We start from the raw sequence: 144,179 nt of genomic DNA on the forward strand, positions 1-144,179 counted from the left end.
GTCCTTTATTGGTTTTGTGGTGTATAACAATATCTGTTAATTTAACAATCTTAGCAGTAAAATATTTTTAGCCAAGAATCCATTTCATATATGGGAGACCTTAGAGATGAGGAAAAACATTGTTGGGTTTAGTTCTACCTCCGGTAGGGGTATCTCGAAAACTAAAGCACTTTTTGACCATTTGTCACTAGCCTATTCTGCATCTGCACCTGTTGCTACAGGCCACGCAGCAAAGAAGAGAGCGCTGGCCGAGTTTGAAAACATTGTGGAGCAGGACGAGGATGACGACGATGATGTACAGCAATACATGCGCCTCAATCACAACATGGAAGGTGATGGACGAGATGTGCTGCTATGGTGGAAACAGCACGAGACCCTGCTACTGTCAAGGCTGGCTCGCTCTGTGTTTAGTGTCCCGTCAGCAGCAGCAGCGAACGTGTCTTCAGTGCCGCGGGAAGAGAGGAGGACGGGGTTAAACCTTCCTCTCTGGAGCCTGTTCTTTTTCTCCACGATGCTCTGTAAGAGACTGTTCTAACTTTACTTTCGTTTAACTGTTGGAAACTAATGGAAAAAAGAATGGACATGTTCTGTGGTGCATTTTTGAGGGAAGATAACCTGCAAGTTAGTTTTTAATTAATTTAATTTGTTTAGATTGTAGGCTATTTCTCATTTCGTTTGCGAGCGCTGTTGTGAGCCTGCCTCAGTATTTAAATTTTTTTCATTTTACTCACTGTGGTTTAATAAATAAACATTTATTAAACTAACTGTCTGTGTGATAGATTTTATTGTAGCTAAGTAAAGTATTAGCGTTAATTTGAGAGGCTTAATTGATTAAATATGTTTTAGGCTACTCGCTGTCGGCTCGGCTGATTAACATTAATCGTCATTTTAAAAAAAATGCTCCAAACATTTTTCTAAATTAACTTGATAAAGAAATGAAAAGAAACATAACACAAAACTGCCACCTTTTTTAATTGCTGCAAATAGGGCAGGCTTCCGCTGTGTAATAAAATAAATAAATAAAAACACGGTCTCGGGCCGGAAATTCTGATGAGCTGTCGGACACGGGTCGGGCTAGGGCCTAGATTTGAGGCCTGTGCAGGGCTCTACACTGTACTACTACACTGTATAAGAAAGACTTTGTGAATGAAACAGACCTGTTAGTTCCTCATCTTCATGTTTGACTTCATCTTCACTCTGCTCTATAATAATCGTCATCTCTGCTTGTTGTTCTTCAGGATCATGTTTGACTGTGAAAGCCTCTTCAATCTTCAGGTCTTCACTCTCCTCTATAAAAGACATCATCTCGGTTTGTTCCTCATGATCTTCATGTTTGACTCTGAAAGCTTCTCCAATCTTCAGGTCTTCACTCTCCTCTTTAATAAACTCCATCTTTATAGCAATGTCTCGAAGATCTCAGTCGCTTCAGTTTATCTGTGTAAGAAGAGAATAATTAACACAGATCTGTGTGTGTCTCAGTCAGCGCACTAGTTCAGTAGTCAGCACACTAGTTCAGTAGTCAGCACACTAGGTCAGTACAATAGTTCAGTAGTCAGCACACTAGATCAGTAGTCAGCGCATTAGGTCAGCACACTAGTTCAGTAGTCAGTACACTAGGTTAGTGGTCAGCACACTAGTTCAGTAGTCTGCACACTAGTTCAGTAGTCAGCACACTAGGTTAGTGGTCAGCACACTAGTTCAGTAGTCAGCACACTAGTTCAGTAGTCTGCACACTAGTTCAGTAGTCAGCACACTAGATCAGTAGTCTGCACACTAGTTCAGTAGTCTGCACACTAGTTCAGTAGTCAGCACACTAGCTCAGTAGTCAGCACCCTAGCTCAGTAGTCAGCACCCTAGTTCAGTACACTAGCTCAGTAGTCAGCACACTAGTTCAGTAGTCAGTACACTGGTTCAGCACACTAGTTCAGTAGTCAGCACACTGATTCAGTATTCAACACACTAGTAAGGGAGTAAGAGTGGAGCTGCATGATTTGGGGAGAAAGGTTCACGAACTAGATAAAAAAAAAAAAAACTTAACTTCTTGAGTTAAAAAAAATAAGTTAAAAACCCCCAGGCCCCAGGTTTGTTGTGCTTCTTTAGGCCCAACATTTTCTGTTTAAATAACCATTGCTATGTACAATTGTTATGACTATAGACCTCAAATATAATTTTTAATTATAAATATGACGATACAACAATTACAAAAAAACACATATTTCACAAAAACAGGATTTCTGTTAACATTGGAGTTAACTTTTCAGGTTTCCTAGAACATGGATCTTAAATAGAAAATGACACGCGCCTTTTTTGTTTACTCATAAAAACGGTGCATTACTTTTTTCCCCTTTACTCGTAAAACTGTTAATTAATGATGTTAGATACATTATAACGTTAAATGATCAGCTAATTCATATGTAAGATCTCTATAAAACGATTATATAAACGATTTAAAAACAAACCTTTCGTCAGCAGAACCTTGAAAGCAAGTGCGTAGCGCGGCGCAACCTTATGACGTCACGTCAGTACACCAAAATAAAAGTCCCATTCAGACGGTGAAAATAAAATCACAAAAATAAAGCATAAAATAACGAATTGATTTTAAGGATAAATCACAGATTCCCAGAGCAATCAATACCACTGATATATACAGTTCTCTCTCCACCTTCAATACCACGACTTAGGTGCCCTTGAGCAAGGCATCAAACCCCCAACTGCTCCCCTTATTCACATTCAGCCCGCCGCCATTTTGATTAGAAAACGAGGCTGTGAGGGATATTGTCAGCAGCGTCCACTATGGTGTATTGGTGTACCGGGATGCCGGTGTAGCAGTCAATTCTGTTCTCCTCGGAATGTCTGTTTCCCCTCGGGTTGCCAGGTCCGTGTAATAAACCCAACCAAATAGTTAATAAAACATTTTCCCAAAGTAGCCTAAATTCCGCGGATTTGGCAACACAGCCGCATGCAAATACACCAAACACACCTGGATGTGAGGAAAGCAAAAAGGGACAAATTTCTTGCTGCAGCGTAGTAAAATGATTCTCACACTCACGTTTATGTTCTATTTTTTTATTCATCTTTCAGTTGTTCCTTTATTTTTGTCTTATGTCCGAGTGTTTGCATTTTAATTTTTCCATTGCAAATTAGTGTAATCTGTCCGTGCTGACGTCCAAACTCAGGGTATTATATTACTGTTTCCATATAGAGCAACAATACATTTGAACTAATATTCTATTTGATTAATCTGTTTGCATTCTTACTGATAACAGTGGAATATAGTTCCTCATATGTGTCAAACCTTTATGAGCTCTAAATTACAAAATTCAAGGTGTTTATCCATTTGTCTTTAAAAAAAAAAAGCAGAAATATTTCACCTGCAGATGTTCCTCCAGTTTCCAAGTTGATTGTAAGCAAAGTACTTTAAGTGATAACTTCTCTTCACTGACACGTTTAAAGTGAGGTATAGTGATACACCAAGTCTTGATAATAACAAAAAGTCAGTTCTTGTCAAGACACTAAACTGACTTAAAGCAACTAGCACATTGACAATGATCTGTTTTCTCATTTCAGTTTAAATAGGTGTATTCCTTCAATAGGGCCTTTAGAACCTCATTGCAGGTTATTTGTTTAGATTTTAACAATAAAGCTATTTCAATAGATGGCGAACTTGATCACATCTCATCAGAAAACAGTGTAAATTTTAGAAGAAAATTGGCTTTAGGACAAAAAGAGATGTGCCAATTTTTAGAATTAGAAAAAAGCAAGCTTGCCATTTCAGCTAGATTCTACTGTCCTGGAATGGGGTGGACGTTGATAAATGGTTAAACAGGCTCTCTTCTCGAAGAGGGTGATGCTGTGATGGTAGGCTTTTTAATCAAAGACCTACTTGATGAAATTCATGCCACAGTAGTTATTCCACCTTTTCTCGGCCCAAGTGGACAGCCATGAGGAGCTCGCACACACACACACACACTCACACACACACACACACACACACACACACACACAACATTGCTCGTTTGAGGAGTCACATTGAACGGGCCATTCGTCGAATCAAGGAATATCACATTTCTGATCGTGTGATTCCTGTCATTGGCTGGTTCTGTAAATCAGCTCTGGACTGTGTGTGGTATCCTCACAAATTATCACGGTCCACTGTTTTGAGTTAACATATAAAAACCAAAAAAAGTGCACATGGAATCACAAAAGTGCAATTTTGTATATTTATTACATAGTTTAATTACTGGATTACATGTATATTTAAGAAAATTAATTTTTTAATAAAATGATACGATTTTTATAATACTGAATTTTTACATATTGTAATTCTTACCACATTTTAGTTACAAAAACATTTCAATATAAAAATTTACCTTTTAATTAGTTTCTCTTTGTAATAACATTTGTACTATCAATTATTTACAGACATGTCTGAAGCTTGAGAGAATTAAAACATTCTGCATTTCATAGGAATACAGTTTCATTTGTCATATTTACATTTTAAAAAGATGGTAAATTAAAATTAATAGTTTTTCTTTTTTTACAGGGGAAAAAACTATTTAACAGAGAATGCAATGTATTTACATTAAGGTAATAGTTTATCCAAATTGGAAATTTGGTCATAAATTGCTTAACATAACCTGTCAACCTGTATTGATTTCTTTCTCCTAGTGAACATAGAAAATACTTTGAGGAATGCAAGTAACCAAACAGTTAATCGTTGACTTTTTCTTCCAAACTATGGAAAATCAGTGTCTATTAACTGTTTTATTACCCACATTCCTCAAAGTATCTAATGTGTTCAGCATACAAAAATTAATTTATGCAGGTTTGGCATTAACCCTTTAAGAATTAAATACACTTCAAAAGGTAATTTGAGGTTTTGTTTCGGTTTACACTCTCCTGTTGCAGAGAACAGGTAGGAAACAGCTGAAAAAGAAAAAATTCAAGCTTAGACTTCAGCTCCTCCCATTCATCTTTGTTGAAATGGATACGGTGGTAATCACTATTGCATTTAACAAAAAAGTCACACCAGGTAAACCCACTAATCCCCATTTGTCCAACAATCTGATAGTAGTACTGATGGGTCTTTTTCAGAGTGAAGTTCCCTGCTGCATTTGTCAAATATGAGCAGTTTTTGAAGCTGTCTTTCTTTGGGCATTTGATCTCGAGAAGACCGTGGACAGGCTCTGCTGTAAGGTCAACTACCTTCCTGTCAGGTGAGGCTCCTAGGTGAGGGGCATGATGATTAATTATTAAGCCACAGGGAAACAATTTGTTTCCAGTGAGTTTTTCATATTCTGCAGCAGTAACAGGCTCAAGTTGTATGCCTCTTTTCATAGCTTTGGTCTGAATGGTTTGTTTTGCACACGTCAGCAGCTAACTTGTCAAAGTCTTTAACTCTAGAACAGACCTGCTTAAAAGATGTTGATGTGATCCTCTCTGCACGTAGCCGATGCCAAGTGATGCTGCTTTGGTCCCTGGTTCCACTTTCCAGGTGTAGTGAATCTTCTGATGTAATTATCAGACCTCCGTAGAAATCATGTTCTTCCTGGTTTAATACAGTTGCGTAGGAGCATGGTTGTGGAGGAAGAGGCAGTGTAGGGTGCTCTTCAAAGGACACAGTCTGCTGGGGTAATTGGTAGGATAAAACAGACCCTAAAGGTAAGTCGCCGAACTCTGTGGTGACAAGTTGTTTTTGTTGGTTACTGGAAGTTAATAGTTTAAACATGTGGCTTCTGCTGCCTGATGCTTTTAGGTTTTCCCTCAGATTCTCTTCAAATTCACTACAGGGCAATGGGACAGGGACTGGGCAGTAAACATTTGGGAGAATTCCCTCACTTGTGCGGTTTACTCTATGGGTACTACTATTTGGTGGTTTTACTTTGGAAACCAATACTGTGCTGATTGGCTTTGGCTTTAGTCCTAATGTTCTTGATGGCACATGCCATGTTTGAGCCAAAGAGGTTTTACTTGCTCTTGGTGGTACAGATTTATGCTCCATTTTTAGGTAGTGAGCCAATGTGTAAAGTAGTCCTAGTAAATGATTACAGTGCCCCAATCCTGCTTTACAAGTGCAGTGGGTGTCTCTGATAAAAGGGTTTTCTGAAGCCAGCTCCACCTGCAAAAAAGCAACAAAATGTTAAGAAAAAGACATTATCTAACCCTAACCCACATTTCAAGACAAGGTGTACAAAATAACAGGTGTTTGTTTTTTAATACTTTGGTCTTAAAGTATTTCAAGACTATAACGGTTGTTGGTATAACTAAGTTACACTTACGTTATAACAAGTGTTATAAAAAGTAATTAGTTAGAATCTACTTATTACATCTGTGTAATAAGATACGTCAATTCATGTTTTTTATATCCCAAACAGCTATCAGCCTAACCGTTTTATTCCCCCAGTACTTATATAAAGAAATGTATTTACAACATTAAAGATCAGAAAAACTACTTAAGACCATATTCATGTCACCAATAACACCTTGCATTTTAGAATGACGCTGCTTACTAGAAACACCTGGTATTTAGTATGAACGAACGAACAAACAAACATACAAACAAGGTCCAAAAATGAACGAAGGACCAAAACTTGAACTCAACTTGAACCCTCCTGAACATGGAGGGTGTAACGTAGAAATTTCCTCACAATAACACAAAATACCTTCATCTTGTAAGGCGGCTCGTTCTTTCGCATCTGAACCCAGTCAAATCACCACAGCTCTACCAGAGCCTCGTCACGTCTCAGCCGAACTTCCAGAGCCTCTTCACATCTCTGCTGGACTTCCAGAGCCTCGTCACGTCTCAGCCGAACTTCCTATCCTGTCATGGCAATGGAGACCATCTACCATCTCATCAGGGCCACGGAGGCCACCCTTAACCTGTTCATGTTCTCTATTTCAGCCTTACCTGACCAGACTTGCTCTCCTGTGCCATCGATCCCACTGTGGTGGTCCTCTGCGCCACCCTGGTGGACCTCTGTCTGTGGTGGTCCTCTTCTCCACCCTGGGGGGTTTCTGCCTCGCCTGCTCGGCTGTGGTGGTCCTCTGCTCTGCCCTGGTGGGCTTCTGTCTTGTCTGCTCAACTGTGATGGTCCTCTGCGCCTTTTTGTCTTGTTTTGTTTTAGTTTTGTTTTTTTCACTTCCGGTCTCTGTTTTCCTCTATGGACCTGGCCCTCTTTTTCTCCGCCGGTCCACCTCCCTTCTGGTCTCGTTGTTGTTTTGTTTTTTCCACTTCCTGTGCCTGTTCTCTTCTATGGACCTGGCCCTCCGTCCCTCCCCCTTATCCTCCACCAGTCCACCTCCCTCCTGGTTTCGGTGTTCCTTGGTTTGTTCTTGTGTTTGGTGGAGCATCTGGTAGCTGCTCCTTAGAGGGGGTAATGTCACAGTGTCTGGTCTGTGTTTCCCTGGGTGTCCACTAGTGGTCTCACTTCCCCATAGTCACCCCACTGCAGGCACAACATTTCCAACAAAGCCTTTGTCCCTTTCATCACTGTTAATTGTGTTTCATAACCTGTTATTTGCACTCAGCTGTCTCCACTTTCATCGTTTTGACCTGTCTATATAAACCGGTCTGTTTCTATCTGTTTCATGGAGTGCTTGTTTTCCTTCACCCGGCTTTCTCGTGTTCCCTTGTGTTATTCATGTTTCTTGTTTTTTGGACTGCTCTTCTTTTATTGACCTTTTGCCTGTTGGATATTGATTTTTGGATTACCCTATTAAAACACTGCTATTGAATCTCTGGTTTTGTGTGTGCATTCATAAAAATAGCTTAAATGTTCTATGAAACAAGAAAGTAATGAAATGTACAGGGCTGGGGTGTACTCCAGGACAGGTTTGAGAACCACTGTATTACAGTATGTATGCCAGTGTGTATGAAATATGGAACTCATTGCTTTTAAAAGTTTAATGCTTACCGTTTGATACATGTAATGTTCAAAGTTTCTTAAAGTGTTCACCGGGTGCTAAATTTACTTAATATATTATGTTGTTTGAACTGAAATGTGTGTTGGCAGTGTGTGTACACAACCACCCTATAATGATGAAGATCCTCCCAGCGATTATATATTTTTTTATTCTTAATAAATCCAAACCACTCTAAAATCAAGCCATACCAAAGTCCTTTAAGGCAAGTTGTGCCACTCGGTCGCCATCTTGGCAATGCCTCCGGGCAGCTATTTCAGACTAATAAGACCAGGCTCCTATCTAAATGAATGGGCAGAAAGTCAGAACTGCACTTTCACTGGTCACCGGGACATAAAATCTGCATGTATAGAAACAGCAGTGAAATATGATAAAAATGGCTGAAAAAGTTTGATGACTTTGCCCCAAAATAAGGTTTAAAATGCCTTTTCCCCCACAGGTTATATTTTTACTACGCGTGCACAAGGGTTCCTCAACTGTGCGCATACGTCAGTGGAGCCAGACAATAGGCTTAAATGTTTCCCAGCTTGACTGTTAAAAGCAGATAATTGGCTTTCCAGCGGGAGCGGTGGGACATGTGCATAAAACCGCCATCTTTGCCGTTACGGGTTTCCCTTATATAGTTGTATTGAGGATTGAGGAAGTGGCATGTCTCTAATAAATTGTCTCTGGCCATTCTCAGGTTCTTGGCAGAATGATGTAGTTCAGCACAGGCCCCTCTCACGACTGTTGATTGACACTAGTGTTTTAGCTTAGAATTACTCTAAAATATCTGAATAGCAAAAAAGCTCACTTAGGGCGAGTCTGTTTGTCAACCAAAGGATACATTTTTTATTAAACTGTTTAAGTATAATTGTTGTCGTTTAAAACTAAACGGCCATACTATTCCATGTTTGATTCAGATTTAAAGAATAAAGAGTATAATTTTTATTGTCTATGCTTTTAAGTTTATAGGGATTTTAAGATTTATGTAAAAACTGTGATGTTTTGTATACAAGTTTAGTAACAGTAATAATTGCAGATTGTTTTATTTAGACTGTAAGTCTATGGTAATTCACAAATTACCTCAAATGCCAAACACAGCGTTTCCTTTAGATTGGGCAGGGTTTGAGCCCAGGCAAATACAGTTATATTCAGCAAGTTACTAGGTAACTTCATGGAAGAATTAGATGTGTTGCTCTCAACCTTTCCTGAGGATGGTACTCCCCTAGTTATGCTTGGAGACTTTAACATCCACCTAGATAAACCTCTGTATGCTTATTTACACACTCTGCTTGCCTCTTTTCACTTCAATCGAGTGTCAACTACTGCTACTCACAAATCAGGCAACCAACTGGACCTTATTTATACACGAAACTGCTCTACTGATCATGTACTGGTTACTCCACTGCACACATCAGATCACTTCCTCCTCACTCTTAACCTCAACATGGTCCCTGACACATCACTTAGCCAATATAAGTCAATATTGATGGAGTAACTAGTAATTACAGTAGGTGGCCAACCAGAGTGTGCTTTCCACGGCGCGAGCGCAGTCTCGTCTGTAAAGTGCATTTGCAGCTTTTGACCGCTGAGTGGCGCTTTAACCACAAGTTATTAAACAAAGCATCACAGCACATTTTTCTAAATAGCTGTCAGCTTTGCCTCGCTGGTGTGCTACATTTGACGGCTGCAGTCACCGGAAAATGAAAGAAAAACACTGTAGTTAAAATAATTAGTATTCAGTAGAGATGTATGCAAAACACCTCTACTGTATGCAAAAATCACGGTTCGGTACATACCTCGGTTTTAAAGCCACGGTTCAGTTAATTTTCGGTACAGTAAGGGAAAGAAATGCAAACATTAAACTGCAGGTTGTTTATTACTATAAACTTTTTTAACAAAAAGCCAGAAACGCCACGCTCACGCCACACAGCCAGTGTGTCACCGGACTTAGCTGCAGGGCAGGATTTGCACTGAAAACGGAGACTTCCGCCACTTAATATGTTCGTTTGGAAACACGAAAATGTACCTATGTTCTTCACACAAAATATTGCATTCGGTCTTCGGTACACACGTTCACCATAACGAAAGCCCTGTACCGAAACGGTCCGGTACGAATACACGCACCATTACACCCCTAATATTCAGAGATAAAAATTGAGTACCCTACTTAAGAAGTTATGTTCGTTTCTTAGAACGAATAAAACAAAATAAAATGCACATACTTTGTTATTCGTTACCTGTCCATTATTTTGACATAACTACTTGGGGAGAAGATATCCGTCTGTACACTTATTAAGAAATTGTTGCGTTTTATAAATTATTTCCATTATTTTAGTAAAATGTGAGGCACCGGATAATTTTGCTCCTATTATTTAGGCCAAACTGAAACAAGAAATGAATAAATTAAACCTGGCCATAATTTAACTAAATCACCGAAAGTGAAAAGAATTGACAGATTATATAAATGGATATACGTTTAAACTCAAGTTCTTCCATTATAATCAACAAAATGCACACGATGTAAAAAAGAGCTTCATTAACCACACACGTGACTGCCTTGCAGTTAACGCCGTGGCCCTGCGGCAGCGATAGGCATTTTGGTTGTCCACCTACTGTACAAACCTTTAAAGGGTTAGTTAACTCAAAAATGAAAATTATGTCATTAATAACTCACCCTTATGCTGTTCCAAACATGTAAGGCCTCCTTTTATCTTCAGAACACAGTTTAAGATATTTTAGATTTAGTCCGAGAGCTCTCAGTCCCTCCATTGAAGCTGTGTGTACGGTATACTGTCCATGTCCAGAAAGGTAAGAAAAACATCATCAAAGTAGTCCATGTGACATCAGAGGGTCCGTTAGAATATTCTGAAGCATCGGAAATACATTTTGGTCCAAAAATAGCAAAAACGACGACTTTATTCAGCATTGTCTTCTCTTCCGTGTCTGTGTGAGAGAGAGTTCAAATCAAAGCAGTCTGGATATCCGGTTCGCGAACGAATCATTCAGTTCACCAAATCGAACTGAATCGTTTTAAACGGTTCGCATCTCTAATACGCATTAATCCACAAATGACTTAAGCTGTTCACTTTTTTAATGTGGCTGACACTCCCTCTAAGTTCAAACAAACCAATATCCCGGAGTAATTCATTTACTCAAACAGTACACTGACTGAACTGATGTGAAGAGAGAACTGAAGATGAACACTGAGCCGAGCCAGATAACGAACAAAACATTGACTCGTTCACGAGTCAAGAACCCTTTCTGTCAGACTCGTCCGATTCGTGAACCGAGGAGCTGATGATACTGCGCATGTGTGATTCAGTGTGAAGCAGACCGACACACAGGGCGTCTGATCTGAACTGATTCTTTTGGTGATTGATTCTGAACTGATTCTGTGCTAGTGTTATGAGCGCGGGTAAACCGAAGGCTTGAATCAAGGGCAATCATCGCCAATGATGCCATTACGTCGAGCGCAAAAGAACTGGTGAACCGTTTTCTTCAACCGGTTTATTGAATCGAACTGTCCGAATGAACTACCGGTGATCCGAACACCGATGCAACCGGTTCTTCACTCGTGAACGAGTCAGTCTATTGTTCGTTATCTGGCTCGGCTCGGTGTTCATCTTCACAGCAGTTCAGTCAGTGTACTGTTTGAGTGCATGAATTACTCCGGGATATTGGTTTGTTTGAACTCAGAGGGAGTGTCAGCCACATTAAAAAAGTTAACAGCTTAAGTCATTTGTGGATTAATGCATATTAGAGATGCAAACTGTTTAAAATGATTCAGTTCGATTTGGTGAACTGAATGATTTGTTCGCGAACCGGATATCCAGACTGCTTTGATTTGAACTCTCTCTCACACAGACACGGAAGAGAAGAAAATACTGAATAAAGTCGTAGTTTTTGCTATTTTTGGACCAAAATGTATTTTCAAAATATTCTAACTGTCCCTCTGGTGTCACATGGACTACTTTGATGATGTTTTTCTTACCTTTCTGGACATGGACAGCAGGGCCGTGCAGAGACCTTTGGAGGGGCAGGTGCTCAAAGTATAAAAGGGGCACATGGAACAAGGCTTTAAATAACGCGGTTCAAAATAGCAATACAGCAATATATTATGATGCATTCCTTGCCGATTTGCGTATTGATATGGATGATTATGTATTGATACGGCAGCAAATGCTGTGATGCAGTTTTGAAAAAGAAAAAGATTAGAAGAGACCATTTTAAGTTTAAAAATAAAAAAAGAAAAATTATTTCCACCTAATAATAACTCTGGGATTAGAAACTGAAATGTCTTAAATTGTCCCAACCTGATGGCTTTTTCTTCTCTGTTCAACAGAATAATTAAGAACAGCTGTTATAGTAAAAACTATAGAAAACGCTTGTGCCTCTACATTTTCCTCTTTCTCACCAGCCTCTGCTTACCTGCTCTTTCTGTCACTTGTGCGTCTACATTTGCCTCTTTTTCTTCCTCTATCTCCATCTCCTCATCTGATCTATTACTTTCCAGTCTTTGTCCATCAAGGAACAAGGCACAATCTACTATTTCGATTATTTTAACCATCACTACTATTCTTGCACCTAATCAATAAGTCCACCTTAAATATTGATACAAAACAATAAACAACTGAGTCATTATATGAAAGCACTGTATAACTTATATAGGCTCATGTTTTATTTATTTTTCCTTTTTATTCAAAACAATTCCAAACATGCTTAATATATCAGGAAATATCTCGATTCTCAAACGTGTAAGTAAACGCGTTTTGCACCTTTATAGATAGTTATTTGATCAATAAATGGAAAGGTAGTGTAATCTATTAACTACACATAAAACCCCGACTTTTTACTTAAGTGCCATATCATGCCATAAAATATTTTTAATACGACTGAATTTGCATTTAATGTAAATTTGAATAACAATATTGTAAGTTACTTTTTTTAACACTTTCATTTTACAGAGAGTAAAGAACATTTACATTATCAAATAACATTTTCATTCAGTCTAGCCAGAGTTCAGGCACTCTCAAAAACTACCATTAAAATCACTGAAGCACTTTACATTACATTATGCACATCAGGATTTTTTTTAGTTTTTTCTCTCTCTCTCTCTGAAGAAAGAATTCGCTAAATAATTCCGTCAGCGAGCAAGTGAGCAAAAACAGCGCGTTTCATGATGACTCTTCTGCACGTCTCCGATTGGCCATTCCATTCGCGCAACAGAACCGTTGATTGGTTATCATGAAGCGTTGTACGAACGTCTCTGGCTCAGCGCCAGCAGCGAACACAGATTTGAATTTAGCAGCTGATGCTGCACAATCTAATCACAACAGTGTGATTATATCCAATATATAAAAAATATTATTATGCTGTTTTTTTTGTTTTTTTGTCGTTTGGAAGCTGCATTTAAAATCAACTTGGCTCAGAAATCTTTGAATGGGCATGACGCCTCTGCCCTCGATGCCGGTGAAACGTTTCTCCCTCAAACAGCACGCTAACGTTACTCTACATTACAGGCTACACACAGCAATATAAACAACATATCTGCATGTTCTCACATCACGTCGTTCTTGTAAAATAATAATAAGTAAATAAATATCAAAATCACTTCGCTGAGAATGAAACACCACTTACCAGCTTCCGCGGTGTTCAAAATATCTTCTGACAATTAAAAAATGCGCGTGCGGCGTGACGAATCATCCGGGTCGGATGAGGAGGACGTCGTCGTCAGGTCAAAGGTCATCACGTTGGTCAGTTTATTGACGGCTAAATTATTATTCAAAATTTTACTAATATTTAGAAAAAAAAAAATAGAGGAAATTTTGCTTTGACAAAAGGGCACTTTGGGCACCAAAGGGCAAAGGGGCAGGTGCTCAGGCACCCAACGCCCCCCCCTCTGCACGTGCCTGATGGACAGTAGACCGTACACACAGCTTCAATGGAGGGACTGAGAGCTCTCGGACTAAATCTAAAATATCTTAAACTGTGTTCTGAAGATAAAAAGAGGTCTTACATGTTTGGAACAGCATAAGGGTGAGTTATTAATGACATAATTTTCATTTTTGGGCGAACTAACCCTTTAATACTGAAAGTAACTTATCCAACACTGGGTGGCACCATAATAAGTACTTGAACATTTCTGCTCATATCTCCACAAGTATACAGGTTACAATCATCAATACAATTCCTCTGATACTCTGTGTCAAGCTGAACACAATTTATATCTAGGATTTTGCAATGCATAAACTGATTCCACAATTTTGAGTTTTTTTTTATAAACCTACTTTTTCAAACTTATCCTAAATGATTTGTCAAATTAATGCCAGATGTTATATGTATCATCTAAAGCAGTGGTTCTCAACCTATGGGCTGCGGCATATATGTTGTTCATATATGTATAAATGTCTGAGTCATAACATAATAACATCAATTCATATATATAATTAAATAAGAAAAATAAATATTAAAGTGTAACTATGCTTCCACTATTCAAGCTCGCTGACTGGTTTGAGAATAAACCGCCAATTTATCTTAGATAATCCTGGGTACACACCAACAGATAATCGGGCTGATTTTGGGCCGATTTCCCCCCTTCCGACAATCCTAGCTATGTCCGGATTATCTTGATGGTTCTACAGATTATTTTATCAAATTTTCCCTTGGTGTGAGGTGTTTTAAGAGTGTCCGAACCTGAGGATAAATGCACACGCTTTGTAAACTATCATGTGACACGAAACAATATCCAATCAGAAAGCGATGATCGTTCTTAAAAAGTGATGTAAGATCTGATTACAATTATTTACATTTGATTTAATAAGGCAATTTCAAGAGAATAAGATCTCTTTTCCAAGAGATAACTGAGAACAACAATTATTTAAAAAAACATATCTGTGTGATTTTGTGACCATTGCTCACCTCTAGCTCACTCTGTAACTTATACAGATCATGTCCCGCCGTCTCCACGACTTCACCCAAACCGTTTCTTTTCTTTTCCGTGAAATTTCTGTGAAAATCATTCCAAACACTATCATTGCGATTTCTTCCTGCATATCGTCCACAATGCTTATTCTGAAGTCTCGCAAGATTTCCTGTGTTCACAGTCGAGACTCTGGTTGAACATCTGTTCATGTGTGGTGTGCTGTCTTTGTTACATCATGGCACAACACACACTATAGGATCAAAACCTTCTAGGATCTTATATCTTCATGTTTGTGGGCTATCACATTTTGAAAATCTAATAAGATGTAAAATATATTTTTGTGTACCAGGCATTAGATATTTTTGCTGCATATATGCTACAGAACAACAGAAGTTGTGCCAGGCGGTGCCAACCTGAGTTATTATCTGTTCAGTGCTAGTTCATTCAAAAGAGACAGTAAACAATCTAGCTTCTGAGTAGTAAGTTATTTACCCAGCAATAGCGGGGCCAGTAAAAATTTTTTTCCAATGGGCCGCGCAAACATATGTGTTTGGTTGTGTGGGCTGTGAGTTGAAAAAGGTTGGGTACCACTGATCTAGAGACCCTGATGACAAAAAAATATAAAAATAATTTGGATTCATCAAAAAGTTTAGAAGAAATACAATGAACAAAGGCCTATTTCTCTAAAATATTGTTAACAAATCTAACAGTCTAAAGTAGTGAGCACTTTTCCTTTGCTGAGATAATCCATCCACCTCACAGTTGTGGCATATCAAGATGCTGATTCGATAGCATGATTATCACACAGGTGTGCTTTAAAGCTGCGGTAGGGAACTTTTGATGCTCTAGCGGTTAATAAACAGAACTGCTTGCGTCTTGCGGAAGAACATCGTAGCCGGAACTACTTCTCTCTGTTTATGTCTATGAAGAATAGTAGGTACTGGGTTACTCCGCCGCGGTACCCCCGAAGCAATCTAAAATAGTCCGAATATAAACACTTATTATAGGTGCACCCTAGTGATTCAGGACAAGCTAAAAACACGGTTTGGAAAATGGATTCATGTTGTACTCGCTTATTTTATACATTTTTCTACATTTTGAACACAAACAAAGTTACGGACCGCAGCTCTGATTGGTTGTTTCTTACCGGGAGCGTAACTGTAAATGGCAATAGGACACTGGGAGGAGCCAGAGGAGCTTGATTTTTTCACAGATTATCTGTCTCATATTCTACTGTCAGGACATAATGACAGGTTTAATAAATATGTAAAAAAATATATTTTTACAAAAGTTACCTACTGCAGCTTTAAGGGGGTGGCCTCATGCCACGTCTTTAAAATTCAAACACACGTTTTCTGTGAGTGTATGCACACCGCCTGTGCCATTCGGCCTCTGTCCGCGGTGCCCAGCTACGACTCAGGATGCTGTTCAAATTTCTGCCACGCCAGAGCGCCCATCTGTATAATTTGATAGCAAGAAGCATAGCCCCACGTTGTTAAAATTCGTACACATTGTTTTCTATGAGTGTATGCACACCGACAGTGTGGCAAAAGCAAAAACAAAACTGTTGCGTTTATAATTTATTTTGTTCAGTGTAGTTTGATAAGTGCATGGAGCAATGGCTACAAAATGTTGATGTCTTTTTTCTAAATGGTTTGAGTAACTGTGTCATTAATATGTATAAACGAAAATGTTGTGTGAATTAGTCAAACGGTTTAAGAGTAGATGGAAAAAATAAGTGTTTGCCCACTCAAAATGGGTGAAGCTCTATAACATGTTGTCCACTAGAGGGAAACACAAGATGAGAAATCTATTTTTTTTTTCTATCAGGTTCCATCACATAAATTGGTACAATACCGAGGTAAATGTTTATGGAGGTGAAAGCTGTGTTTCATTTACTTATTTTTATTTTATACTTAATATACATTTTGTTGTCCTTTACATTTAAATGCATCAATTGATGTCAATCAATTAACTGACATTGTGTAAGCAGTGTATTTAAGTTTCACCAATTTCTCAGGGATCAGCTGTTAATATTTATGTTAATTACACATCAATCCATCAATTCGAATAATATTAAAAACATTTGTCAAGTTGTATGTCATGACTTCATTAATTGCTGTTCGGTTAAAACAAAAGGTTGCCTCTTTTTATTGCAGTAGCCTACATATGCTGCTTCCAAGTGTACTCATGCCAATCTAAGGAAGGCACATGATAAAAAATATTTTAGATTGTGTAGTTTCAAATTGGTGTAAATAGTTTAATAGATCAGTTTTCAAAGAAATCGATCTCCAAAATACTTAATACATATATATTGTATACATCATAATTTCAGAAAACCTTTGTTGAGTTTTCAGACATGATTGGACATATTGTGTTCCAGTTAAAATGAAGAGACAATATTATTTGTCTATTGTGATAGAGTACATAAAATAATACTTCCATAGAACTACTAGTATTGTTTGAAAAGAGACATGGCCATTGTAATTGACCTGTATCCTCTACACGGCATTTCCCAGTGGACAACTTGATATTACTATGAAGTCAAATCTTAGTCATGATGAAGAATTCACTTTGAACAGAACATTCTTCCAGTGGGAACTGGTTGAGGTTATGAATGTAATCCTTCAATGAAATTGGTTTAATGTTTAAGTAGGCCAATTTGTTTGATGTTAATTTACATCAAATCAATGTCGTTTCAAGTTTTTGACATTAGTTGGATTTTCATATATGACCTGTTTGTGTGACTTCTTTTCAACATCATTTGCCCAATGGGTCGTGCTTGGACCCCAATGACTGCAGCTTTTGGCTATTTATACTACAGTAAATATGGCTGGATAAAACAAAAACTGTGGCCTTTATTTTTGCAATAAAATGTAATTATTTTAAACTGAGGATATAAAATATACTAACAGAGGTCTTGAACAAACTTTTTGTAAGGGTACTTAAAAAAAAAAAAAAAGAAAGAAAAAAGAACACAAACACAGTTGAATGAGTTTTCACATATTTGTAAATATGCTGTTTTTATTACACCAATCACAAATGAACTGTCTTTCTCCAGAGTGAATGCATCATTTCTAAAACTTTTGTCACATTGGAAACAAGGATTTTTTTCAAGAATGAGTTTGCAAATGCTGTTTCAAACTTATGTGATATATGAAACTCATGTCACACTGAGGACATTTTTAAGGTTTCTCTCCAGTGTGAAGTCTCATGTGAGCCTTAAGGTTTCCTTTACTTGTGAAGCTCTTTCTGCACTGAGGACAGGAGAAAGGTTTCTCTCCAGTGTGAACTCTCATGTGAATCTGAAGATTTCCTTTAAGCGTGAAGCTCTTTCCACACTGAGGACAGGTGAAAGGCTTCTCTCCAGTGTGAAGTCGCATGTGAACATTAAGGTGCCCCTTCATTTTAAAACCATTTCCACACTGAGGACACTTGTAAGGTTTCTCTCCAGTGTGACTTTTCATGTGAGTCTTAAGGTTTCCTTTAGCTGTAAAGCTCTTTCCACACTGAGGACAGGTGAAAGGCTTCTCTTCAGTGTGATTTTGTACATGATTCTTAAGTTGAATCTGGTCAGTGAAACTTGTTTCACACACTTGACATCTAAAACATTTCTCTCTTGAGTGAATACTCATGTGATTCTTAAGGCTTATTTTATGTTTGAAACTCTTTCCACACAGTTCACAGGTGTAAGGCTTCTCTCCGGTGTGAACTCTCATGTGAATAATCAGATGACTATTTACTCTGAAACCCTTCCCACATAGTTCACAGGTGTGAGGCTTGTGAACAATCATGTGAGACATTAGATGATCATTTGATGTGCAGATCTTCCCACACATTTTGCAGGTGTGAGGATTGTCTCTGGTGTGAATTCTCAAGTGGATTTTAAGAGTATTTTTCAGTCTAAAACTCTTCCCACAGTGAGGGCATTTGAACGGCTTCACTCCAGAGTGAATACTCATGTGATACCTAAGCCTTATTGTCTGTTTGAATTTCTTTCCACACAGTTTGCAGGTAAAAGGGCCTTTTACATTGTGAATTCCCATGTGGCCATTAAGACTCTGTTTTTGATTGAAACTCTTTCCACACTGAAAGCATATGAACCGCTTTTCACAAAAGCATGCTCTCATGTGAGCCTCAAGACGTCTTTTTACTTTGAAGATCGTCCCACACCTTTTGCACATATAAGGTCTGCGTTTGTGGGTTTTCAAGTGCATTGTAAGGCCTTGTTTTTGACTGAAACTCCTTCCACATTGTTGACAGGCGAACGGTCCCTCTTCAGTGTGAACTATCATCTGGACTTTAGGCTTTCTAGTTTCTCTTTTACGAGTCTGAGAGGAACTAAAAGAGTTTTCCCCAGCCATGACATCATGACATTTCTGATTTTTCTCTTCGGTTTCATTCAGTTCTTGACTCTTCTCTTTCAGTGCCATCGGGTCTAGGGTGAAAAGACACAAAAACAAGTAAAGACCAGTTTATTGGCACAAAGAAAGACATGAAAACATTTAGACATTTAAAACATCAAATTCAGCAACATGTATGCTAGATAACATACCCACTGAAAAAAAAAAAGTGTAATCCGTAATCTCAGAACCTTGTGTCCTTAGTCTTGGCTTTCTCTAGGACATGTCCCAAATACCAACAAATACCAATTCACGAGTTCACACTTACATATAATTAGCTGAGGTATGGAATGCGTATTTGGCGTGCTGTCTGGGGAAGGGCTCAGAGCTCGGGAATAGCTCAAACCTAGACTACCCCCCCCCCCTCCCCGTATAGTTGTAAAATGAACTCGGAAGTGAGGAGATGGGGTAGAGGAGGGATGCTGATAAACCGTCAGTGGATAGAGGTAAGTCAGCTGTATTTATACTGTTTGATTAGGCTAAGTATCTGACTCTTTCCTCCTGTTGCTCGCATTTCAGCCTGTCTGAGTGACCTCTCTAGCTGGATGAATGACCATCACCTTCAGCTTAACCTTACGTAGACAGAACTCCTGGTGGTTCCAGCTAACCCATTGCTTCATCACAACTTCTCTATTCAGCTGGGCTCGTCAACCATAACTCGTTCGAGGACAGCCAGAAACCTAGGAGTTGTGATGGATCATCAGTTAAGCTTCACAGACCACATTGCTACAACGACCCGGTCCTGCAGGTTTGCCTTATACAACATTAGGAAGATTAGACCCTTCCTGTCAGAGCCAGCCACCCCACTTCTTGTCCAAGCTCTTGTTCTCTCCAGACTGGACTATTGTAATGCTCTCCTGGCTCTTCCTGCATGTACTGTCAAGCCTCTGCAAATGATCCAGAATGCAGCAGCGAGGGTTGTCTTCAATGAGCCAAAAAAAGCTCATGTTACTCCTCTCCTCATCAGGTTACACTGGCTACCAGTAGCTGCTCGCATCAAGTTTAAGGTACTGATGCTTGCCTACAAGACGACCACTGGCACGGCACCAACATACCTAAACTCACTGGTTAAATCTCATGTGCCATCCAGATGTTTGCGCTCTGCAAATAAACAACGCCTTGTGGTGCCATCCCAAAGAAGTTCAGAATCACTCTCCCGGACCTTTTCCTGGACTGTGCCCAGCTGGTGGAATGACCTCCCAATCTCAATTCGTACAGCTGAGTCTTTACTCATCTTCAAGAAACATCTAAAGACTCATCTTTTTCGCCAGCACTTAACCAACTAATACTAGCACTTACCTTTTCTTTTCTTGACTATCATATTCTTAAAAAAATAACAACTGGCTATGTGTTCTGTACTAGACTAACTGAGACTTGTCATGGCACTCGTATACTGTTGTTGTTCTCTTGTTGTCTGATTGCTTCTATTGTTCTTATTTGTCGCTTTGGATAAAACATATAAATAAATTTGTCAGCGGACACAAGAACATGTAAGTGTTTTGTTTAAAACCAGTTTTCTGTTCCCTTAATTTAGAATAAATATCTGCTAGTTTGGAGGACTAGTACATTTAACACTTATTTTATTTAAAAGTTTATGATAATTTGTGCTTACGTGGCAAACTGTACCACATTTAGTTTAGATTTCGAGACAACTGCATGCTATAGGTTCTGCTGTACTAACTAGAAATGCATGGACAACTGTTTTCACTCAAGTGAGTTAGCTCTTTATTTAGGTGTAGTTTGTTCACTGGCACAGAAACATCAGCCCTCCTTGTGTGAAGACCTACAAGTGTAAAGATGACGGTTGAGAGAGGTGGGGGTACTGGTCTCATTTCCAAAATATGAAAAAACCTCCCATGATCTTATAAGTTCAACACTTCCTTTGAATTTTCCCTTATGAATCCACTTCATTTGAATTATCAAAGTAAGAAGGTGCAGATGGCTGCCTCAGTGCTTGGCTCTCCAGTGTTTGTACAGATTTGTTAGTTTTTCCTCTTCTTTTTGTTTCCCAAACATGATCAGTTTTACCAGGGATGAACTGCATGAACATTCGACAGAACACAAAACATTTTACTGGATTTTGATTGTTCTGATGTTTTGCCGAATGTTGTAATTGGCAGTGCAGCAGCGCTGATCAAATGCTTCAGGACACGCAGACGGGGGAAGAGAGCCAGTGTGCTTGTGAAGCTAAGACAGTGTGGACTGTTGCCTAGCATTCATCTGGCGAATCTCTGCTCTCTACCCAAAAAATGGACAAACTTCTGCGCTCCAGGACAAACAAAGATTTCTAACACTGCTACTCTTTGTTTCACAGAAAAACCTGGATGAATGATGCCATTCTGGACAGTGCACTACATCTGCCCAGCTTTCAGCTGTTCAGAGCGGATCACGACTCAGAAGTGCTCTTTGTTTACTGATATCCATTCTATTCACCACGGAAGTTTTGTTCATTAATTCTCATAAGTGTTTATATTTCTCAGCTAAACCTGAATTAAGGACTGTAAAAAGATGGACTTATGAAGCAGAGCAGGATTCACAAGCTTGTTTTGACCTCACTGACTGGAGTGTTTTTGAAGCTGCTGCCACAGATCTGAACGAACTGTAACATTTTGTGTATGTATATTCCTACCAGGACTCTTCTAACTTAAAACAGCAACAAACCATGGTTCACTGCAAAACTCAGACAGCTCTGTCAGGCCAAAGAAGATGCTCACGGGAACGAGGAGACCATCCCCCAGCACTGTGGATAATCAACAACTGGCAGACGATCTGAGTTTTATTGCAAGTTTGAAAAAAAACACCATTCACACGTGCAACCTATGCTGCGTTTCCACCGAAATTACCCGGAACATTTGTACCAGGAACTTTTTTCCCCCCCAGACCTGTTGCTTTCTACGTTTCCACCGTGGTGTAAAGTACCGGGAAGATTAGGCAAATAGACTGGTGACGTAGGTCTGCACGCGTTTCTCAATACAATAGTACATTGTTTTTGGACGTGCATCCTCGGTAGTTCAGACTTTGTGCATTCGACTCGGGAGTGTGATGTCCGCGACGACGCAAATCCGGTAAATCTATAAACAGCAGCGTACTTGATAACTTCAGTCAGCTCGCCTTGACTATTGTAATTATCCTCACTGTATATTTACAACAAAACGAAATAGGATATCAAATACCACTGCCTCCTTTCGTTTTCATTTAAACATAATAACAGCTGCAGAAATGTACTTAGTTCAAGGAAATGTGTATATACAGCCATTGCAATGAAACAAAATATTATATAAATTTGCCTTTTTTATTTTAATTTTAACATATAGATAAACTGAATACAGACCAAAGATAACCTGTTAGATTTACCCCGCAGCTGAATTATATTTTATGTTTAACCACTAAAGAGACATCCGAGCCAGCGGCACATATCAGAAGGTCTAGCCGAAGTGAGGCTGCTTCTCGGCGGATACATGAGGACTGAGCTCTCGCTGATCACGTGGAGCTCACCGTCGCAGAGATCGGCGAAACACATTTTAAAATAGGCGCAGTCTTTATGAATAAACCACAGATTTGAGTTTTAAACAACTACATTCTCGCCTGAAATACTTTTAAAATTACATTTCATGACACAATAACAGTAATATTTTGAAAATGATCCAAATAAATGGTGGTTGAACTCAACCAATGCTGCGTGAACTCAACCAATCAGCATGTTTCGGAACTTTGAAAAAGTACCACCTCGCCAGCAGGGACTTTCTGAGGGGCATTTTTTTACCCGGAACTTTATTTAGTTCCTGGATCCTGCGGTGGAAACACATTATAACTGTCCCAGCTATTTTAAACTAGGCCTGCTACAGAAGAATGAGGGGGAATCAATCTTGCACTCTTTCCTATTGGATTCTGTGTTCAGGGTATACGTATATCAACAAAAAACAAGAAAGGAAAATCTTTTCTCAGCATATATTAAATTTTTACATGAACAGTGCACCATAAACACCGAACAAACAAACAAACTCAAACATAAAATAAATCACATAAAAATAATGGTGTGAGTGAATAAGTGGGAAATGTCCCATAAAGATATTGATGAATAATGAAGTTGATCAAGTGAGCAGTCTTAAGAATGAACAGTCTTATCTGCAAATGGTAGGTATTGATGGAAGGAAGTATTTGTTCTTCTGGTTGTAGTCTGGGAGTCTTGGAATACAATCCTTGGGCAGTTGCTTTGTCCTAAGCACCCCAGCAAATTCTCATTCCAGCACTCAAGGCAATGTAAGTTCCATGTAATGCAGAAATCCTAGCTGAGCAGCAAACAAAAGTTTCTCAAGCCAGGTTTGTTTAAGGGAACAGCCATTAACCATGTGGTTACTCAAACTGAAGCTACCTCCTACTCTTCTACTTCCTCTTTTATACACAAGGTATAGATGCTACTGGTGTCCCCTAGTGGATGGGATGAACATAGCACTGACCATAAGGACAAGTAAATAATGTGAGAGACAGTGACTGTTACATATCCCCCCCCCTTAATTAGAAAGGGTTTGCACAATACCATGAAATGGCTTTAAGTTTTGAACATGGAAAGAATCTACATGATCAGGATCATCCACAAAGGACACGGAGTAATTTATAGGACCCAGACATTTGATCACTCTAGCAGGACCTTTCCATTTTGCCGCAAGCTTGGCCATAAAACCATCACTAGCCCATGATTGAGGATGAGTACGAACCCAAACCCAGTCTCCAACTTGGAAGTGAGCTGGTCGCCTTCGTAGGTTGTAGTAATGACGAGGACCAGGCCAAAGTCCCTAGTTCCTGGGTAAAGTTCCAGCGGTGGAAACGCGGCACTACAGAGCAAACAGGTCCTTTTTTAGCAAACCTTTTTCAACTCGCGGCCCACACAACCACACACATGTTTGCGCGGCCCACTGCAAAAAAATGTAACTGATCCCGCTATTGTTGGATTAATAACTTAGTACTCAGAAGCTATATTATTAACTGCATTTATTGAATGAACTAGGGCTGTGCAATATGAAAAAGAAAAAAAAACTATTATGATTTCTTTGATCAATTTTGCTATTTCGATTTTAATCGCAATTTTGACACACAGATATGCTTTACAGTAATAAATGTATTCAGGATTAATTTGAAACATTTCCAAAAGAAAACCAATTAGAGCTTTATCAAAAAGTTGTAACGTCTCTAAAACAGATGTAAGTCAAAATAATTACTATAGGAAAAGTGTAACAAAATTTCTAGACTTATGGCAAAAATATAAATAAATAAATCCCGTGTCCAGGGACTTTTTTTTTCTTTTTTGCCATGTATTGATCATAGAGCTCATTAATTGTAACGGTGCCTCAGGTGTTAAAATTTATTTGTTATACATTTTAGAGCCCCCTTCCTCAAATCTTACCCTGGAGGTCCAATGCACTGCAGAGTTTAGCTCCAACCCTGATTAAAGTCACCTGTCTGCCATTTTCAAATGATCCCAAAGACATTGATTGACACTGATTAGCATGCTCAGGTGTGTTTGATTAGGGTTAGCACTAAACTCTGCAGGAAAGTGGATCTCGAGGTCCAGATTTGAGGATCCCTGTTATAGAGGTTCACACACACTCCGTTTGCAGTGTGTATACAGTATGTATGTGGTGCAGAAGCAACAGCGAGAGTGCGTTATTGTAACACGAAAGCACATTAAAATAATGCAAGAGAGTGAATCTCTCTGTTAGCACGCAGGTTTCCTTTGCTCTGTCACAAAACCAGACTTGCTTGCTCAGATACACGCTGCTCTCGTCCAGAGAGAGCGTGCACACTTAAAATGTGTCTCCTCTCACTTAAACTGCGTCCTGTGCACTAACAACTCTCTCTATGCTCATGTGCTAGATAATAATTATTTTCGCATATTTTTATTTCTAGCCTTTTACCGCGTGCAGTGTGAACGCTCTGATCCGTTAACATGGGCTCGGAAAAAAGGTGCATCACAGACAGTGTGTGAACCTGGAGTTAGGCATATGCCCAGTCTGTTTTGTTCTCGCGCTAGGCGCTGCATTCTGATTGGATCGGATGGCATACTGCGGGAGGTCAGTGCCGCGGAAAATCGTGGATGCTCAAATCTTGATTTTATGATGATTTCTATTAATCGCACAGATCTAGAATGAACTGGCAATGAACAGAAAACAACTTGGACTGGCACTGCTCAGCAAAATGGGAATATCAGATCCAGGCAGAGCTTGGCAGCGGTAGACAGTCAGAGGAGGAAGCAGTCAGGAGGGAACATGCTGACAGCCATTTATGCATGTTTGAATTTGTTGTTCTGTAGCAAATGCAGCAAGAAAATAATTTGGTGGTTTATTCCAGAGAAAAAAAGGACTTTGTTTATTCTTAAACCACACAGCGAGCACGAATAGTGGAATCAATGTTACAGTTGAATATTTATTTTTTAATTATATATATGAAATGATGTCTAGCAACTAATAACAACTAATAAACTAACTGACATCAGGTCTGTAACATACAAGGTACATCTTAGACCCTGTCCACACTGAGACACTTTTAGCTGTATAAGCATACATTTTGTATCATATAGGCATTTCGTACACATGGATCCAGCGTTTTGGGAGAGTGTAGTCAATATTTATATTGTCCCACAGTGTATAAATCTGGAAATGCCACACTTGCGTTTTAGTTTGGACAGTGAAACCGTATATTTTCTGAAACAATGACTTCATCAGCCCACTTACTGCACCGTATACTGGTCTGGCATGTATACTACATTATTTTGTGTCAGTTTTGTGGTTTTGTGTGGTCGCAGGTATTTTTTGAGATGAGAAAAAAAAATATTGATTAGGGAAAGCTCAGGCTTCATGTGGACGTAGCCTTAGAGAGGCAGAGACTCACAGAATTAAAGGGGGGGTGAAATGCTCATTTTCATTCAATCTCCTGTTAATCTTGAGTACCTATAGAGTAGTACTGCATCCTTCATAACTCCAAAAAGTCTTTAGTTTTATTATATTCATAAGAGAAAAATAGTCTGTGCCGATTTTTTTCGGAAAAACACGAGCATCTTGAGGCGTGACGTGTGGGCGGAGCTAAAGAATCACGAGCGTGAGTAGGCTTTTGCGTTGAGAGCGTTTGGAAGTTGTGACATTACCGCGAGGAAAAAAACCATCATCCAAAACAAACCATGGCTAACAGTCAGATCCAGCGTATATTTATGATCCAGAATCAGATCCAGAGGCTGAAACTGAACGAGAGCAGCAGCAGCAACGACTACAACAGGACGTCTCTATGTGGTATATATTGAAACTGTATATATTTGCTTATGTAACCCCTGTCTCCCGGGTCCTTTCTGACGATCTGAGATGTGCTGCGATTTATATTCCAAATCCACTCATATAATGCAGAAACACTCAAGCAAGCAAAACATGCACAACTCGTGCATGTGTTTGTACTGTTGCAGAATGAGAGGTACAGTAATAACGTACTCCCTAGCGCATTACACACAGGCTGCTAGATTCACTTTCGCCAGAAAGTCAGGTATGAATGATGTGTAAAATTATTGAAAATAAATTATGTTTTTAGTAAATATCCCTATAAATTGTCCTTATGATTTATTTTTTATCCAAATGTGTGTGCTAAGTGAGTGAACATCAAGGATCACACAACAGAAGTGTACAGGCGTGCTTTCTCTCTATCTCTTTCTCACTTTCTCTCCCTCCCTACTGTTAATACCCTGTGCATTGTTTTAGTTACTTGTTTATGATGTATCCGAACAAACTACTAGCTTTCCAGTGATGAAATGTATGTTCACTCAACAAGCTTACGCATCTCCACTGCTGCACGCTCAACTCAGCATGCTTTATCATCTTGCGCACGTCAGCTAATTAATACTGAATGTTTAACATTATATTCCTTGCATAGATATCCTATGTAGACAACCTTAATCTCTAACAACTCCATTCTGTCTGTTGGTTGTTGTCTGTGTTTCTTTGTCTGAATATGGCACTTATCACATGCTGTGTGATTTCGGCATTTGGTATTAGGGCATTTTAACGAGTACAGGTACAGGAGCTTAGTTTCGGGCCCGATACCAATACCCGTATTGGTATTGGTGCATTGCTAATAAAAAGATTGTGGAGTACTTTGATATTAGATGTTGAAGAACGTTGTTTTTTAGACTTTGCCAATCTCATCATCTTCAGTGCACAACATAATCAAAAGATTCAGAGACACTTGAGAAATCTCTGTGCATAAGGGACAAGGCTGAAGAGTGGCTTCGGGCCCTCAGACGACACTACATCACTCATCTGCATCATTCTGGCATTGACATTAGTAAACGTGCCCAGGATTACCTCCAGAAACCACTGTCGCTTAACACAATCTGCTGTGCCATCTGCAGATGCTAACTGTATCTCTATAATGCAAAAAGGAAGCCATATGGGAACATAGTCCAGAAGCACCATAGTGTCCTGTGGGCCAAGGCTAATTTAAAAATGACTATTTAAAAGTAGGAAAATGTTCTATGGTCAGACGAGTCCAAATTCAATATTCAGTAACACTTTAGAATAAGGTTCCATTGGTTAATGTTAGTTAACTACTTTCGTTAACATGAACTAAGCAAGAACAATCCTTCTACAGCATTTATAAGTCTTAGTTCATGTTAATTTCAACATTTACTAATGCATTATTTAAATCAAAAGTTGTGCTTGTTAACATTAGTTAATGCACTGTGAATTACCATGAACTAACAATGAATAACTGTATTTTCATTAACTAACATTAACGAAGATGAATAAATACAGTAATAAATGTATTATTCATTGTTTGTTCATGTTAATTAATACATTAACTAACATTAATTAATGGAATCTTATTCTAAAGTGTTACCCAATATTCTTGTTGGAAATCACGGACACTGTGTCCTCTGGGCTAAAGAGGAGGGAGACTTGCCAGCGCGTTATCAGCATTCAGTTCAAAAGCCAGCATCTCTGGTGGTATGGGGGTGTATAAGTGCATACGGTATGGGCAGCTCGCATGTTTTGGAAGGCTCTATGAATGCTGAAAGGTTTATAAAGGTTTAAGAGCAACATATAGTGGGGAAAATAATTATTTGTTCCCCTGCTGATTTTGTAAGATTGTCCACGTAAAAAAGAAGGGTTTATAGTTTTTATGGTAGGATAATTTTTAATGACAGTGACAGAATATCAAACAAAAATTCAGAAAAAAACAGCATACTAATGTAAAAAAAAAGATTTACATTTTAGTATTTGATCCCCAAGCAAACCTTGACTTTGTGGCGAATACCTTGTTGGCAAGCAAAGAGGTAAGACATTTCTTGTAGGTGGTAACCAGGTTTGCACACATCTCAGGAGAGATTTTGGTCCACTCCTTTTTACAGATCCTCTCTAAAAACTTTCCACTCCCTCCACAGATTTTCTTTTTCTGATCCACTCCTTTTTTCCCTTGGTGGTATGTTTAGGATCACTGTCATGCTGGAAGAACGATCTTCAGTGATGTTGGCTGAGGTTCTGGTCCCCAAAGCATAATGCTTCCACCTCCATGCTTGGTTGTAGGGATGGTGTTCTTGGGGTGATAGTCAGGATTTCTCTTCCTCCAAACACGACATGTAGAGTTGATACCAAAGAGCTCAATTTTGTTCTCATTTGAGAACTGAGGAAGTGGAGAGAGAACACTTCTATCAGCGTGATTCCAGCCAATCCCATCTTCACTAACTTTAAGTTAATCGACAACGAACTGTGACTCCCTGGAAAAACGGGACGTCTGGTTACCTTAACCCTACTCCTCCGGGTGCTGAGGCTGTTGTTTCAGATCGCTAGTTCGCATTTAATTAGTCTTATCCGATCACAATCCAATGACAGGGACTCACATTTTGAAGGACAATAGCCTATAGGATGCATTTTGAATGTAATGTAGTCCTCAAATAAAATTATAGTCCAGTCTCGTCTAGTTAACGAAGACGCGGCATAAATTTCGTCATCAGTACCGTGAAGGTTAGGCAAATAGTCTGGGGACATAGGTCTGCATGCATTTCTTAATACCAAGTACACAAATTATGAAATTTGTAAGTTCGACTCGGGAGTGTGATCTTCCATGGACGGGACAACACAAGTCTGGTAATTGTCATGAATATGGTTTACAAAAGGTCACGAGGGAGCAATCCATTCCTCGTCTACATTAAAGTTTACATTGCATTCATCGCTCATCACAACATAGAAAATGAGAGAGAGAGAAGGTTAAGTGATGTGGAAATGGTGAATCAGGAAGTCCAGAGGATTAGTAAGGATAAAGTGAGGGCAGCTATGAAAAGAATTAAGAGTGGAAAGCCGGTTGGTCCAGATGAAATACCAGTGGAGGCATGGACATGCCTAGGAGGGATGGCAGTGATGTTTTTAACCAGGTTATTTTAATGGCTCTCACATGGACATTGATATCTATACCTCCTCTGTACTAGATTACATCAACACCACCATTGACAGTGTCACAACAGAAAAACACAACATACCCTGATCAGAAGCCATGCATGAACAAGGAGGTGCGACTTTTACTGAAAGCACGCAACACTGCCTTCAGGTCAGATAACGGCCAAGCCTACAGCAAATCCATGGCTAACCTGAAAAGGGGCATCAAAAAGGCCAAGTACTGCTACTGGCTGAAGGTAGAGGAACGCTTTTCCAACTCTGACCCACGACACATGTGGCAGGGCATACAGACCATTAGTGACTACAAGTCAAGCAACTCTGTTCCAATGGTCAAAGTTGTCTCCTTCCTAACAAGCTAAATGACTTTTATGCTCGCTTCATCAGCAACAGCAAGGACACGGCCACCAAAATCACACTCAGCAGACCACCAACCTCTTAAACTCACCTCCACAGATGTAAAAACTGCACTGAGCCGGATCAACAAAAGCAAGGCATGTGCAGAGCAGCTTGCAGGGGTCTTCACAGACATTTTCAACCTGTCCCGGACCCAAGCAACTGTGGCAACATTCTTTAAGTCCACATCCATTGTGCCAGTGCTGAAATACTCCTCCCCAATGTCAAATGATTACCGCTCAGTGGCACTCACACCTATTGTCATGAACAACACATATGTACGGATGTTGTTTGTTGACTTCAGCTCAGCATTTAACACCGTCATTCCCTCCAAGCTGACAAAAAAACTTGGAGATTATTAACACCTCCCTCTGCAACTGGATTATAAACTTTCTGACCAACAGACCTCAGTATGTTAGGTCAGGCCACACCTTCACAATAAACACTGGCGTACCACAGGGCTTTGTGCTGAGCCCATTCCTCTACTCCATTTACACCCACGACTGCAAGTCTGTGCATGGATTCAACTCCATCATTAAGAGGTGATAGGCCTCATCAGTGACGACGATAAGACTGCCTACAGGGAGGTGGTACAGCACCTGGCCACGTGGTGTGCTTACAATAACCTGCTCCTTAACACCAGCGAGACTAAGGAGCTCATTGTGGACTTCAGGAAGAAGAAAGGAAACATGCATGATCCCATCCACACTATTGATTGTGAATGTGTCTCCAGCTTCAAGTTCCTAGGAACAACCATCTTGGAGGATGTGTCCTCAACTATGAACACCTCCAGCCTGGTCAAGACCAGCACCTCTTCTTCCTCAGGACACTGGAGAGGGACCAGTGTGCAATCGTGAGCATCCTGACCAGTTGCATCACAGTCTGGTAAGGGAACTCCTCAGTGGATGACCGCAAGCCACTGCAGAGGGTGGTGAAAACTGCCCAACGCATCACAGGGACACCACTTCCTACTATTGAGGACATCCAGAGGAAATGTCAAACTCGCAGCATTCTCAAGGACTCCTCTCACCCTGACCACAGACTGTTTAACCTCCTGCCCTCAAGGAGGTGTTTCAGGAGCCTCCGGACAAGGACCAGCAGACTCAGGACAGCTTTTTCCCTACAGCTGTCTCCTTACTGAACTCTGCCCTCTGACACCCCCAACACCCCCCACACCAAACACACAGACTCCTCACCCCTCCTCATCACTACATCTGATTTATTTACAAACAAGCAAAAAACTGTAAACTTTTTATTAGTTGCACTACTGTCTGTTCATCCAGAATACAGAGTATTCTGAGGACACGTTGCATGTGCCATACCACACAGTGATGCAGCTCGACAGAATGCTCTCGATGGTCTCTCTGTAGAAGGTGTACATGATGGGGGCCGGGGCTCTGGCTCTCCTCAGTTTGCGGAGGAAGTAGAGACGCTGTTGTGATTTCTTGGCCAGTGCTGCTGTGTTTTCAGTCCAGGAGACGTCCTCTGTGATGTGCACACCCAGGAACTTGGTGCTGCTCACTCTCTCCACAGTCGCACCATTGATGGTCAGAGGACCATGCTGAGTGTGTGCTCTCCTGAAGTCAACAACAATCTCATTCATCTTCTTCATGTTCAGGGAGAGATTGTTGTTACTACACTACTCGGCCAGGCAGCTCACCTCGCTCCTGTAGTTTGTCTCATCTCTGTTGCTAATGACACTCACCGAACAGTTTAAAACGATTCAGTTCGATTTGGTGAACTGGTTCAAGAAGATCCGGTTACATCGAATGATTCATTCGTGAACCGGATATCACAAACTGCTTTGTTTTGAACTCTCTCACACAACAGACACAGAAGAGAAGACAATGCTGAATAAATTCGTAGTTTTTGCTATTTTTGGACCAAAATGTATTTTCGATGCTTCAAAATATTCTACCTGACCCTCTGATGTCACATGGACTACTTTGATGATGTTTTTCTTACCTTTCTGGTCATGGACAGTATACCGTACACACAGCTTCAATGGAGGGACTGAGAGCTCTCGGACTAAATCTAAAATATCTTAAACTGTGTTCTGAAGATAAACGGAGGCTTTACCGGTTTGGAACGACATGAGGGTGAGTTATTAATGACATAATTTTAATATTTGGGTGAACTATCCCTTTAACATCTAGAAATAAGTCACTCATTATTACCACTGCTTTGAACTTACTGTTTGATTTTGCTTATTGAACTACTGGACTTAAGTTTACCAATTTAAAATGATGTGATCCCAAAAACAGTATTTTTTCATTATAATGTACTGATTCAAATTAGTAATCAATGTTTTTTTTTAATTATTCTACTATACGCACCTCCGGTGACATGCTCTCACGCCCTCACAAGAAAATGTGTATCAATAGCACGGTTTTCTGTTTCTATTTGGAGTGCTATGCATACGCTGAAATTGACTTTGCTGTGCATTTGATTCCCAGTTTTTGTCTGCATATGATTTGCATCTACCCCACAGCCTTAATTCTAATCCTACCCAATGTGTATCATTTGTACACCAAAGTCGATGTCTGCGTATAAACAGTACACAAAATAGAGGGTATCATGGTATTGATACGCACTTTAATGAGATCAGGTAGACACTGACAGCACCTGGGGTAGATAGAGTAACTCTGCTGCCATTCATTCACCTGATTTGTTGCCTGATATTGTGATTTATTCAGTGTCATTTCTGATCACCCAGATTTAATGTTTCACAAAACAGTTGTTTTGTTTGGCTGTTTCCTTATAATTTTTCTTAAATTAATTGCATGTCAATAATTCTGTTGTGAGCCAAATACCAGATAAAGAGATGCATAACACAGAATGAAAGAAGAAAGACTCTGAGGATGAAACTGACCTGTTTGTTCCTCAGGATCTCCATGTGAAACTCTGAAATCATCCTCGATCACCACATCTTCCCTCTGCTCTATAACAAACGTCATCTCTCTTTGTTGTTCTTCAGGATCTTGTTTGACTGTGAAAGCTTCTTTGATCATCACATCTTCCCTCTGCTCTATAATAAACGTCATCTCTGTTTGTTGTTCCTCATGACCTTCTTGTTTGACTGTGAAAGCCTCTTCAATCTTCACATCTTCGCTCTCGACTTTAATAAACGTCATCTTTATATCAGTGTCTTGTGGATCTCAGTCGCTTCACAGGAGTTTATCTGTGTGTTTGAGATGAGAATAATTAACAGACAATAATATACCAGGGGTGTAACAATACCATTTTTCACAACCGATCCAATACCAAAAATCTGAGTATCTGCTGATAAAAATCTATTGAAATTTTTTATTTACAATTAAGAGTGAATAAGTCTAAAATCTGGTAAAATCTTACACACTGCTCTTTGTATTGTTGTAAAATAACAATCATGAAAAATAAGTATATACATTTATATAGAAATCTAAAAAATGTTTATTTTAAATGTATAGCACAGTAATAAAGGCAGCAACATATGATAGATAGGACAAGAGAAGAGAAGACTATGAATAATCTTTGAATGTAAAAGTATTATAATGCTGAAGGTGCCAGTATAGAGCGGTACAGCGCTTCAGTTCTCTTCACAGCAGTTCAGTCAGTGTACTGTCTGAGTAAATTAATTACTCCAGGATATTGGTTTGTTTTGACTCAGAGAGAGTGTCAGCCGCTTTAAAAAAGTAAATAAATTGTGGATTAATGCTTACTGGAGACGCAAACCTTTTTTAAACTAGCACAAAGGGAAGAGATATTGATATGTAGTCTATTAAATCTGTGCGTTAGTTTAATGAGCCTTTTCTATGAACAGTTTATACCTCAGTTACTGTGCGCTCTTGAAGAGCATTTCAAGGTTTGACTGTAGTAAATAAATGAGACACAGTTGGATTGCTGAAGAATGGAGGATGACAGACAGCCGCAGCGGAGAGAAGAGTTTATGTGAACTGAATTTGATGACTTAAATATTATTCTGTACCTCACACAGCTTCAGAACCACTAATCTATATGACTGGATCACTCATCGCGTTCTAAACTGCCAACAGAAAGTGAAACCACCAGAAGTGTTTGATCCACCATCATCCCTACCAGCAGAGAGCACCATTGAGTCACATGCAAACCGAGGACCTAAAATCACCCGATCTGAAGCAAATCTGTCAAACGGGATTCGTTCTTTATGTTATGTGTATGTAAATTAATGTTAACTTCAGATGTTATCTGCAATGTTCACGGTCTTTTGGGGCAGGATAAGTGATATGTATATTCAATTCAATTCAAGTTTATTTATATATCGCTTTTTACATTGCAAATCGTTACAAAGCAACGAAAATAAAATTAAGTTTCTACAACATTTAGTAGAAGCTTATAAGTGGTGACTGTCAGTTTGTGCACGTATGACAGGATTTTTCTGAAAAATTAATACAGGATAGGGGTGGGAGAAAAAATTGATTCTCTGATGCAACGCGATTCTCTCTTCAACGATTCAGAATCGATTCTGAGCTTTTTTTTTTCCTGCATATGGCACATTGCTTGACAGTCGGTGCTACTCGCTCGCTGACAGACATTCACATGCGCTTTGTGTTAGTTTCTGTTGTGGTTAAATGCACTTGCATTTTCAAATACTTTTATATGAAATTTATGTACACATTTTCAGAGCAGGAAAAAACATCTGATATTGAAATAGATCTGTGCGCGAATGCAGCCTGTTAAAGCGGCTGTAATAATCCAACGACAATAATGCTGAGGAAAAAAAGAAAAATCCTCAACTATTGACACTTTGGGACGCTTGAACGCTTATTTTAAATAAGTAATTGTTTAAAAAAATGTAGTTAATTTTGAACCTAATAAATTTAATATAAAATGTATATGAAAATTTAGCCATATGCAGTAATATTGAAAACTGAGAATATGACACATTGTGATACTGAGTTGACAATGATAATCGTAATTAAACTGAATTGTGAAACCCGTGAAGATTCACACACGTTTTTAATATGGCAGTACTGACATACAGAGAATCCAACTACAACAAAAAAGCATATAACTGCAATTTTGTTTAAGATGTAAAGATGTAAATATGCATTTGCACAGCAGAAGAATTAATTGGGGGAAAAAAAAATGTAGTTCAAGAATCATTTTGGAATTGCATTACACTAGTTCAGTAGTCAGTACACTAGTTCAGTAGTCAGCACACTAGTTCAGCACACTAGTCCAGTAGCAAGCACACTAGTCCAGTGTTCAGCACACTAGCTCAGCAGCCAGCACACTATTTCAGTGTTCAGCACACTAGTTCAGTGTTGAGCACACTAGTAAGGGGAGTCAGAGTTAATGGATTAGTAGAGCTGCATCGTTTGGGGTGCAATCTTATTTTAGATTCTTCTGGTTAAAATATTATCTTAAAACCAATAGAGGAAAACAAACCCCATGTATGTTATGCTTCTTTGTAGGGCTCCACAATTTGTAGGTATGTGACAAACTGACCTATGTACGCACGAGTGCTTTGTTCCGGCGGCTGTGTTCCCAGCAGGTAATCAGCGCCAGATGCATCGGTGACTTAGGATATCTTTGCTTTGTCAATACCTCTAAAGCCCATATACTAGTGACGTAAATTACGTCCTCGCGTTGATTCTCACATTCAAATTTCCAAGATTGCTGCCGTAAGAAGAAAGTTATAAGCGAAGCAACATTTCTCTCATGTTTGGCATCAAAATCCACTATGAAGGTGAGTATTTTTTTTGTTTCAAACCCAATACTTTTGATAGAATATACATTTAACTTGAATTAAGAATTGGACAAACAATATTATTCTGCACAGAGTTGGTAAATATCATATGGTTATGATTGTATATTAATTTTCTAGTATTGATTTTTTTTTCTTGTCACTTACCTACAATTAGGCCACAAAAAAAATCTAATTTCATATACAAACGAATTATACAAAATAAAGTTTGCTATGTAATAAAATGTTAATGACTAAAAACCTATAATAAAGTATTTAAAAATAAAAATTACTAAATAACAGATTTATTAATTTTTTATTTCGATTTAAAGCCTCACAGACTCTCAGAAGAAACATTTGTGATTGTTATCAGTGTTTGCGTGAGAGACTTTTCAGGTTTCCTTGATAAATGAAAAGTTTAAACGAACAAAACTGATCTGAAATAGAAAACGAGACGCACCTTCTCTGTTTGCTCATAACAACGGATCAATACTTTTAATCACTCACGGAAGCATGCTCATTGGTGTTAGTACCTGCATTATAACGTTAAGTGAATAAATAATAAAATAATCTTTTTATAAAACAGTCTGAACTGGTCTTGTTGATTTAAAGGACTTAAAACAAACCGTTCTTCTGAAGAATCTCAGCTGCAGGAGAGCGGCGCAGCCTTATGACGTCATGGCGCCTCACCAAAATAAAAGCTCCGTTCAGACGCTTAGAACAAATAAAACTAATTCACATGCAAAAATACTTTCAAAGGATGAGATAAAAGATTGATTCAAAGGAAAAATCACAGATTCCCAGAGCTATCAATACAACTTTTGTTACAATTTTGTTTTTCAAAAGCTTCTGGTTTGTGTTTAAATGCAAGCTAAATTCCAGTTTGTTGATCTTCATATTATAAAAGACTTAAAATAACTAAATACCAGGGTGAAAGGGGGCTTGACATCAGTGCTTTTCAAGCACATAGACTACATTAATCTACTCTTCAATAATCTAGTCATCTTAATGTTTCTCCGGTGCATTACATAAGTGTTGTTTAGCTATTAGTTTTTAATAGTTATCTTCCCTCATCTTTGAGAACAGCCTGGCGATTTATTTTCCAGCTAAGCACTGTATTGGTGTTTCTCAGATCATCTCTCTGATGAAAAGATCCCTCAAACCAAAGAAAGGACTCGTTTAGATGTCCAGATGTGGCCAGTTCAGGATTTAGCCCTCAGAGAGAGCGACCGCGAGATACAAAGATACAATTGAATAAAAGTGGTCTTGGTGTTTTCGGCTCGAGGCCATTGGCCCCGCTCGACACGCTCTTAGCCCTGGCTCGCACTGGTCCGACAGTGGAAACACGGCTAATAAACCCATGATGGCTCATTGTGGGCCACCTGTTCGGGCTCAGAGCAGATTTTGTACATTCAAATAGAAAAAACGTTTTGCTATTTTGATTGTGAAATTCAAATGTGAACACACACACACACACACACACGCACACACACACACACATACACACACTGTGAACACACACCTGGAGCAGTGAACACACACCTGGAGCAGTGAACACACACACACTGTGAACACACACCCGGAGCAGTGAACACACACACACCCACACACACATGTTGGTATATGTGATTTATGGGGACTCTCCATAGGTGTAATGGGTTTTATTCTGTACAAACTGTATTTTATATTGCCCTACCCCAACCCTACACCTAAACCTAACCCTCACAGGAAACTTTGTGCATTTTTGGATTTTCAAAATAACGTTTTGAATTACGGGGACACTAAAAATAAGTAAACCACATAAACCACATCCTCATTGTAATACCTGTGTCATACCTATGTCATTATACAAATTTGTGTCCTCGCTAACCACATAAACAAGCGCACACAAACACACACACACACACACACACACACACTCACAAACACAGACTGTGAACACACACCCGGAGCAGTGAACACCCACACCCACACATACACTGTGAACACACACCCGGAGCAGTGACAACACGCACGCACACACACACACACACACACACATACTGTGAACACACACCCGGAGCAGTGAACACACACACACACACACACACACACACACTGTGAACACACACCCGGAGCAGTGAACACACACACACACACACACACACACACTGTGAACACACACCCGGAGCAGTGAACACACACACACACACACACACACTGTGAACACACACCCGGAGCAGTGAACACACACACACACACACACACTGTGAACACACACCCAGAGCAGTGAACACACACACACACACACACCGTGAACCCACACCCGGAGCAGTGAACACACACATACACACACACACACACTCACAAACACAGACTGTGAACACACACCCGGAGCAGTGAACACACACACCCACACATACACTGTGAACACACACCCGGAGCAGTGACAACACACACACACACACACACACACACACACACACACAAACACACACTGTGAACACACACCCGGAGCAGTGAACACACACACACACACTGTGAACACACACCCGGAGCAGTGAACACACACACACACACACACACACACTGTGAACACACCCGGAGCAGTGAACACAGACAGACACACACACACATTGTGAACACACACCCGGAGCAGTGAACACACACACACACACACACACAGACTGTGAACACATACCCGGAGCAGTGAACACACACACACACATGTTTGTTTTTGTGTGAAGTGTGTTCATCCCATAGGTGTAATGGTTTTTATACTGTACAAACTGTGAACACACACCCAGAGCAGTGAACACACACACACACCATTTAACAACATTTAATTGTAATTTTTTTTTTTTATTATTTCCTGTGAAATTACAAGAAATCCCTAAAATTACAGGAAATTCCTGGCTACCGAGTTCCAGTAAATATAACATTTTGCTGTGATATTTACAGTATCCTATCCTGTGAAATTACAGGAAAAGTACAGTACATTGTTGTAGTTATTTTACAATAACAGTCCTGTATACGGTTTACAGTAAATTTACTGCTACTATTAGCCAGGAATTTCCTGTAAAATTACAAGAAATTTATAATAGTGTACGTATTTGATTAATCAAAGTCATGGCGTCATCGCGATACAGGCTGCAGTCGTCACTTGCCGCCTTCCTAACGGTTCTTTCTGCCTTCAAAGTGGAATACTCCTGACTCTGAGTTGAGTTTTAACTCAATTGAGTTATCTTTAACAGTAAATATTTGCCATAGTTTGTGTGTTCTGCTATTATTGTATTTCAGTACCTATTGTTTTTTTTTGTTAATCCAGACCATATGTTTTTGTCAGACGACAATGAAGTAATGTTAGGTTGTCAATTAACTAATTTTAGCTAGTTTATATAGGCTAAATATGGTCCTTTTCAGTCCGTTTACCATATTATGTATGTTACCACGTTAGATTGTCACAGAAAACTGCTAAAGTGAAAAGTTCTTAAGTTATAACTACGTCCGTCTAACGGCTCACCGGTGATTAGCGTGAGATGCATGCCGGTTGGAAATGTGTCCGAGTGCCGTCCGCCTTGCTCTGATGTCATGCTGACGTATGTCAAAAATCTCTCGCAAGCGCAAGGCACACGTGTCGGATTCTGCAGTTGGGCACAGTTGTCCAAGAATCCTTCCTCCTGGAGCCAACAATTGTCTATTGTGGAGTACGCCCACAATACCTTACCAGTATCAGCTACGGGCCTATCTCCTTTTGAGTGTAGTGTAGGTTACCAGCCACCTATTTTTCCCAGTATGGAATCCGAAGTTGCGGTCCTCTCCGTTCACGCCTTCGTCTAGAGGTGTCACCGCACTTGGACTAGAGTCCACGAGACTCTACTCCAAGTGGGGGCGCACACCAAGGCCAAAGCCGATCGCCACCGGTCTAGGCCTCCCATATACGTCGTGGGTCAAAAAGTGTGGCTTTCTACTAAAAATATTCCTCTCCGATCCGTATCTAATAAATTGGCTCCCAAATTTATTGGCCCGTTTACTGTCACCAAGATCATTAGTCCGTTGGCAGTCCGCCTTAAACTCCCTCCTGCGTACAGGAGAATTCATCCCGCCTTTCACGTATCCAAAATAAAGCCCGTATTTCATTCTCCCATTAATCCGCCTACCCGATGCTTGCCAAAGAGACGACAAGAAAAGCAGAATGCAGAATTTCTGGATACGGAAGACTTAAGCCACTGCAATGCATCTAGCCAATTCTTATTAAAAGCTCTCTCCTGTGTTCCAGATTGGGTAAAGGGATACTGCTGAAGCTTCATGTGTTTGGGGCCTGTCTGCAGTGTTCCTAGATCATCCCTTTCACCTTCTAAAGCCTCTTCTTTCCTTGCTGACTCATCTAAGACATGGTAAAATAGCAAGCTCAGTTCTATTATTGTTTAAATAGTCTTCACTTAATGGCATGATTTTTGTGAGAATAGATTAAAAAAAGTGAATAAAGAATATAATAACAAAACTAAAAAACGTCACCCATTCTTCCTGCACATATTACAGTTTATAGTCTACCTTTATACATCCACTCACATACATAATACACACACAAACACTTAAAGTCAAGTATAATTATAAACGCAGGGCACTATACACTTATATTTTTAATGAGCACTTACAAATTGCATAAATGTATCAAATATAAAATTTGGAATACAGAAATATGAATGATGAAAACAAATTTTATGGTTCTTTGCCACTAGGTGGCTGCATGCCACGGCCTTAATGAGTGAGTCGGTCAGTCATTTAATCAATGGATTCGTTTAAAATGGCCGATTCATTCAGAAAAAAGTAAGCAACTGTTTTTTTATGAATGGGTCAGTTGATCATTTACTCAAGCAAATTTATTCAGTAAACACCTCTGTGTGTTGCTGCAGAGCACAACAACATGCTTTGTTTGGAACCATTTCCTTTGCGAAATATGTCTTTTTTATTATCTTATTTATTGAATTGTTGCCCTGACACTAAAAGTCTGCCATATACCGTGCTAAGCAAACATTATAACCGCTCTGTGTGTGTGTGTGTCCTAAAGACAGTGCTGCGAAACCTTTCTTACTTTATATGGGCCCAATTGTTTTACAAGTCATCCTTTCCTCTTCCCACTACAGAAATTTCATGAATCTCTCAATTGCCATGTACTTGATGCTCTGTCCTGCCTTGTGTAATTATTACTGTGACTACACTGATGCTCTCATGAAACATTTCTTAAGCGAATTTGAGCAGTTGTATGGTGCTGATGAATTGGTGTATAATGTGCACAGTTTGACTTATTTGGCTGATGATGTTTAGATCAGCTTTAGATGTCAGCTTTTCCGTTCGAAAACTATGAGGAAAATGAAAAAAAGCTTCCTGGAAACCACAGTTTGTTTTTAAACAAATATTTAAGCAAATGACACTTATAACATTTATTACATAAGAAAAAAGCAAAACAGACAGAAAACAAGGCACCTTTGCTGAAATTGGAACACTCATGTGGTCCATCAATAGCTAGATTCAAGCTAGATTCTCTTGAGGACCCTCAAGATTCAAAAGACATTGGTGTTTATAAAGCAAGTCATCTAGAAAGTACAGACCAAATAAACTACCTGTCAGATATAACTAGAAAATATGTTTTGATCCACACAGACACAGAATGGGCAGCCATTCCATTTCTCCACAGCTACTGAGTTTTTTTCTTTCTTTTTTTGAATATGTAAATGTCTTCCACCAGCGAGCCACCCTCCACAAGCGAGCATCCTTGCACCAGTGAGCCACCTTGCACCAGCAAACGACCCTCCACAAGCGAGCCACCTTGCACCAGCGAACAACCCTCCACCAGCGAACCACCCTCCACAAGTGAGCATCCTTGCACCAGTGAGCCACCTTGCACCAGCGAACAACCCTCCACCAGTGAACCACCCTCCACAAGCCAGCCACCTGGCACCAGCAAACGACCCTCCACAAGCAAGCCACCTTGCACCAACGAGCCTCCCTCCACCAGCGAGCCACCTTGCACCAGTGAGCCACCTTGCACCAGTGAACTACCCTCCACCAGCAAACCACCCTCCACAAGCGAGCCAACTTGCACCAGTGAAACACCCTCCACAAGCAAGCATCCTTGTACCAGCAAGCCACCCTCCACCAGCAAACCACCCTCCACAAGCGAGCAACCTTGCACCAGCGAACCACCCTGCACCAGCGAACCACCCTCCACAAGTGAGCCACCTTGCACCAGCGGGCCACCTTCCACTGTACAACAATGTGGAGTTCCCAGATTACTCAGTAGAGATTGTGATCAGCAAATTAAGTGCTGGCGGTTCTATCTGCCGAGGGAATATACTGCCATTCTGCTCGTAGCTGTTTACATTCCTCCGGACAACAAAATCAGCAACAGGAACGATGCACTAAAATATATGTACCAGCACATCAGTGAGCAGCAGACAGCCTACCCTGATGCTTTTCTCATTATAGCTAGGGATTTCAACCATGCAGACTTAAAGAGTGTGTTTCCAAAAATACACCAAAACATTAACTTTGCAACATGAGGTAATAACATTCTGGACTTTGTTTACATCACACAGAGGGGAGCCTACAAAGCAATCCCTCTTCCCCACCTTGGTGCCTCAGACCACATCATTGTCATGCTAATGCCTGCATACAGACCGCTCATTAAAGTCACCAAACCAGTCCACAAACAAATTCAAGTGTGGGCGAAAATATCATTACAGGCTCTTCAAGACTGCTTTGACACAACTGACTGGGACATGTTTAAGCAGGCTGACACATACAATAACACCACAGACCTCCAGGAGTACTCAGAGACTGTCACTGCCTACATCAACAAGTGTATTGATGATGTAACAGTCACAAAAACCATCACTGTCCGGGCCAATCAGATGCTGTGGATGACAGGGGAGGTCTACAGACTCCTGAAGATGCAGAACGCTGCCTTCAGAGCTGGAGATGAGGTGGGCCTGAGGACAGCCAGGGCCAACCTGTCCCGCTGCATCAGAGACGCTAAGAGACAGCACTCCAGGAGGATAGCTCATCAATTCAGACACTAGGAGCCTGTGGCAGGGAAGACAGACCATTATGGACTACAAGCCCCCACCACAGAACTGTGACAACAACATCCCTCTGCTGAACGAGGTTAACGCCTTCTTCGCTCGCTTTGAGAAACAAAGCTGTTCCACTGCACAGAAGACTCAATCTTCTCCCGGTGAGAAGGTGATGACGCTGACCCTGGACAGTGTGAGGAGATTCTTCAGCAGGATCAATGCATGCAAAGCTCCAGGTCCTGACAACATTCCTGGGCGTGTACTGAGAGACTGGGCAGCAGAACCATCTCATAACCTGATAACCCCAAAAAGAGCTTAAATTACACTTTTGGTTTTGATCGTACATATAAGAGCAATACATCAATCAAATCTGTAAAGGGTCTACTTTTTTGTATACAGACATAATAACAATAAAACTTTGTGCATTTATAAAATAAAGATAACAAACAAGGTGTGCTGTCTGCAGCCTTTGTCTGCGGTGATCTTCATTTAGAAATGCCTGTATACCTTCAACAGAGGCACCATCGAGAGCATCCTGAAGAGCTGCATCACTGTCTGGTATGGCACCTGCAACGCGTCCTGCCAAAAGACTCTGCAACGCATAGTGAGAGCAGCTGGGAAGATCATTGGTGTCTCTCTCCCCTCCCTCCAGGACATTTACGGAACCTGTCTCACCTGTAAATCCCTCTGCATCGCAGGTGATCCCACCCACCTGTCACACAGCTTCTTCAGTCTGCTGCCAGCTTCCATCAGGCTGTCAGGAAGCTGAACTCAATCCCGAACTTGCCCCCCCTCCCTCTTCTGCCCCAGGCACCACTGAACTATGAACCCTCCCCACCCAGATCCCACATCCCGAGGTCCTTTCTCCAGTTTTGGGCAGCTGGCAGGAGTCCCCCGTTCCCTGTTCCTCCCGATTCCATCAAGGATGGCAGCAGGCTCCGGCTCCCTGGCGAACGCCGGCGACTCCTCCGCTCCCTCACGGATGGCAGCTGCCCCTCCACATCACAGGTGGCTGGCAGCGAGCTCGCCCGTCCCCAGCAACTCACTCCAGCCCACCACCTCGAGCATCCATGGCGGCACACTTCCTCGCCTGCTTGATGGCACCGCGGATTCAACACAGCGGCGAGGGATCTTCAGCAGCACATCCCTCCTTCTCCCGGGCTTCGGCATCAAATGTAACAATAAAAACTTCATAATCATAGGGAAGGAGGCGGGAACTGGCGGACAATCAAATTACATTTTAATAATCAAAATAAACAAAAAAGCACAAACAAAACCAAAACACAAACTAAAGCCCATGCCTGGTCCTCTCTCGTCCCTCACTGTCGTCGGTCCTGTTTTATATCCTTCCATCTCCTCTGTGGGACTCGAGACCGGTGGGTCGAGCAGGTGTCGCTCATTTCCAATCACTCCACCGGCCTCGCCCCGTTCCAATGGCACTCGGGCCCGGCCCACAATTAGGTTTTCAATCCCAAACATTTACAGTATGAACACAGCCCAAGAGTGTTACAGGCCACAAAATTAGACAAGAGACAAGGGGAACATGAGAGCTTTTTATACTATCAGACTAATGACAAATGACTTACTCCTGTGATAAATCAGACAAAGAACCAATTAGAACAGAGAACACGACTAGAACAACCAATCAGGTTACGACCCAATCACAAGGGGCACATTTGGCAAAATACCATGAGAAGCAAGGGAAGCACATGACAAATAGGAAGCTTGACTGCGAGAAATACAAAACAAAAGATAAGAAAATGTAAACATTTACATTTATTCATTTAGCAGACACTTTTATCCAAATGAGGACAGTGGAAGCAATCAAAATCAACAAAAGAGCAATGATATAAAAGTGCTATAACAAGTCTCGGTTAGCTTAAATGCAGAACACATAGCATGGGCTTTTAAATAATATAATAAATAAAAAGAAAACTGATAGAATAGAAAAAGAATAGAACAAGCTATTATTTGAGGTCTCTCTCTCTCTCTGTGGTTATATTTAGTCTATCCCACCACTCTATGTAAAACAAATCCTTTCCAGATAGGGTTTATCAAAGAACACAATCAGATTTCCACATTAACATGATTTTTTTTTATATGAATTTAATGAGATGTTTTAATTTGACGGATCACAGCTGAATTGTCTTTGTTCTATTAAGTGTGGCAATGTTTGTATTTTCTTTCCAGAATGAGCTTTTGTTTCGTGCCGTTTCAGGTCCGTGTGATATGTGAAACTGATGTCACACTGAAAACACTTGTAAGGTTTCTCTCCAGTGTGAACTCTCATGTGAATCTTAAGGTTTCCTTTAATTGTGAAGCTCCTTCCACACTGAGGACACTTGTAAGGTCTGTCTCCAGTGTGAACTCTCATGTGATTCTCAAAATTTCCTTTGTGTGAGAAACTCTTTCCACACTGGTGACATATAAAACAGTTCTCTCCTGAGTGACTCTTCATGTGAAGATCAAGGTGCGCTTTACACCTGAAACTCTTTCCACACTGATCACAAACAAACGGTTTCTCTCCTGTGTGAACTCTCATGTGGCCGTCAAGGTACTTTTTCTGTTTAAAACACTTCCTACATAGTTTGCAGATGTATGGCTTCTCGCCGGTGTGAACTCTCATGTGAATTTTCTGATTTTCTTTTCGTGTGAAGCTTCTCCCACACAGTTTGCAGGTGAAAGGTCTCTCTCCAGTGTGAACTCTCATATGATTTCTAAGATTTTCTTTTCGCGTGAAGCACTTCCCACACATTTTGCAAGTGTAAGGCTTCTCTCCTGTGTGAACTTTCATGTGGGCATTAAGGGTATTTTTCTGTGTAAACCTCTTTCCACACTGAGAACATATGAAAGCCTTCTCTCTAGTATGAATTTTCATGTGAATGTTAAGATTTCCTTTTAGTGAGAATCCCTTCCCACACTGTTGGCAGGTGAAAGGACTCTCTCCAGAGTTAACTTTCATCTGGACTTCAAAGTTTCTAGTTTCTGTTTTATGAGTCTTTGAGTAACTAAAAGATTTCACCCTAACCATGAGATCATGAGATTTCTCATACTGATCTTTCTCTTCCATTTCATTCAGGTCTTGACTCTCTTCTTTCAGCGTCATCAGGTCTAGGATGAACAGAAACACGAGTTTAATGACAAAAACAACAGACATGACATCAAGTATGCTAGACCCTATACACAACAAACAACTGAAATAACCAGTATTCTCAGAACCTCTTCAATATTCTTAACTATTTGCTTCCTTAGGAAACGTCCAAAATACTCTCAAGTTGAAAGTTATCAAAGCCCTCCACATGGCGAAAATAAGCTTTTCAGAAGCGAAGTATCTGAATTTGCGAGACCATGTGATTTGACTGTCCGATGATGATTTTTATTTGGGGTTCTACCATGGGTAATTTGGATAAATGATAATCTTTTATGTTATGTTTAATTGTTTATTATTGTGTTTATTGCAATGCCCTACTTAGTGTTGTCAAAAGACCCGGTACTTCGGTACCAAGTCGGTACTAAAAAAATTTAAATGTGACGGTACCAGGTTTCTTTAAGTACTGGTAGTACCGAGGTCCCGTTCAAACCCGGTTCAGCGCTATGATTTCCACAAAGCAGAAAACGAGGACAGAATCTCAAAATACAGTCATGAAAATGAAACTTACATTTTAATATGGACAGTCATGGAATTTGTCAAAGTTAGCATAAATTAATCAAATCAAATCTCCATATGGACCAGTATCTGTAAATGTTAAGCCGCAAAAGTTGTTTGAAATATGAATCCGTGTTCTGCGCGTCTCTGTGTGAATTAATGAATGGCAGAGACGTGCAGGTTTGTTTACTAAATAGACTGAAGCGCATGATGCTTGCATTAATTTCAGCATCTGAGCTTCAGAGTTCTCTCTCCATCAAGCGATCTGAACTTTTCAGTTCATCTCACTGGACGCACAGCGCACCTGTATTTGATGCTCTGTAAACTCTTTGTGAAGGCGCACGACTCACCGTCGCTTTACTGATAGCGCTGTTTCTCACACATGCAAAGAGAGAGAGAGCGAGAGTCTTACCACGCTTAAACAACACGCTATATGTAAACTATTCTTGTCTTCTTCTGTCAAAATAATGGAGTTCATTTAGTATTATTCATATTTATTTTCGAACAAACAGAAGACATACAGGTTTCTCCGGTAGTGGGCGGAGCTAATGCGCAAATGGCAATTTCATTGGCTGGCACTGAATAGTACCGTCCCTGTTTTGATTTCAGCAAATCAGTTTGACCGAACGCAGACAACATGATTAATATTCATGAACCCAGCAGCTCATCAATCCATAGTGCATTGTATATACATTAGTATGATAGTAGAATTAGTAATAGTATTATCTTTTAATAATAATTAATATGATCTATTATCTATTACTACTTCTTTTTACAGAAACCCTCAATGACCAAAAATATCTTAAGCATCACCACCAGTCTACAAATATGCATTCATTAGGCCCAAAAGTTAATTTTTACATAAAGGCATTGTGCTAGAAATATTACTATTATTTAGTAAAATGTATGTGATACTGCTACTACTGTTGAAAACATTTATAAAACTTTATTTTTTAAATAAATAAATCACAAAATTTCTTCCATGTTTTAATTTTAATAGCAAATCCCCTTTATTTACCAAAAATAAAATGTGTTTAAATTTCATAAATTAAAAGACAAATTAAATTTGGGTGAAACTTGTTTACTGTTTTTCATAATTATATAACTTGTAGAAAAACTTTAAACACAATTGTAAATAAGTATAAAGAATGGCATTGGTTTTATTTTTAGTGCTAAAAAGTTTTTTTTTTTTTTAATTAGCATATTTTTGTGTTTTGCTTTGGTACCGAAATTGGTACAGAGAACCGTGGATATTCACTGGTATCGGTACTGAATACTGAAAATTTGGTACCGTGACAATACTAGCCCTACTTTTTTGGTCCGGAAAATTACAGTTAAAACACAAAGTCCAGTTATGAACAACAAGGATAAAATATTTTTAGCTGTGTTTTTAGTCGTGTAAAAAACACCCTTTACATCATTAAGGAATTTGTTGCTCTCTATTTATTAAATCATTCCTTTGTAGCATTTTGTAAAATGTATATTCCTGCGGTGAGGGGGCATGGTTCAGCTAAGTCTGCAGCAGGAGAGAAGATTGGGAGATGAGCAGTGAGTAAATGGGTTAAGTGCAAAATGATGAACACCTGTGTCTGATTGCAGTAATTGGCTTGGAGAGACCAGTTAAAAGGGAGACTGGAAGACATGCTGGGAGAGAGAGATGAAACAGGGACTCGGAGACTGCTCTGGCTGGAGAGAAATTAAAAGAGATTGAAAGATTGTTTATTTCATTTCGTTGAATGTACCCTTTTTATTTTTGTGTGTGCTTTAATAAATGATCTGAATCTCCAACGCCAACCCTGGTCACTTCCTTCTTCCACTAAAGGACTTTGTTACTGCCCGGGTGGGCTTCTGTCTTGACCTCATGGATGTGGTGGTCTTCTGCACCGCCCTGGTGGGTTTCTGTCTCGACAGCATGGCTCCAGTTCCATCTGCTCCACCCTGGATTCCTGCCCTGTCTGTTCAGCCCTGGGCCCCTGAACTTTGTTCTCTCCTGGCCTTGTGTTTTGTTGTTTGTTTTCTCTCTGTTTCCCTCTAGGGACCTGGTCCTCCGCTGCTCCCTCCTGGTCTCTGTGTTCCTTGGTTTGTTCTTGTGTTTGGTGGAGCATCTGGTAGCTGCTCCTTAGAGGAGGGGGTAATGTCATGGTGTCTGGTCTGTGTTTCCCTGGGTGTCCACTAGTGGTCTCACTTCTCCATAGCCACCTCACCGCAGGCACAACATTTCCCACAAGGCCTTGTCCCTTCATTACAGTAATTGCACACCTGTTAATTGCACTCAGGTGTCTTCACTTTCATAGTCATTATCCTGTCTATATAAACCGGTCTGTTTTCTCTCTGTTGGAGGGAGTCCTTACTTTCAATCACCTGGTTTCCTCACGTTCCTAGTATGTCAAGTTCTTGTTTTTTTTGGACTGATGTTTGGTTATGACCCCTGCTTGTTTTGATTCTGATTTTGGATTACCCAATAAAACTCAAAGTGCTCTTGGATCTCTCGTATCCTGTGTTCCAGTCGTTACACATCTCCATTCACCAATAAGTAAATACTGCATGTGGTGTGAGGTTAACCTGATTATTTTATGACCCCTCCATATCCAGTTGAAGTTGCATACATCTTTCTTACATTGGTGTTATGTTAGAACCAATTTTGCACTTTGACAGTAAGTTTAAGATAATAGTTAATTAATTCCTATTAATTCTATTAATTCAATCTATGATTAAAACAAGTAATTAGGCAAATTTTTGCCAAAATTTAACTGAAAAGGAATTAAAATGCAGAAATAAGGAAACTAATAATTTACCTAATATAACGTTCTCATGTTTCAAATACAGCCCTCACTACTTTCTAATACACTGGGAGTTAATTTTAGCCATTACTTTCTTATTTGTTCTCCCATCCTTTTTCCTCCAAAACTGAAATGATACATATTCACCACCTTCCAGAGTTCATTTCTGAAATATTCAGTCTGTTTAGAAGTAGAATGTATAATATTAGACAAGTAATTTTTTTTTCTCTCAAAAAAAAAGGAAAACTTTCCTAAGTACCATTTTATTTCATTTTACAAGTTATCTTTCTCAAATTCAGTTGTCAAAATGTGGCTGAATATTCAGCATTGCACATCTGGGAACTGCAGGTAAAGCAGTAGAGTACAATGTGTGTTCTCCATCTGTGGTTTGTCAATCACCAGCAGTACATGTGTACACATAAGCTGCCTTTCCAACTTGACAAATGTGATGTCATGTATTATTAATGTCAATCTTGTATCATAAAGGGACAATATGAAGTGCTTAGGCCAGCAAGGCACGTTTTGTCACTGTTGACACAGGAAGAAAACAGGCCTTCTACAAGTTGGGATATGAACAGATAAGTTAAGGTTTTTTTTAAGTGCATGTCAACACATACATAATGACAAATATATCATTATATATCATTATATATCATTGGGCCCAATCCCAATTCAACCCCTTAGCCCTTCCCCTTTGGGTGACTCGATTCTCTTTTGGTTCAAATTAATATTTTTCAGGACCTTCAGGACTTCAAACAAAGGGATATGAATTATCTTGCATTTTGGGAATTAATAAAGATTTTAACGAAAAGTAGTCAATTGTTTTATGTTACATTCAATTGTGAGTTCATATAAACGGTCATGTTACTCAAAGAAATGTTTGCAAAAAAACGTCATTCATTATGTCAAGACTAGAGTTGCATATACTAAATCCAATAAAGATGAGGCAGAATGATTGGAGAAAGACTTGAAAACAATATAATGAAAACAGACCTGATTGTTCCTCAGTATCTTCATGTTTGGCTGTTTCTTCAATCTTCACGTCTTCACTCTCCTCTTTAATAAACTCCATCTTTATAACAGTATCTCAGTCGCTTCACAGGAGTTTATCTGTGTGTTTAAGATGAGAATAGTTAACAGAAAGAAAAATTAAAGCACACCAAATCTCTGGGTGTGTCTCAATCAGCTCCCTAGTTCAGAAGTCAGTGCACTAGTAAGGGAGTCAGTCAGAGTGATAGTTAAAATCCCTTAACTGTCACTCACATTTTAACAGACTTTATAGTGCACGTTCCAAACTTCCTTTGTATAATTCATGAATGAAAACATTTGATAACATGATATTGATGTACCATTTACATGGCAATGCAATGATTTAAAAAAATGGGTTTTAAAGGATGAATTTAGAGATTTTCAGTTTTCAGTTGATGTATAATTTCTGATGATTTCTAAAATGTGATAGAGATAAGGCAACAAAGAAGTCTTCTTTTTAAACAAAGGTCAAAACTCCTGTTATAATGTAGATTTTTCAGGGTGCACTCTTTTCATAAATTAATCTATTACTTTTCCTACATAATTTTTAACAAAAAACATTGGTAAAATATATATTTGGGAGTCTTAGACCTTTTATAGTTTGTCAAGATTAGATTAGATTTCATTGTAATATAGTGAAGTAAATGAAGGCGTCCCGTATACGGGATGGAGTGACAGTTAAGGGTTAATGGTATATGAACTGATTAGAAAAAAAAAACACTCTAAACTAGCACTAGGACACCGATTATACAGACATTTCATATATAGGCATTTACATTTGTTATGTGTTGTTGTAAATTATATGTCATAGATTTACAGCTTCATGAAAAAGCATTTGTATTAGTTATACAGAATTAGAAAATTATTTCTAGATCTGTGTGATAAAAGGGTGGCAAGAACCAAAGCATCGTTTTTTGGAATTTATGGCCTGATATACACACGTGTTTTCACAAATAATCTATACAATATAATGAAAAATAAATATAAACATTTCAATTTCAATTGGCAACTTCACCAGAAGAGCCTAGCAACACTTAAGAGACACCCAGAACATCGGTTCTGACCTTACTGACCAGGGCTGTTTCCCAGAAGCACAGTGTAGACCCATAGAAACCAATGGAGCTACGATCAACTTCCCCGCTAGAAATTGTGCGTTCCCAGAACGGTCATGATGTTGAGTTCTTTAAAGGGTTGAGGGACAGTATTTGGGGGACTTTGGCAAAACATTCAGGATGTTCTCAGAATGTAAAGAGGACAATATTTTATTTGTAAATTTAATGATCCCAGAATGTTTCAAAATGGTCACAATGTTAAGTTCTTTTAAGGGTTGGAGGATGTTTTTTCGTTGACCTTCAGAAAGCATTCAAGAAGTGTTGGGGGGGAGCTCAATCAATTCAACTGAATTCAAACTGGCTTTATTGCCATGAAAATAGGATCAATATGTCAAAAGACATATGTATATATGAGTGTGTGTGTAAGCTCGTGTATCAGCCACTGTCTCCATCTTTAGGAGGTGCTCTATGTTCTCTGCTGTCTGGGGAAAAAACATCAATAACAATATTTGCCAATCACTTCAATTCGTTTTTAATGGCTTTTATTTACACTTAGGTGTATACAGTGGTACGTGAAAGTCTGTGAACCCTTTAGAACAGAGGTCACCAACCCATCGACGGAGATGGTAGATCTTTATCACTGTCCCAGTAGATCCCCAAAATAATAGTTACAGAAGGACACAGAGGCATGACGTTTCTCTGAAGGAAACCCTGTGTCCTGGCTGGTTCATGAGAGATATCTGCTGCTAGAGAGTGAATCTGAGCCTCATTCAGACCTGCTGCTTTTCTTTCATACAGATGCCGTTTATGTAGAAAAAATAAAATGAATAAAATACACAGTACCTAAAGTCAGACCATTCTGTTTTTTAAATCCTGAAATGATAAACAACTGCTCGTGAACATGTGTGGATCATCTTTGTGTGGATCATGATTAAAATGCAGCAGTCGCTTCTACTTTCAAAAGGCTACAGGCATTTGATTACATACAAATGCAATGAAAATATATGCTTTCTCATTTATTTATTCAAATAATTGGTCTAATTGTACATTTCTCTGGGAAGAGTATGTGAATCTCTACAGTTAGTTAATCTGAAGGTGAATTAGTCCATCTGTTCAGAGGTGTTTTCAGACAATGTGCTGAGTAAAAGATGTCAGTGTCTGTACGGTTTTATCTAAATGAACAGGGATCTATCAAAGTCTGATCACGTTTGTAGAAGTGAATCATCGTTTGGACTCCCCACATCCACATTCATTGTGAAGAAATGGAGGAAATTCAAGTCAACCACAAAGATCGGTCCAAAAGTAAGAGGAATAATAGTCTGTGAGGTGGAAAAGACCCCAGGGTAACTTCTAAACAGCTGAAGGCCTTTCTCACACTGGCCAGTGTCACAGTTTATGAGTCCACCATCAAGAACTGAACAGCTATGATGTGCATAACAGAGCTGCGGGAGGAAAGTGTCCTCGTTTCAGTGTAATTATACATGTTGAAGTACTGAGTAACATTAATTAACTACATGACTTACTGTATGGTTAGTTTTAGGGTTGGGCTTAGAATTACTTGCATGTAAGTATGCATCATTTATTGTTATTATAATAACTATAATATTATAATGTGTAACAAGGACTCCTTAAAATAAAGTGTTACCAACTCTGCTCTCTAAAAGAAAACTCAAGCACCACTGTATGTAGTAAGCAAATAAGTGAAGGGATAAATCAAACAGTTATGTTCTGCTAGAGATTGTTTGCGCTGCACTCTTCCATCACTTGATCTTTCGTTCAGGTGTTAATCTATTAAATCACTTACGATCCACACTCACATGAACAGTCTTTTATTTTCGTTTTCTTCTGCCGTTATTAGCGCTGGGACAAGGACACAATCGTTTCGACTCCAAGTGTGTTTCTGAAGGTGCTGGTTGCTCAAACAGAATGACCCAGGGATAATAACTCCACCTGCAGGAGACACCAGCTGTGATCCAGTCTTCAGATCTCCTGCTGTTACACACATCTGGTGAACATCTCAATCAACAACACCTTCAGAAATAAACATGTCGACACGCTCAATACTTCTTTTACACGCTCTCTCTGTGTGTGTGTGTGTGTGTGTGTGTGAGAGAGAGAGAGAGTGTGTGTGTGTGTGTGATCAGTGAGTGTGTGTGTGTGCGTCTCTGTGTGTGTGTGTGTGTGTGTGGTTAGTAATAGCGGAGTGAATAAAAACTACCGGTGTTATGAGCACCATGACTCGGTGAGGTGCAGGTTTAAGGGTTTCCCCAATACATGATACATTGGATTTTTGGAAACTGTCTGGCACAAGCACCTAGAAAACAAGGCACCATAATAAATATGAAACTGTGCAGTGTAAAGGACAACATTTTATTAAATCTGATTATTCTCATTGATCAAAATGCTAATTCATCCACATGATATGGTGATTAAATCATGTTTTTAATAAGTAAAAAAAAACAAAAAAAACAGACGGTTTATAATTTGCTCTATAAAACAGTTGCATGAACAAGTAAGAGAGAGCGGCCTCCAAGTCATTAAATCTGGCGTTCATACAACAGTCCATCTTTCTAATGGCCGAAAGAATAGCCCTAGGCGCAGGCTCGTCTTCACCCTCCAAAGGTTGAGAAACATCTGTGTCTGTGGTCACATTAATGGCGTTAATTTGACCGCAAGTGTTTGCATCGGCTATATTAAACATGTTGAATATTTACGATTCGCGATCAGGTTCGGACACTCTTAACACACCTCACACCAAGAGAATATCTGTTAAGACAATCTGTAGAACCATCAAGATAATCGGGACATAGAGAAGGGGGGAAATCGAACCAAAATCAGCCCGATTATCTTTTGGTGTATACCCAGCATTAGTAATTTATCCAAGATGTAGGCTACTCAACGTTGGTCTGTCGTATCTGACAGGGGATTTCACTGAGATAACATGACACCGAGTTGTTAAAGAAAAGCAACTAGCTCCTACTCACGCCCAGCTCAAACCATGCTGCTATGCTTCAAAACAAACCTAACCAGGGTCTCAACAGGGTAGAGATATAGAGCAAGACACCTAACCCCAGCTGCTCCCGACCAGCTGGATGGAGCCTTGAATGGCAGACACCGCAGTCGGTGTGTGACTGAGTGTGTATGGGTGAATGTGAGGCAACTTGTAAAGCGCTTTGGATGGCCATGTGGTCTGTTGAAAGCGCTATATAAATGCAGTCCATTTACCATTTTACCAGATATTACTGCGTGAACAAATGAATCAGGTTTTGAGCCGGTGCAATGAGCCGAACTGTCCTTAAGAACCGGTTTGCCAAAATGAATCAGATTTTCCATATTGGTCTTTTCAGCGTGACCCACTGCATGCAAAAAAACAACAGCTGCAAAACAACACATCAAATTTGCGGTACATTAAGCACGTGGCTTCAGTGTGTCGTAATTTTAATGTGTGGCTTGAGAAACTGGTACTGATAAAACCCAGATGGTGTAGTTTACACCATCTGCCAAAAATATGTACTTTTCATACAGATAAAGCTATTGTGCTGATCCCTAAATGTTCTTTCCCAGCGAAGGGTCTTATTATCTGAGCTCTGATCTTCTTGGGGTTCTCCAAAAATGTTCAAGCATCACTACAAACTCTAAAGGGTTAACTGTGATTTGTCTAATTCGTAGGTAAACCACCAAACCTTCTTGAGCCTGAGACCTTACCTGGCTATAAACCAAAACTGAATCAATTGAATCTCAGCTGGAATCAACACTTGTTTATGATAAAATGAGAGTCATCTATTCTGTTACCCTGAAACAACTGTTCATTAATATTATTAGACAGATTATAACATTTCATGAAAACATTGAATTCATTTCAACGTTCTCTGTATTGATTTGAACTCTTTAAAAGATTAAAAAACAAACCTTTCTTCAGCAGAATCACAGATGCAAAACTGTGGCGCAGCCTAATGACATCACATTGCGCCACCAAAATAAAAGTCCTATTCACATGCTAAAAATTACAGAAATTCACACACACAAACCCCATTTAAATTATAAGATAAAGGACTGTTTCAAAGGATAAATCACAGATCATTACTAAAGCTTCTGGCTCTAATTGTAAACAAATGTGAAGTGATCATAATTATAATAGCAACAACAAAGCGGCCGTGATATTCTCAATAATGAATAAAATCAAGTGTCTTGAGCTCCACATTACAGTTTAATTTTAATAATGCAAAGATAAATATTAAGTTTATGGCTGCAGAGACATCTACTGTGTGATTTATTAAATGAAATGATATTAAGATATACCCATCTGATCCATCTAAGTTTCTCCACAGAATACAAGGGGAATTAATTAAATCAAGCTTGAACTTTCTGTTAAAGTGCATTATTTTAAAGAATGGTGACTGATAAGGATTGTGTTGATGGTGGTTTAAAGCAATTGATTTTGACTGTCTGCCAAACAAAATGAAATGTGAAATATTGACAGGCTGTCAAACAAAGAAACCATGAACACATACACAAAGAGGACCAATGAAAAACATAAACAAATGTAACCAGTGCTTCCATTGCTGCAGTTAGGGCATTGATTTGTAGAGTGTGTGACATAATTTTCAAAGCTACTATTCACTAGCCTCATTTATTTTATCACAATATATTTCCCATGGTGTCCATCTACTGCACAAGCAGGGTTGATTGTCCTGCAACCGCATCACATATTGGTGTTAATCCCTAGTTTCTGTTATTGGATGACCTACTCAAAAACACAAGAAGAGAAACATATAATCAACAGCTACTATTGCAGAAAGATTAGAGCCGCCAGCAGCTGATTTAGTCTTGGTCATGGTGGCATTCAGTGGAAAGGCGTGCATCCAAATGTGTTTTAGAGACCCCTTGAGAAGCTGAAGACAACTAAAGAAGCAGTTCTTGCTCCAGGCCAAACCCTCACTAGTGGTCCAAGATATTCGGGAGAGAAAATTGTCAGCCATGGCTGTCTCAGGATTGTGTAGATTCCAGAAAAATAAACAAACGAATAAAAAGCTGAATAATATTTACACTGAATGATGATCAGGACACAGATGGAGTAGTCCATCAACACACCCAAAGCTTTACAGTGTTGAACTCTTCATGGGTTAGTGTCTGATGAGCACATTATTATCTATGTGTAAACAATGCTTCCTTTACTTGCTTCTGCTTCTTCAGCTGTGTTCATGGATCTGAGATTCATTCAGAACAGGGCTCACAAGTAAATCCATCAATCACTGTAACAAGTAGAATTGTGTACTGCGCCTTTAAGGTGGAACGCACTCTGTTACTCACTCACAGAGTGGGCAGTCGGAATCAGGAGCGCGAGCTGTGAACATCGCATGTATGCGTGAAAGGTCCGTTTTATTTTTCTGTTGCTCTCATCTTGTTTCTTTTGTTTAGTAACGCAGTTGTTAGTGGAGTGCTTTGCAAACTGCCAATGTGTGCGAATCGACGACGACGACAATAAATCACCACTGTGGAATATCCGTCACGTCTGTGAGTCTTTGCTTATCACCTGCTACAACCATTTAGACAAGCTATCCGGCCCTTCTGATTAAAAGCGTTACAAGTGGCGCCCGAACATTTTGTCTCTGGCCTCGGATCGAACATTTGGAATTGTCGATCGAGGATATTATCTTTCATTGTGGATTTGCGGACATTTTTGCATAAGCCGCGAGAAGCACGTGGATAATTTGTGCACGGACACTTGAGATCCGTTCAGACAGTTGAGATTCATTATGGCACGTGTGATTCGTTTCGGATCGTGAAATGAGTCATTGATTCTCCAGCGGCTCAACCAAACTGTTCAAGAGTTGCAACTGCATTTGTTTTTTCTTTTTCTTTCTTCTCCTTTTCCAGTTTGGACAGAGAATGTGGGATACTGACTGAATATCTTAGTTCACTAATCACCAGTGACTTGATTCATGACTGTTATTACGTGTTCGCAGCATCATCAGAACTGTTCAACAGGTTTGACATGAAAGCTCGCATATATATGTACTGTTTTGGGATTATTTTGTGAAAAAAAATTGTGATTTTTTTTTTTATGTGATTGAAAAGATTTTTCTGACTCATTTAGAGAAACATAAACTGGGTTGTTATTTCTACAGTTGATTTTTTTTTTCTTCTCTGTTTTTTTTGTTTTGTTTTTGCTCTGATGCTGAGGAGTGCAAAAATAATTAAGACCATTTTGCTCGCATTGTTGTCATAATGTAAAAGTGGTGACAATTGTTGACTTTTGTTGAAACCTACGTTGTGTACTGTTTTACCACATTTACTGAATACCAAGCGGATTTAATATTGCTTATATAGTATACAATGGCCAAATATGTGGATGGTATGACGGATATGACTGACCTGACTTTTCCTTTCGAGTCTGTGCCTAGGAGGAGAGCACCAAGGCCGACTGTCTGCCTGGAGACACAGGTTGAGTCGCTAAGGACTGAAGTAGCAGCGCTGCGAAAATGCTTAAAGGAGTCCCTTGATCTGCAGAGAGGTATTATTGACGATTACAGTCAAAACATGTACACAGCCAATTCAAACCCCTTACCTGCACGTAATGATCCAATTGCCTATTCCACTCCATATGCCCAAACCCAAACTGTTCACATGCCAAAATTTTCGGCAACAGCCGGTGATTGCAACATAGCACCTGAAAATGCAACAGACTTTTCTCATAATTCACTGCTTAATAGCACAACTAGAGCGCTGGCCTCAGTCTTGAACCAGTCAAAACTCGAGCCCCCTGTGTTCAAAGGTGATGGAAAGGTTCAGCCTGAGGATTGGCTTCAGCTGGTGGATGTTTATAGAACCTCTTTGGGGCTAAGTGACACCCAGATTCTTCTCGAATTACCTCGCTTCCTAGCCAAAGAGCCCAGGAAATGGTTTTCAGTATTGAGTGAACACATCACTGCTTGGACACAATTCCGCACTCTTTTTAAAAGCGTGTTTCTTCCATCAGACAATCAGGAGCGCATCTTGAGAGGCATCCTTGACCGTGTCCAAGCGCCTGATGAGCCTTTTCCAACATTTGTTGCGCATCTATTGAGCGAATTCAAAAAGCTGAAGTCTCCCCCAACTGAACAAGATCAAATTGAACTGATTTGTAAGCATGCCTTGGAGCGATACAGAGTCACGATTTATGGTACAGAGATCACATCAGTCATTGACCTCTTGATGCGGGCACATGAGCTCCATTCTGTTCTTGGCCCAAACAGCCGTAATGAGCCCCCGCTACCAAGGAAGGAACAAGCATGTGACCTTTACTGCTTTAAATGCTCTAAACCTGGTTTCACGTCTCGAAATTGTCCAAACTGTAGCTTTGTGCCACAAGCAGATGTTTTCCCGGGGGTTGCACAGCAGAACTTGCGTACAGAAAGTGGAACGCCAGGTCGAAATCAGAGTAGCGAGAACCAAAGCAATAACAACAGGGGTGAGCAGGAAGATAAATATGACCAGCAGAAGGGAAACTTCAGGGGAGGACATTTCACAGGGGCAATCCTCCCTCCAGAAGGTAAATGTGCCCCAACATTCTCTGGCGTCCACACTTGAGCCGCTCGTCCTGGGTCATGTGGAAGACCCGGCTTCTTCTTCTTTCTGGAACACCCCATTCATTGTAAAAGTAAACCTCTACAACAGAGCGATTGATGCAGCTCTTGATACAGGCGCTTCCCTGTCTGCAATTGGGAGTAATATTATTTCTGGCATTCCAGGAATTGCTGAGAAAATGCGACCATGGTCATCGCCCCCCATTCAGTTAGCCAACAGAGCTTCTTGCAGCCCAACCGGCGTCATTTGGCTTAATGTTGGTTTTCATGGTAAGCGTTTTTACCACAGATTTGTTGTTATCGCTGATCTCGCTTCACCCATTGTCTTAGGGATGGATTTCATGCTGAGAGCTGCAGTCAACATTCATGTTCCATCCAGGACGGTAACCTTATGTGACACTGTCGAGCCAGAACCGTGTGAACTAGCGAGTGAATGGGTGGAGACGCCAGGGGTAGGGCGCATGATGTTCATGGATGTCCAAAAATCTGACTTGAGAGGGAAAGTCGAGGAGGCATGCTTGGGACAGGAACAAAAATCTCGGCTCCTTGCCCTGGCAGAAGGCTTTTGGTGCATGTTTGATGGTCACTTGGGCCATACGTCAATGGCAGAACACATGATCGACACCGGTAGTGCAAAACCGATAAATCTGCCACCTTACCGTACTTCCCCTGAGAAAAAGCAGATAATTGAGAGCCAGATAAAACAAATGTTGGACGAAGGAATAATTGAACCGTCATCAAGCCCGTGGGCTGCACCAGTCGTGATCGTAAAGAAACCTTGTGGAGAACCCAGGTTCTGTGTTGATTACAGGGGTCTAAATCAGCTCACATTGAAAGATTCTTATCCTCTGCCCAGGGTGGATGAATCATTAGACTTTCTGTCCCGTGGGAAGTTTATTACCACTTTGGATCTGTCTCGGGGGTATTGGCAGGTGTCCGTTGAGGGGAAGTCTAGACCAAAAACTGCTTTTATATCTCACTGTGGCCTGTTCCAGTTCAAAGTCCTTCCCTTCGGGCTCAGCAATGCCCCCGCAACATTTCAAAGGGTCATGAACACTGTTCTAGCTGGTCTGATTTATAAATGCTGTGCAGTGTACTTAGATGACATCGTAATAGCTTCACCGACCTTTGAACAACACCTTGAAGACCTTCGGGAGGTTCTGTTGAGACTGCAGACAGCCGGTCTCTCCCTAAAGCTGAGCAAATGTCAGTTCTGTCTTAGTGAGCTCATATTCCTTGGCTACCGGGTCACACCAAATGGTATATCACCAAACCCGGCAAAAGTAAAGGCGGTGACTGAGTTCAGAACACCAAAAGACACAAAGGATGTCAGAGGATTCCTTGGCCTTACAGGCTATTATCGACGCTTCATCCCTGGCTATGCGAGTAAAGTGGAACCACTTTTCCGCCTCATCCGGAAAGAAACAGCGTTCTGCTGGGATGACAGTTGCCAGGCTGCTATGGATTTCTTGACAAAGTGTCTCACGTCAGCACCAATCTTATGTTTTCCAAATTTCACACGGCCGTTCTATATACACACAGACGCTTGCGACCTGGGTCTTGGTGCGGCCCTAATGCAAAAAGATGACATGGGACAAGATGTTGTTGTGGCTTTTGCAAGCAGAACTCTACACAAGGCTGAGAAACCCTACTCCACGCCAGAAAAGGAATGTTTAGGAGTGATTTGGGCTCTGGAGTACTTTAGACCCTATGTAGAAGGCCTCCATGTGACGGTCTACACAGACCATAATAGCCTGAGATGGCTGATGACTCGCCCAAACCCTTCAGGACGTCTAGCGAGATGGTCCTTACGCCTGCAGGACTTTGACTTTAGTATTGTGCATAAGCCTGGTGTTCAGAACAAGGTCCCAGATGCTTTGTCCCGCAACCCGATTCAATGCGAGGCTGCCCCATTAGATATTCTGCCAGAGTATGCAATCATTGGGGGAATGGATCTTCGTAGCCTGTCCTCAGTTGTGCTGACAGACAAAGCACAGTTGAGACAATTACAGGAAAATTACCCAGTGGTCAGTGATCTTTTATGTGCCCTTAACAGTGCCGGAAATGAGGATGTGGATGAAAAGTATGTAATTCATGATGGTTTGCTGTATGTCAGGGACTCTAAAGTGACTTGTGGACTACATCCAATGAAACAGCTCAAATTCTACGCACCTACATCCATCAGAGGTACTTTGTTAAAATACTACCACGACCACCCTACTGCTGGACACCTCGGAATTACCAAAACATTGACCAGGCTAAAGTTTAGGTTTTTCTGGCCAAAAATGCCAGAGGATGTAAAGACATACGTTACCTCATGTTCCGTGTGTCAGTTGACAAAGCCTAGTCAAAGGAAACCAGCGGGTCTGATGGTCCCAATCAAACCACAAAAGCCTTGGGAATACACTGGAGTAGACTTTGTGGGACCTCTCCCTCGGACGCAGAATGGAAATGAGTATATTATTGTGTTTGTCGACTACTTCTCAAAGTGGGTAGAGGTAAATGCAGTCAGAACGGCGACAGCGCAAGTTGCTGCAAGTAAATTCCTGAGCGAAATCTTTGTCAGACACGGGGCACCGACTTACCTGATTTCAGACCGAGGCACGCCTTTTGTGAGTAACCTCTTTGAGGATGTGGTGGCCGCCCTGGGTACAGAACACAGGTTGACTACGGCATATCACCCACAGACAAACACTACAGAAAGGGTGAACCGTACCTTGAAAACGGCCATTCGTGCATACGTGGGGGACAAACACACCTCATGGGATAGATACATACCTCAGATATGTTTCGCACTTCGTACTGCACCACATGAGAGTACAGGCCTGTCACCGTCAATGATGTTGTATGGACGTGAGCTTGAGACTCCACTTGATTTGGTCACACAACCGAATGTTGATGGAGTGGATGACCCGGATGTAACATACCCGGAGAACTTGAGAGCTTCCTTACAAGATGCTCATGATCACGCCAGAGTAGCTCTAGAGGAAGGACATAAACGTAGGAAACGATACTATGACCTCAAACGGCGTTCGGTTTCTTATGTTGTGGATGATCTGGTTAGAGTGAAAACACACCCAAAGTCTAATGCAATAGCGAACTTTACAGCCAAGCTGGCTCCAATATACTCTGGTCCATACAGGGTCTCGAAAGTGCTGTCTGATGTTAACTACAGGCTGGAAAAAGTCGATACTGGAGAGGATGTTGGTGTGTTTCACGTTGTGAACCTTCAGCCTTTTCACTCATGGAATACTGCTTTGTCCAAACAAAAACTCTCTGATTATTGCGAGGATGGACAATCAGTGGATGAAGGTGATTCTATCCAATACGGGGCTGGAAATTCTGACGATACTGCCTTAAGTGTTGCTAGAGACTGGTTGACCGAACTACCCAATGACGTTTCCTCAGGGAGCTTACCTGAACGAACACTTGACTGTGCCGTTTTTGCAGACACAGAGTACTCTGATATGAGACGTGACTTTGACACTCACAGATTGGACACAAATGACCCGTTGCAGGGTACTGACCGTTATAACTTGAGACCAAGACGGAACCCCAGAATCACTTCTGACTGGACAGTCAATAGGTGGACTAACCCATATCATACACAAAAGGTTGATGTTAAGTAAGGAGAGTTGAAACATGGTTTTGTTTGTCACTTGTTGTTTATTGACAAAGGTTCAAGGTTTGATGTTTTAAAAAGGAAAAAAAAAGGAAAAATTTGTTCCATATGTGGGTGTTGCACACAGTTATTTTAGTTTTATTGAACTTAAGTGCAATGTGCGGACTTGAGAGACTGTACTGGTTGTGCATTGTTTTTGTTTTTTTTCACCCTGTAACAGCTTTTCAACTGTGGCATGTATGTATGGTTGTTAAGTGAAACAATAATGCTCCTTGGTTGTGTACGGCTGGGGTCAGCCTTTATTTGACAGGGGGGAATCTGTAACAAGTAGAATTGTGTACTGCGCCTTTAAGGTGGAACGCACTCTGTTACTCACAGAGTGGGCAGTCGGAATCAGGAGCGCGAGCTGTGAACATCGCATGTATGCGTGAAAGGTCCGTTTTATTTTTCTGTTGCTCTCATCTTGTTTCTTTTGTTTAGTAACGCAGTTGTTAGTGGAGTGCTTTGCAAACTGCCAATGTGTGCGAATCGACGACGACGACAATAAATCACCACTGTGGAATATCCGTCACGTCTGTGAGTCTTTGCTTATCACCTGCTACAACCATTTAGACAAGCTATCCGGCCCTTCTGATTAAAAGCGTTACATCACAAACAAAAGTTTTTTTTTTTTTTCACAAATGTAATTGCCCCTTCACAAAATCCACTGGTCCCAGACAAACGGACAAGTGTTAATAAGATGGATTTTTGGTCATTTTTAGTCAGCAGCGGGCAGAGTTAAGTAGATTTTCTGAAAGTTTATTTGTACAATACCGGTGCACAAAAATACAATTCAAATTCATTAAATTCTTCAAAACTTAGAATTAGGAAAATGTTTTGTTTGTAATTCAGTTTTCAAAAAATGTAAGTTTATAAGACACTATACATCTATAAAATGCTCCTTAATCAAGAGTTAACACAAATACAAGCAAAGTATACTTAAAATTATAATTTTCAGTATATCTTCATCAAAAGGTCAAGTACAAGTAAAGGCCAAATATACTTGGACTTTTCTGTCATTATTAATCACTTATAAGAGTCATTTTATTTATATTTCAGTGAAGCAAACAAAAAGTAAAAAACTATGCTTTCCCATTTTTTGTTTTAAAGTGTATACCAACAGCACACTTGAATAGATTTCTTTTTGAAAGGGGACTCTTTAAATAGAGAGTTCTGGCATGAGACTATAGATGGCGCAGTCCAATAGGTCTAACTCAATTTGACCTAATGACATCATTATCAACTGACACAGCTGATTGGTTCTCTCCTGTATTGGTAGCCAATAAGCTCACTGCTCAACATTCAAATATATGAGTAGAGCTTGCCTTAGCAGTCGCAGCATGCTTCAGAAACCCTCCACCTTCCCCAGCTCCATCTGTATAGATCTGCTATGAGGTGGTTCATGTATGCTATGGGGGATATTCATGTGTGTTATCTGTGCAGCACCAGCATGTTGTGCATGTACTGCTGCAGCGTAACAGATCTATTCCACTAAGACCAAATACATTACGTTACTTTAATCACTCCGAGAGTTATCAAGACAGAACTCTTTCACGGTCTCACAAACACGGTCTCACATTTACAAACCCAATTCCGAAAAAGTTGGGACACTGTACAAATTGTGAGTAAAAAAAGGAAAGGAATAATTTATAAATCTCATAAACATATTTTATTCACCATAGAATATAGATAACATATCAAATGTTGAAAGTAAATGGTAAATGGTAAATGGACTGCATTTATATAGCGCTTTCAACAGACCACATGGCCATCCAAAGCGCTTTACAATTTGCCTCACATTCACCCATTCACACACCGACTGCGGTGTCAGCCATTCAAGGCGCCATCCAGCTCGTCGGGAGCAGCTGGGGTTAGGTGTCTTGCTCAAGGACACCTCGACACTTGGTCAGGTGGAGCCGGGGATCGAACCACCAACCTTCCGGTTTGCAGACAACCTACATGAACCACTGAGCCACTGCCGCCCACAAAAGTGAGACATTTTGAAATGTCATGCCAAATTCTGTCTAATTTTGGATTTCATGAGAGCTACACATTCCAAAAAAGTTGGGACAGGTAGCAATAAGAGGCCGGAAAAGTTAAATGTACATATAAGGAACCGCTGGAGGACCAATTTGCAACTTATTAAGTCAATTGGGAACATGATTGGGTATAAAAAGAGTCTCTCAGAGTGACAGTGTCTCTCAGAAGTCAAGATGGGCAGAGGATCACCAATTCCCCCAATGCTGCGGCGAAAAATAGTGGAGCAATATCAGAAAGGAGTTTCTCAGAGAAAAATTGCAAAGAGTTTGAAGTTATCATCATCTACAGTGCATAATATCATCCAAAGATTCAGAGAATCTGGAACAATCTCTGTGTGTAAGGGTCAAGGTCGGAAAACCGTACTGGATGCCCGTGATCTTCAGCTCTTAGACAGCACTGCATCACATACAGGAAAGATACTGTAATGGAAATCACAACATGGGCTCAGGAATACTTCCAGAAAACATTGTCTGTTAACACAATCCACCGTGGCATTCACCGTTACCGACTAAATCTCTATAGGTCAAGAAAGAAGCCACATCTAAACATGATCCAGAAGCGCAGGTGTTTTCTCTGGGCCAAGGCTCATTTAAAATGGACTGTAGCTAAGTGGAAAACTGTCCTGTGGTCAGACGAATCAAAATGTGAAGTTCTTTTTGTAAAACTGGGACACTATGTCATCCGGATTAAAGAGGACAAGGACAACTCAAGTTGTTATCAGTGCTCAGTTCAGAAGCCTGCATCTCTGATGGTATGGGGTTGCATGAGTTTGTGTGGCATGGGCAGCTTACACATCTGGAAAAGCTCCATCAATGCTGAAAGGTATATCCAAGTTCTAGAACAACATATGCTCCCATCCAGACCTCGTCTCTTTCAGGGAAGAGCTTGCACTTTCCAACATGACAATGCCAGATCACATACTGCATCAATTACAACATCATGGCTGTGTAGAAGAAGTATCCGGGTCTGAAATGACCAGTCTGCAGTCCAGATCTTTCACCCATAGAAAACATTTGGTGCATCATAAAGAGGAAGATGCGACAAAGTAGACCTAAGACATGCTCAACTGTCTTAGGTCTACTTTGTCGCATCTTCCTCTTTATGATGCACCAAATGTAGAAGCCTGTATTAGACAACATTCCTATTCCTAAACTTGAGCAGCTTGTCTCCTCAGTCCCCAGACGTTTGCAGACTGTTATAACAAGAAGAGGGGATGCCACACAGTGGTAAACATGGGCTTGTCCCAACTTTTTTAAGATGTGTTGATGCCATGACATTCAAAATCAACTTATTTTCCCTTAAAATCTGAATATAATATTGAAATTTAAAACTTCCACATCGTGCATTCTGTTTTTATTAACAATATGTACAGTGTCCCAACTTTTTGGGAATCTGGTTTGTTAATGACTTTCCATTTCTATGTTTAAGTTTGATGTTTTAATTACACTGAACACAACTTAATTGTCTTTGTCTAGAGTGAATGCAACAATGACTGTTGAAATTGCTCCTTTTTCTAAACTTATTGTCACACTGAGGAAAACAGCAATTTCTCTCCAGAATGAGTTTGCACATGCCGTTTCAGTTCTGTGTGATATGAGAAGCTCTTTTCACACTGAGGACACTTGTAAGGCTTCTCTCCAGTGTGAACTCTCATGTGAGTATTAAGGTTTCCTTTATTTGTGAAGCTCTTTCCACAATCTGGGCAGGTGTAAGGTTTCTCTCCAGTGTGAAGTCTCATGTGATACTCATAGTGTCCTTTAATTGTGAAGCTCCTTCCACACTGAGGGCAGGTGAATGGTTTCTCTCCAGTGTGAACTCTCATGTGATTCACAAAGGTCACTCTATGTTTGAAACTCTTTCCACATTCATGGCACGTGAAAAGCTTCACTCCGACATGATTTTTAACATGATTCTCTAGGTGATTCCTGTCTGGGAAACTCATTCCGCACTGATGACATATAAAACAGTCCTCTGATGAGTGAGTCCTCATGTGATGATTAAGGCTTTCTTTATATCTGAAACTCTTTCCACAGTCATCGCAAACGAAAGGCTTTTCACCAGTGTGAACTCTCATGTGGATCTTGAGGATTGCTTTGATTTTGTAGCTCTTTCCACACAGTTTGCAGGAGTAAGGCTTCTCTCCAGTGTGAATTTTTATGTGGGCATCAAGTTCTTTTTTCTGCTTAAAACTCTTTGCACACTGAGAGCAGATGAACAACCTTTTGCCAGTGTGGTCTTGCATGTGAACTTTAAGATGCCTGTTTAGTGAGAAGCTCTTTCCGCACTGAGGGCATATAAATGGTCTCTCTCCAGTGTGAATTCTCATGTGAATTTTAAGATTTCCCTTTACTGAGAAGTTCTTCCCGCACTGCTGGCAGGGGTAGGGCTTCTCTCCAGTGTGGATTCTCATGTGAACGTTAAGACTTTCTTTTCGTGAGAAAACATTCCCACACAGTTCACAGGAGTAAGGTTTCTCTCCAGTGTGAATGCTCATGTGGGCACGAAGAGTTTTCTTCATTGTAAAACTCTTTCCACACTGAGGGCATAAGAACGGCTTCTCTCCACTGTGGATTTTTAAGTGGGTTGTAAGGCTTTGTTTTCGACTGAAACTCTTTCCACACTGCTGGCAGCTAAAATGACTCTCTTCATTGTGGACTTCCAGGTTCTTAGTTTCTGTTTTATGAGTCTGTGAGAAACTAGAAGAATTTTCTCCAGTCATAGAGTCATTATTTTTCTCTTCCATTTCATTCAGTTCTGTAATCTCCTCTTTCAGCGACATCAGGTCTAGAGTGAACAGAAACAAAAACAAGTTAACACCAGTTTTAAGACTATGAGACAGCAAATTAGAAAATATCCAGTATATTAGAAATAATTGGGAAATGAAGGGAAATTTTGAAACCCTAGAAGACATTTGGAAAAGTATTCCTAAATCACAGTGGAATAGAAGATACTCCTCAATCTGGAGACAATTTGGTTGAAAAATATCAGATTTTTCTTCATCCCTGAGCAAAAGTGATACTGAAGCAAAATTGCAATCTTTTGGAGAACATTTGCCTCTACAATTTCTACAAACTGTTGCCTGTATATCTGAATATATAGCTATGATAATAGGCTTATAGCTATATATTCAGATATACAGGCAACAGTTTGTAGAAATTGGTGAACATAAATCTACATGAACATAACTGGTAGTGCACCACAAGGATCGGTCTTAGGTCCTGTAATGTTTATAATCTATATTAATTAAGTGTGCAGAGTATCAGTTAAAATAAAATGTATTTTATTTTTTGGATGACACAAATATTTCTGTTCTGGAGATAATTTACAGTGGCTTTTAGAGGTGATTACAACAGAAATTAAAACAGTGGTTTGATGTAAATAAACCATCAATAAATTTAAGCAAAACCAAAATTATATTATTTGGAAAATGTAAAACAGACTTTTTATTTTTAGACAGGAATTTTTGATGTAATGACCAAACTTGAGTCCAGCTTACATACTAAAATATATTGTTCCAGTAGAAAATAACATAAGGCATAGAAATATTCTACACTTTTTTTTCTAACATCTGCTGACTGTGGGACACAGAAGATGTGTGCTTCTGGGAAATGTAGTAGCAAAGCAAATAAAGTCTCCTCTTGCTCATCAGTAACCACGCAGCGCTGATGAACTGTCTGCCAGTTCCACACTACTTTTTTTACTACTTTATTTTTTATTTTATTTTACATGTTTAATTCAGGAGTAAAAATTAGCTTTTTTTTCAAAGAGAGACTTTGAGAATTAAACAGACCTGTTTGTTCCTCGGTATCTTCATGTTTGAGTGCCACTTCAATCTTCACGTCTTCACTCTCCTCTTTAATAAACTCCATCTTTATAACAGTGTGCTTCAGCAGGAGTTTATCTGTGTTTAAGATGAGAATAATTAACAGACAGATCTCAGTCAGCTCCCTAGTTCAGTAGTCGGTAGACTAGTTCAGTAGTCAGTACACTAGTTCAGTAGTCAGCACACTAGTTCAGTAGTCAGCACACTAGTTCAGTAGTCAGCGCACTAGTTCAGTAGTCAGCATACTAGTTCAGTAGTCAGTACACTAGTTCAGTAGTCAGTACTAGGTTAGTAGTCAGCGCACTTGCTCAGTAGTCAGCGCACTAGCTCAGCAGTCTGCACACAAGTTCAGTAGTCAGCGCACTAGTTCAGTAGTCAGCGCACTAGTTCAGTAGTCAGCGCACTAGTTCAGTAGTCAGTACACTAGGTCAGTAGTCAGCGCACTAGTTCAGTATTCAGCGCACTAGGTCAGTAGTCAGCGCACTAGTTCAGCACACTAGTTCAGTAGTCAGCTCCCTAATTCAGTAGTCAGCGCACTAGGTCAGCAGTTAGCGCACTAGTTTAGCAGTCAGCGCACTAGTTCAGCACTCTAGTTCAGTAGTCAGCTCCCTGGTTAAGTAGCCAGCACACTAGTTCAGCAGTCAGCACACTAGTTCAGTAGTCAGCACACTACCTCAGTAGTCAGCACACTAGCGCACTAGTTCAGTAGTCAGTGGACTAGTTCAGTAATCAGCACACTAGTAAGGGAGTCAGCACACTACCTCAGTAGTCAGCACACTAGCGCACTAGTTCAGTAGTCAGTGGACTAGTTCAGTAATCAGCACACTAGTAAGAGAGTCAGCACAATAGTTCAGTAGTCAGTGCACTAACTCAGTAGTCAGCACACTAGTTCAGTAGTCAGTGCACTAGTTCAGTAGTCAGCGCACTAGTTCAGTAGTTAGCGCTCTAGTTCAGTAGTCAGTACACTAGTTCAGTAGTCAGTACTAGGTTAGTAGTCAGCACACTAGTTCAGTAGTCAGTACACTAGGTCAGTAGTTAGCGCACTAGGTCAGTAGTCAGCGCACTAGTTCAGCAGTCAGCGCACTAGTTCAGCAGTCAGCGCACTACTTCAGCAGTCAGCGCACTAGGTCAGTAGTCAGTGCACTAGCTCAGTAGTCTGCACACAAGTTCAGTAGTCAGCGCACTAGTTCAGTAGTCAGTGCACTAGTTCAGTAGTCAGCGTACTAGTTCAGTAGTCAGTACACTAGGTCAGTAGTCAGCGCACTAGTTCAGTATTCAGCGCACTAGGTCAGTAGTCAGCGCACTAGTTCAGCACACTAGTTCAGTAGTCAGCGTACTAGTTCAGTAGTCATTACACTAGGTCAGTAGTCAGCGCACTAGTTCAGTATTCAGCGCACTAGGTCAGTTGTCAGCGCACTAGTTCAGCACACTAGTTCAGTAGTCAGCTCCCTAATTCAGTAGTCAGCGCACTAGGTCAGTAGTCAGCGCACTAGTTCAGTATTCAGCGCACTAGGTCAGTAGTCAGCGCACTAGTTCAGCACACTAGTTCAGCACTCTAGTTCAGTAGTCAGCTCCCTGGTTCAGTAGCCAGCACACTAGTTCAGCAGTCAGCACACTAGTTCAGTAGTCAGCTCCATATTTCAGTAGTCAGTACACTAGGTCAGTAGTCAGCGCACTAGTTCAGCAGTCAGCGCACTAGGTCAGTAGTCAGCGCACTAGCTCAGTAGTCTGCACACAAGTTCAGTAGTCAGCGCACTAGTTCAGTAGTCAGCGCACTAGTTAAGTAGTCAGCGTACTAGTTCAGTAGTCAGTACACTAGGTCAGTAGTCAGCGCACTAGCTCAGTAGTCAGTGTACTAGTTCAGTAGTCAGCGCACTAGGTCAGTAGTTAGCGCACTAGTTCAGCACACTAGTTCAGTAGTAAGCTCCCTAATTCAGTAGTGAGCGCACTAGGTCAGTAGTCAGCGCACTAGGTCAGTAGTCAGTGCACTAGCTCAGTATTCTGCACACAAGTTCAGTAGTCAGCGCACTAGTTCAGTAGTCAGTGCACTAGTTCAGTAGTCAGCGTACTAGTTCAGTAGTCAGTACACTAGGTCAGTAGTCAGCGCACTAGTTCAGTATTCAGCGCACTAGGTCAGTAGTCAGCGCACTAGTTCAGCGCACTAGTTCAGTAGTCAGCGTACTAGTTCAGTAGTCATTACACTAGGTCAAAAGTCAGCGCACTAGTTCAGTATTCAGCGCACTAGGTCAGTAGTCAGCGCACTAGTTCAGCACACTAGTTCAGTAGTCAGCTCCCTAATTCAGTAGTCAGCGCACTAGGTCAGTAGTCAGCGCACTAGTTCAGTATTCAGCGCACTAGGTCAGTAGTCAGCGCACTAGTTCAGTACACTAGTTCAGTAGTCAGCTCCCTAATTCAGTAGTCAGCGCACTAGGTCAGCAGTTAGCGCACTAGTTTAGCAGTCAGTGCACTAGTTCAGCACTCTAGTTCAGTAGTCAGCACACTAGTTCAGCAGTCAGCACACTAGTTAGGTAGTCAGCTCCATATTTCAGTAGTCAGTACACTAGGTCAGTAGTCAGTGCACTAGGTCAGTAGTCAGCGCACTAGGTCAGTAGTCAGCGCACTAGTTCAGTATTCAGCGCACTAGGTCAGTAGTCAGCGCACTAGTTCAGCACACTAGTTCAGCACCCTAGTTCAGTAGTCAGCTCCCTGGTTCAGTAGCCAGCACACTAGTTCAGTAGTCAGCTCCATATTTCAGTAGTCAGTACACTAGGTCAGTAGTCAGCGCACTAGTTCAGCAGTCAGCGCACTAGGTCAGTAGTCAGCGCACTAGCTCAGTAGTCTGCACACAAGTTCAGTAGTCAGCGCACTAGTTCAGTAGTCAGCGCACTAGTTCAGTAGTCAGCGCACTAGTTAAGTAGTCAGCGTACTAGTTCAGTAGTCAGTACACTAGGTCAGTAGTCAGCGCACTAGCTCAGTAGTCAGTGTACTAGTTCAGTAGTCAGCGCACTAGGTCAGTAGTTAGCGCACTAGTTCAGCACACTAGTTCAGTAGTCAGCTCCCTAATTCAGTAGTCAGCGCACTAGGTCAGTAGTCAGCGCACTAGTTCAGTATTCAGCGCACTAGGTCAGTAGTCAGCGCACTAGTTCAGTACACTAGTTCAGTAGTCAGCTCCCTAATTCAGTAGTCAGCGCACTAGGTCAGCAGTTAGCGCACTAGTTTAGCAGTCAGTGCACTAGTTCAGCACTCTAGTTCAGTAGTCAGCACACTAGTTCAGCAGTCAGCACACTAGTTAGGTAGTCAGCTCCATATTTCAGTAGTCAGTACACTAGGTCAGTAGTCAGTGCACTAGGTCAGTAGTCAGCGCACTAGTTCAGCAGTCAGCTCACTAGGTCAGTAGTCAGCGCACTAGGTCAGTAGTCAGCGCACTAGCTCAGTAGTCAGCGCACTAGCTCAGTAGTCTGCACACAAGTTCAGTAGTCAGCACACTAGTTCAGTAGTCAGCGTACTAGTTCAGTAGTCAGTACACTAGGTCAGTAGTCAGCGCACTAGTTCAGTATTCAGCGCACTAGGTCAGTAGTCAGCGCACTAGTTCAGCACACTCGTTCAGTAGTCAGCTCCCTAATTCAGTAGTCAGCGCACTAGGTCAGCAGTTAGCGCACTAGTTTAGCAGTCAGCGCACTAGTTCAGCACTCTAGTTCAGTAGTCAGCTCCCTGGTTCAGTAGCCAGCACACTAGTTCAGCAATCAGCACACTAATTCAGTAGTCAGCTCCATATTTCAGTAGTCAGCACACTACCTCAGTAGTCAGCACACTAGCGCACTAGTTCAGTAGTCAGTGGACTAGTTCAGTAGTCAGCACACTAGTAAGGGAGGCAGCACAATAGTTCAGTAGTCAGTGCACTAACTCAGTAGTCAGCACACTAGTTCAGTAGTCAGTGCACTAGTTCAGTAGTCAGCGCACTAGTTCAGTAGTCAGCTCCCTAGTTCAGTAGTTAGCGCTCTAGTTCAGTAGTCAGCACACTAGTTCAGTAGTCAGCGCACTAGTTCAGTAGTCAGCGCACTAGTTCAGTAGTCAGCATACTAGTGAGGGAGTCAGCACACTAGTTCAGTAGTCAGCGCACTATGTCAGTAGTCAGCACACTAGTGAGGGAGTCAGCACAATAGTTCAGTAGTCAGCGCAATAGTTAAGTAGTCAGCGCGTCAGTAGTCAATGCACTAGATCAGTAGTCAGCTCCCTCGTTCAGTAGGTAGCGCACTAATTCAGTAGTCAGCGCACTAGTTCAGTAGTCAGCTCCCTCGTTCAGTAGTCAGCGCACTATGTCAGTAGTCAGCGCACTAGTTCAGTAGTCAGCGCACTAGTTCAGTAGTCAGCTCCCTCGTTCAGTAGTCAGCGCACCATGTCAGTAGTCAGCGCACTAGGTCAGTAGTCAGCACACTAGGTCAGTAGTCAGCGTGTCAGTTGTCAGCGCACTAGTTCAGTAGTCAGCTCCCTCGTTCAGTAGTCAGCGCATTATGACAGTACTCCGTGCACTAGGTCAGTAGTCAGCGCACTAGTTCAGTAGTCAGCGCACTAGTTCAGTAGTCAGCACACTAGTTCTGTCAGCACACTAGTAAGGGAATCAGCACACGAGTTCAGTATTCAGCGCACTAGTTCAGTATTCAGCGCACTAGTTCAGTAGTCAGCTCCCTCGTTCAGTAGTCAGTGCACTATGTCAGTAGTCAGCGCACTAGGTCAGTAGTCAGCACACTAGGTAGTCAGCGCACTAGTTCAGTAGTCAGCGCACTAGTTCAGTAGTCAGCACACTAGTTCAGTAGTCAGCACACTAGTAAGGGAATCAGCACACGAGTTCAGTATTCAGTGCACTAGTTCAGTATTCAGCGCACTAGTTCAGTAGTCAGTCAAATCAAGTCAATTCACCTTCATTTATATAGCACTTTAAACAAAATATATTGCTTCAAAGCAATTGAACAACATTCATTAGAAAAACAGTGTGTCAATGCAAAATGACAGTTAAAGGCAGTTCATCATTGAATTCAGTGATGTCATCTGTTTTCAGTTTAAATAGTGTCAGCGCACTAGTTCAGTAGTCAACACACTAGTAAGGGAGTCAGCACACTAGTTCAGTAGTCAGCGCACTAGTTCAGTATTCAGCGCACTAGTGAGGGAGTCAGAGTTAAAGACCTGATTAGACAATATTTCTCAAAACTAGGAAATCATAAAAGAACACAGATATAATTCAGATATTTATGTTTTACACTCGGTATGTACTATGATGTGTGTGTGCTGTGCTTGTTGTATTTACACTGATGTGTCTTCAGTCTGCTCTTATCACAGATATTAAAACTATGATAAACCTCAAGAAAAAACAACATTTGATCAAAGAGACTGAAGTCACTCCCCAGATCCCCAAATATTAATAGATTATCTCCAATATAAATAAGCTTCAGGATCGACAGATAAAGATAAATAAAAACAGTGAATCACTGTTGAGAAGCATCTGATTCATTTAATCTGAACTGGTTTGAAAAAGCTCAGTGTCTCCATCATTTCTTGATCAAACTGTGTTTATGATGAACTGCTTCACCGTAGAGGCGTGTTTGGATGCGCTGCATTCACACAAACTCTGTTCATTAACCTAATTAAATACATTACACTGTTACACTCGAAAACGATTCATTAATTTAAACACGATTAAAAACAAACCTCTCTTCAGCCGAATAACAGACGGGACCGCGACGCAGACCTGTGACGTCACGATACTCCGTCAAAATAAAAGCCCCCCCCCCCCCCCCCCCCCGACGAATTTATATACAGAAAACATATTAAAATGATCCGATTAAAGATTGATCCAAATAATAACGATTTTACTCCTCATAATAGTCCTCTATGGAATAACAGATGAATTGTGAAAAATATCAAATTCATCCTCTGTCAGCTCTTTTATATGAGCTGTTTTGTGTGTAATAAAAAGGAATATTGATTAAAGGCAAAGATATGACAACACATTGAGTTGTTAGTCCTTGTCTACACTTAATCAGAGTGAATGTGTTTAACCAGTTCTCTAGAAACACTGTAACTCAAGGAGTTTAATGTATACACCATTTATAAAAGCAATCAAAGCACCAAAAGGATGTCATCAGTTGTAGAAGCGGTCAGACTCATTATCACAGAGATCAGGATGATCATAGTGTGATTACTGAAAACCAGAACCAGATGCTCCACTGATACTCCAACAGGGCTCTCAAGTTTTGAACTGAGTTCAGAGTGAGATTTTGGCTGCGGTCGCGATGGCGGCAGGGGTTTGATGGGGACGGGTATCTGATCTCATAAATGACACATATTCTTACAAATAAAATAATATTTATTTAATTCAGCATTTATTTGTGTGTGTGTGCGTGTGTGTGTGAGAGAGAGAGAGAGAGGGAGAGAGAGAGAGAGAGAGAGAAAATGGTCAGTGTTGTTTATTGTAGGTGTTGGTAGCTGGTTTTGAGGCCAGGGGTTGGTGGCTCCCATTTGAAGCACTGTGGTTCCAGGCCAGCCATTTTTCACAGTTTCCATCAATTGCTAAGCTGTTCCTGGTTTTGGTCTTGTTTAATCCCACCATGGAGAAAACCCTCTCATCATAGGAATTTGAATGCGGGAGCACTAACACCAATGCAGCTATTTTAGAAAGCCTCCCTGCTTATGTCCCTCACACCTTGATGGACACAGGAGTTCTCTTGTCTGCAGACTAAGCACCAGTAAAAAGAGCTAGTGGTTCCCTTTGTGATGAATGGCCATCGGGTTGACCACTCCTTCTTAAAGGAACACCTATAAGTGGCTGCTCTACATAACCCTCTCTTTTCCCTGTTTCCAGTGGGTTCTCCACTGTTTCCTCTATGGTCCTCCACAGTCTCTTCCATGCACCCATCCTCTACTGGCACCCTAACTGCCTCCCCTACTGTCTTCTCCACAGCCTCCTCCTCTGATTTAGCCACCTTTTTAGGGAGCTGGGCCCGTATTCATAAAGATTCTAAGAATCCTCTCAGAAAACTCTTAATTTAGCTTAAAAACTTTTACGTAGGAGTCTTAGCTTAAGAGCGATTCGGGACCGATCTGAGAGCAACTCTGAATAAGGAAAAGACAAAAACTTTTCAGTGAGGAGGCGTGGTTGACCCCGTTGCTATGTATGACACAATCTTTTGAAGACTGTGATTGGTTGGTTGTACAAGAAGGATAAAAAGAGTGATTTTAAGTATAGGGTCTATTCTAATTCTCACTTTGAATTTACATGTGTAATTTTTCCTATTTGACCGTTCTCTCTCTCTCTCTCACTCTCTCTCTCTCTCTCTCTCTCACACACACACACACACATATGTTTGTTTTTGTGAAAAGTGGGGACATCCCATAGGTGTAATGGTTTTTATACTGTACAAACTGTATATTCTATCGCCATTCACTAACCCTACCCCTACCCCTAACCCTCACAGGAAACTTTGTGCATTTTTTCTTTCTCAAAAAAACTCATTCTGTATGATTTATAAGCGTTTTGAAAAATGGGGACATGGCTTATGTCCTCATAAGTCACCCTACCCTTGTAATATCTGTGTCATACCCATGTCATTATACAGAGTTGTGTCCTGATATGTCACAAAAACATGCCCATTATATGTGTGTATATGAATTCTATTTTTTTATTTACCAAGTTTTTAATTTCCTATAAGGTATTTGATTGGCTTAGAATGATAAAAATTGTTCCACTCTTTCCAATTACAGTGATTGCTGTCCTATTTAAGTGGTGGTTTGAATGTTGGTTTTAATTTATCAAACATGGAATCAAAACCAAGAAGGGGGGAGGGGGGGGGGGGCAAACTGGACAGAGGAACAGTGTTTACTGTTAGCCCAGTTAGTGGATGAACACAAGGCCATTCTTAAAGGAAAATTTGGGCCGGATGTCACAGCAAGGGACAAGAAGCAGACATGGGAGTGTATATCACAAACTATTAACGGTTCATTCCCCCTGCTTGTGCGCACCTATAAGCCTGCTATATTCATAAATGCAGTTTTTTGAGCCTGCAAGGTGGGAATGTCCAGTGGAAACGAAGTGAACTGCGACACAATAAGATGTTCTGAAAGTGCTGTAATTGTTTGTGTGATCACTGCTTACAGAAGGTTGAGACAGACCCAAATCATCACAATTGCATTGTTGCATTTTCCCAGTTGCCAAATATCATAATGTAGTGATTACTTTAATTTCTCGCACTATGGCATTTCTACGCTGTGTCGGAGATGTTAGCACGTCTCTAATAAGATCAGTCACAAACATGATCCCTGCACGATCTAATCTATAATCATATATCTATATTTTGTGTTGCAGACAAAATAAGTCCTTAGCCATCTTCAAGAATCGGCTTAAAACACATCTCTTCCATCTTTATTTGACCCTCTAAATTTAACACTCACTATTCTAATTATATTCTTTAAAAAAAAATCGAACTACCTTTCTAATCTTTTTGTATTCTATTTTCTTTTTTATTTATTATGCAATTGTGTGTGTGTGTGTGTAAAGACCTCTAACACTAGCTTGCTCTATTCTTTTTTTATTCTGTTTTCTTTTTATTTATTATATTAGATAAAATCCCATGCTATGTGTACTGTGTTAACCTAACTGAGGCTTGTTATAGCACTTATATATCATTGCTCTTTTTGTTGTTTTTGATTGCTTCCACTGTCCTCATCAGTAAGTCGCTTTGGATAAAAGTGTCTGCTAAATGAATAAATGAAAATGTAAATGTAATTTCTTCTGCCTCTTCGTCTTTCTGCCATTTTCTCCTTTGCTAAAGAAACTCTTAAGCCTCTTAAAAGTCCTCGTCTGTGCTCCTAACAAGTTTGACCTTAAGACCTCTTTTAAGGGTTAAGATGCTTTCTGAATTACTTTTTTCTTTACTAGGATTTTTTCTTTAATTTTAAGAGTAAACGCCCACATTTCTAAGAATTTTCTTAGAATTTTGTCACTAGGAGCTACTTTTTGCATTAAGATTCTTTATGAATATGGGCCCTGATCTTTTAGAGCAAAGCATGAAAGAATGCTCATTTGCCTCTTCCCTGACATCTTTGAAATAGACTAATGCAATAATCAGTATTATACATTGGATAAAATATAATGAAAGAGCCTAGGCAAAACGTTTTCAAAATGGGGACCAGGATGTTGTGTTGTAAAAATAAAAGGAAAGAAAAAAACAAAAAATAATTCAAACTATTATGGGTACTGCCATACAAGTATTAAGGATAGGCCTATTATAGAAGTCTCTTATATAAAACTGTCAGAGTAGCCCCGCATCCTCTTCAACGTGTAACTTTAATAGTGGGCTAATAATAGGCACAAAAGCTATCGGCCGACCGCGTATGATGGCCAAAATAGCGTGCGTGTCGGGGTCATAATAACCATCAGACCAAAACATATCTTAGACTGTTTTGAGAATATTTAAAATTAATATATTGATAAAAAAATTATATATTGATAAAAAAATTAATATATTGAAAATCTGTGTCATTGTCTTGGCAAGTCTGTAACAGTTACGTTACCTACTTCAGCGAGCGTCTGGATCTGTGTTGCACACGAGCCTGTTAAAATCTTACCCAGATACAGCAATGCTATTTTCTGATTGGCTGATCGGTAGCTATATATTTTTATTTGATTAGCTGGTGCGTGTCAGGGCCTTCGGGGAACTCACTTGATTCATCTACCTGTTTCACTGTTTAAAAAATAGCGCCACAACTTGGTGGGCGTTACCCTCGTAATGTCTCTGCGTGAGAAATACAGGGTGTGGCGTGTGAGCGTGTGAACGAGTTGAAATGCGTGGGGAGAGCCCTGCTCCAGGTTTACTCAGAAAGGCCGTATAACTCGTGTAAAGTGTGCCTCCTCTGTACGGACAGAACAGTGTTACGTTACACAATACTGTCTATAACCAAAGACACAAGTTCAGATAGCTTCTCATAGGTGACTCTACATGCTTTATCATGACGAGTTTCACAAAAAACAAATGAAATATTGATAGAAATAATGTCTCTTCTGCATTAGAGAAATACCTCTGCTAGATTAGCAATCCAAATGTAACAACAATAGCTCTCACACACTCTCAAAAACTAACTAATAAAAATGTCTATATCTTTAGTTTGCCTCTTCATCCTGTTTTTCTTCCTCATCTATATTTAGCTGTAGAGCTGATCTTTCCCAGAGGTTTCCTGTATTTTAACAAATAAGCATGTCTGTGAAACCGAATCCCTTTCAGTGACTCAACAGAGAGCTGGTTGAGTGAGAGACATGTGCGTTGTGAGAGGGAAGACAAAGTGTGCAGTCTTCAGCTGTTCTGAGGAGCATGCAGTGCTTCGGGCCTCTTCTCAAAGTATCCGGTCCTCTTCTGGTGCAGCCGCATGCATCGCTCTATGAATTTCTTCAGATTGGCGACTGGTCAGAACACTTGACATCACCAGTCTCTTAGGTACTAGATTTCATGTTCCAGTCTGGTGGCTCACTCATGTCCATCCACTGAATTCTTCCATGGGAGTCATCCACTTCTCCAGATACTCCAGACTTGTGACGGCCCTCACCAAGTCCATCTCTGTGTTTTTTTGCCAGTGGTTCCTTAACTTTGAGGGACATGAAATTGTTGCTCTTTTGTTGAAGAAAAATGTTGAGTGTGCGGTTCAGTATTTTCTTCACCTCAATGAGGAGTTGTTCTCCATTTCCATGTGTTGAATGTGGAGCAGACATGAGTGAGAGCATGTGCCACAGTCAGATCTCACTGAAGTCGTGTTGTTTTCAGTAAACTTCTTGATTACTTGTCTGGTCTTTCTGTGGGAAAGCATCCTCCTGCACAATGTAAAACATTTATTATCAAATTAACAGTAACTTATTGGCAACAATTATCCATTTATCCAATTATCTATTTCATTCAACAGTAAAATTACCGTAACACTAACTACAGTAGTGTTTCGCTTATTGTTAAATTGAATAAAGCATTTTACTGCATTTTATTTACCATGTCAAAGTACAGTATTACACTGTTGATTTTAAATAATACTCTATAGTATTATACAGCTATGAAATGTTATTTTAATTTCTTTTATAGTGCTACTGAATTTGTAGAAAACCTGTAAATTGCTATTTCAGCTGTTGAGGGGAAATAGAAAAGGAACACTTGAAGCTTTAACGGCACAAAAACAGTTTATTCAAACATTTTAAATAAGACATTAGAAAAAAATAATGACATGTAACAATAAAAATAAAAACTAACAATTTATCAGTAAAATTACAAAACAAAAAATTAGTAATAGTTATAGCATTATAATACAACAATAAAATGTAAAAAAAATAAACTAGACTAACAATTTATAATTAATCATTAAAATGACATAATACATTAGTATTAGTCCACAAGACAAAAGACAAAAAAAACTGCAAAGCACTGAACAACATTCATTAGGAAAACAGTGTGTCAATAATGCAAAATGATAGTTAAAGGCAGTTCATCATTGAATTCAGTGATGTCATCTCTGTTCAGTTAAATAGTGTCTGTGCATTTATTTGCAATCAAGTCAATGATATCGCTGTAGATGAAGTGACCCCAACTAAGCAAGCCAGAGGCGACAGCGGCAAGGAACCGAAACTCCATCAGTGACAGAATGGAGAAAAAAACCTTGGGAGAAACCAGGCTCAGTTGGGGGGCCAGTTCTGATGGGGTTTGGCGGCTGGTGAAAAGACAGTCTGGAAACAATAGCGAGTTTAAGGTTTTAATGAGAAGATATGGCGATGGTACATAAACAAACAATGACGATGAGACAGCGACACTCCAAAGGGATGGTGTAGCGGTGAGAAGTCCAGATGGTGGTGGAGAGAAGGTGAGGAATCTGGATGTTGACGGCGTGAGGCAGCAGGAGAGAGTGGCACATGAACTGCGGGGAATAGAGCCGAAGGTAAGGGTGTACTCACACTGCCAGTTTGAACCGTGCCCGAGTGCGTTTGACCACCAAAGCGCGGTTCGTTTGACTAGTGTGAGTGCTCCGAATCGTGCCCGGGCGCGGCTCGATTGGCCGGCCCTGGCCCGCTTGGAAGAGGTGGGCCAGGGCACGGTTCAGTTGGACTCGGGCGCGGTTCGCATGCAGTGTGAGCGCTAACCGTGCCGGAGCACGGAAAAGGACGCTTTGCATCACGGTTTTGCGACGCTCCAAAACCAACATGGCAGGGAAAGGGTCGCTTTGGTCTACGGCAGAGGTGCAAAACGCATAAAAACTAAAAACTGCAAAGTCCTTGCTGCACTTCAGCTGGTACCTTGCAAACATCCTCATACGAGCAGCACGATTACGTGAAAATTTTCGCGCCACTAAGGCGACACATCTGTTTAACAACAGGCTGTGGACCAAACAACACAAAATTATCCACAAAGAAAACAGAGCGATGCACTCCATTGTGTTCAGAGAGCGCCGCTCTTCCTGTTTATCCCGAAACCGTCGCACCATAATGACGTAAGCGTGCTCCGGCACGAATGCTGAAACCCTATATGTGAGTGCAGGCCAGAGGGGGAGTGGGGAGGGGGGACAATCGTACTCGGGCCCGGTTCATGGCAACCGTGCCTAGTGTGAGTACACCCTAAGTGTCCGTGGCTGAGTGAACGTGCGAAGAGTGGATGAGGTTCTGGGGAAACACAGACATCCAAACGCAAAACAAAACTGAAGCCAGACAGGGGGTAAACACATTGACATAGAACAACGATCTCACAAACACAGGACGTGAGACAAGCCATTATATAGTGGATGAGTAATGAGTGGCAGCTGTTGCTGATACAATTAACGGAGACGCCCACAACTAATCAGTGCAGACGCGGAACACACAGAATTCACCACAAAGTTTAAACAACCTGAGATCACGGTTTACCAACCGTGACAGTACCCCCCCCCCCTCTAAGAACTCCTCCTGGAGTTCCCAGAAGGGCCTACCTGCTGATTGTAGTCATCAATAAGGGAGTGATCCAATATGTCCCTAGCAGGTACCCAACTCCTCTCCTCCGGACCGTAACCTTCCCAGTCCACCAGATACTGGAATCCTCGTCCCCTCCGTCTCGAGTCCAAAATGCGATTAACCGAATATGTCGGTTCCCCATCTACGAGACACGGCGGCGGGGGAACCGGAGTAGGCGGATTAATGCATGCATAAAACACAGGTTTAATTTTGGACACATGAAAGGCGGGGTGTATCCTCTTGTACGCAGGAGGTAGTTTGAGGCGGACTGTCACCGGACTAATGATTTTGGTGATAGTGAACGGGCCGATAAATTTGGGAGCTAATTTATTAGAAATGGATCGCAATGGAATGTTACTGGTAGAAAGCCACACTTTTTGACCCACGACGTAGACGGGAGGCTTTAACCGGTGGCGATCGGCCTTGGCCTTAGTGCGCTCCCTCACCCGGAGCAGAGTCTCACGGGCTCTGGTCCAGGTGCGGTGGCACCTCTGGACAAACGCGTGAGCGGAGGGGACCGCGGCTTCAGATTCCAGACTGGGAAATGCTGGTGGCTGGTACCCTACACTACACTGAAACGGAGAGAGGCCCGTAGCGGACACTGGCAACGAATTGTGGGCGTACTCCACCATAGAGAGTTGTTGACTCCAGGAAGAAGGATTCTTGGAGACCAAACATCTCAACGTCCTCTCTAAATCTTGGTTGGCTCGCTCAGATTGTCCGTTGCTTTGGGGATGATAACCCGAAGACAAGCTAACTGACGATCCTAACAATTTGCAAAACTCTTTCCAAAATTTGGATATGAACTGGGATCCCCTGTCTGAAACCACGTCTACCGGGAGGCCATGAAGCCGAAAGACGTGATCTAGGACAGTGACCACTGTCTCCTTGGCTGTGGGTAATTTGGGCAAGGGAATGAAATGTGCCACCTTCGAGAACCGGTCCACTACAGTCAAAACGACCGTCATGCCATTAGAGGGCGGGAGGGCTGTTACAAAATCTAGAGCGATAAGGGACCAGGGTCTCGAAGGGACAGACAGCGGTTGAAGAAGCCCATCAGGAGGTCGGTTAGATGACTTACCACTGGCGCAAACTGAACAAGCCAAAAAAAAATTGCAGACATCGCGAGCCATACGTGGCCACCAGAATCAGCCATACGTGGCCACCAGAATCGTTGTCTAACCAACCCATTAGTTCTACTTATCCCTGGGTGACAAGCCATGTTGGAACAATGACCCCACTGGACAACTTCGGACCTTAACTCCTCCGGCACAAATAAGCGGTTCGGTGGGCAACCAGACGGAGGCATTACCCCTTCTAAGGCCTTCTTGACCTTCGACTCGACCTCCCATATGAGTGCTGAGACTACTAATCTCTCAGACAACATACACTCTGGAGTAACGGGACGGGCAGAGGGATCAAAAAGACGTGACAAAGAATCGGGTTTGACATTTTTGGAACCCGGGCGGTACGATAGGGTAAATTCAAAACGACCGAAAAAAAGTGCCCACCGAGCCTGTCTGGAATTGAGTCTTTTGGCAGTTCTGGTGTATTCTAAATTCTTGTGATCGGTCCAAACAATAAAGGGAACCCCTGAACCCTCTAACCAGTGGAGCCATTTGACCACCAACAACTCTCTATTGCCAATGTCATAATTACGTTCGGCAGGAGATAATCGATGTGAGAAAAACGCACAAGGGTGTACCTTATCATCTGAAGCAGCACGTTGGGACAACACTGCTCCTACCCCCACCTCTGATGCGTCGACCTCAACCACGAACTGCCGTGTGGGATCAGGGGCCACAAGGATGGGAGCTGAAACGAAGCGGTTCTTGAGGTTAGTGAACGCAGCCTCAGCTGCGTCAGACCACCTGAACGGAGTACTGGGAGAGGTCAAGGCTGTCAGAGGTGAGACTAGTTGGCTGTAATTACGAATGAAATGACGATAGAAATTGGCGAACCCCAGAAACTGCTGTAGGGCCTTACGGGAATCTGGAGATGGCCAATCTATCACAGCCTTTACTTTGTCAGGGTCCATTCGTATTCCCTCAGATGACACGATATACCCTAGGAAGGGGACCGACTGTGCATGGAATACGCACTTCTCCGCCTTGACAAAAAGCCCATTCTCTAGTAACCTCTGGAACACTCGTCTGACGTGTTGAACATGTTCCTGGAGAGATGAAGAAAAAATCAGTATGTCATCCAGGTAAACATATATAAACTGATCTACCATATCTCTCAACACATCATTCACGAGTGCTTGGAAAACCCCGGGCGAGTTGGAGAGCCCGAACGGCATCACCAAATATTCAAAGTGCCCTCTAGGGGTGTTAAAGGCAGTTTTCCATTCATCCCCCTTCCTGATGCGGACCAAATGATAAGCATTACGTAAATCCAATTTTGTGAATACCGTAGCTCCCTGCAACCTCTCGAAAGCTGAAGACATGAGTGGTAAAGGATAAGTATTCTTAATAGTAATGTTGTTCAGCTCTCGGTAATCAATGCAAGGTCACAGAGAACCATCCTTCTTACCCACAAAAAAGAACCCCGCCCCCCCTGGAGAAGAGGAAGGACGGATGAACCCAGAGGCTAAGGAATCAGAAATGTATTTCTCCATGGCCTCCCTCTCAGGAATAGAAAGAGAGTATGACTTGCCTTTAAGCGGAGATTTACCTGACACTAAGTCTATGGCACAGTCGTAGGGACGATGCGGAGGAAGAGAAGCAGCTCGGGACTTACTGAACACTTCCTTCATGTCCAGATACTCAACGGGCACGTTTGGCAAAACCATGGTCTCCTTCTGAAAAACAGAAACAGGAACAACAGGACAAGCAGAAAGCAGACAAGACTCATGACAACTTTTACTCCACAATGTGACAGTGTTAGAACCCCATTCCACTCGTGAATTATGTTTGAACAACCAGGGGTGACCTAAAACAATAGGAGCAACAGGGGAGTCCATGAGGAAAAGGGATATGGTTTCTTGATGGTTGCCAGATGTGATCAGTGTGATGGGTTCTGTATGGTGGGTGACGTGAGGCAGTTCCTGGCCATTGAGTGCGGTGACATGGATGGGGAGAGACACAGGAAGGACAGGAATGTTCAGGTGATGTGCAAGTGAAGAATCAATGAAATTACCTTTGGCTCCGGAGTCCAGAAGGGCTTGACATTCATGATGTTGATTCTTCCACCGCAGTCTCACCGGAAGGAGGGTCGATGATGTAGGTCAGGACTTCTCAGCGGAGATCCCACCCGATAGTAGCCTCAGATTTACTATCGGGCTGACTCTTTTACCGGACAAGAGTAGTTGTTATGGTCAGAGCCTCCACAGTATAAACATAGTCCTTGGGACCTCCGCCGTTCCCTCTCCCTCCAGGACAGCCGAGCTCTACCCACCTGCATGGGCTCGTGATCGTCGACAGAACCGACCGTGTTCTCTCGACTCAAGCGCCCCCTACCAGGAGAGAAGGGAGGCCTGGAAGGACTGTGTTGGCGGCCCAGACGATTAAACCTGGCCTCCACCCGCAACGCCAGGTCAATGAGTTCGTTGAGAGTAGGGGGCAGCTCGAGGAGGTAGATTTCCTGCTGAACACGGTCGGATAACCCATGCAAGAATCTATCCCACTGCGCTGCCTCGTTCCACTGGCATGCGGCCGCCAGGGTACGGAACTCGATGGAGTACTCGGTTACGGATGAAGATCCTTGCCGGAGTTCCGAGAGGCGATGGGCGGCCTCCCTGCTGGTCGCGGCTCGGTCGAAGACTCTCTTCATCTCATCCGATAGGAGGTGGAACGAGGCAACATGGTGTTGATTCTCCCACACCGCCGTTCCCCATAAGGCAGCCTTGCCAGAGAGAAGTGTGAGCATGAACGCTACTTTGGATTCCTCCATAGCGAAAGTGCGGGGCTGCAGAGCAAAATGCATCGAGCATTTGTTAAGAAATGTTCTACAAAAGGTTGGCTCACCCGCATAGTTCTCCGGCGCTGGAAGTCGCGGCTCTGGCTGGAAGTGGTCCTGGGGAATCCCCGGGGGAACGGACGGCGCAAGCAGTGCGATGGACGCAGTGGGAGATGTGAGCGGATGGATCTGCTGGGTGAGCTCGGACACCTGTGCCACCAGCGCTTGGACAGCGCGTCCGGTGTTCGAGATACTCTCCTGCTGCTGATCCATTCTTTTGACACTGTGGTGCATGAAGTCGGTGAGGGTATTGGTGCTCGCTGCTTCCATGATGGGTGAGATCGTTCTGTGACGGCTAGTGAAAGGACAGTCTGGAAACAATAGCGAGTTTAAGGTTTTAATGAGAAGATATGGCAATGGTACATAAACAAACAATGACGATGAGACAGCGACACTCCGAAGGGATGGTGTAGCGGTGAGAAGTCCAGACGGTGGTGGAGAGAAGGTGAGGAATCCGGATGTTGACAGCGTGAGAGTGGCACAGGAACTGTGGGGAATAGAGCTGAAGGTAAGTGTCTGTGGCTGAGTGAACGTGCGAAGAGTGGATGAGGTTCTGGGGAAACGCAGACATCCAAACGCAAAACAACACTGAAGCCAGACGGGGGGTAAACACATTGACATAAAACAACGATTTCACAAACACAAGACGTGAGACAAGCCATTATATAGTGGATGAGTAATGAGTGGCAGCTGTTGCTGATACAATTAACGGAGACGCCCACAACTAATCAGTGCAGACGTGGAACACACAGAATTCACCATAAAGTGTAAACAACCCGAGATCACGGTTTACCAACCGTGACAGGGGGCCAGTTCTCCTCTGACCAGACGAAACCAGCAGTTCAATTCCAGGCTGCAGCAAAGTCAGATTGTGCAGAAGAATCATCTGTTTCCTGTGGTACTTGTACTGGTGGTCCTCTAAGACAAGGTCTTTACAGGGGATCTGTATCTGGGGCTCTAGTTGTCCTGGTCTCCGCTGTCTTTCAGGGATGTAGAGGTCCTTTCTAGGTGCTGATCCACCATCTGGTCTGGATACAGACAGACTGGCTAAACCGACCGTCTGCTAGCTGCCTCCCGTCACAGAGGTCAGTTAATTCTCAGCACATAGAGACTCTTTCACCTAGATATCACACTATAGAGACTGTGTCTGTTCCCCGAACTAGAAAATACAAAAAACGTCCAAACCAAGTTAAGGTTAACAATTTAATTGAGGTTCAACAAATAAAAAACAAATGCAATATGGATAAACAAATGATAAAGATTGGCTTATTGAATATCAGATCCATTTCTACAAAAACACTTTTTGTAAATAATATGATAACTGATCATAATATAGATGTGCTCTGTTTGACAGAAACTTGGCTAAAACCTGATGATTACATTATTTTAAATGAGTCCACCACCCAAGATTACTGTTATAAACATGAGCCGCGTCTAAAAGGCAAAGGGGGAGGAGTTGCTTCAATTTATAACAACGTTTTCAGGATTTCTCAGAGGGCAGGCTTCAAGTATAACTCGTTTGAAGTAATGGTGCTCCATATAACATTATCCAGAGAAACCAATGTTAATGATAAATCCCCTGTTATGTTTGTACTGGCTACTGTATACAGGCCACCATACAGACTTTATTAAAGAGTTTGGTGATTTTACATCCGAGTTAGTTCTGGCTGCAGATAAAGTTTTAATAGTTGGTGATTTTAATATCCATGTCGATAATGAAAAAGATGCATTGGGATCAACATTTATAGACATTCTGAACTCTATTGGTGTTAGACAACATGTTTCAGGACCTACTCATTGTCGAAATCATACTCTAGATTTAATACTGTCACATGGAATTGATGTTGATAGTGTTGAAATTATTCAGCCAAGTGATGATATCTCAGATCATTATTTAGTTCTGTGTAAACTTCATATAGCCAAAATTGTAAATTCTACTTCTTGTTACAAGTATCGAAGAACTATCACTTCTACCACAAAAGACTGCTTTTTAAGTTATCTTCCTGATGTATCCAAATTCCTTAGCATATCCAAAACCTCAGAACAACTTGATGATGTAACAGAAACTATGGACTCTCTCTTTTCTAGCACTTTAAATACAGTTGCTCCTTTACGCTTAAGGAATGTTAAGGAAAACACCATGGTATAATGAGCATACTCGCACCCTAAAGAAAGCAGCTCGAAAAATGGAGCGCAGCTGGAGGAAAACAAAACTAGAGGTATTTCGTATTGCTTGGCGGGAAAGTAGCATATCCTATAGAAAAGCATTAAAAACTGCTAGATCTGATTACTTTTCTTCTCTTTTAGAAGAAAACAAACATAACCCCAGGTATTTATTCAATACAGTGGCTAAATTAACGAAAAATAAAGCCTCAACAAGTGTTGACATTTCCCAACACCACAACAGTAATGATTTTATGAACTACTTTACTTCTAAAATCGATACTATTCGAGATAAAATTGCAACCATTCAGCCGTCAGCTACAGTATCACATCAGACAGTGCACTATAGACCCCCTGAGGAACAGTTCCACTCATTCTCTACTATAGGAGAGGAAGAATTGTATAAACTTGTTAAATCATCTAAACCAACAACATGTATGTTAGACCCTATATCATCTAAGCTCCTAAAAGAGGTGCTTCCAGAAGTCATAGGTCCTCTTCTGACTATTATTAATTCCTCATTGTCATTAGGATATGTCCCCAAAACCTTCAAACTGGCTGTTATTAAGCCTCTCATAAAAAAACCACAACTTGACCCCAGAGAACTTGTTAATTATAGACCAATCTCGAATCTCCCTTTTCTGTACAAGATACTAGAAAAGGTGGTATCCTCACAATTATATTCCTTCTTAGAGAAAAATGGTATATGTGAGGATTTCCAGTCAGGATTTAGACCATATCATAGTACTGAGACTGCTCTCCTTAGAGTTACAAATGATCTGCTCTTATCATCTGATCATGGGTGTATCTCTCTATTAGTTTTATTGGATCTTAGTGCTGCGTTAGACACAATTGACCACAACATTCTTTTGCATAGACTTGAACACTTTGTTGGCATCAGTGGAAGTGCATTAGCATGGTTTAAATCGTACTTATATGACCGCCATCAGTTCGTAGCAGTGAATGAAGATGTATCATATCGATCACAAGTGCAGTATGGAGTACCTCAAGGCTCAGTACTAGGGCCGCTACTCTTCACACTTTATATGTTACCCTTGGGAGATATCATCAGGAAACATGGTGTTAGCTTTCACTGTTATGCTGATGATACTCAGCTCTATATTTCCTCGCAGCCCGGTGAAACACACTGGCTGCCAACGAACCTCACAACGCTCTCCTCCCCCCAGCCCTTTGAGCAAATTGGTATGGATCTGGTAGGCCCGCTGCCAGAAACCGCCCGGGGCCACGAACACATCCTTTTCATCATGGATTATGCCACCGGCTATCCTGAGGCCATCCCTCTTCGTAAGGCCACCATGAAAGCTAACGCCCAGGAGCTGTTTCTACTGTTCCCAGATACTGACTGACCAGGGCACCCCATTTATGTCCTGGATGATGGCTGACCTGTCTAAGCTCCTAAAGGTTCACCAGCTCCGCACCACAGTGTACCAACCCCAGACCGATGGGCTCATCGAGCGGTTCAATCAAACCCTGAAGCAAATGCTACATCAAGTGGACGCGAAGACAAGTGGGACTGGGACAAGATACTGCCATATTCAATTCAATTCAATACAAGTTTATTTGTATAATGCTTTTTACAATACAACTCATTACAAAGCAACTTTACAGAAAATTACGTTTCTACAATATTTAGTAGTAGCTTATGGTGGTGACTGTCAGTTTGTGCACATATGACAGGAATTTTCAGAAAAATTAATACAAGACATAGTCAGCCAGATGATGAATATTATTAACAGTAATTATTATATGATGCAGTCACACTTGTAGCAATATTTGTTAGTTCTGTTGTTGATTCAGGGTTAGCATCATCTGGGGTCCCCTGAGGGTCAGCATCATCTCTTCTCAGGTGTTCTGGATCCAGACTGGATAAATCCTAGTTAGGCAAAACATAGAAACAAATAGAGACATCATTAGCATAACTGCTTTTCAAACAAAGTAAAATTAATTAGTTTAACCAAAGATAAAGAGTAAGAATGTGCATTTGATCAGATACAACTGCAGTCACAATTTAAGAGATACATTATTCGAATGCTTGGCGAAAGAGAGTTTTTAATCTAGATTTAAACAGAGAGAGTGTGTCTGAACCCCGAACATTATCAGGAAGGCTATTCCAGAGTTTGGGAGCCAAATGTGAGAAAGCTCTACCTCCTTTAGTTGACTTTGCTATCCTAGGAACTACCAAAAGTCCAGTGTTTTGTGACCTTAGGGAGCGTGATGGAGAGTAGTGTGGTAGAAGGCTAGTTAGGTACGCAGGAGCTAAACCATTTAGGGCCTTATAGGTAAGTAATGATAATTTGTAACTGATACGGAACTTAATATAGGTAGCCAGTGCAGAGACTGTAAAATTGCGGTAATATGATCATATTTTCTTCACATTGTAAGGACTCTAGCTGCTGTATTTTGGACTACCTGTAGCTTGTTTATTGAAGAAGCAGGACAACCACCTAGAAGTGCATTACAATAGTCCAGTCTAGAGGTCATGAATGCATGAACTAGCTTTTCTGCATCAGAAACAGACAACATGGTTCGTAGCTTGGCAATATTTCTAGGATGAAAGAATGCAGTTTTTGTAACATGGGAAATTATTTTCAAAAGACAAGTTGCTGTCTAATATAACACCCAGATTTTTGACTGTAGAGGAAGTAACAGTACATCTGTCAAGTTGCGAATTGTAATCTACAAGATTCTGTATACTGTTTTTTGGTCCAATAATTAATACCTCTGTCTTATCCAAATTTAATTAGAGAAAATTATTGGTCATCCGATCTTTTACATTTTTAACACACTCTGTTAGCTTAGATAATTGAGAAGTTTCATCTGGTCTTGTTGAGATATATAGCTGAGTATCTTCAGCGTAACAGTGGAAGCTAATCCCGTATTTTCTAATAATATTATCAACATGTATATTGAAAATAGAAGGGGACCTAGGAAGGATCCTTGTGGCACTCCATATTTTACTGATGATAAATGAGATGAATCCCCATTTAAATAAACAAAATGGTAGCGATCGGACAGGTAGGATCTAAACCAGGGGTGTCAAACACATTTAAGGTTGAGGGCCGGATCAGAGAAAATGTCCCCTTGTGTGGGCCAAATTACCTTCTTGTTAAACTCTAGTTTGCTTACAATTACATTAATATTAACCATACAAACTACAATATAATTTTCAAAAATGTATATATGTGTGTGTGTATATATATATATATATGGCAGCAAATCTTTGTCTTTATCAGTGATCAACTGACTCATTCAAAACGGCTGATTCATTTAGAAATTAGTAATTGATTGTCTTTATGAATGGGCCACTGAATCATAGATTCAAATGCTTTGTTTAAAAACAAAGATTTATTCAGTAACAAAATACTCAGTGCTGCACGGAGACACATAATTGTTCTTACTTTGGCCTTCTTAAACACTTTTCCTTGCCGAAACCGAGCTCGACAGCACTGTGACTAATATAACACACTTAATACTAGCATCTTTTTAGTTGAACTATAGTATAAAAGCGATCGCGCTGACATTCGGGAAACACTCTTGTTATAGTTAGACATTACTTAACGATCATGACATAAATATAAAAAATACAGGGCATTTTTGCCTCATATCTTGAATTATATTGTAACCTGATAGCCTTCATCTGACACTGAAAAACTCTCACAATGTGTTTTTTTTTTTTTTTGCAAAGTTACAAAATGTCAGTTTGCACATCAATAAAACAACAGTAAGGATATTAGTACACAATAAATATTGCACACTTCTTTCTTATTTACTTTCTACATACAAAGCTGTCCAGTGCATCAGAGTGTAATTTAATCACGAGTTGTGATTAAACTTAACGTTACATGTTGGCGTTGAGATAATAATACCCTTTTCCATTTCACCTTAAAGAGCCTGTCCATCGTTCCAGGCCAAATGTCTTCTTTTGGACATGTTTAAAATCACAAGAAAATTGCCACACAAGCATCAGTTACAACGCAGCTATCATCATATCCTCATGCTCGAGATTCTGGCACCGCTTTAAAATGAGCATGTTAAGTGTCCAGACTCCCGAGGCGTAATATCATCGTAAATTAATTAGTAATTTGTTCCTCTTTAAATTAAAAATAAAATACTGTAGGGAACACACTTTATCTCATTTTCAAACTGAGGTTTAATTTATTATTTTATATTATTGTTGAAATCCTCCTGTGGGCCGGATTGGACACCTCTGTGGGCCGTGTTTGGCCAGCGCGCCGTATGTTTGACACCCCTGATCTAAACCATTTTAGAGCCTGCCCTTGAATACCTGTATAGTTTTGTAATCTATCTATGAGTATGTCATGATCTATGGTGTCGAACGCAGCACTAAGGTCAAGTAAGACTAGAAATGAGATGCAGCCTTGATCTGACGCAAGAGGTCATTTGTAATTTTAACAAGTGCAGTTTCTGTGCTATGGTGATGCCTGAAACCTGACTGAAATTCTTCATACAGATCATTTATTTGCAGGAAGGTGCTCAATTGAGCAGACACAACTTTTTCTAAAATTTTTGACATAAATGGAAGATTTGAAATAGGCCTATAATTTGCCAGTACACTAGGATCTAGTTTTGGTTTCTTAATAAGAGGCTTAATAACAGCCAGCTTAAATGGTTTTGGGATGTGACCTAAAGATAACGACGAGTTAATGATATTGAGAAGCGGTTCTTCGGCTACAAGTAACAGCTCTTTCAGTAATTTAGTGGGTACAGGATCTAATAAACATGTTGTTGGTTTAGATACAGTGATAAGTTTATTTAGCTCTTCCTGTCCTAAATAGCAGAGTATGAGAGGAGCGGAGCGATTCTGACTAGAGCAAGGAGCGAGTCTGACACAGAGACGTGCTGCCGAGCAGAGTATGAGAGGAGCGGAGTGATTCTGACTGGAGCGAGGAGCGAGTCTGAGACAGACACGTGCTGCCGAGCACAGTATGAGAGGAGCGAAGTGATTCTGACTGGAGCGAGGAGCGAGTCTGAGACAGACACGTGCTGCCGAGCACAGTATGAGAGGAGCGAAGTGATTCTGACTGGAGCGAGGAGCGAATCTGACACAGAGACGTGCTGCCGAGCAGAGTATGAGCGGAGCGAAGTGATTCTGACTGGAGCGAGGAGCGAGTCTGACACAGAGACGTGCTGCCGAGCACAGTATGAGCGGAGCGGAGTGATTCTGACTGGAGCGAGGAGCGAGTCTGACACAGAGACGTGCTGCCGAGCAGAGTATGAGAGGAGTGAAGTGATTCTGACTGGAGCGAGGAGCACGTCTGAGACAAAGACGTGCTGCCGAGCACAGTATGAGCGGAGCGGAGTGATTCTGACTGGAGCGAGGAGCGCGTCTGAGACAAAGACGTGCTGCCGAGCAGAGTGTGAGCGGAGCGGAGTGATTCTGACTGGAGCGAGGAGCACGTCTGAGACAAAGACGTGCTGCCGAGCAGAGTGTGAGAGGAGCGGAGTGATTCTGACTGGAGCGAGGAGCGAGTCTGACACAAAGACGTGCTGCTGAGCAGAGTATGAGCGGAGCGAAGTGATTCTGACTGGAGCGAGGAGCGAGTCCGAGACAGACACGTGCTGCCGAGCACAGTATGAGAGGAGTGAAGTGATTCTGACTGGAGCGAGGAGCGCGTCTGAGACAAAGACGTGCTGCCGAGCAGAGTATGAGAGGAGCGGAGTGATTCTGACTGGAGCGAGGAGCGAGTCTGACACAGAGACATGCTGCCGAGCAGAGTATGAGCGGAGTGATTCTGACTGGAGCGAGGAGCGAGTCTGACACAGAGACGTGCTGCTGATCAGAGTATGAGTGGAGCGGAGTGATTCTGACTGGAGCGAGGAGCGAGTCTGACACAGAGACGTGCTGCCGAGCAGAGTATGAGAGGAGCGAAGTGATTCTGACTGGAGCGAGGAGCGAGTCTGACACAGAGAAGTGCTGCTGAGCAGAGTATGAGCGGAGCGAAGTGATTCTGACTGGAGCGAGGAGCGAGTCTGACACAGAGACGTGCTGCCGAGCAGAGTATGAGCGGAGCGAAGTGATTCTGACTGGAGCGAGGAGCGAGTCCGAGACAGACACGTGCTGCCGAGCACAGTATGAGAGGAGTGAAGTGATTCTGACTGGAGCGAGGAGCGCGTCTGAGACAAAGACGTGCTGCCGAGCAGAGTGTGAGAGGAGTGGAGTGATTCTGACTGGAGTGAGGAGCGAGTCTGACACAGAGACGTGCTGCCGAGCAGAGTATGAGAGGAGTGAAGTGATTCTGACTGGAGCGAGGAACGAATCTGACACAGAGACGTGCTGCTGAGCAGAGTATGAGCGGAGCGGAATGATTCTGATTGGAGCGCATCTGACACAGAGACGTGCTGCTGAGCAGAGTATGAGAGGAGCGGAGTGATTCTGACTGGAGCGAGGAGCGAGTCTGAGACAGACACGTGCTGCCGAGCACAGTATGAGAGGAGCGAAGTGATTCTGACTGGAGCGAGGAGCGAGTCTGAGACAGACACGTGCTGCCGAGCACAGTATGAGCGGAGCGGAGTGATTCTGACTGGAGCGAGGAGCGCGTCTGAGACAAAGACGTGCTGCCGAGCAGAGTGTGAGCGGAGCGGAGTGATTCTGACTGGAGCGAGGAGTGAGTCTGACACAAAGACGTGCTGCCGAGCAGAGTATGAACTACAAAAGTGCCATTGTCTGGTAAGTCTCATATTGCATAATCATATTAACTGTTTATCCCTTGAACTACAACTTTCTTTGCCACACTATTCAGCATCAATCCTGCCATTCAGACAATTTCACTGGTTAAGGTAAGGTGTGGGTTAGGTTTAGGGGTTAATATTTCTTGTTGCATTGTGCAGGAAACACTTTAACTGACACAACCAATAAAAACTTCATAATCAGCTGTGGGGCAGAGTTTGCACTGAAGTGGATTGGGGAAAAATCGTGAATGCGTGTCATGTACCTGTCTCTCAATGAGAGGAAGCCACGCCCTATTTTGGAGCTCCCACCCCGTTTTGGAGTTCCCGCCCCTATTTGGAGGACTATCTCCAGGCTGCAGTTATACCCTTCTCCAGACTCCTGCTTCACACTCAGGGCTGTGTTTATGCTAATAGAGCAGAGAGCATCACAAATGGGTGGGACTTTTCATCCTCAGTGACGTGAACAGAAGAATCTGAAACCGTTCTTTTGTAGAGACTTTTCATGATTTAATTGGTTTTATTAAAAAAAGGTGGATTTTTAATATTATAGGCTAGTCGTTTTCACACACTACAGCCATAAGACTGTCTGTAATAATAAAAACTCCCTAATCATCGGGAAGAAAGAGGCGGGAACCGGCGGACAATCAAAATGAAACTTTAATTACAAAATAAACACAAAACAGCGCATCAGCCCCTCACGGACGACTGATGCGCTAAAAAAACAAAACATAAAATAAAGCCCAGGCCTGGTCCTCTCTCGTCCTTCACTGTCGTCGCTCCAGTTTATATCCTTCCATCTCCTCTGTGGGACTCGAGACCGGTGGTGGGTCGCAGGTGTCGCTCATTTCCCAATCACTCCACCGGCCTCGCTCTTTCCCACATCCCTTGGCCCCGCCCCACTCGTCACACTGTTCAAACACCTTGTAAAAGTGATTTTTGTATAATAGGTCCCCTTTAACTACAAGTAAAAGTACAGCTTTAAAAATATATTCTAAAGAGTACAAGTACCCGAAAAAACTCCTGAATTACAGTAACGTGAGTAGATGTAATTTTTCATTAACACAGTTTCACTGATGATCCAAAAGGAACCCAAAACCCAGGATAGATCGGCTGAGTGAATGTGGTCTGGACTGTGTGGATGAGGCTCATTGTGTCAGAGACGCTGTAGAAGGACAGAGTTCCTGCTCTGTGATCCACAAACACTCCTATTCTCCTGCTGATGGACTCTACAGGGAGATCAGTCCAAATGTCATTGTGTATGAATGAGCAACTGGAGGAAGAGCAGAACAAACTCCAAGACTTATAATTACGTCCAAAGAAACACTCTTTACTCTCTTCCTTCCTGTTGATGCTCTTATATGACACTGATATAGACACACCATCATCTCCACTCCACTCAATCTCCCAGTAACAGGGTCCACTCACACTCTCTCTACACAACACCTGATAAACATCATCAAATCTGTCTGGATGATCAGGATACGACTGATCTGTTTTAGCGTATGTAATCACTCTGTTGCTATCCGAAAGTTGGAGCCATTTATTCACAGTGTTCAGATCCAGAGTGAACTGATGTTGATCTGATGGAGACAAAAAACACACAGAAACACAGAATCAGAAATTATTAATCTGTTTGATATTTTCATGTAGATCAGTGTCTCAGAACAGATGAACAGATATCTGGGCAAATTGTCATTTACATTATCAATTATAAAACTCTTCTTTCACCTTCTACAGCACGTGTCAAACTCAAGGACCACAGGTTTATTCCAGCCTGCCACATCATTTTATGTGGCCCACGAGACCATATGATTGTTTTAAAATAAAAATCTATGCTGCTTTACATAGTAAATTCTGAAAGTGTGAATAAATACCACAAGTTTCTGTTTCTATTTGGCAATCAATTTATATGCAGAAATTTACTTTGGTGTGCATTATACAGTATTGTTCAAAATAATAGCAGTACAATGTGACTAACCAGAATAATCAAGGTTTTTCGTATATTTTTTTATTGCTACGTGGCAAACAAGTTACCAGTAGGTTCAGTAGATTGTCAGAAAACAAACAAGACCCAGCATTCATGATATGCACGCTCTTAAGGCTGTGCAATTGGGCAATTAGTTGAATTAGTTGAAAGGGGTGTGTTCAAAAAAATAGCAGTGTGGCATTCAATCACTGAGGTCATCAATTTTGTGAAGAAACAGGTGTGAATCAGGTGGCCCCTATTTAAGGATGAAGCCAACACTTGTTGAACATGCATTTGAAAGCTGAGGAAAATGGGTCGTTCAAGACATTGTTCAGAAGAACAGCGTACTTTGATTAAAAAGTTGATTAGAGAGGGGAAAACCTATAAAGAGGTGCAAAAAATGATAGGCTGTTCAGCTAAAATGATCTCCAATGCCTTAAAATGGAGAGCAAAACCAGAGAGACGTGGAAGAAAACGGAAGACAACCATCAAAATGGATAGAAGAATAACCAGAATGGCAAAGGCTCAGCCAATGATCACCTCCAAGATGATCAAAGACAGTCTGGAGTTACCTGTAAGTACTGTGACAGTTAGAAGACGTCTGTGTGAAGCTAATCTATTTTCAAGAATCCCCCGCAAAGTCCCTCTGTTAAAAAAAAGGCATGTGCAGAAGAGGTTACAATTTGCCAAAGAACACATCAACTGGCCTAAAGAGAAATGGAGGAACATTTTGTGGACTGATGAGAGTAAAATTGTTCTTTTTGGGTCCAAGGGCCACAGGCAGTTTGTGAGACGAACCCCAAACTCTGAATTCAAGCCACAGTACACAGTGAAGACAGTGAAGCATGGAGGTGCAAGCATCATGATATGGGCATGTTTCTCCTACTATGGTGTTGGGCCTATATATCACATACCAGGGATCATGGATCAGTTTGCATATGTTAAAATACTTGAAGAGGTCATGTTGCTCTATGCTGAAGAGGACATGCCCTTGAAATGGTTGTTTCAACAAGACAATGACCCAAAACACACTAGTAAACGGGCAAAGTCTTGGTTCCAAACCAACAAAATTAATGTTATGGAGTGGCCAGCCCAATCTCGAGACCTTAATCCAATTGAGAACTTGTGGGGTGATATCAAAAATGCTGTTTCTGAAGCAAAACCAAGAAATGTGAATGAATTGTGGAATGTTGTTAAAGAATCATGGAGTGGAATAACAGCTGAGAGGTGCCACAAGTTGGTTGACTCCATGCCACACAGATGTCAAGCAGTTTTAAAAAACTGTGGTCATACAACTAAATATTAGTTTAGTGATTCACAGGATTGCTAAATCCCAGAAAAAAAAATGTTTGTACAAAATAGTTTTGAGTTTGTACAGTCAAAGGTAGACACTGCTATTTTTTTGAACACACCCCTTTCAACTAATTGCCCAATTGCACAGCCTTAAGAGCGTGCATATCATGAATGCTGGGTCTTGTTTGTTTTCTGACAATCTACTGAACCTACTGGTAACTTGTTTGCCACGTAGCAATAAAAAATATACTAAAAACCTTGATTATTCTGGTTAGTCACATTGTACTGCTATTATTTTGAACAAGACTGTATATGATACGCAAAAATTGGGATTGGGGTTTGGAGTTTTTTCGTTGATGATGATTGAGTGGAAAGCTCAAAGGAATAAGTGCAGACCTCATCAGTGCTCAAGCACTGGTCAAGCAGCACACATGGAAAAACACAATATTTTTCTTTCTTTTAAAGGGGGGGTGAAATGCTCATTTTCACTCAATATCCTGTTAATCTTGAGTACCTATAGAGTAGTACTGCATCCTTCATAACTCCAAAAAGTCTTTAGTTTTATTATATTCATAAGAGAAAGATACTCTGTACCGATTTTTCCCGGAAAAACACGAGCCGCTGGAGGCGTGACGTGTGGGCGGAGCTAAAGAATCACGAGCGCCAGTAGGCTTTTGGGTTGAGAGCGTTTAGAAGCTGTGACATTACGTGAGGAAAAAAAAACCATCATCCAAAACAAACCATGGCTAACAGTCAGATTCAGCCGTTTATTTATGATCCAGAATCAGATCCCGAGGCTGAAACTGAACGAGAGCAGCAGCAGCAACGACTCGCTCCGAGCGGGGCTCGAACCCGGGTCTCCGGCATGGGAGGCGGACGCACTAACAAGGAGGCAGAGATATTTGAAGCAGTTTTACTCACCGCCTGCTGTTCCAACACACGATCGTGACCCTTTTTCGTTGGGATTGCATCATCCTTAAGAAATAAACGATACGCAAATCCGTCGTCAAACTGGGCCTTGTTTGTAAAACAAGCATCTTCGAAATGCAGGGAACAAACAAAAACACTTGCACAACTCCGTTGATGCTCTGTAAAAATAAACTCCATCCACTGGTCCCTTAATGCTGTTTTTTTTTTTGTAATCTGTGCAGGGTTGTCTTGCCCTGGCAACCAAAAACACACTCCTTTTGTGACATTTCGGTCTCTCGCTCTGATCAGTGAAGTCTGTTGTGCTCTCAGTGCTCTGCTATACGGGAGCGCGCGCTCTTCCAGCAGACATATAAGGAAATTCCGCTCCATCTAACGTCACACAGAGCCATACTCGAAAAAAACTTTCCGAAACTTAATTTTTGAAACTTTGTCCATGTTTAACATGGGAATCCAACTCTTTAACAGTGTTAAAAACAGTGTGCATGAAATAGCATTTCACCCCCCCTTTAATGAACTAAAATAATAATAATAATTGATTGCAGCTTTCAGACACGACTTTCTTCTCGTTTTAATAGTTTGTTTGAGGCCGTTTCTATGGAGTTTTTTTTATGACAAATGTCCAGAGTGCATTTTATTGCCTATGCGTGAGTGCATAAAATGCATGAGCGCAAATCTCTCTGCTTGCAGATGGATTCCCATTCATTCACTCTCACAGAAAATGGACGCACTCCCTATCACATTACACGTGTGCAGTCAAAATTGATCACGGTTCATGAATTCGCTGTCTCTCTATCAGCTTGTTTAGTGTGCAGGTGTGTGTCTGTGGGCGTGGTCCTTGATCACGACTGATTAACAGCACCACCTTCGTCCCATTGTGTGTGTCTATTTAAGTGCAGTAACTGGTATCTCATGCTGTCAGATCAATGTGGTTCTTCCCTGTGTTCCTTCTGTCCCCTGGCTGTGTTGGCTTGTGGATTCCCCCATTGTTCTTTATGGAATCTTCTTGTTCCCTGCACTGGAATCACAAGCTCTTTCACTGGGATTACAGCACTGGATTACTGAGGTTTATCACTGTTGTCCACCAAGGCCCCTGCGTCACCCACCATCAGAGCTTGTGATCGTTGCCACTCTTGATCTGTGTTTTGAGCCTCTTTGTTGTCTGTTTGTCTGATCATTTATATATCTTGTCATTAAATCGCCTTGCACTTGCATCCTGTCTCTGAGTCATGATAGATCTTATCTCCTGAGTTTAATAAAAGCAACCTGGAGTCTGGGCGTCCACTGGCAGAAACAAAAACTGATGCATATATACCAATGAATGTAAATCAGTATTTACAACATAACTGTAATGTATTTGTTTTGCATATGTCCTGCAACAGATCTATAGCGAGGTGGTCACCCTAGCACAGAGTAATAAAATAATAAATACTAATTTAAATCAGTAAATTTTAACGAAAACAATACATTAAAAAAATAAAAGAAGCATTTTTTTCTTTACGATCAGATCAACCGGTAAACTCCTGGAAAGCCCAGGATCCAGTAAGCGAATGCATTCAAACAGTAAGTTCAAACAATCGTACGCGTACAGATGTCAAAAAAATCAGCAAGCTATTTGGTGTTTTATACTGTATGCTGGCTGAATGTATTTTAGATTACGCAGTATATCGTGAAAAGTGCTATACAAATAAATGTGAATTGAATTGCAAACAGTTACTAATGAATTTATTTATTTATTGTAGCACTACATACATTCATTGTGAATTATGACAATTAAAAAGTATTTTAGTACTTTAATTTATATATATTTATTTTTGGGTGGGGTTGAGTGTGGTTGAGTACCACCACTTCTTTTTTTCTACTGCAAGCATTGATTGCGTATCACAGTGGTTCTCAAACTTCTCCATGAAGTATCCCCAGCACTGCATGTTTTGTATGTCTCCCTATATCTGACACACCCACATCGGGTCTTGCAGTCTTCACTAATGAGCTGATGAGTGTGATAGATGAGGGAGACAAAATGTGCAGTGCTGGGGTACTTCATGGAGAGGTTTGAGAACCACTGGCATATCAAATGCACACCAAACACATGTATATATACATGCCAATGTCAATTTCTGTGTATAAATCGCATGACAAATGGAAACATAAAATCATGTTATTGATACACATCTTCATGAGACCAGGCTCATGCCATGTCTCTCACAAGTTCTTAAAAGCTCACAATTATTTGTTTTGCCATAAATGTAACAATTTTTTAAAACAAATTTAATGTAATGATTTGTGCTTGATGATTCTTGTCATTATTAGTTACATTGATTTATAAAGTCATTTGGATTTCTTAACCTGATAAATTAAAAGGATTTATGTTAAAATAACACAGAGCAATTACATATATCACATCTATGCAAATGCATTCAATATTTGTAACTTAAATAAGTAATAATAAAATAAAGAGAGTAATTTAACAATATGTTAAAAAGTAACATTTGTACAGTCTTACAGTTACAACCGGCCCTTTGATGGCAGCCCTAATGTTGAAGTGGCTCTCAGTGAAAATGAGTTTGACACCCCTGTTCTAAAGGAAGAACGTGAATACACTCAGTGAGTTTTTCTGCTGGTTTTCTGACTGACTTACATTGTAGGAAGTCCTTCCTGGTCTGGTGAACAATGTTGTTGAGTGTTTCTGTGGAAATCAACAGACATGAACAGTGTGATCCTGAATCCATTCTTAACACATTGATGTTCTTCATGATATGAGATGATGATGGACTGGTTTCTGAGAGCAGATGAATCTCCAGGACTTTACCTCTGTCTGAAATGTTCTTTTCGGAAATGTTCAATGCAAAAGCATATATTTGGACCACGTCTGCTGTTAACAGAGCCAAATCATTGAGGTTTGATGTTATCAGTGTGATCTGGGCTCTGTATACTTGATGATCAGTGATTGCTCCGTTCATCATACAGTGATTACATCACTACTACTTTATGTGTAAACAACTGTACTATAGGTATGTCAGGTTAATTATGCTTTTTAAACCACTTGTTATAATGTCAAAATTATATCCCATACGATTAAATATTAAGTGTTTATATAATAATTGTTTGACTTGCAATTGCTGCTTGCTATTACATAGTCTCTGGCATCTACTCAATGAGTCCATATGACTAAAATAAGAATAAACTTAAATTTGTTGTTTCTATGTGAAGACAGTGTTTGGTATTTACCATTGGTCAGATTTGTTTCAACTCTAGCAGGAACAGGATCTTCAATACTTGTCTCAGCCTGGGCTGTATCTGAGAGAGAAACAGATCAGAATGAGAGCAAGTCTCCCTCCACCCATCCTCACCACTTTCTACAGAGGAACCATAGAGTCACTGTCTGGTACAGGAACTGTAGTGCAGTAGACCGTAAGACCCTCCAGTGGACAGTGAACACAGCTGCAAAAATCATCGGTGCCCCTCTGCCCTCCATCCTGGACATTTTCCTCACACAATGCTCCAGCAAATCCAACCGTATCATGAAGGACCCCACCCATCCCTCCCACAGTCTCCTCCAGCTGCTACCATCAGGAAGACAGTACAGGAGCATCAGATCCCACTCCACCAGACTGATCCACAGCTTTATCCCCCAGGCTGTGAGAGCCCAGGACTCAAACCACACCACCCTCCTCTGAAACCCCACACAACCCCCCTCCTCCTGAAACATGGACCATATTTATATATAGTATATTTATAGTCGAAATCTGTCAGTAGGATAGTTGTATATAGGTATAGTATTATGTGAAGCATTCATATAGTCTGTATTTTTTAAGCTTGTGTATGGGTAAAAATGTATATATAGTAAATTTATAATAAAAAATCTGTCAGTAGATTAGTTGTGTTTATGTTTTTACTGTTTTACTTAATTGTTGTAAGTCTGTATTTATGTAGCACCAAGGTCCTCTGAGGCATGACATTTCACTCCACTGTATGTCCACACGAAAACTTGATTAAACCACACAAACACATCAGCTTCAACACAAAGCCAACAGGACATGTATTCTGAAAATATTCACTCTGTCAAACAATTATAGAAAAATATAATTCATATATGAGAATGACCTTGTTATACTTAAAAAAAACTCAATTCTTCAGTTTATTATTATTATTATTATTATTATTATTATTAAGGCACATTTAACAGTTTCAGTTTCACTTTCGTCTGTTACCTTGTTTGTGTTTCTTCTCTAACTTTTCAGCTACATGGTTCTGTTTCATCTCCCTCAGAATCTCCACTGTTATCTTCACCCCTTCTTCTGGTCCAAAATGCTTTTTTATCAGATCCACTGTATCAGGAGCATCTGCCTTCTCCAGAGCAGCAGCTGGAAAACCTTTATGATCCTTTAAGTGCCATTTAAACCTCTTCAGTTCATCTGTGACTAGATCATCCAGAGCTTCCAGAAGCTGCTTTGAAACAGATGCCATCACCCTTCACTGATAGAAATATAGAAAGTAGAAATACAGCATTAGTTTTATCAATGAGCACAACATATTGTATCAGCCAATATCTCAATATCAGTATCAGTCAATACCGAAGTTCTAAAATTTGGTCAGATTTAGACAGGTCAGTATTTTATGAAGCAGTATTTACTAACTTACCGTGAAAAATTAGGACGTTTGTAGGCTTGTCGTTCCACCTCTGAACTGACACCTCAAGAAAAAAACCTCAGAAAATCATTTCCTGGGAGAACCAGTGTAACCGGTATTTCAAAAGACATGAGAGATGCTCTGGGTCAAACACACACGTTATATCTGATGTATGCAGCACACTGAGATAGACTGAAAAATGACAGGTACATTATGAAACAAACAGCAGTAACACAGAGATAAACAGTCACAGACAGGCAGAACAAAAGCAGACACTCTGTTCTCACAGGTAGAGTGACTAACACCAGGTTATACTAATGGGCATGTTGGGCTGCAGCCCAATGCTCTTTTGCATTTTACATAGGGTTACCAAACATTTCATATAATATAGAATAATCCCATATTTAAACTATCAGTTTGTCCTGTATTTGCAGGCATATGCCGCATAACCATCTTCTATGGAAGTGAAATAATGCCATATGTCTTTTAAACAAAAAACATGTTGGTGTTGGCGCAGTGTATAAGACACATGCCTTTGGTGTGAGAAACCCGGGTTCGAATCCACTGTGAGACACCAATGTGTCCCTGAGCAAGACACTTAACCCCTAGTTGCTCCAGAGGCGTGCAACCTCTGACATATATAGCAATTGTAAGTTGCTTTGGATAAAAGTGTCAGCTAAATTAGTAAATGTAAATGAATAGCACTAACTGAAAAAAATATTAATTGCATTAACCCTCTGGAGTCTAAGGGTATTTTGGGGCCTGGAGAAGTTTTGTCATGCCCTGACATTTGTGCTTTTTTCAGTTTCTTATACACATCTAAATGGCTAAAGTCTAATCTCACTGTAATCAGCACAAACTGGGCTATAATAATAAGTGAGCAGCATGTATGTACATTATTGTGTTTTTGAGAAAAAAAATGTTATGCATGGTTGGTGAAAAACTAAAAATGTTAAAACACTTGAATAAGGCCATAAAACACATACAGAACATTGATTCCCGGGATTTTTGATAACTGGAGCTTGTAGCCTAGAATTTTTCTTTCTAAATTATGTGAAAATCATCTTGTTTACTCACTCACAGAAAACAATATATTGATTTAAATTTTCTAAGATACCTTTTGATGGTAAAAGTCATATTCGGAGTAGGCTTCAACTGTCATGAATATCATTATGATTTACACCTGAGAAGACAAAGCCCTGCATAATGAGCTGCATAATGAGCCGTTCAGTCAGCTGTGTGACTGAGAGGGAAGAGTTACAAGAAAGAATGTGAGGACAAAATAAATGTATATATTTTAATGTTTGTAGTTTATTTAGAATATATTTAATTATCCCACAACATAACTTAATATCCACTTGCGAGTGCAGATAAACAGTTAATTAGGAACAATCAAAGCTGATTTTCAAACTGAATGTTTCTCATCATTACTCTATTCACACAATCCTTCAGAAATCCTTTAAACAATCTTATTTTCTACAAAAAAAACAGTTATTGTTGTTATTATTATTATTAATGTTGAAAAGAGCTGAGAATATTTTCTGGGTTTTTAGGGGGAATAAATTGAAAGAACTGCATTGTTTTTACATTTGTTAGAGTTATCTCTATTTGTTACATTTATATTATTTACATCAAGCTTTTGAATGGTATAGTATTGTATATTGTTATTGAAACTTCATAATGTTTCACTTGATTATACATTTAGTCAGGAATTATAGTTTGGAAAAAGTATTTGGAAAAAGTCTAACTAGTAAAATGTTTACACGTTATTTGAAAACTAGTACAAGTATAATAAATAAATAAATAAAAAGAGACTTACTCGTGTTTATGATCTCTGCTGAATAAAGTGATTCATTCTTTTTTTCTGAGGAAATTCAAATCTCAAATCCTCAACCACATCACATCTTTTTGGGGTGAATTATGTCTTATTCCTCTTATTGCGAAGCAAACAGTAAAATAAAAGAACTTTCTGGCTGCGTTGTCTTCTGTTGTGTGGGCGTATTCAAGCCGCGTGCTTCAGTTTGAAACATTAGAATCTGAATAGCGCGGGGGCATGGTCACATTGGAAGTTAATGAAGGGAGACGTGAAAAACGGACATCGCGTTGTTTTCATATGAATTACTTTATCACAGAATATTTGTTTTCAGCAGCACTTGTTAGTGTAAAAGTAGACATGTCAGGCTTTCTATAGATATATCTCTCATGTCTCTTCGTTGAGTTCATTTTAATGACGCGTTTGTAAATGAAGATCAGCGCAGATAAAGGCTGCAGACAGCACACCTTGTTTGTTATCTTTATACATTTACACGATGCCCAATTGGCACTAAGGGGCCTAAAGTGTGCCAAGAAAACATCCCCCACACCATTACACCACCACCACCAGCCTGCACAGTGGTAACAAGGCATGATGGATCCATGTTCTCATTCTGTTTACGCCAAATTCTGACTCTACCATCTGAATGTCTCAACAGAAATCGAGACTCATCAGAACAGGCAACATTTTTCCAGTCTTCAACTGTCCAATGTTGGTGAGCTCGTGCAAATTGTAGCCTAATTTTTCCTATTTGTAGTGGAGATGAGCGGTAACCGGTGGGGTCTTCTGCTGTTGTAGCCCATCTGCCTCAAGGTTGTGCGTGTTGTGGCTTCACAAATGCTTTGCTGCATACCTCGGTTGTAACGAGTGGTTATTTCAGTCAAAGTTGCTCTTCTATCAGCCTGAATCAGTCGGCCCATTCTCCTCTGACCTCTAGCATCAACAAGGCATTTTCGCCCACAGGACTGACACATACTAGATGTTTTTCCCTTTTCACACCATTCGTTGTAAACCCTAGAAATGGTTGTGCATGAAAATCCCAGTAACTGAGCAGATTGTGAAATACTCAGACCGGCCCGTCTGGCACCAACAATCATGCCATGCTCAAAAGTGCTTAAATCACCTTTGTTTCCCATTCTAAAATTCAGTTTGGAGTTCAGGAGATTGTCTTGACCAGGACCACACCCCTAAATGCATTGAAGCAACTGCCATGTGATTGGTTGATTTGATAATTGCATTTATGAGAAATTGAACAGGTGTTCCTAATAATCCTTTAGGTGAGTGTATAATATTCTACAGGCAAATTTTGATCCATTTTATTTCACTTTCCAAACTGTCTTCCACAAATTAAGTGTTGAAAATTCGTCAGAAAATTTGTCATTGCACATCTGGGAACTGCAGGAATAGCAGTAGAGCATCGATGCATGATCTCCATCTGCTGTCAGTCTCTCATCAGCAGGTGGAACAAGCTATTGATGAAGACCAAAGCAACAGGTGGATTAAGTCATTAATTTAGAAAAACTGATATGCAGAAATGGAGCAAGCGCTAAATTATGTTTTATTAACAAGGTTCGGGAGGAGTACAATCAGATAATCAATCAGTCTGGCCCAGCTGGAGCTTGTCAGCTAATCACCTTAACAAGCACAATACAGTTATATATATATATATATACAGAGGTGTAGTGGTAAAAAAAGAGGTGGGTAAACTATACATTCTGGGTGACCACATCGTGGTCACGGTAAGGTGGGCCACTGCCTACCGGTGTATGTGTATCCTGATGACATCACTATAGGCTATCATTTCATATTACTACTACAAGGGTATCACTGGTTATTCCCTCATATAGGTCACACAATCACTATTCAATTCATACATTAATCTAAGTTCTTGTTAAAGAGACTCAAGAAGTAATAATAGGGTTGAAATCTATAAAGTTTACTAAATGATAAAACAGAGAGAACAATTTTTTTTAAAGAGGAATAGAGAGAGAGGTTATATCCAGGGGTTCCAATGCAATGCACTTGTACGCAATGTTTAGGGATTTGGGATTATTTTCATAGTCGATTAATCTGTCGAATATTTTCTCAATTAATCGGTTAGTTGTTTGGTCTATAATATGTCAGAAAAATGTGGATCAGTGTTTCCTCAAAAGCCCAGGAATGGTCCTCAAATGTCTCGTTTTGTCCACAACTCAAAGATATTCAGTTTACTTTCACAGAGGAGAGAAGACACTAGAACATATTCACATTTAACAAGCTGGAAACAATTTTTTTTACTTTTGTCTTTCATATATTTTATCAATGACACAGACTGCAATGACTCAGACAGCTTCATTGCAGATGTCACGGGTGACACAGGAGGCAGACAGGATGGTCAGTTTAATAGTTTTATTTACAGAATGCTCCGAACCAGACGGGGAATATGAGAGTGAGAGCGAGTATGGACCAATGTCGACTTAACTGAACAGTCTCTGATCACAGGAAGTGGAAGCGGGATCACAGAAGGAGGACTGAAGGCAGAGGAAGACTGGCCGATCTTTGAGAGTTTTCAGAAGATTTGCGGATTCTCAGGTGAGTGTCGAGATAGAGTCTGTAAGCCATGAAATGACGAGATCAGACGGAGACTGAAGGTTGAGAGTGGGTATATAAAGGTGAGCAGTGATGAAGGATAGCAGGTGACGGTGATGAGGATGAAGAGATGCAGGTGATGATAATTAATATTCAGGGGATGACGAGCGAGTAGGTGGAGGGAGTGATGATGATGACGGTGTTGATGGTGGAATCCTGACAGTACCCCCCCCTCCCGAGGCGGCTCTTGACGCTTGAGAAGAGGGGCATTGACGGCGGCGAGGTCTACCACGACCTCTGGGGGCAGGACGATCAGGATGGTCTGCATGAAACTGGGTGAGGAGGGCTGGGTCCAGGATGTCTTTGCGGGGTACCCATGAGCGTTCCTCGGGGCCATAATCCTCCCAGTCTACTAGATATTCCAGCCGGGGGCCTCGTCGCCGTGAATCCATGATGGTGCGGACACGGTAGATAGGCTCCTCTTCTACTGGAACGGGAGGAGGAGGTACGTCCCTAGGTCCTGGATTTGAGGGAGGAGAAGTGACAGGATCAGTGAAGGGTTTTAACAAGGAGACGTGAAATGAAGGTGAAAACTTGTAATGAGGTGGAAGGTTGAGCCTGTAAGTAACTTCATTCAGCTGCCTCTGCACGGAAAATGGTCCGATGTATCGGGGACTCAGCTTACGGCAGGGCAGGCGAAGGCGGATGTCACGGGTTGAGAGCCACACCTTCTGACCCGGTTGGTACTGGGGAGGGTCTGTCCGTCGACGATCGGCTTGGGTCTTGTGCCTTCGCACTGCCTGTTGGAGGTGAACGTGAGCTGAGTCCCTCTCGCTCTGATGGAACCAATAGTCAACAGCTGGAAACTCTGAGGGCTCCCCAGACCAAGGGAACAGAGGAGGTTGAAAACCCAGGATACACTGGAATGGGGTGAGCCCGGTGGTGGATTGCCTGAGAGAGTTCTGGGCATATTCAGCCCAGGGGAGGTAGCGACTCCAGCTGTCCTGGTACTGGTGGCAATATGACCTGAGGTATCGTCCTATCTCCTGGATCTTCCGCTCAGTCTGGCCGTTCGTCTGAGGGTGGTATCCTGAGGAGAGACTAACAGTAACCCCAAGTAGTCGGAAGAAGGCTTGCCAAACTCGAGATATGAACTGCGGACCTCTATCTGATACTATATCTTCGGGAATTCCGAAATTTCTGAAGACATGGTGGAACAAGGCATCAGCGGTCTCAAAGGCGGTAGGGAGTCCAGGTAAGGGGATCAGCTTGCAAGCCTTCGAGAACCCATCTACTGCTACTAGAATACAGGTGAAGTTATTAGATTTAGGAAGGTCAGTCATGAAGTCTACACCAAGATGAGACCACGGACGACGGGGTATAGGAAGAGGTACGAGTTTACCCTCCGGGAGTTTTCTGGGAGTATTAGTGATGGCGCAGACTGAGCACCCTTGGACAAACCGGGAGACATCTTGGGAGATAGATGGCCACCAGTACCGTTGATTGAGGAGAGAGAGGGTACACCTGCTACCTGGATGTCCAGAGCCCGGAGCTGTATGAGCAGAGTCCAGAAGGGCGGTGCGGAATTGTTGAGGTACAAAGATGAGCCCCTCTGGACCTCCCGGTGGAGCGGGATGGAGACGGTTTTCCTGGGATATTTGTTCGTCTAAGTCCCAGAGGATCGGACAGGCGAACATGGCTGGAGGGAGAATGGGTTCAGGGCGGCGCTCCTCAGACGAGGAATGATGGAGGCGAGAGAGAGCGTCTGCTTTTCCATTCTTACAGCCAGGTCGGTAGGAAACAACGAAATCAAAATGAGTAAAGAAGAGAGCCCAGCGGGCCTGATGAGGATTGAGCCTCTTGGCTTCTTTGAGGTATTCCAGATTACGATGATCGGTGATGACTTGAAATTGGTGACTGGCTCCCTCCAGCCAATGCCTCCACTCTTCCAAGGCAAGCTTGATTGCAAGCAGTCCCCGATTTCCGATGTCATAGTTTCGCTCCGCCGGGGATAGCTTCTTGGAGAAGAAGGCACATGGATGGAGTCTGGAAGGTTCACCCTGCCGCTTGGAGAGGACTGCTCCTACTCCAGTAGAAGATGCATCAACCTCGACAACAAATGGCAGATCTGGATTAGGATGGGTGAGGACGGGAGTGGTTGAAAAGGCGTCCTTTAGTTGTTGGAAGGCTTGGATGGCTTCGGAGGAGAAGGATAGAGACTTGGGCTGGCCCTTCAAAGAAGAGGTCAGAGGAGCACTGATAATACTGTAGTTGTGGATGAATATTCTATAAAAGTTGGCAAATCCGAGGAATCTTTGAAGCTCCTTCACTGTAGTGGGCTGCGGCCAGTTCCGGATGGTATCCACCTTCCTCTGGTCCATTTGCACTCCATGCTGATCTATGATATAGCCCAAAAACTGCACCGACGTGGTGTGAAATTCACATTTCTTCAATTTCAAGAACAACTGATGGGCTCTCAATTTCTGCAGGACCAGAGTGACATGGCGTCTGTGTTCAGGAAGTGATGATGAGTAGATGAGGATTTCATCCAAGTAAACCACGACAAATCTATTGAGGTACTCTCGGAACACTTCGTTCATATAATTTTGAAAGACTGCAGGGGCGTTGGATAGACCGAAAGACATTACCCTGTACTCATAGTGGCCGGAGGGCATGACGAAAGCAGTCTTCCACTCGTCACCCCGACGGATACAGATCAAGTTATATGCGCTGCGCAGATCCAACTTGGAGAATATACGGGCCCCACGTAGTTGTTCCAGGGCTGCTGGGACCAGAGGAAGGGGGTAACGAAATTTGACTTTTTGGGAGTTGAGATGGCGGTAATCAATACACGGTCTCAAGCCTCCATCCTTCTTAGCCACGAAAAAGAAGCTGGAAGCGGCAGGTGAAACCGATGGACGGATGAACTGTTGCTGAAGGGCTTCTTTCACATACTCCTCCATGGCCTTCTGTTCCAGGATGGAGAGAGGGTAGATACGGCCTTTAGGTAGAGTGGCTCCAGGTAGCAGGTCGATGGCGCAGTCCCATGACCGATGAGGTGGTAACTTGGTAGCCAACTGCTTGCTGAACACATCCTGGAATGCCCTGTACTCAGCAGGAATCTCTACTTGATGCTGGACTTCTGGACTCTCAACTGAAGTCGAACAGACTGGAAGTTTGGGTTTGAGCACTGAAGATGAAGAAGAGGGAGGAAATAGGGCTTTCGCGTTCCTCTTGACCGGAGCTAGACAGGTATGTGTACAGTTTTCTCCCCAACGAAGAACCTCCCCAGATTTCCAGTCAATGGTGGGCTGATGTTGGACCAACCAGGGGCGTCCCAGGATGAGCTCAGCCATAGACTCCTCCAGCACCAAGAATGAGATATCCTCTGCGTGTAAACAGCCAATGCGGAGCGTTAATGTGGGAGAAACATGACTGATTCGACCTCGACCCAGCGGCTTTCCTTGAATGGTTTGGATTCTGAGTTCTTGAAGAATGCGGTGCTTGCGGACGTTCAGTTTTTGGAGGAGCTGGGTTGAAATGAAGTTCCCCGCTGAACCAGAGTCGAGGAGGGCTTGCGCTGAGACACAGATATGAGGGGTTAATAGATGAACCATGGTACGGTTTAAAGATTCCACTTTAGGAGGGATCTGAATGGAGCTTACCGCAGAACGTTGAGGTCGAACAGGGCAGGAGCAGATGAGATGATTGTCGCCCCCGCAGTACAGACAAAGGTGAAGCTGGATGCGACACTGACGCTCCGAAGGAGTGAGATGGGTGGAGTCCACTTGCATGGGTTCAGGTGCTGGAGGAGAAGCAATGGGAACCGAGGACGGAGGACTGACAGTGGTAGATGGATTGTCACAGGCAGATAAGCGTTGAGAAACTCGAATGGTCTTTTGAATGAGGTTCTCAATTCCCATGGAGTCATCATAAACTACCAGTAGCTGACGGATGTTTGGATTCAGGCCGTGGCGGAAAGCAGTAATCAGGGCCGACTCGTTCCAACCACAGGATGCCGCCAGGGTGCGAAACTGGAGAGCATACGTGGTGACAGAAGAATTCCCTTGACGGAGATTGTAGAGCTGATCATGAACTGAGAGATCTGAAACTGCTTGGCCAAAGACTTCCCTAAAAAGAGATATGAAACCTGACAGGGACTTTAACACTGGGGAATTTGAATTCCAGAGAGATTGTGCCCATTGTAGAGCTCTGCCAGAAAGTAGAGAAATAATAAAGGCCACCCGGGCAGAATCGTCGGTAAACTGATGCGCTTACATTTGTAAATATAATGAAACCTGAAGCAAAAAACCACTGCAATCCTCCGCCTCACCACTGAACCGCGCTGGTCGGGCCATGGGACTCACAGAGGCAGCAGGCGAAGTAGCGGGTGTTTGCGGAAGTTGGTGTTGGTGTGCAGAGTGAAGGATTGCTTCGGGGATGGTGGGAGGGTTGTCCGGTAAAGATGAAAGGATTGACTGGCGCACTGCTCGCACTAGTTCGTCAAACGGGTCTTGAGATGGATTCCCCCCAGGCTCCGTAGGATTCTGCATCTTCGTTCTGATCTTCTGTCACGGGTGAGACAGGAGGCAGACAGGATGGTCAGTTTAATAGTTTTATTTACAGAATGCTCCGAACCAGACGGGGAATATGAGAGTGAGAGCGAGTATGGACCAATGTCGACTTAACTGAACAGTCTCTGATCACAGGAAGTGGAAGCGGGATCACAGAAGGAGGACTGAAGGCAGAGGAAGACTGGCCGATCTTTGAGAGTTTTCAGAAGATTTGCGGATTCTCAGGTGAGTGTCGAGATAGAGTCTGTAAGCCATGAAATGACGAGATCAGACGGAGACTGAAGGTTGAAAGTGGGTATATAAAGGTGAGCAGTGATGAAGGATAGCAGGTGACGGTGATGAGGATGAAGAGATGCAGGTGATGATAATTAATATTCAGGGGATGACGAGTGAGTAGGTGGAGGGAGTGATGATGATGACGGTGTTGATGGTGGAATCCTGACAGCAGAAGGACATCCTTTTGCTCACGTAGTTCACGCAAGATGATTGACAGCTTTACAAACTAATGATATTGCTCTGATGTCATAGCTGACGCGAATCAATAAGAGGAGAGTAATCGCTAGCTCTGTTAGCTGTTTTAACTCTTCAGATCGCATAAATCAGTGTAAAATGAATAGAAATGTTATTCTGTATGACGAAATATTTTACAAACATGTCATAAAATTATTATCTATTCAAATGTGCGCACCATTGGACTATAGCCCTGGCGGATCGTGGATATTGTATATAACGTTATACGAACACAAATAAACCGGAGATGAGATGAATGGCTGCTGTATGAGTGAAGATTTCTATTCAAAATACCGAATGTTATTATTATTATCATTATTAATTGCCAGATATCCATTTTTTAATCTTGATGCAGTCTTTTGCGTGTCGTTCATTTTGTACGAATCTTTGATATGACTCAGGACTACCGAGTTGTCTCAGAGAGTGAGTCGTTCATTTTGTGTTGATCGCACATGCGCATTACACAACATATGGGTTATGAATCGACAGGTGAGGTCCGAGTCTTTTATTCTTCATGTCAGTCCCATAGAGATGGGAAGAGAAAAGATTAGTTCATTTAGCTAAACGAGAATCAAAGATCCGAGTCAGTAAAATGATCTGAACTTCCCACTACTACTGGCAACACCGCAAGCAATTGGTCAACACTGACAAGTTGCAGCGCAATATGAAAGACTTCGTATTTAACAACAAACAACCTATGAAACTAATAATGAACAATATGAAACTAAAACGACATAAGCTTAATTTAAAATGTCATAGGAACTGTAAGCTATTTAGAGGTGGATAAACTCAATTTATAGGTGGATAAACGCACTTTGGAGGTGGGTAAATGCTATTTCCGAATTTTGGGAGGTGCGTAAATGGCGTTTATGTGCGTTTAGCCTCCACTACATCCCTGTATATATATATATATATATATATATATATATATATATATATATATATACAGCCAACTTGACTATTTGCCACGACAGTCTTCCAGAATCACTCATGGTCTGCTACCATGTCCGAGGTACATTCTTTTTCTTCTGATCACGAGCTAGCTGCTCCATCTCGAGTCACCGGCTCAAAGTCACCAACTTTTCAAGCCACCGGCCCCAGGGCAATTGCCTCACAAGCCAACGGAGCTAAAGCTCCTAAACTTCAACTAAAGCTTCAACTTCCTCTTACTCCCTACCTTACGCTCCAGGGGCTTGTGCAAATGTGAGGTTGCTTTTGTCTTCAGTCACAGCCCCTATTTCCCTCCCTTCAAGCTTTGCTCTCCATTCAAAAACTCATTTAATTTTTACTATCTGCTACATCGCTTCCTGCCCTACCAAATGCCATTGCTTCAGAACCACCCCTGGTGACTCACAACATCCGGTCTCAGATACTTGCAGGTGCGGATATTGATCTCTCATCCCTGCTTTCTCTCCTCCCTGTCGCCAAATCTAATCGGCAAATTGATTGTGGAAATTTCTCTGTCAAATAAACCTGACTTCCAACTCCTCATGCATCCTCTGGTTTTCTGAATTCACTATCTCTTTCAGCCTCTACACAGACGTAATCTGCTTAGTTTTTCCCCATAGATGGCGTGAACTCAACGACTATTTGGCCATAGTCGCAGAACTCGTACCGTCCTACAGAGGTGGTCATTTCTATACATACCACAAATTATTCTCCACCAAATGTGCAGTTTGTGTGGCTCAGTGGAACTAAAGCCCCTACTGGGATGCACTGGACCCTGATTTCCATAACAGAGTGTTTTTAGGATGTCGCAACATCAGATATGCACTATGCAGGTTGCTAGCCCACCCCACAACTTCCTGCCCTCAAGTTAATCCCGCTATCCCTGCATGTCCAGACATGGCCCAACCCAAATCCACCAGCTACGTCTCACGCTCCGCAACTTTTAATGCAGATCCCGACTTCAAAACTTCAACCCCGGCATTATATCCCCTCTCTCTCAGAACATCACTTGCGACAATCTCCAATCGGCACTTGCAGAACCAGATGTAGTGACTAATCTGATCAAAAAAGAAATTAAATGCGGTTTCATGATCCCTTTCAAATTTTTTCATTGTTTTAGTTGCTACACCTGTGTTTCTCCCTTACTCCCGGACTCATTTACCTTCACTCTGCACACCTGTCTCTCAATCACACACACAGCCGTTTCTCATTGTCATGGACTATATATTCTCGTCTCACACACCACTCTGTCTGGCTGTATTAATTGTTATTTGTTACTGGTGTCTTGCGGTTGCTTCTGATCCTGATCTTGTCCATGTTATTTGTTCTGTTTTGTTTTTCCTTTGTTTGTTTTTGTTTTTGTTCTAATTAAAAGATTCTTCCCTGCATTTGGACCCAGAACCTGTTCTTTCTTTGCTTTCCCGTGACAGAATACAGCCAGCTAACATGGGTCCAGCAGGGAGGTTTCTCGATGTCCACCAGGGAGATCGGTCCATCGAGGATTACACCAGGGACTTCGTGGGGGCAGCTCAGTTGTTGGCTATGGAGAAGACCTGCCTTATGGTGTGCTTCTGGGGAGGCCTAGCCGAGCCCTTCAGGTCCCTCATGCCATTCTGGCACCCTGAGGAGTCTCTGGAGGACTATATCAACCTGGCACTGCAGGTGAGCGGTTCAGCTGTCAGGGTGGGGAAGCCTAGCCAGGATGTTCCCTGCGAGGCGGCAGCAGTGGCCACTCACGAGTCCCCCGAGGTTGCAGTGGCCGCTCACAAGTCCCCTGAGGTGGCAGTGGCTGTTCACGAATCCCCCGAGGCAGTGGTGTGTGCTCTGAGATCTCCCAAGGCGGCAGTGTCTGCTCACAATGCCCCCGAGGCGGCAGTCTCCGCTCACAATTCCCACGAGGCAGTGGTGTGCTCTCATGATTCCCACGACACGGCGGTGTCCGCTCATGATTCCCACGAGGCGAAAGTTCCAGAGGTGGCGGCATCCACCCAGTACCCTCTCGGGCGGCGGCGGCGTCCGTTCTCAGTTTCCCTGAGGTGGTGGCGTCGTCCGCTCACAGTTCCCCCGAGGTAGCGGCAGTGTCCGCTCTCAGTTCCCCTGAGGTGGCGGCTGCGGCGGCGTCCGCTCTTAGTTCCCCCGAGGCGGCGATGGTGGCGTCCGCTCACAGTTCCCCCGAGGTGGCGGCGGTGTCCGCTCACAGTTCCCCCAGGTGGCGGCGGTGTCCGCTCTCAGTTCCCCTGAGGTGGCGGCCGCGGCGGCGGCTGCTCTCAGTTCCCCCGAGGCGGCGGCGGCGTCCGCTCACAGTTCCCCCGAGGCCGCGATGGCGGCGTCCGCTCACAGTTCCCCCGAGGCCCACTATTTGTCCATTTGACCATTATATTCAGGGAATGACTGCGTAACCTCTGCGGAACCCCTGCGGACCCCACCCCTTGGGGTCCCACGAACCCACTATTTGTCCATTTGCCCCAAACAGTGAGAATTCGCGAATTGTTTTCGCCCTTGTCTTTTCTGTTAAATGAATGTTAAGTGCAACACAATTCGCACAACCTTCAAGTGCATCGCTCGAAAGAAAACTGATCAAACTAAGTGAAAATACAGAAATAATCAAATATGCATGTAAAATAATATAACATATGATTTTAAATAGAGTATAAAAGTGCGTTTTAAAGGAAAGATTAAATTGGATTGATCAGAGCTAATTGGAAACCCACCTCTCCCATGTAAAGACAGGACAGAAAGGGAAGAGGAGGCGCAAAGACAGGACATTATGACCAATGCTGCTAACAGAAATTTAAAGGGGAAAGTGCACACACATACAGACATATCAAGGTATACATCTTGAACTATTTTTGTGTAGTTCTGCATATGAAATCAACATTACTTTCTGTACCAGTTACACCAAAAGAAGAAGGCAGCTTACGACCAATGTTGGAATTACGCTGTTTGAATATTGCATTCAGGACAAGCAAATTCAAGATGTTAACGGTAAAATCTATTCTGTCTCAGATTCAACCAAATGACTGGTTTGTCATGATCGATCTGAAGGGTGCATACTTTCATATTTAGATAATCAGATTTGCTTTAGAGGGCAAAGCATATCAATTCTGTGTTCTTCCCTTTGGATTATCCCTGTCTCAACATACTTTCAAGAAATGTATGGACACGTTCGGCTCCAGGGCATTTGTGTATTAAATTACCTAGACCTTTGGGTGGTGTTAGCACAATCACAGACTCAAGCACACTCTCGTCGAGATCTTGTGCTGAATCATATAAGCAGCCTGGGCTTATGCACTAATCTCCAAAAGAGTGTTTTGATTCCCTTCCCAGCTGATAACCTTTTTGAGGATAGATCTGGACTCTCACGCATTCAGTCTTTCATGTCATGCCTTCGCCATTTCAAAGCAGGCCACTCCGTGACGGTGAGTTTGTGCCTCAGACTTTTGGGTCTAATGGCAGCAGCATTCCCTGTAATCAGTCTAGGCTTACTTCAAATGGATCCATTTCAATGGTGGATGAAAAGCCAAAGAATTTCTCCCTGCATCGAACGATTTGGGTGACAGTTGTACTCTGACGATAAAGACCTGGATGTCGGCCAAATTTCTTCAGAAAGGAGTTTGACTAAGGGTCTGTTTTTGCCACGAAACTGTCATGACAGACACTTCATTGACAGATTGGGGGGCTGTTTGTCAAGGATGCACAGAACACGGGACTTTGACAGAGGCACACTAAGGGTGGCACATAAACTAATTGGAAGTGGACTTGTTCGCTTCGAGTACAACTACGCATCGCTAGCTATGCTTCTCCTTATGCCCTCCATCGCCCCTGGGACTGGACGCTCTAGTGGCCCAGGACCAGTTTGTATGCTTTTCCTCTGATTCGGCTAATTCCAGTTGTGCTATCCAGAATACAGTTGTACAGAGTGGAACAATTATTTTTGGTAGCTCCATTGTGACCCACTTAGCCGTGGTTTGTGAAACTGATCAGCCTGTTAGCAGGTTCTCCGTGGGAGATTCCCCTCAGACGGGACTTGCTGTCGCAAGCACAGGGAATGATTTGGCACCCAAGGCTAGATCTATGGAAGCTGTGGGCTTGGCCTGAGAGCGGAGTGAGCTAATATATAGTTTGGATAAAAGCATCTGCTAAATGACTAAATGTAAATGTAATTTAAATGTAATGTAAATGTAATATGTCCTGGTCTTTCAGTAGAGGCCACCTAGACTATAATGAGTTCTAGGGCAGTTTACAGTTTCTTCAAGACCGTTTTTCAAAAGGAGTAACAGTTAACCACTCATATATAGATGGCATTTCAGTGTTCCTTCATCCCCTGGTCTCTCGATTTATGCAGGGTTCGTGACAGCTGTGGACTTTCCACCCTCCACGAGTTCCATCATGGTATCTATCCAGTGTATTACGAGGGTTATCAGTACATCCGTTTGAGTCTATTAGCTTTATCCTCCCTCAAGAGAGTTGGGGGTTTACAAGCTTTTTCTGTTTCACCTTCGTGCATGGATTTTGCACTAGGATTTGTGTTTTGCTGTGACCAATGTCTGACAATGTCCCTAAGGTCACTTTGAATCCTTTTTGCTTCCAGCAGGTGTACTGATAACCCTCGTAATACACTGGATAGATACCATGATGGAACTCGTGGAGGGTGGAAAGTCCACAGCTGTCACGAACCCTGCATAAATCGAGAGACCAGGGGATGAAGGCACACTGAAATGCCATCTATATATGAGTGGTTAACTGTTACTCCTTTTGAAAAACGGTCTTGAAGAAACTGTAAACTGCCCTAGAACTCATTATAGTCTAGGTGGCCTCTACTGAAAGACCAGGACATATTACATTTACATTACATTTAAATTACATTTACATTTAGTCATTTAGCAGATGCTTTTATCCAAACTATATATTAGCTCACTCCGCTCTCAGGCCAAGCCCACAGCTTCCATAGATCTAGCCTTGGGTGCCAAATCATTCCCTGTGCTTGCGACAGCAAGTCCCGTCTGAGGGGAATCTCCCACGGAGAACCTGCTAACAGGCTGATCAGTTTCACAAACCACGGCTAAGTGGGTCACAATGGAGCTACCAAAAATAATTGTTCCACTCTGTACAACTGTATTCTGGATAGCACAACTGGAATTAGCCGAATCAGAGGAAAAGCATACAAACTGGTCCTGGGCCACTAGAGCGTCCAGTCCCAGGGGCGATGGAGGGCATAAGGAGAAGCATAGCTAGCGATGCGTAGTTGTACTCGAAGCGAACAAGTCCACTTCCAATTAGTTTATGTGCCACCCTTAGTGTGCCTCTGTCAAAGTCCCGTGTTCTGTGCATCCTTGACAAACAGCCCCCCAATCTGTCAATGAAGTGTCTGTCATGACAGTTTCGTGGCAAAAACAGACCCTTAGTCAAACTCCTTTCTGAAGAAATTTGGCCGACATCCAGGTCTTTATCGTCAGAGTACAACTGTCACCCAAATCGTTCGATGCAGGGAGAAATTCTTTGGCTTTTCATCCACCATTGAAATGGATCCATTTGAAGTAAGCCTAGACTGATTACAGGGAATGCTGCTGCCATTAGACCCAAAAGTCTGAGGCACAAACTCACCGTCACGGAGTGGCCTGCTTTGAAATGGCGAAGGCATGACATGAAAGACTGAATGCGTGAGAGTCCAGATCTATCCTCAAAAAGGTTATCAGCTGGGAAGGGAATCAAAACACTCTTTTGGAGATTAGTGCATAAGCCCAGGCTGCTTATATGATTCAGCACAAGATCTCGACGAGAGTGTGCTTGAGTCTGTGATTGTGCTAACACCACCCAAAGGTCTAGGTAATTTAATACACAAATGCCCTGGAGCCGAACGTGTCCATACATTTCTTGAAAGTATGTTGAGACAGGGATAATCCAAAGGGAAGAACACAGAATTGATATGCTTTGCCCTCTAAAGCAAATCTGATTATCTAAATATGAAAGTATGCACCCTTCAGATCGATCATGACAAACCAGTCATTTGGTTGAATCTGAGACAGAATAGATTTTACCGTTAACATCTTGAATTTGCTTGTCCTGAGTGCAATATTCAAACAGCGTAATTCCAACATTGGTCGTAAGCTGCCTTCTTCTTTTGGTGTAACTGGTACAGAAAGTAATGTTGATTTCATATGCAGAACTACACAAAAATAGTTCAAGATGTATACCTTGATATGTCTGTATGTGTGTGCACTTTCCCCTTTAAATTTCTGTTAGCAGCATTGGTCATAATGTCCTGTCTTTGCGCCTCCTCTTCCCTTTCTGTCCTGTCTTTACATGGGAGAGGTGGGTTTCCAATTAGCTCTGATCAATCCAATTTAATCTTTCCTTTAAAATGCACTTTTATACTCTATTTAAAATCATATGTTATATTATTTTACATGCATATTTGATTATTTCTGTATTTTCACTTAGTTTGATCAGTTTTCTTTCGAGCGATGCACTTGAAGGTTGTGCGAATTGTGTTGCACTTAACATTCATTTAACAGAAAAGACAAGGGCGAAAACAATTCGCGAATTCTCACTGTTTGGGGCAAATGGACAAATAGTGGGTTCGTGGGACCCCAAGGGGTGGGGTCCGCAGGGGTTCCGCAGAGGTTACGCAGTCATTCCCTGAATATAATGGTCAAATGGACAAATAGTGGGCCTCGGGGGAACTGTGAGCGGACGCCGCCATCGCGGCCTCGGGGGAACTGTGAGCGGACGCCGCCGCCGCCTCGGGGGAACTGAGAGCAGCCGCCGCCGCGGCCGCCACCTCAGGGGAACTGAGAGCGGACACCGCCGCCACCTGGGGGAACTGTGAGCGGACACCGCCGCCACCTCGGGGGAACTGTGAGCGGACGCCACCATCGCCGCCTCGGGGGAACTAAGAGCGGACGCCGCCGCAGCCGCCACCTCAGGGGAACTGAGAGCGGACACTGCCGCTACCTCGGGGGAACTGTGAGCGGACGACGCCACCACCTCAGGGAAACTGAGAACGGACGCCGCCGCCGCCCGAGAGGGTACTGGTTGGATGCCACCACCTCTGGAACTTTCGCCTCGTGGGAATCATGAGCGGACACCGCCGTGTCGTGGGAATCATGAGAGCACACCACTGCCTCGTGGGAATTGTGAGCGGAGACTGCCGCCTCGGGGGCATTGTGAGCAGACACTGCCGCCTTGGGAGATCTCAGAGCACACACCACTGCCTCGGGGGATTCGTGAACAGCCACTGCCACCTCAGGGGACTTGTGAGCGGCCACTGCAACCTCGGGGGACTCGTGAGTGGCCACTGCTGCCGCCTCGCAGGGAACATCCTGGCTAGGCTTCCCCACCCTGACAGCTGAACCGCTCACCTGCAGTGCCAGGTTGATATAGTCCTCCAGAGACTCCTCAGGGTGCCAGAATGGCATGAGGGACCTGAAGGGCTCGGCTAGGCCTCCCCAGAAGCACACCATAAGGCAGGTCTTCTCCATAGCCAACAACTGAGCTGCCCCCACGAAGTCCCTGGTGTAATCCTCGATGGACCGATCTCCCTGGTGGACATCGAGAAACCTCCCTGCTGGACCCATGTTAGCTGGCTGTATTCTGTCACGGGAAAGCAAAGAAAGAACAGGTTCTGGGTCCAAATGCAGGGAAGAATCTTTTAATTAGAACAAAAACAAAACAGAACAAATAACATGGACAAGATCAGGATCAGAAGCAACCGCAAGACACCAGTAACAAATAACAATTAATACAGCCAGACAGAGTGGTGTGTGAGACGAGAATATATAGTCCATGACAATGAGAAACGGCTGTGTGTGTGATTGAGAGACAGGTGTGCAGAGTGAAGGTAAATGAGTCCGGGAGCAAGGGAGAAACACAGGTGTAGCAACTAAAACAATGAAAAAATTTGAAAGGGATCATGAAACCGCATTTAATTTCTTTTTTGATCAGATTAGTCACTACATCTGGTTCTGCAAGTGCCGATTGGAGATTGTCGCAAGTGATGTTCTGAGAGAGAGGGGATATAATGCCGGGGTTGAAGTTTTGAAGTCGGGATCTGCATTAAAAGTTGCGGAGCGTGAGACGTAGCTGGTGGATTTGGGTTGGGCCATGTCTGGACATGCAGGGATAGCGGGATTAACTTGAGGGCAGGAAGTTGTGGGGTGGGCTAGCAACCTGCATAGTGCGTATCTGATGTTGCGACATCCTAAAAACACTCTGTTATGGAAATCAGGGTCCAGTGCATCCCAGTAGGGGCTTTAGTTCCACTGAGCCACACAAACTGCACATTTGGTGGAGAATAATTTGTGGTATGTATAGAAATGACCACCTCTGTAGGACGGTACGAGTTCTGCGACTATGGCCAAATAGTCTTTGAGTTCACGCCATCTATGGGGAAAAACTAAGCAGATTACGTCTGTGTAGAGGCTGAAAGAGATAGTGAATTCAGAAAACCAGAGGATGCGTGAGGAGTTGGAAGTCAGGTTTTTTTGACAGAGAAATTTCCACAATCAATTTGCCGATTAGATTCGGCGACAGGGAGGAGAGAAAGCAGGGATGAGAGATCAATATCCGCACCTGCAAGTATCTGAGACCGGATGTTGTGAGTCACCAGGGGTGGTTCTGAAGCAATGGCATTTGGTAGGGCAGGAAGCGATGTAGCAGAGTCTTAGAGGCTTTCTCCCCCACACAGGCAGGGTTAGGAGATCTAGGCCTTTGTTCTTTGAGGGCACTGAGGGTCTATGTTGAGAGGGTGTAGGGTGATGCCAAGTGCTATTTTACCAATAAGATTGGTGGGATGGTACAGGGCTTCAGACACGGAGATGTTTGTCTGTCAGTTTTTATTTAATTGAGTCATATGCAATGCTTCATGGGATTGTAGTTTAAATAAAAAATGGCTCATTAAAGCCGTTAAGTATGGAGTCTTGTAACTTTGTGTTTTCATGTATTTCTTTGCTTCAAATTAAACTTCATGTTGTGATTCACCTCATAGCTGGTTGGTTTGGTTCATGGCTCATAACGCTTTAACAAAGACTTTATCCTCCCTATGGGAAAAATTAATGTGAAAAATACTTCCTGGAAGCAGCCCTGCTGAAAAAGTGTGAGGACACTAATTCACTCTATACAGACAGTCTATATATATTTACAAAAATATCACATGTAAATCAACAGTTGGGCTGTTTGAAGGACATTTAAGGGAACAGTTCAACCCAAAAAAATCCACTATCATTTACTCATTACTTTAAGAATTGATTGAGAGAATGTAATGATATTTCTGAGATACACTGCAATATGACAGCATTTTTTTGTTTTACATTGTACTCTGCAATGTCTTACAAACTATATCACAGCCAAAAATAAATCATAAATATGTTGGCTCAGTATTATGTTGATCAGTATTTGATTCTTACGTATCTTCCTGTCTGTTGTTGCTTGTTGTTTGTACTGCATTTGAGCTCCGTCACTATATTCTTCTCATAAACAATTTTTTACCTTCCATCATTTTCGTTTCTATAAAGTGTGAATATATCCTCTATTGTATTCTACAATCAGAGCGCCTCGTTATCACTAGTTTTATTTTGATCTCCCGGGTCCGCTTATAGCCTGTTAGCATCAGCAGTATGGTTGCCGCTAGACGTACTTGCAGTGCCAATACTCTCTTCACACACATTACAATTGCGTTACTCACTGTTACTTGCTTTAATGGCTGATGAATGTCTATCTTTAATTGCAGGTGAGGACACCAAATGCAGCTGAGCTGGAGGCTGTGGAGAAGCAGATTCATGACCTGGAGGTGAGGCAGGCCCAGCTGAGAGAGCGGAGATCCGCTAACAGTCCCACCACATCTACTCCGTGTGTTTCTCTGCACAGGCCCGGTGCACCCAGGACGCGATCTTCCCAGATGTCCTTCACTACGGCGCCAGGACACCACGGACCCTGGGTGCATCCACAGTGGAGGATGCGAGCCAGGCCCCGGGCGACGACTTATCCCTTCTGGTTACAGTTGATAAAGCGCTAATCATGGGAGATTTTAATATTCATGTTGTTAAGACAAATGATGCATTAGGACTTGTGTTTACTGACCTAATAAACTCTTTTGGACTCGAGCAAAATTTCACTGGCCCACTCAATGAATAAAAAGTAAAAAAAAAAAAAAAAAAAAAAAAATTGATATTTTGTAATAACAATATACACTACTGGTCAGTAATTTGGGGTCAGTAATTTTTTTTTATAAAGTAATTTTTGAATAAAATACTTTTATTCAGCAAGGATGTGTTAAATTGATAAGAAGTGATAGTAAAGAAAATATATTATTAGAATATATGTTATCAGAAATGTTTTTTTTTTAATTTTGAATAAATGCAGGTCTTTTTAACCTTTTATTGATCAAATATATTAGACAGCAGAACTGTTTCCAACACTCATAATAAATCAGAATATTAGAATGATTTCTAAATGATCATGTGATCGACTGATGTTACATGTGACACTGAAGGCTGGAGGAATGATACTGAAAATTCGGCTTTGCATCACAGGAATAAATTATTTTTTAAAGTATATTCAAATAGAAAACTAATATTTTGAGTTGTAATAATATTTCACAATATTGCTGTCTTTTCTGTATTTTTGATCAAATAAATGCAGGCTTGATGAGCAGAAGAAACTTCTTTGAAAAACTTTAAAAATAGTAATGTTTCCAAACTTTTGGTCTGTACTGTATATATATGAGATGTCAAAGATGAAAAGGGGGTATAAAGCATAAAAAAAAGTGTAAAAGAGCTTTCGATTTAGTCTTTTTCACATTTATTAGAATATGTCCTGTTTAACTTTATATTTTTCTGAGCAAAAAATAATTACTACCATATATTTTACTTTGATTTTACTGAAGACACCCACTAAAATGTCATTCAGTATAACAATATATTTAACAAAATAACAATATATTTATGCAAAAAAATATTATCTGACATTTTTATAAAAAAAGTATTATTTGATGACATATTACAGGACTCTATTAAAGATCACAGTGCAGACCCCAAATACTAATTATTTGTCATTTTAAAGCATTATACTTCGCATTATACTTACAATATCCTTTAAACCATTAGGTTTTACCCATTTGTCAGCAAAAAGTTTTTGTAAGGAAGTGAAAAATCAATTAAAATAAAAATAAAAATGTGTAGGATCACATATTCTTTTACATATTTTAATAAGTAGAGCTGAGAATAAGTATATTGTTTAATTTCTACATAAATATATCTGTTGACCGAATGACCATGGTTTATTACGCTGAATGACATTTTTGACAAAAATTGAGAAAATAGTGTCATTGTTTACATATTGCAATGTTTTGAATATTATTATGTATCATTTAATTCCTAAACAAATCACAGAAGCAGATGCTGAAATTAATAATCATTTTATTACACAATGCATATCATATTCATAAAAATTAACTAAACTGTTAACATTACTTCACTTCACTTACTTCACTTCACTTCATCTACAGCGATATCATTGACTTGATTGCAAATAAATGCACAGACACTATTTAAACTGAACAGAGATGACATCACTGAATTCAATGATGAACTGCCTTTAACTATCATTTTGCATTATTGAGACACTGTTTTCCAAATGAATGTTGTTCAGTGCTTTGACGCAATGTATTTTGTTTAAAGCACTATATAAATAAAGGTGATTGATTGAAAGGTGAACATTATCTCTTGGCAGCACCACCCACTTGTTGCCCCCTTGAACAATAACAATGACAGCTTTTCTTTTCTTGTAGATTTATTTGCCCCGGTTGTTTTTCTCTTTTGTTTTCTGTGACAGATTCTGGGGCTGAAAGTTTTTACCTGAACAAAACGTGTTAACTCTCCTTCTTCTCACAGTGCCCCAACAGTATACATCATTTCTGAAACTTTCAACATTTATCCTCTACATTATATTAGTAACAAATATCTACAATAAACACAGACATGAAACAAATTAAATAATTATTTGAGGTCCTTACACACTCGATCTGGTGCCCCTTTGCCATGACTTTTCTCTGAGAAGTTCCATGTCACTTTTTTTAACCCAAAGAGAAAAGGAACATGTTATAAGGATTGGTATTATGGGCAGAGAATCCCCTCAGTGGCCACTCTTAACTTGTGGTATAGGTAGGGTGGAGTCTCTATCTAAAAACAGCAGTAAACTATTATTCTATTATACACAAATTACATGATTTGATTCAATTTAAAATCAATTTGATATTCAAGAAGATCCGGTTACATCGAATGATTCGTTCGTGAACCGGATATCCAGACTGCTTTGTTTTGAACTCTCTCTCACAACAGACACGGAAGAGAAGACAATGCTGAATAAAGTCATAGTTTTTGATATTTTTTGACCAAAATGTATTTTCGATGCTTCAAAATATTCTAACGGACCCTCTGATGTCACATGGACTACTTTGATGATGTTTTTCTTACCTTTCTGGACATGGACAGTAGACCGTACACACAGCTTCAATGGAGGGACTGAGAGCTCTCGGACTAAATCTAAAATATCTTAAACTGTGTTCTGAAGATAAACGGAGGTCTACTAATGTTATTAATGACATAATTTTCATTCTTCTGAGAACTAACCCTTTAAGACAGCAAAAACAAATACTGATATATGATTTATTGAGGGTGAACTTGATCTTTATCCTTCACATCCTGATCATCAAAAGTGGGTGCTTCATTTCAGGAGCAAACATGAATTCAGATCTTGTATTCATCATTCTGTTGGCACTTTTAACACTCCTCTCAAAATCAGACTGATAAAAATTCTGTATTGCCCTACCCTACATATTTTTTTCTTAAATATCCTGTTTCACTCAGAAATGTCAAAAAACAAAAGTAAGATGGGTTGCAAATGCTGCTTCATGTGTTTCTATATGAGCAATTCCTCTGACTGTTCTCACAAGTGCTCTCTCTCTCTCTCGTTACAGACTCTTGAGGAGAACAGCTGTGAATTACTGCTTGCACAAAAAGATGACCAGCTTCTTGAAACATCACAGGATTCAAGCAAAATATGTGGAGGAACCAACCGTGCCGGCTGATAAAATCACACTGAAACTAGCAATCCTGAGGGCAATGGAAGAAGTAGAAAGAGATGAAGAAATGTCAAGTTAGGTTTCATAAAAAAAGTCTAATGCCTTTGGGATCTAACGTGAACTTTTTTACAGTAATTACCACATTGTTGATGATGGAGCAACTTCTGGAAACTACAATTGGTGAAAAAGTTCATTTAAACAACAAAGGTTTGAGAAAACACACTGGGACACTCATTATCTTCAAATGATTATACCTTGCAGACACTATGGAGGTTGCGGACCTCCTACAAATCCTCTTGAGGTGGTTTCTTCTCAAGTCCGGACACCGGGACTCAGAGCTCTTCTCGCTGCCATTTCTGCTACTACGACTGAAACCTGTGATCGTTCTGTAGAAATGCTTTACCAGTTCAGAATAAGTCTTTGTAGACGCCAGGGGCCTCATTTATAAAATGTGCGTACACACAGATTTGATTTTTAAATCCATGGGAACGTTTATATTTATAAAAATGGTCTTTGACATGGAGAAGTACTTACCGTCAGATCAGGATCTGAGAAGCGTACGCACTTGTCCTTGTGGCAAAATCTGAGTACTGCAGCTATTTGAACATCTAAGCTGCAGTAATAATAAGATCAGTTATCATGCAAGCACTGAATTCATCAAAAACAACAATGATGCAGTGTAAGAGATTAATTGTGCAGTGTAGTCCGATTTTGTTTTTTTATTAACGGGAGTTTTTACCAGATTAAACTGACCTTTTTAGTCTACTGTTTAGAGTTCTTTACTCGTTTTCTGTACACAGTTTATTCCTTACTCATACTACGGGGCCGTTGAATGCTTGAATCTGATTGGCTGACGAATGTTCTGAGGTGTGCAATAATTTTCTGGGAAACGCACGGTGAATGTAGTTCCAGGCAGCTCTTGACCGCATTACAGTTTTGGTATTAGCAGAAGAAGCATTAGATGAGACGCTGAAGAAACAGTCCTACTCACAATAGCGATTTAAGTACAAAAAACGGACAAATCCCATTAAATATATCATCGGATCGATGTCTTGAGGTGTGGTAACTGTAGTATAATTGGATTAATTGACTTCGCTTCATGACCGCATCACCACCTTGGTGTGCATTATTTTTCTAATAATTCAACAGCCTGGAGTCAATTATTCCTTACTTGTTGTTTATTATTATTATTATTATTATTATTATCATTATTGTAAAGTCTTGATTTACTACTAATGTGTAAAATAGGGGAAAAATCTCTCACTGTTTTGGCTATAAGAATAGACCTATGTCGTGTACTGTTTTTATTTATAACATCTGCTGTATTTTTCTTAGGTGAAAATGAATAGAGACATCAGCCTTAAACTTTGTTTTTGTCATTTACATCAGTTATATTTGTATGAAATACACTATATTTTTGTGTCAGTACTGTAACCGTCAAAACGTTACTTTGTTTTATTATTGTAGTTACTCTCCACTTTTCTTGGTGGTTTAATAGGTGATGTATTATAAGCCTGTTCACCATAGAGTAAGTCAGTTCGTTTGGTAGAGGGGAAACCATTTGGCTGAACTCATGCTACCGGCTTGCTCTATGAAAGTCCTTGGATGAGAACTCTTTGAGTTTACGCTTAGCTGTGAGTATGGTTGGTTTATTTATCTGACAACATCTGTATATTGAAATTACTCATGTCAGCCAACGATATGTTTATTTCAAATCAATGACTGAGTTAGTGGACGAAGGGTGTTTAAATTGATTATGGTTTATTTGTTTTTGTACCTGTATGTACATATACACTTGTGGGAAGAATAAATTAAGATGCAAAGATCATTTGTGTTGTGAAGAGTATTTTAATCAGTACATGTTAAAAATATGTTGAACTCCTCAGAGTAACAGCTTTAAAGAAACAAGGTGTTACAGTACATTAATGGCACTTTTGAGCAGCATTGCCAAAACAGATTTCATTCTCAGACTTAGTAAATTTCTTTATTTTTCTTCTTTGTGCTCATCATTTTCAAGCATACAGATTCAGATATTGGCATGTGCTCTTTTAAATGGTAATGATATTAAATACGGGCCGTTTACAAGGCAGAAATCTGACACAGTCAGCTGCGCACAATTTCAAGATCTTTTGTGACTTCCGTCTTAGCTACCGTTTGGACGTTCTAGCGTTAGAACATTCTGATGAAGCACAAGACTGCAAATCGAATCATCATCCATGTGGGGAAGAATGATATTCGGAAAGAGCAGTCAGAACTCCTTAAGAAGGACTTCAGTGAACTCTTTGAAACACTTTGAAGACTCAAAGTTCAGTCGTTCATCAGTGGACCACTCCCAGCAAGGGGAACAAATATGTTTTCACGGTTGCTTGGGCTGAACACATGGCAACAAAGATCTTGTAATATAAAAGGAGTAAATTTCATCGACAACTTCAGTCTTTCCTGGGGCCATAGACAATTGTTTAAACTGGATGGCCTCCACCCAAACAAACTTGGTGCAAGAGTGTTTAAGGACAATATCTACTTTTCCCTCCTTCATCCTTCAGCAGAGTGTGTCAATCCATTCAGCACACACACACTGGGTCCAAGTCATCATGTGGTTGACATGATAACTGATAACTGATAACACCATGCAGCCAAAACAAGCACTGCTCATGAACACTATCCCTGCTGAGCCCTGCCCACAGAGCTCCTCACAGACTGACTGTGATGTATCAAAACAGCTACAAGATTCAGCACCCAAGGACGACTTTCTGGAAAACAGCCAGGGAAGCCAGGACAACACATCATAGCCACCGGAAACACCAGAGACACAGCCCATCTCACCAGACACATTATCCCTCTCTCCAGCATCTCCACTTCTGTGCTTCTCACAGAAAATGGTAGAATTGGTGTATGTTGGGACTATACTCTCTCACTCATTTGCTGCTAGCCCACAGATATCAACAAAAAAACGGCTCATTAAAAAATAAATCATTTCTAATCAATGACCTTATAAGCACAAACAATCTGGATTTTATGTATCTAAATGAAACATGGCTAGAAGACAGCTGCAGTGCAACAATCCTAAATGAAGCAGCCCCTCCTAACTTCACTTACATGAGTGTCTGCAGGACTGTTAGGAGAGGTGGGGGTGTAACTGCTCTATTTAAAGATGTCTATCAATGCAAGCAAGTGTTACGTAACACAGAGACAGGATGTAATCGCAAGGCGTGTTTATTGACCAAGCTCAAAAAGTCAGAAAGTCACAGTAATAAACAGGGCAACACAGGGGCGGACACAAGGCAGATGGCACAGTGACCTCGGTGGGCAACGAAGATGGTGCTTGCTTCGGTGATGATCCCTCGAATCCCGGTGAGTGAGCAATCCTCGTGAAGGTGAACGAATAATCCAGAGAAGAGTGAAGATCCAAGACGACGACGACACAGGAAGACTCAGGCAGGAACTAGGACACAGGAAACAGGTACGGGAGCAAACCGGGGAGAAACAACGATCTGACAACATGAAACACCAGTTACTGAACTATATAGGCCACAAACAATTGAAACCAGCTGGCGCTGCTGATCATCGCTGATCAGTGACCACGCCCATAGACACACACATAACAACACGATAGATGAGAGAGAGAGAGTGAATTCATGAACCGTGACAGTACCCCCTCCCCTACGAACGCCTCTTGGCGTTCCCTGACGGTCTTACCTGACTGAGTGATCCAGAATGTCTCTAGCAGGAACCCAACTTCTCTCCTCCGGACCGTAACCCTCCCAGTCCACCAGGTACTGAAATCCGCGTCCCCTCCTTCTCGAGTCCAGAATACGGTTAACCAAATAAGTGGGTTCCCCATCTACGAGACGCGGCGGGGGAGGAACCGGGACAGGCGGATTAATGGGTGTCCAAAACACGGGCTTCATCTTAGATACATGGAAGGCGGGGTGAATTCTCCTGTACGTGGGAGGAAGTTTGAGGAAACGGACCAATAAATTTGGGAGCAAGCTTATTAGAGACGGAGCGGAGAGGAATGTTCTTAGTAGAAAGCCACACTTTTTGACCAACGATGTATACGGGAGGCTTAGACCGGTGGCGATCGGCCTTGGCCTTGGTGCGCGCCCCCACTTGGAGAAGAGTCTCGCGGGCTCTAGTCCAAGTGTGGTGACACCTCTGGACGAAGGCGTGAGCGGAGGGGACCACGACTTCGGATTCCGTACTGGGAAAAACTGGTGGCTGGTAACCTAAACTACACTCAAACGGAGTAAGGCCCGTAGCTGACACTGGTAACGAGTTGTGTGCGTACTCCACCATAGAGAGTTGTTGACTCCAAGATGAAGGATTCTTTGAAACCAAACATCGCAATACTCTCTCCAGATCTTGGTTGGCCCTCTCTGATTGACCATTGCTTTGGGGATGAAACCCCGAAGAGAGACTAACTGTCGCCCCTAATAATCTACAAAACTCTTGCCAAAATTTGGACACAAATTGGGGACCCCTGTTGGAGACCACGTCCATCGGGAGGCCATGTAAACGAAAGACGTGATCTATGACAGTAACCGCTGTCTCCTTGGCTGACGGTAATTTGGGCGATAAAATGAGCCGCCTTCGAGAACCGCTCCACGACCGTCAAAACGACAGTCTTGCCCTGGGAGGGCGGGAGGGCGGGAGGGCGGTAACAAAATCTAGAGCAATGTGGGACCAGGGTCTCGAAGGGACTGACAGCAGTTACAACAAGCAGTTGTAGTAACCCATCAGGGGGTCGGTTGGACGTTTTACCAGTGGCACAAACAGAGCAAGCCAAAACAAAACTACGGATATCACGAGCCATTAACGGCCACCAGAATCGTTGCTTAACCAAAAAATTGGTACGATTAACTCCTGGATGACAGGCTATACTGGAGCAATGACCCACTGAATGACTTCAGACCGATACTCCTCAGGCACAAATAACCGGTTTGGTGGGCAATCGGGCGGAGGCGTTACCCCTTCTAACGCCTTCATGACCTTCGATTCGACCTCCCATCTGAGAGTGGAGACCACTAATGTCTCGGGTAAAATACACTTGGGAGTGGACGGGCGTTCGGAATGGTCAAAAATGCGAGATAAAGAATCGGGTTTGATGTTTTTGGAACCCGGGCGGTACGAAAGAGAAAAGTCAAAACGGCCGAAAAAAAGTGCCCACCAAGCCTGCCTAGAGTTGAGTCTTTTAGCAGTTCTAATATATTCTAAGTTCTTATGATCGGTCCAAACGATAAAAGGTACCCCTGACCCTTCTAGCCAGTGCCGCCATTCCTCCAGTGCTAACTTGACTGCCAACAACTCTCTGTTACCAATGTCATAATTGCATTCGGCAGGAGATAAACGATGAGAAAAGAACGCGCAAGGGTGAATCTTATCGTCTGTGGAAGAACGTTGGGAAAGAACTGCTCCTACCCCCACCTCTGACGCATCGACCTCCACCACGAACTGACATGATGGATCAGGGGCAACGAGGATGGGAGCCGAAACGAAGCGACTCTTAAGTTTGGCAAATACAGCCTCTGCTGTATCAGACCACCTGAACGTCGTTCTGGGGGAGGTCAAGGCGGTCAGAGGAGTGACTAGTTGGCTGAAGTTACGAATAAAACGTCGATACAAATTGGCGAATCCCAGAAACCTCTGTAGGGCCTTACGGGAATCTGGACTTGGCCAATCTATCACAGCCTTAACCTTGTCAGGATCCATACGCACTCCCTCAGACGAGACGATGTACCCTAAAAAGGGGACGGACTGTGCATGAAAAATGCATTTCTCCGCCTTGACAAAAAGCCCATTCTCTAGCAACCTCTGAAGCACTCGTCTGACATGCTGAACGTGTTCCTGGAGAGAAGAGGAAAAGATCAATACGTCATCCAGGTAAACATATATGAATTGATCAACCATATCTCTCAGCACGTCATTGACGAGTGCTTGGAAGACCGCGGGCGAGTTGGAAAGCCCGAAGGGCATAACCAAGTATTCAAAGTGCCCTCTGGGGGTATTAAATGCGGTCTTCCATTCATCTCCCTTCCTTATGCGAACCAAATGATAAGCGTTACGTAAATCCAATTTTGTGAAGATGGATGCTCCCTGCAACCGTTCGAAAGCTGAAGACATCAACGGTAACGTGTAAGTATTCTTTACCGTGATGTTGTTCAACCCTCGATAATCAATGCACGGTCGCAGAGACCCATCCTTCTTCCCCACAAAAAAGAACCCCGCCCCCGCTGGAGATGAGGAAGGTCTAATGAATTTGGATGCTAGAGAATCAGATATATATTTCTCCATAGCCTCCCTCTCTGGAACAGAAAGCGAATATAACTTGCCCTTAGGCGGAGACTCACCTGGAACTAAATCTATGGCACAGTCATAGGGACGATGAGGAGGAAGAGAAGCAGCACGAGACTTACTGAACACTTCTCTCAGGTCCTGGTACTCCCTGGGCACGTTAGACAAATTCACCATCTCCTCCTGGAACACAGACACAGGTACAGACGAACACGCAGACACTAGACAAGACTTATGACAATCGTTACTCCACATGGAGATGGAACTGTGCCCCCAATCAACTCTGGGATTGTGACGTGTGAACCAAGGATGTCCTAGTACAATGGGTGCCAGGGGTGAATGCATGAGTAGGAATGTTATTGTCTCAGTTATGGTTACCAGACGTGATGAGGGTGATGGGTTCTGTGGTATGAGTAATGTTAGGAAGTTGTTGTCCATTGAGAGCACTGACAGAAATCTGGTGTGTGAGGGGGGTGATAGGAACGTGTAGGTGGTGAGCCAGTTCAACATCAATAAAATTACCTTCCGCCCCTGAATCCAGTAAAGCCCGGGTGTCATGAGTGTTGGTTGCCCACCTTAGTCTTACCGGTAGGAGAGTAGCTGATGATGGTGAGGATGAGGTCTTCCCGGTGGAGATCCCACCCGATAGTAGCCTCATTGTTACTACCGGGCTTGGTCTTTTAACGGCACGAGTGAACGAAGTGGCCCGCCCCCCCGCAGTACAGGCAAAGTCTTTGGGATCTCCGCCGTTCCCTCTCATCCCGGGAAAGCCGAGCTCTCCCCACCTGCATGGGCTCCGGGTCGTGAGAGGAACTGACCGTATCCAGGACTTCAGGACGTCTGGTCTCCATGCCGCGAACTGGAAGGTCTTGTTGGAAACGGCCCATCTTGCTAAGGCGAGCATCCACTCGAAGTGCTAATTCGATAAGACTACTGGGAAGGTCCAGCATGTATATCTCCCTCTGGATACGGTCAGCCAACCCATGCAGGAATCTGTCCCACTGCGCCTCCTCGTTCCATCGGCACTCTGCAGCCAGGGTGCAGAACTGGATGGAATATTCCGATACCGAACCGTGACCTTGGCGGAGATCGGCGAGTAGTCTGGCCGCCTCCCTACCTGCCGCCGCCCGATCGAAAACCTTCCTCATCTCCTCGGAGAGTGCCTGGAACGAGGCGCAGCATGGGTCTTGGTTCTCCCACACCGCCGTTCCCCAGAGAGCCGCCCTCCCGGATAATAGCGTTAGTACGAACGCCACCTTGGATCGCTCTTGGTTGAACGTCTGAGACTGTAGGGCAAAGTGCATCGAACATCGAGTAAGAAATGCTCTACAAAATTCTGGTTCACCTGAATAACCCTCTGGTGTAGGCAGTCTCGGTTCTAACCGCGACTGCGGCTCTGGAGGGGAGGGTGGACTCGGCGGTGTGGGTGGCGCAGTGGAGACTCGTAGCTGTTGGATCTGCTGGGTGAGCTCGGACACCTGCGTCACAAGCGCTTGGACCGCCCTCCCTGTGATCGACATGTTCTCTTCCTGAGTGTCCATCCTCGCGATACTTCGGGCTGCAAACTCGTTCCATGTGGAAGCGCCTGCTACATCCATAATGTGGTCAGATCGTTCTGTTACGTAACACAGAGACAGGATGTAATCGCAAGGCGTGTTTATTGACCAAGCTCAAAAAGTCAGAAAGTCACAGTAATAAACAGGGCAACACAGGGGCGGACACAAGGCAGATGGCACGGTGACACAGGGACCTCGGTGGGCAACGATGATGGTGCTTGCTTCGGTGATGATCCCTCGAATCCCGGTGAGTGAGCAATCCTCATGAAGGTGAACGAATAATCCAGAGGAGAGTGAAGATCCAAGACGACGATGACACAGGAAGACTCAGGCAGGAACTAGGACACAGGAAACAGGTACGGGAGCACACCGGGGAGAAACAACGATCTGACAACATGAAACACCAGTTACTGAACTATATAGGCCACAAACAATTGAAACCAGCTGGCGCTGCTGATCATCGCTGATCAGTGACCACGCCCATAGACACACACATAACAACACGATAGACGAGAGAGAGAGAGTGAATTCATGAACCGTGACAGCAAGTGTCAGTAAAAAAGTGAGAATGAGCCTGTAGTATGAAGTGTGTTCATATAATAAATAGAATAATAGAATAATCAAATGTCAGAATCATAAGAGTAATAATGAAAGACAGAAAATGGGTTAAGATTAGAATTTAACCTAAATTGAATGACTCTGTGTGCTGTAAAGACCGAACACGCAGGAAACCTTCAGCCAGCACCGGATACCTTCCTTGGACCGAGTGTGTGGACCTTACATGACCTAACTCTGTCTTCAAAAGTGGCTTCTTGTGGTATTACACTTGCACCATATACCTCTTTTTGGGCAATAGCCAGTGAAAAATACAATAATAAAGACCAGGTAACGTGTAGACCATTACAACAGAAAGTTTGTCTCCTTTTAAACTTACCAAATTCAAAACGAAAGCAAATACTCCCCTGATTATTTAATCTGTGAAGGTTGGATTTCTCTTTAAAGGCGCGTACAGTATACTGTGGAGATGAGAAACAACAGCATTAATTAATTTATTAATAAATAAATAAATGAAATGTCTCCTTTATCACAATTATTGGGCTACTTCTGCTTATGGGCTAATCTATAAGGCTCATTATGGATTAGAACTGTGTTAATTTAATATAAACATGCGATTAGTTTAATAAGAAGAGTCAAGAGGCATTTATTTGTCATTTGCATAGGTAACACTGGGGAAAACTTGGCATTGAAATGCTTGTGAAGAGGCTCAGACATACAGTGACAATAACAAGACATAAAAGACATAGACGTACGTGGAGAGCACTGAGGTTCTTGAGTGACTTCAGTGTCCATAGACCGAAAGACACGGAGAGAGCATCATATACACATAAGTGGCAGCGATAGATACAATAAAGGTAGTCAGTGTTAAGAGTTATAGTGTTCATAAGTAGTCCTGAGGTACTAATATGATTATTGGGGTAGAGCGGTGTCTAAAATATCATTGTAGAGTGTCGCAGAGCTACATGAAGGAAATTTAAAGTGGAAGTGCAGATGCAATAAATAAACTTAAGAGCAGAACACATTCAGATGTATCCCTGAGTGGAGCAATGTCCAAAAAGTCATTATAGAGTGTCACAGAGCTACATGAAGGAATATTAAAAAAGTGGCGGTGCAAGTACAATGAAAGTAAACATAAGAGCAGCATGTATTCCGGTTTTTAGATGGACAGTTGATTGTTAAGTAGTCTGATGGCTTGAAGATAAAAGCTGTTCTTAAGTATGGTTGTCTGTGATCGGATGGATCGGAAACGTCTGCCAGATAGTAATGTGAGATGTGAATGCCAAGGAACTTGTAGCTCTTAACTGTCTCTACTATCTCTCCATTGATGTGAATGGGAACATGATCCTCTCTCTGTGACTTCCTGTAGTCCACAATCATCTCCTTGGTCTTGCTGACGTTTAGAGAGAGATTGTTATCAACATACCATGCTGTGAGTGCATGTACCTCATCTCTGTAGGATGTCTTATCGCTATTAGTGTTGAGTCCTAGGATTGGGCATTTTCATAGTACTAGCCATAACCTCTGGATATTTTCTCACTATATTCCAGAATAATGACTTAAATGAACGAATACTTAAATGAACGAATACTAGTACCTAGAAAAATCTTATGTGGGAGCAGACCTGTTAAATACCCTTTAGACATCTCTGTTCAAATTTTTAAAGCATTTATAAGAGTTTGCATAATTTCTTCTTCAGAACGGTCCATAATGGAGAGAAGCCTTAACATTGATTTTTTTTTCTCTGAAACACAAAAATGAAAATTGAAATAAAATGTATACTTTATGGTTTGATAATGGTCAACCCTTTTCTATTATGCAGACAGTGTTGTTTCTGGTTTGTGCATTGTAAATCACAGAAAGTCTACAAAATATTTTGTCAAGTAAAAACTGGTGTTTTTTGTCACGTCTGTAACGCATGTTCATTTCCCAAATCTAAAATATTCTATAAAACACATTCATAGACAGATACTTATCTGATGTCTGGACTCTGTTTGGGATTAAGAAAAACATGAAGAGATGGTTCAATATACTGGTAGCTAATGAATACATTCTGTGAGAATTTGTATTTCAGGTTTTGAATGCGAATCATGTCATTAACTCTGCAATTGCCAAATAAATGAAACTAAACTCGGGACACTTTCTTTTTACTGACATATATGTTTACATTTATATTGCCAAAAAGGCTGCAGCGTTGGAGCATACGTTAAACAACAGTGCAAAACTGAAAATAATACAACAAAACAAATGTTTTGTCTCTCTGGCAAGACTTGTATAGTTTGGCCAGTTTCTTTGTCTCTCACTCTCAGAAACGCACAACACACTCTCCATAAGAAAGAGCAAGAGATCCACACCTTTATTTCAACCCCCACGATGAAGCTATACAGAACTACACCCAAACCCCACCCCCAGTCAAACATCCAATAGTGTCACTGAATTCAGTCAAACATTCAGTAGTGTGACTGAATTCAGTCAAACATCCAGTAGTGTGACTGAATTCAGTCAAACATCCAGTTGTGTGACTGAATTCAGTCAAACATCCGGTAGTGTGACTGAATTCAGTCAAACATCCAGTAGTGTGCCTAAAATCAGTCAAACATCCAGTAGTATGTCTGAATTCAGTCAAACGTCCAGTAGTGTGACTGAAATCAGTCAAAACATCCAGTAGTGTCACTGAAATCAGTCATAATACTTCAGTCAAACATCCAGTAGTGTGACTGAATTCAGTCAAACATCCAGTAGTGTCACTGAATTCAGTCAAACATTCAGTCGTGTGACTGAATTCAGTCAAACATCCAGTAGTGTGACTGAATTCAGTCAAACATCCAGTACTGTCACTGAATTCAGTCAAACATTCAGTAGTGTGACTGAATTCAGTCAAACATCCAGTAATGTCACTGAATTCAGTCAAACATTCAGTAGTGTGACTGAATTCAGTCAAACATCCAGTAGTGTGACTGCATTCAGTCAAACATCCAGTAAACATCCAGTTGTGTGACTGAATTCAGTCAAACATCCAGTAGTGTGACTGAATTCAGTCAAACATCCAGTAGTGTGATTGAAACAAGTCAAACAGTTAAACATCCACTATGGATTAACTTGATAACTTCCCTTTTCCATTGCGCATGCAAGACAGTCTCGCTAATAATTCATCTTACTTAGCATCCAGTAGTCTGTCTGAAATCAGTCAAACATCCAGTAGTGTGACTGAATTCAGTCAAACATCCAGTAATGTCACAGAATTTAGTCAAACATCCAGTAGTGTGCCTAAAATCAGTCAAACATCCAGTAGTATGTCGGATTTCAATCAAACGTCCAGTAGTGTGACTGAAATCAGTCAAAACATTCAGTATTTCACTGAAATCATTCACAATACTTCAGTCAAACATCCAGTAGTGTGACTGAATTCAGTCAAACATCCAGTAGTGTGTCTGAATTCAGTCAAACATCCAGTAGTGTGTCTGAATTCAGTCAAACATTCAGTAGTGTGACTGAATTCAGTTAAACATCCAGTACTGCGTCTGAATTCAGTCAAACTTCCAGTAGTGTGTCTGAGTTCAGTCAAACATTCAATAGTGTGACTGAATTCAGTCAAACATCCAGTAGTGTGTCTGAATTCAGTCAAACATTCAATAGTGTGACTGAATTCAGTCAAACATCCAATAGTGACTTATAAATCTATTAATGGAATCGCCCCACCACCCCTGGGCGATTTTATCATAAAGAGAAATAGCGAGATGAAGACTAGATCATTTACCCGGGGGGATTGTGAAGTACTATTTAGAAAATCTTCGTTTGCACAAAATGTCCTCTCTATTAAAGGCTGCACAAATTGGAATAGTATACCAACCGTAATTAGAGAGAGCCCCACTTTTGTTTCATTTAAGAAACATCTTAAAAGATGGCTGAATAATAATCAAAAATGTAATCATTAATTATGCAGGTAAAATTTGATAGGTAGTTTTATTTATATATTTATAATAAGCATTTTGGGATGTATAGGTACAGGCATTTATTCCTTTGTAAATTAATATTAAAATAAGTAAAATAAGATATAGGAACTTTTATTGTTTATTTAGCTATATATGTATATTTGTTGATGTGTATATTGTCTGTTTGTTTTTTGGTTTGTATTTGTTTATGTTTGGGACTACGGATGGAAATTAGAATTCTGCTAAATCGAAATTTTTTTTTTAGTGTGTCTGAATTCAGTCAAACATTCAATAGTGTGACTGAATTCAGTCAAACATCCAGTAGTGTGTCTGAAATCAGTCAAACATCCAGTAGTGTGACTGAATTCAGTCCAGCTGGAGGGGGTGGGGTTTGGGTGTAGTTCTGTATAGCTTCATTGTGTAAAATGGACATGTTCTATCTAAAAGTAAGAAAAAAACCAACGAACTGCAGAATACACACATCTGTATTAATTATTTTATATATTATTTTATTATTTAAAAAAAAAGAAATGCAAACACACTCTGGGATTTGAACTTGTGTCACTGAAATCACTGACTGGCTTCTACCACTGGACTATGGATTAACTTGATAACTTCCCTTTTCAATTGCGCACACAAGACAGACTCACTCTTAATTCATCTCACTTAACAATAATAAAAATGACAATGTCAGTGTGCAGATAATTCTTAGTACTTTTACATACTAAATTATTATATATATATTCCAAATAACATATTTTTACAAAAAGAAAAAAAAGCCAGATAATGAATAAGTATGTTTGTCCTGCTAAAATACATCAGCAAATTATTACATGTAAGTTTCAAGCCTCTCATAATTTGTGGCATTAATGTGAATATAGTGCCAAAGTATGTGTTAGAACTAGGCCTAGCCTATAACACTCATCAACAAGCCACATTTTCAGTCGTTTAATTTTTTTATTGCATAATGCACACCTCCTCTAAATATTCCAAGTTAATATTTATACTTTTTGTACAATTTCTAGGCATTTTCATGTCACAGTTTTAGCCTATTAATCTTGATTTCTCATAACTTATATTTTTATTTTTTATTTTTATGGTGTGAGTCAGAGTAAATTGCGATGTGAATAGAGTGAATGATGCAGCCTTGTACAGAGAGGACCAAAAACCAAGGTAAGGATTTTTCGTTTAGAAACTTAGACTGAAATGACATCTCCTTAATACAACATAAGAAAATTGTTATGGAAATTTTATGCATTGTGCTGCACATATGACTATCACACATTTTAAAATTAACTTCATAAAAAAATATTACTGTTAAAGATGTTATGATGTTATATTTTAATGTAATTGTTTTATTTTGTTAGTTGATCTTCTTTTACAAAACAAAATATCAATTTCAGTCAGTTTGCAAACTCCCTTTACGCCACCTGGTGGTAGTATTGTGAACAACTTCAAGAATTGACTGACTTGCAGTTAACACTGTGGAAATGTGGTGGCAGTACACACGGCAGGAGTATCCATTTTGGTTGGCCACCTACTGTATAATTTTTTTTTTTTTATATTGATTATGCATTCCATTAGTTTTTCAAATTGGTATGTCTCTCTGGGCCACGAAGAAATATAAAGCAGAGTATCATCAGCATAACAGTGAAAGCTAACACCATGTTTCCTGATGATATCAAGATATAAATCGTGAAGAGTAGCGGCCCTAGTACTGAGCCTTGAGGTACTCCATACTGCACTTGTGATCGATATGATCAGAATCAGAATCGGAAAGAGCTTTATTGCCAAGTATGCTTGCACATACAAGGAATTTGTTTTAGTGACATAGGCTTTCGGTACACAGAGACAACAACACACAGACAAAAAAAAAAAATTTAGGCAAATAAATAAGTTTATAAACAATTGTGCTATAAATGATAATGGAATAGGATTGAATAAGATGCAGGGATGTACTAGGATGGAGGGGGAACAAATAAATATAAGGATATTGCACATTTTTTGCATAAGCATAAGTGGGGAACATTTAACTGTTCATAAGGTAGATTGCCTGGGGGAAGAAACTATTCTTGTGCCTTGCTGTTCTGGTATTTGTGGCTCTGAGGCGCCGGCAAGATGGCAAAAGTTCAAAGATGGGGTGACTTGGATGTGAGGGATCCAGAGTGATTTTCTGAGCCCTTTTCCTCACTCTGGATGTATACAGTTCTTGAAGGGTGGGCAGAGGAGCACCAATAATCCTTTCGGCAGTCCCAACAGTTCTCTGTAGTCTTCTGATGTCTGATTTTGTTGCTGAGCCAAACCAGACAGTTATTGAGGTACACATGACAGACTCAATGACGGCTGAGTAGAACTGTTTCAGCAGCTCCTGTGGCAGGTTAAACTTCCTCAGCTGGCGAAGGAAGTACAACCTCTGCTGGGCCTTTTTCACAATGGAGCCAATGTGATTGTCCCACTTCAGGTCCTGAGAGATGGTGGTTCCCAGGAACCTGAATGACTCCACTGCAGTCACAGTGCTGTTCATGATAGTGAGTGGGGAAAGTGCAGGGGGGTTTCTCCTAAAGTCCACGATCATCTCCACTGTTTTGAGCGTGTTAAGCTCCAGGTTGTTAAGACTGCACCAGACAGCCAGCTGCTCAACCTCTTGTCTGTAAGCAGGATGATTGTCCTCTTGTCCTGGATGAGGCCGATGACTGTAGTGTCATCTGCAAACTTCAGGAGCTTGACAGAGGGGTCTTTAGAGGTGCAGTCAAGAGAAAGCCGAACTAAAGTCCACAAACAGGATCCTCACATAAGTCCCTGTGCAATCCCATGTTGATACATCTTCATTCACTGCTACAAATTGATGGCTGTCATATAAGAACAATTTGAACCATGCTTATGCACTTCCTTTACTGTCAACAAAGTTTTCTTGTCTATGCAAAATAATGTTGTGTTCGACAGTGTCGAAAGTGGACATATGCTTGAAGTGGTCTTAATTTTTGTAGTGTACAGCTTGCAAATGCTTTTCCGCTAAGATAATATTAAAGAAAGACCTGCATAGATTCTGTGACCTACACTGCAATAGTCAGCTGACAGCATTTTGTGTGTGGGTGTGTAAAAATAAACTTAGTACTGCTGAAAAATAAGATTCAAGATACAATTTTATTAAATCAAACAAGGCACAATCGTATACACTTTATTCAATCATTCATTAAAGGATAAATACTCACTAATCACTTATGTAAAGGATATAATGCAAATGAGGTGGAACATCAGTTCTGATTCCCCTCATTATCAACACAAACAAAATTTGAGAAAATCAAAGATACACATTGCCGTTCGGCACGATTCACACACACTGATCTTACTGTCTGTATAAGAATTTCTAACACATTTATTCATCACATATTAAGTTCATCTGCAGGATTAATGTCATTAAGAGAAAAGAAGAGACTATAATATCACTGTTACTGATTATCATGTAGCTCAGTCAGTGTTGGGAAGGCTACTTTGGAAATGTAATAGGTTACATATTAAAGTTAACCTATTTAAAATGTAATTAGCAGTTTAAATATTTCAATTACTTAATTGAAGTAATATAAGTGATTACGCTTGCTTCCTTTACTATTTAAAATTAACAATTAAAATTAAATTTTCCAAACTTAATCATTTTCAAACATTTAAAGCTGACAGGGTAAACCCTACAGCAATCCCTACCACTCAACACTGATTACCGTTCGATTTTCAGAATCCTTCACTTAAATTAAGATTAATTTTTTTTAAGCACAGCCACTGCAAAATCAGTTTGAGACTATAGCATTAGCTGTTTTTACTTTGAGATCGTTTTGTGGTTAAATACTGATTTAAAATCATAAGATATACATTGATGTATATACACTGTTATTGAAATCAAATCTTTGCATAGTGATGACAGGAAACTCTGGCATCTAACAGTTCCTTGAGAAAAAAAAGTTCATGTACAAATAAAGCCAATGCACAAACCCCAAAAGAAAAGAAAATATTTATCAAATATGCATGTGTCCTATTCTGTGTTTTAAACTTCTGAAGCTTTTTCTCTCAGTAACTGCAACAGATTACAGAGTACATTTATTTTGTAACTAGTTACTCCCCAACACTGAGCTCAAATCATTAGGGGTAGAATCTCTGATTAATCTATTCTAATTTATCAACACAGTTTCACTGATGATCCATAATCAACACTAAACCCAGGATAGAGCGGCTGAGTGAATGTGGTCTGTTCTGTGTGGATGAGACTCATTGTGTTTTTGGAGACGCTGTAGAAGGACAGAGTTCCTGCACTGTGATCCACAAACACTCCTATTCTAGGGCTGCTAATGGGCTCAACAGGGAGAAGCATAGATTTGCTATTGTGCATAAAGAAATTTTGAGTGGGCGTGCAGTACAAAGTCCAGGACTTATTATTATGTCCAAACCAACACTCATCACCTCCCTTCCTGCTGATGTTCTTATATGACACTGCTATATACACAGTATTTCCACTCCACTCCAGCTCCCAGTAACAGCGTTCAGACACACTCTCTCTACACAACACTTGATTATTCACACCAAATCTCTCTGGATGATCTGGTAATGGCACGATATTGCCATTGTAAGCCATCACTCTGTTTCTCTCAGAGAGTTGGATGCAAAGATGCGCTGTGTTTGGATCCAGAGTGAACTGATGGTGATCTAATGGAGATAAAACACATCAGAATCTGGAAAAATGAATCCGTTTGATCTTTTCATTTAGCCGCACTCTTCATGTTCAGTGCATCTTACCAGATATCCTGTGTAAATCATCATTTACATCATTACATACATTAAGCCCTGTTCATTCCACCAGTGACAAACAGCATAATTCTGTTCATTAAAAGTGGAGAGCTGGGGACGACCAGTGACATGAGCGACAATGACCACTGGCAAAAGGAGTAACAACAAGTGGAGCTCAAGTGTAGACACTCTGATTTATGAATTAAATATGCACGTAAAAGACACTTTATACAATCTGAGTGTTTATGATTCATACACTGATGATTTTTTTAAAAGCATTTTAGGACTGATGCAGTTCATATTAAAACAGTTTTCCCTGTATAATGTTTACTATTAAAGACAAGAGTCAAATTTAAAATTACATTTTGGACATATTTGGCAGCGTGAGTTTAAATTATGCATTGTTAGATCATTCATCTGGTCAATGATTCAGTGATCCATAGTTTATAACACTCTCCAACAGCACAACTGATGTAACAAGAAAACCAATTCCTATTTAAATTAGAATGCTAGTTTTATCAGCAATA

General features: G+C 41.4%; 5 protein-coding genes and 1 long non-coding RNA gene across 7 annotated transcripts in view; all 6 read right to left on the reverse strand.

Moving 5' to 3' along the window:
• Positions 1 to 895: 895 nt before the first annotated feature.
• LOC113076222 (uncharacterized) lies at positions 896 to 2,685 on the reverse strand. Its single transcript, XR_003281144.1, has 2 exons — positions 2,460 to 2,685; positions 896 to 1,434 (listed from the first exon to the last, which is right to left on the reverse strand). It is a non-coding gene; the product is annotated as an uncharacterized LOC113076222 (long non-coding RNA).
• A 15,166-nt stretch (positions 2,686 to 17,851) lies between these two features.
• Positions 17,852 to 36,440, reverse strand: LOC113076224 (gastrula zinc finger protein XlCGF57.1-like). The gene is made up of 3 exons (XM_026248883.1): positions 36,384 to 36,440; positions 32,923 to 33,231; positions 17,852 to 19,265 (listed from the first exon to the last, which is right to left on the reverse strand). The coding sequence occupies exons 2-3, from the start codon at positions 33,182 to 33,184 to the stop codon at positions 18,013 to 18,015; spliced, it is 1,515 nt and encodes a 504-aa protein (XP_026104668.1). The 5' UTR covers positions 33,185 to 33,231; positions 36,384 to 36,440; the 3' UTR covers positions 17,852 to 18,012.
• Positions 36,441 to 44,790: 8,350 nt separating this feature from the next.
• On the reverse strand, positions 44,791 to 50,350 carry LOC113076226 (gastrula zinc finger protein XlCGF8.2DB-like). The gene is made up of 2 exons (XM_026248885.1): positions 50,232 to 50,350; positions 44,791 to 45,923 (listed from the first exon to the last, which is right to left on the reverse strand). The coding sequence occupies exons 1-2, from the start codon at positions 50,308 to 50,310 to the stop codon at positions 44,932 to 44,934; spliced, it is 1,071 nt and encodes a 356-aa protein (XP_026104670.1). The 5' UTR covers positions 50,311 to 50,350; the 3' UTR covers positions 44,791 to 44,931.
• Positions 50,351 to 65,861: 15,511 nt separating this feature from the next.
• Positions 65,862 to 74,165, reverse strand: LOC113076225 (gastrula zinc finger protein XlCGF26.1-like). Its single transcript, XM_026248884.1, has 3 exons — positions 74,112 to 74,165; positions 68,376 to 68,486; positions 65,862 to 67,369 (listed from the first exon to the last, which is right to left on the reverse strand). The coding sequence occupies exons 2-3, from the start codon at positions 68,452 to 68,454 to the stop codon at positions 66,111 to 66,113; spliced, it is 1,338 nt and encodes a 445-aa protein (XP_026104669.1). The 5' UTR covers positions 68,455 to 68,486; positions 74,112 to 74,165; the 3' UTR covers positions 65,862 to 66,110.
• A 20,985-nt stretch (positions 74,166 to 95,150) lies between these two features.
• Positions 95,151 to 103,102, reverse strand: LOC113076223 (stonustoxin subunit alpha-like). Its single transcript, XM_026248882.1, has 5 exons — positions 103,067 to 103,102; positions 102,637 to 102,901; positions 101,654 to 101,722; positions 101,064 to 101,111; positions 95,151 to 95,819 (listed from the first exon to the last, which is right to left on the reverse strand). Exons 2-5 carry the CDS (start codon positions 102,890 to 102,892, stop codon positions 95,296 to 95,298), a joined length of 897 nt encoding a protein of 298 aa, XP_026104667.1. The 5' UTR covers positions 102,893 to 102,901; positions 103,067 to 103,102; the 3' UTR covers positions 95,151 to 95,295.
• A 39,532-nt stretch (positions 103,103 to 142,634) lies between these two features.
• Positions 142,635 to 144,179, reverse strand: part of LOC113076228 (tripartite motif-containing protein 16-like protein) — a 12,401-nt gene continuing 10,856 nt past the window's right edge. For both annotated transcript variants that reach the window (XM_026248887.1, XM_026248886.1), the window contains one exon: positions 142,635 to 143,571. In XM_026248887.1, coding sequence (XP_026104672.1) covers positions 143,048 to 143,571 — 524 coding nt within the window. In that variant the 3' untranslated portion in view covers positions 142,635 to 143,047. The remainder of the gene's footprint in view (positions 143,572 to 144,179) is intronic.

Source organism: Carassius auratus, unplaced genomic scaffold (genome assembly GCF_003368295.1).
Source record: "Carassius auratus strain Wakin unplaced genomic scaffold, ASM336829v1 scaf_tig00019337, whole genome shotgun sequence".
NCBI classification, from domain to species: Eukaryota; Metazoa; Chordata; class Actinopteri; order Cypriniformes; family Cyprinidae; genus Carassius; species Carassius auratus.

What these genes read in the sequence shown, in the direction of transcription:
- LOC113076223 (XM_026248882.1), bottom strand. Translation starts at nt 102,892, where the DNA reads ATGGCATCTGTTTCAAAGCAGCTTCTGGAAGCTCTGGATGATCTAGTC. An exon ending in AGAGAAGAAACACAAACAAG is followed by an intron (nt 101,723 to 102,636) that starts GTAACAGACGAA and finishes TTTCTCTCTCAG; the next exon opens with ATACAGCCCAGGCTGAGACA. An exon ending in TGAAACAAATCTGACCAATG is followed by an intron (nt 101,112 to 101,653) that starts GTAAATACCAAA and finishes TGATTTCCACAG; the next exon opens with AAACACTCAACAACATTGTT.
- LOC113076226 (XM_026248885.1), bottom strand. Translation starts at nt 50,310, where the DNA reads ATGGAGTTTATTAAAGAGGAGAGTGAAGACGTGAAGATTGAAGAAACA. An exon ending in AGATACTGAGGAACAATCAG is followed by an intron (nt 45,924 to 50,231) that starts GTCTGTTTTCAT and finishes TGTTCATCCTAG; the next exon opens with ACCTGATGACGCTGAAAGAA.
- LOC113076224 (XM_026248883.1), bottom strand. Translation starts at nt 33,184, where the DNA reads ATGACGTTTATTAAAGTCGAGAGCGAAGATGTGAAGATTGAAGAGGCT. An exon ending in AGATCCTGAGGAACAAACAG is followed by an intron (nt 19,266 to 32,922) that starts GTCAGTTTCATC and finishes TTTTCACCCTAG; the next exon opens with ACCCGATGGCACTGAAAGAG.
- LOC113076225 (XM_026248884.1), bottom strand. Translation starts at nt 68,454, where the DNA reads ATGGAGTTTATTAAAGAGGAGAGTGAAGACGTGAAGATTGAAGTGGCA. An exon ending in AGATACCGAGGAACAAACAG is followed by an intron (nt 67,370 to 68,375) that starts GTCTGTTTAATT and finishes TGTTCACTCTAG; the next exon opens with ACCTGATGTCGCTGAAAGAG.